This window comes from Cupressus sempervirens, chromosome 2 (genome assembly GCF_028749045.1).
Source record: "Cupressus sempervirens isolate cs-2001-9-10 chromosome 2, ASM2874904v1, whole genome shotgun sequence".
NCBI classification, from domain to species: domain Eukaryota; kingdom Viridiplantae; phylum Streptophyta; class Pinopsida; order Cupressales; family Cupressaceae; genus Cupressus; species Cupressus sempervirens.
In genome coordinates, this window is record NC_143119.1 from 256558638 (window position 1) to 256702816 (window position 144179).

A 144179-nucleotide genomic window follows, 5' to 3' on the forward strand; every position below is an offset into this window, starting at 1 on the left:
CTCACTCACACTCTCTCCCATTCCCTATTTTCTCTCTCACACACTCCTATCCTCCTCTCTCTCCCTCTCTCACTCCCTGTCCTATTGCCTACTCTCTCTCTCTCTACCATCCCCTACTCTCAATCTCTCTCTACCATTATGTACTCTCTTTGCCACCCCTACTCACTCTCTCACACTTCCTCTCTCTCCCATCCCCTACTCTTAATCTCTCTCTCCCATCCCATACTCTCTTTGCCACCCCTACTCACTCTCTGACGCTTCCCCTCTCTCCCATCCCCTACTCTCAATTTCTCTCTCCCATATCATACTCTCTCTTTGCAACCCCTACTCTCTCTCACACTTCCTCTCTCTCCCATCCTATACTCTCTCTGCCACCCCTACTCTCTCTCATTTCCTCTCTCTCCCATCCCGTACTCTCTCTCCCCTCTCCCATCCCCTACTCTCTCTCTCTCTCTCTCACACACACAGACACACTCTCTCTCTCTCTCTCTCTCACACACACACACACACACACACACACACACACAAACACACACACACACACACACACACACACACACACACACACACACACACACACACAGAGCCATCCCCTACCCCTCTCTCTCTCTCGATCTTTCTTTGCATGTCTTCTTCCCTCTCTATGCACTATTTAGGTCTCAATAGTGCGTGTGCACTACCACGTGCATGCGCTATTGAGACCCAAATTCAAAAAGCTTTAAATAGCACATGCACGCTATAGGGTGTACATGCTATTCAAATCTTTGCATTAAACCAAGCCTAAGGCTTGTTTTTTCCTTGGAGATCCAACCCATTTCAAGTCTATAAACTGGTCTAAGATGTGTTTTGCTACAAACATACAAAAAATGATTGATTTTTCTTGTGTACTCTCTTTCAAGATTCCTCGTGGTTGAGCATCAATAAGATCAGATTACATAACATTGCAGGTCTCTATGTTAGCTATATAATCATATAATTTATTTTTTATTTGAACTATTTGAAGCCTTTCATCTATAATTTGTTTTGAATGTATGTCCATTTTTTGTCAAAAACCAACATGCACTAATTGGGCTATAGGTTTTAGCTCATTCATCAAAATTTGCAACAACTTAGTTTTTTAGAAACTAGATTCCATTCTACACACTTTGAAAAAAAGAAGTTTTGATTTTAGATTACTTTTCAATCATTTATAGTGGAAGCACACAAGTATTTCACATTTTTGGGATGTGTCTAGTTAAAAAAATTATTTTAAAAAAAATACACATTATTAAATTACTCGAAAAATCTAGGATAAACTACATAATGTTAAGTAAATTTTGACTAGAGAAATTAAAGAATTTCAGAAAAAAGTTAAACTTTTAGGGGGGCACACTTTGTACTATGTTATGTTTTTTTGAATAAATAGTATCACTTTTTGTGGCCCCCTGTTTTGAGGACCTAAAACTAAACCATTTTGAAAAAAAAAATTAGTATTTTAGAAACTAGATTCAAAGGACTACTACTTTTGTTTTTGTCATATCTTAAAATTTTGAGCATAACTATCTTCAAATTCTTGTTGAAGTTCAGAAATTGCTGATTTAAGAAGAAAGGTGCCTACTTATACCCCTCTTTTGGTACTAGAACTTTGTGCACTTACCCTTAGGAGGGCCATAAATTAGAGCTCATAAGATGTATTGATGAGAGGGCCATATGTATCTTGTAGCATTTAATAGTTTTCTGATACACCTCATGAGCTATAATTTATGGCCCTCCTAAGATCATTTCCCAATATTGCTTAGGGAACCTTGGGCACCCTTTGGTGCAGGGTGGATACAAATGTTCTAAAGACTTTGTATTTGAAATAGGATTATCACTAGGGCTCACCCACCCATCTAGAGCTAACACAGTAGACAAATCGATACCACAATGCATGTTTTAAAAGATATATACTGCAACACCAATCAACTGACCTTCACTGCAAGTTGTAGAATCAAATGAGTTTATTGTACCAAATACAAATGACTTTGAATCTCCTAGAACTAAGAGAGGTTGTTGTAGATGTCAATGACACGTCCTATAGAATATGCTACCTTCTCATGATCTCCCACTTATGGCCCTTTGAAGACCATTTCCTAATATTGCATAGTGCACCTTTGGTATTTTCTAGTGCAGGGTGAGTGTAGATGTTCTAACGAATCAGTAGTCAAATTTGGGTGAAAATTTTCTAATGACCTAGTAGTCAAATTTGGTTGTCACTAGGGTTCACCTACCCATCTAGAACACCATGATGGAAAATTTGAAAGATATGCACTATGAAACCATTCAACTAACCTTCATTGACAATTTTGGCATCAAACAAGGTAATTGTGTCAAATGAAAATAAATTTGAAACTCCCAAAACCAAGAGAGGTTATTGTAGACCTCAACAACATGGCCTTGTAGCATATGCTACTTTTTCAATATCCCTCAAGATATTTGAGTTATGGCCCTATGCACATTTCTTCCCAAGATTTCTTAGGTCACCTTGGGTATACTTGAGTTCAGGGTGGGTGTGAATATTCTAACGATTGGGTGTGAATATTCTAATGATTCAGTGGCCAAAATAGAATTTTCACTAAGGTTCACCTCCCCATCTAAATTTGATAGAGAAGATAAATTGATGGCATAACACAAGGTTTGAAAGATACACATTATAACACCATTCGACTAAGCTTCACTATAAGTTTTGGCATAAAACAATATTATTGTGCCAAATGCAAATGAGTTTGAATCCCCCAAAACTGAGAGAGCTTGTTGTAGAACTCAAAAAAATGGCCCTATAGCATATGACACTTTATTGATACCCCTCAAAAAATCCTAGCTAGGGCCTTCTAAATATCAATGACCAATATTAATAAGGGTAGCTTGAGTACACTTTGATGCAAAGTGAGCTCAAATATTCTAATCAATCAATAGTCAAAATGGGGTTGTCACTAGGGCTTAACTGCCCATTTGGAGCTAAAAGAAGAAATGAATTGATGTCATGATGCATGAATTGAATGATATGCATTGTGACACTATTTAGCTAACCTTCACTACAAGTTTTGGCACCAAACAAGATTATTGTGCCAAATACAAATGAAATTGAATATCCTAAAACTAAGAGAGGTTATTGTATACCTCAACAACATGTGAAATTTATTTTATACCCCTTATAAGCTTTTATTTATGAACTTATGAATATCCCTGCAAAATATTGCTTAGTAAACCTTGGGTACACTTTGGTGCACGGTGGGTGCAAACGTCCTAACAACTCAATGGATGAAATGGGGTTGTCACTAGGGTTCACCTGCCCATCTGAAGCTAACATAGCAGGAAAATTTATGCCATAACACACCATTTAGGGAAAATTGGCAACTTTGGTACTCCCTTTATGTTATTTATCAACTTTGAAAACTTTGACTAACCTTTGACCAATAGAGACTAAGAGGCCAAATGGTTACATAGATAATCATAGGATATTACAATTGAAATATACTTTATTAATAATCATATGCTTGACCTTGTGACTAAATTTATTAATTAATAATATCAAATTTCCACAATCCATTACTAATGATGATTAAATCAAGGAGTTTACATTCACAATTTTTCATATGTTTCATCATTGTAAGTACTCAATTAAAAAAATTATGATATCTTTACCATGTACAAATATGTTCCTAAAAGAAAAGGTACTAAATATACATCCTTTTGCAACTCAAGTTGCCATGTAAAAATACATTACACACTAATTAATTTACAACCTTATTATGTACAATTACATCAATGATAAGGGCTTTAAACCTAGATACACAACTGCCAAAAGCCTAGAGACAAAACCAGTATAAATGTTTTTATTTTGCTCCTCAAAATATATCTAGCTCCATGAATTGCTACTCTTGATGACACCTACATTCCAATAGCATAAAAATTATCAACGTATGAGCAGTATAATAAATTAATAAATAGTGATACCAAAAATGTAAGATATACTTCAAATACGATACAAGATTTCCATGGGCATATATCATATTTGTAATCGATGAATTTGGAAGGAATGAGAATAAGATCTTTTAATTGAAAAAAATATAAAATTTGGTTCACTTGATCATTATGAACATAAGAAACTAAATGAAGAAAACAACCATAATAGAAAAATGCTTCATGGACTTTATTGTCAATTTCTTTTCACTAATCATTTATGAATAATCTATATCTATTATATGTGTATCAAACTACACTCACAATCCATATATTTACAAAATTACAAATTTTTACTGAAAAAAAAAAGGTACAAAGGATGATTTGAATTTAAGTAAAATGAAGATAGGAAACCTTTTTGTGAGTTAGTATTATCTAGTGGAGTGTTCCGAAAGGGTCATCTCTCTACTTGAGGGTCTCCAATAAGGCTTTATGACCAACAATAGTAATAGTAAAAAAACTTGTCTTTGGTCTTCCTTGATGCTTGAACAACTTGACATTTGTTTCTATAACAAGGCATGAATATATGAAAAATGTCTTATGCTTCTTATAGTCTTCAAATGCATGAATTACATTCTTTCTAAGCATGTACATTCGTAACCATGTTCCAACAACAACAACTACATTAGTAGGATATGTGAATCCATTATTATCTATAATCAGTTGTGCAATCTTTTTTTTATCTCTTACATAATGAGCTAACCAAGAATCTAATTTCTCATCATTCTCCTATGGCACAACCAATTCAAATACATGTCCTAGCTAAATAAGATCCAATAGATAGTCATACTCAACTAAATTTCCATGTCATCATTTTTTGATAAAGAGTGTGACAAACAACAATGTAAGATAATGTGAAACCCATGTATCTACCCACTCAAACATCTCATAGTGATCTCAATCATAGTGAAATTAACTCAAACCAAAAAAAACTAGCTTTCATGTCTAGATGGTCCATGTACTACAATTAGAGATCTAAAATGAATGCATTTTTGAAGAATCTCTAATAGTAGAACAATCCAATCTATCACCTATCAAGACATCCTCAACCAACCAAATAACCTATGTAATGTTGAATCAAGAGTCCCCTTTGCGATAATGCTAAAATACACCAATATATTATACTATAAGCATCAAGAAGCTCTACACATGAAATCTTCAATTGCTCCTTCACTAGAACTCTCTTCACACATGCCCTTGCTCCATCATTTTCCACTTTCTCTTAGATGGTCTTAGAAAAACTCCAAATGTGAGGCATAACCCTCTCTATTTAGATCCTACCTAACCAATCAAACATGTGAGCATTCTTGAATTAACCTATGCAATTATCTAACCAAATGATATGTCCATCCATAACAATATCATGTTCCTACAAGAAATCAAAATAATTCTTGAAATAATTTTGCACAAACTTGTGAGAGTGAGATATGTCATCACTCATGTAAAAATGCAACTCTCTAGTTATCTTTTGATTATCTTCTGCACTATTAGGGACACGTCTATATATTATGGGGAAATAAAATGAGATTTGAATAGTTGTAATATTGAGATTGTGTCTCATTTTGGGGTTGCAATGTGTAGTTCTCTACAAAGTCAACAACTAATATAATAGTGCCAATGAGAAAAGTGTCCTTACACATTCTAATTTGTTGATCTAGCCACTACAACCTATGACTATGCCTTGCATACATTAAATATTTTTCTTGAAATCTAAAATAAAACCAGCCATGCTGATTTCTTTTTCTACCAATTTACATCTAGAGCCCCCACCTCCACTTTTCAACATGCATTTCATTGTTTCATATACCATTTCTTTACTATTATCATCCCAAGTTCTTGTTCACACCCCTTATGGAAACATGTTATAAAATTGGATAAGCCACCACATCGTGAGCACCTTTTATTTAAGCAATCATTTTTATAAAAGAAACAACCATTTTCTCTAGAATATAAAATTGATCTAGTGAGTCTCTTGATGATTTTGGAAGCCCACTAGCACCACAATTATCTAAAGTTTCTTTGCAATAAAAAGCAGAATAGATAGAGTGTACAATAGTTCATGGTGCATAGAAAACTCCACATGATATTTACAACAAAATGTATTTCAAATCTTAAGTGGCACACAATAAAATTGTTTCAAGTATCCAAAATCCCTTTGTGATGTATGCAGTGTTTGAAAACTCTCACAAAATTGTTTGAACAACATTGTTTCAGTTACCTCCAAATAATTTTTAGGATGTGGGGTGCAGTCTCTAATGCTCATTTCAACTTCAACACGTCATTCACATTTGGTGAGAATCTTAAGCTAGAGTGTCAATATTGTGTAATTTTTTGCTTCACATCATCAGTTAGATCATTATCAAAATATGGAAGTCTTCCACCATAAGCCCATGTGTAATTTTGAAGATGATCATAAAGTCTCTTTCTTCTTGCAAGTTCTCTATTCAAAGTTTTACAACTTATGTTGAAGTCAACACAAGCTTGTTTCATAAATTGAGCCTTTCTTAACTATTGACTCGCAAAGGAGGTTGTTATAATAACCCTCTAATAATATCTCTCATCATTGTCCCTGCTATTTTTCCCAATGCTATTAAGAGCATTGAAAATATTTTCACAAAATATCTCTAATTTTGTGGTCACACTAATCTTCAATTTGGATAGGATAGGTCTCATATTTTGCACCTTTAACAAATACACAAAAAAATTGCATTGCTACACCAAAATCTTGTTGCCAAAAAATTCATCATAAAGTATTGAATCCTACAACCAAATGGTTCTAATTGATCTCTTTCCTTGGATTTTTTTCATTATTGTTTTGTCAATTTCAACTAACCCTTTTTGTGTTCTAGAAGATCTTGAATTTGAATTTTGTCTCTCTTCATTGCAAGGGACTCCATTTTGATTATAACTAGGAGATGTATAACATTCTTGTGCAACATTATCATTAGTAATCCATTCATATTCAATCCTAAATTTTGTGTTTATATTGTCAAACTTGATATTTTCATCTTCAACCCCCATAGTCTCATTCTCAATTGCTACATTTTTATCTTCCAAGATTTCATTTTCATCTTCTAACCCCACACCTTCATCTTCAATCAATATATTTCCTACCTCAACATTTTCAAATTCAACATCCTCTTCACTAGAAACTACAATTATAGGGGCAACTTCAATCACATTTAACATATCATGTCTCCTCTTATGGTGATTATTTTTATCCTTTACCATATGAGCTTCAATTTCTTCACTCATTTTCTTCCTCTTGCGTGTATTCTTTTGACAAATATAGCTCCCCAGGTTGATGATTATTTCAAGTCAATAATCAAACTAATTTAACTGCTTTTTAAAATAGTGGGCCCTCAAAGTTGTCTTTTTGTATGTAATTGCAAAAAATGTGTAGAAAATTTTAGAAAACATGTGAATGTCAAGTTAAGAGACCTAGAGAATCTTTTGGTGCATTTTGTCGGTAAATCCTATTAAGTGCCCTAGTATTGCACCAAATTTGAAAAAATAAAAGATGTACATTCAATATAACATAATGTATATTTTATATGTTGTATGTGTTGTATGTATAATAACATATGTTAATATCATATGCATAACAACATATGTTTAATGTGTTATACAACATAACATAACATATATTATATGTTATATATATGTGTGTGAGTGTGTGTTATATGTCCAATCACATTTATTTACTAACACATATTTAATAATATGTTATTAATATTTATGTTTAATAACACAACATAACATATATTAAATATGTTATATGTGGTTAATAACATATGTTTAATCACATATGCTATTAACATGTGTTATTAAACATATGTTAATAACACATGTTTTATGGGTGAAAGGGGGTCATGGGGTACCCCATGACTCACTTTGACCCATTCAAATGATAATGTGTATCTTAAGGTGTTTTCGAACCCCCTAGGACCCCTCAAGACACATATTATCTGATCAAATGGGCCAAAAGGGGTCATAGGGTATACTATAACTCTTTTCAACTCATTCCATAACAACATATGTTCTTAGAGGTCCCAAGACTCATAGGCACATATGTCATTTGTACAAATGGGTTAAAAGGGTCATAGTGTATCTTATGACCTCTTTCGATGCGTTTAATGATAACATTAATCTGTAGGGGTCCTAGGACCCATGTGGACATATCTCATTTGTTTGAATTTGTTGAAAGTGGTCATAGGGTATCCTATGACCACTTTCAACCCATTCAATGACAACATATGTCTTGAGGAATACAAGTTGTCTTTGAATGGGTTGAAATGGATCACATGGTACCTTTATGACATCTTTTAACCAATTTGAACAAATATAATATGTCTGTAGGAGCCCTAGGATCCCTAGGGATATATGTCATCATGTAATGGGTTGAAAGGGGTCTTATGATACCTTATGACCCCTTTCGACCCATCTAAATAAATGAGATATGTCTTTAGGGGTCATAGGACCCGTTAAAATACATAATATCATTTGAATGGGTCAAAGGTGGTCATGGGGTTCCCTATAACCCCCTTTGGCCCATTCAATTAGATGATATGTGTCTTAAGGGGTCTTAAGAACCCCTAAGAGACATATGATTTGATTGAATTAGTCAAAGGGGATCATAGTGTACCACATGACCTCGTTTGATGCATTCAAATGATATTATATATTTTAAGGGATTCTAGGACCTCTTAAGACACATATAATCCAATTGAAATGATCAAAGGGGATCATGGGGTACCTAATGAGCTCCTTTGACCCATTAAAACATTATTATGTGTCTTAAGGGGTCGAATGGGTCTTAAGACATATTATTTGATAAACTGGGACAAAAGGGCTCACCTACGATTCACTATGACCCCCTTTGACCCATTAGAAGCATATTATATTAAAACATATAATAATAGAATATATTATAGTATAATAAAATATATAATAATATAATATATTATTATAATATCTAATAATATAATATATTATAATATAATAGGTTATATTATAATATGACATATATAATATTATAGTATAACATATAACATACATGTTATAATGTGTTTGATTTGAAATGACATAAAAGTTGTTTACTATTACATCAAATATATTTCAAGTTTTGATTTCAGATGGACTTTAAAATTTTGTTTTATTGGCAGGATTTTTTGAGTACTTGATAGCTATAGGATACTCAAAATATTCAAGTACCTAATTAAGATATGTATTTACCAAGCCCAAATGGAAAACACCCAAAAGCCACCAAAAATGTGTTTTTGCTCTCTTCTTGTGAGTTCCATACTTTGAGGGTGTACCCAATGATTTATTTTTTACCCGAGTTTGATTAAATGAAAAGGGTTTCTTAAGGACTTCACCAAATTTTCATTGATATAATGTTTTTCAAAATATGAGTTCATGTACATAAATGCATATATACATAGATAGATTCACATGTACACATATACATCTTATACAATCTTAAATTGGAAGAATCTCAATTTAATGATGATGTAACACCCATTTAAGGCCAGATCATCAATCTCCTTGCACCTTTCCTTCTTTCTTCCCTTTTATGTCCTTTCTTCTAGTTGCAACTAGGGTAAAGCCTATTAGATCCTCTTTGAAGCTCTTATTTTCATGGGGTTAATATGGACATAGGATCTACCCTCCTAGGTCCTCCCTTCCTTTCGTTAAATCACTTGGAATCTACTTTCTACACCAAAATGACTATATCTTGAACTATGTACCTAATTCTTGGTCTTTGAGACCTATTTTGGGATTCCAAAGGGATCTCAAATGTTCTAGGCCTTGGTTGTTAGGGATGTAGTGAGCCCCTAACCAATCAAGGACACACTCAACACTTGATGGACCAATCAAGGATGTAATGTACCCTTGATTGGGCCCAATTTTGGGTCATTTATTTGAGCCCATGTCCACATACCTTTCGGGTGTTAATTCCTAGGTAGGTTAACTTTCTAGAGTTAACCAATTTTGAGCTCTATATAAATCCTTCCATTTTCTCCATTTGATAATCATGGTCTCATCATCAAATGGTCAAGCATTCACATGCTCAATTTGTCAAGCTCTTAAATGTTCTTCAAGCATTCAAGGAATTCAAGCTAATTCTCGATTGAATGTTAAGGATTCATGCATTCAAGATATTGAAGGAGTATATGCTAGATATTCTATCATATCTTCAACATTCATGATCTCCCTTCAAACATTCAAGATCCTTCATTATATCTTCTATAAGTCCACATTCATCTGTGTGTATTCATAAGAAATATTTTGAGCACATCCATTCACGATGGTTTTGGTTTCATTTTGATTTCATTTCTAGGATTTTTGAAGTTGATTGAAAGCTATTACATCTACATACCTGATTACATTCAAAATTCAAAAGCATATTCATAGATTTACATTTATTTATGCTAGATCTATCGGTACTACTTGCTAGCATTCTATTGTTATTTAAATTCAAGGCTAATTCCTAGACTAGGGTTTAATTAAGGAGACTACCCCCCTCCCCCCTATAAAAATAAAATAAAAAATATCTTATTTTGAATTTTTTTAATCTTGAATTGAAAAATAGGTTCTAGATGTGGATACCCTTTTGGCTTTATGTTGAATTTTGAAATTAGAATTAGCATCACACTCATTCCATCAGGACCAACTTGATCACCCCAGATCATCCAATTTGGCATTGACAGACAAAATGATTTCTAAGTTTTTTTTTTTAAATGTAGGTTTTAGCCTAAATTACAAATTAAAATACTTTCTAACATCATTTGGAAGTTCATTTTTAGGTTTTCATTTCATAAGGTATATCATCTTCCTCTCTTTCATTTCCATATATTTTATTATTTTGTCATATTTTTTATATTTAAGCTCTATAGTTCATATCTTCTAGCTTAAACCCTCTTTAGGTGGAGGTGAGAGGGAAATAAACACAAGTTATTCATCCCTTTACATTTAGGTTTTTCATTGGCACTCTCTTTTGTGTTAATCAAACCCAATCCAAGGGGTTCCTCCTTCATTAGGTGTTAGGATAGATTTCTTCTATCCCCCCTGTCCACACTCACACACATTTTTGTGAACCTGACATACTCTCCTTTAATTTTGGAGTTGAATTCTTAAATTTTATTGTTCACCTTTCTAAATCTTGGTGAGATTCACTTATGCCCTTCTTGGTGTTAGATTCTTGGGATTTTCATTGTGTGCTCTTCGATAATTTACATCTTGCATCATAAATATCTTTTGGTGTATGCCTAACATTTTAAATATTCTCTTTCTTGCATCTCTTTATATCACTTATGATGTTTATGAGTGTTTTAAGTATTTCATTGTGTTTATTGCTTGTCATAGTCTCCTTTCTTATGCTATTATGAGGTTAATGAATACATATTTTCTTTCTTTCAAGTTTGTGATTAGATCTTTATGTAGTTGGCTTATTTTTTCTTTAGATTGTTTGAGGGATTTAATCAATGAGGCTGCTAGTCCTTTTCTTAACACTCTTAATCCTCCTTCTCCTCCTTTATTTCCTAGTACTTATCAAATATATGTTCAAGCTCAAACCTTTTCTCATCATGAGGATATTAACGTGATCCTTGATGAACCTTCTCCTTTTACTCATAATAAGAGGAAACATAAACTTCCTATTACTTCTCCTCCTATTGTCATTCCTTAAAATACCTTTTCTCATAAGTCTAGTGAAAACTCTCCTCCTATTAAATATTTGATGAATAATTATCCTAAAGGTTATTACATGAATATTAAACAAGGTTACAATGGCTTAGGACTTGGTATTAATGAACATGTTATTGAAAATCCTATTCATATATCTCCTAAGGTAGACAAACATGGTATTGGTTATTTTCCTTTTGAAATAGTATAATAATATAAAAAATGACCTCCTCTTCATCTCCTCTTACCTACACCTAATCTTGATTATCTAGATACTTGCAGAGATTTGGTCTTAAAGGTGTACATTCAAGTGGTTTTTGTTAAACCAAAAAAATTAGCTTTCCTCTTGAAGACTCTTTGTTTAATTTTTCATGTCCTTTTAACTATGATAATACTCATATGATTGAAAATTGTATTAATCTTTTTTTGTGTCAAGAAAAAAGATTCTTTAGGAACTATTCCTTATATGTATGAGATACAATTTCTTCATAACTTCACTTGGGCTTTCTTCTCACATATTGGAGTGGATTCCCCATTATCCTATACAATGTGTATTCCAAATCTCCCAATAGGTCTTTTTTTCTTATTTCTTTTCACTAGGAGGAAAGGGTTCTCTCTTCTTCTATGGATCTCTTCTTCTATTCATAAGCATTTCATGGAATCTTATGTAGGAGATATATCAATTTTCTATCTTTATGTTTTATTCTTTTCATTTCATGTATATCTCTCTATGTTATATACATGATTTTATTTTGATATTATAATGACATCTCTTTTTCCTTTTGTTTATTTCATTTCTCTATAGATTATATTTTTTTGTGGAACATTTTCATCTCTAGGAATGTATTGCTTTCTTACATGCATGATTGTGAGTCTTTGCCTAGCAATGTGTCATTCATATCTTAGATCTTAAACCTTCTCATATAACGATCTCCTATAACTTCCTTCATCTATGATATTATTTTATATCATCTTACACTACTTTTTATTGATTAGCTAATGGTGTAGCATTATATCTCTCTTGTTGGACATTGGGTGTTTACATTTTGTGCATAACTATTGATTTTTGCTCACAACTCATCCTTATATTATTCAAGATTTTATTATATAATCCACCATAGATCTCTTTCTTGTCTCACATTTTGGGGCACAAAGCTTTTTATATTAGTTATCTCTTTTTCTAAGGATATACTTTCTTTAGGCTTAAGTGAAACTTGTTTATTATGTGATATTTTTATTTCTTTATGAAGAATTATGTCTTGGCTATGGATTCTTTCTTTTTCAAGAGGTGCATTTCCTAAGTCATCACCTCTTCTTTATCAAGTAAAGCTATGTCCATTATATATACTTTCCTTGGCTTCAAGATTGTTATCCTTCTTCCAAGGATCCCTATATCACCTATACAAGGGGTTAAATAGGTGCATTCTTCTTCTTCTTCTCTTTTCTCTCATTGGACATGTTATCTTAATCAAACACTCCTCTTAGAGGGACATCTTGTCTTTAAGATTTCTCCCTTTTAAGGATTTTTTTTTCCATAAGTGATATATCATTTTTTATAATTGTTTAAGTTCTAAGATTATAAAGGTTAAGGTAATTTTCTATGCATATAGTCCACATTATTTCTTTAACAATATCTCATTGCTACCTTACTAAGGCATCCTCTTTCTCTTCCTTCTAATGCCTATTTTACATAGACATGATAAGAAGGGGGTCATACATACACCCTCCTTGTATATATTTTTTTTCTCTCATGGGGTAGAAAATATGGATTTTGAGCATGGCTTAGAGTACTTTAGCCTTCGATGCTTGGTATGATTTCTAAGATATTATCAAATCTATGCATTTTTACTTCATCTCTCTTTTGCACAGACAAGCATGCATGCCAAATCTCATAATGGGTAACTCAGATAAACTTTCTATGTCTCATTTATGGGTAACACATGTAGACACATATATGCTAAATCTGATACATGGGTAACACATTACAACTTGCTAAGTCCCAATACAAGTAATGCATTCAAGTACAACATGCTAAGTCACATACACAAATAACACATTTGTACACATGACCCTGCCATGGTGACATGAGGGATGTTGATCTATGGATGAATCTTTAGTGCATTGACTAGTGGGTTACCACCCCATTAGACCATTCAACACCATATTTTGGAGTAACTCTTTTGGTGGTTCATAGTAGGGTGGGTACTTTTTTGGGCAAGGTAATCACTTTTCTCCCTCTCCTCTATCTTTTGCTTTCATGCTACTAGAGAGAGATCCTAAATATATGTTGTTAATGATATTTCTCTTGCATTTTTTATGTCATTATTTATGATATTTTAATAGATTTCAAAATATGATGTTAGTGCGTGAGACATTTCTTTAGTTGGGATCTCTTTCACTAGTTGATTTGGTTTTTTTATTAGTAGTAACCCCTTTATCATGTCTTTGTCTTTTTAACTTTGTTTCTTTTTTCTTTGCACCCTAGTGCATGGATGTGAACCTAAGACCCTTAGACTCAAGTGATTATTCCCTTTGACTAAGTGACATTCTATCCAATTGTGATTCACCAAATTCTTCTCTTCATCTTCTCTCTACTTCACCATAATTGTGGGTTGACCCAAATTCTCACTAAAGTGGTGGCTAAATGTACCATCTTAAATTGGATGCACTTCAATTTAATTACGATTTAACACTCATTTAAGGAAAGGTTATCATTCATTTACATATCTCTTCCTTTCTTCCCTTCTTTGTCCTTTCTCCTAGCTAGAATTGGGGTAAAAATGAATAGATCCTCTTTAAATATCCTATTTTTCAACATTAAGATCAAGGTAGGATCTATCCTCCTAGATCATCCATTCCTTCATTTAATCACTTTGAATCTTCTCTTTGTACCAAAATGGTTGTTTATCAAAGTCCATGCCTAATTTCTCAGGTCCAAGACCTATTTTGGGACCCGAAAGGAATCTTGGAGGTTCTATCCACTATTTATTAGGGGTATAGTACACCCCTAATGAGCCAATAAATATTTTAGTGCACGCGTGATTGGGCCCTATTTTGGGTCATCATTTTGGATCATGTATCTAGATACCTTCGGGGTGTTAATTCCTAGGCAGGTTGGCATGTGGGAGTTAGTAAATTCTAAGCTCTATTTAAACCCTCCCATTTCCTTCATTTCTCATATCCATCAACTTCATACCTCATCATATATGTTCAAGCACTCACACTCATGCTTTGAAGTTTTCAATCATTCAAGGAATTCAAGCATCCTCCATTGAAGATCAATGATTTGTGAATTCAAGCTATACGAGGAGTTTATGCTTGATCTTTTATTACATTTTTAACATTCAAGATCCTTTGATGCACCTTTCTTTCTTTCTTACCTTTTGTGTTCTATGTTGTTAGTGGAATTGGTGTAAAGCCTAATAGATCCTCTTTAAAGGTCATATTTTCATGGCATTACGCTTGATGTAGGATCCATTCTCCTAGGTTCTCCCTTCCTTTCATTTAACTATGTGGAATCTACTTTCCATACCAAAATGACCATATATTGGACTTTATGCCTAATTTTTGGGCTTTGGGACCTATTTTGAGATCTCAGAGGGATCTAGAGATTCTAGGCCCTAGATGTCAAGGACGCAACACACCCCAAATAAATTAGGGATGTAGTGTGCCCTTGGTGGGATAATCAAGAATGTAATGCACCCCTGATTAATTAGGGATACAATTTTCCCTTGATGATATTATTAGGGATGCATTGCAGCCATAATTTCACCCTACTTTGGGTCCTCCATTTGGGTCTCATGTTCAGATACCTTCGGGTGTTAATTCCTAGGTAGGTTGGCCTATAGGAAATTTTCAATTCTGAGCTCTATATAAATGATTCCATTTTCCCCATTTCATAATCATGATGTCATCATAAAATGTTCATGCATTCAAGCTCTCAAGATGTCAAGTTTTTTTTCAAGCATTCAAGGCATTTAAGATAATTCTCCATTGAAGATTAATGATTAATTCATTCAAGTTATTTAAGGAGTATGTTAGATCTTCTATTGCATCTTCAAAATTCAAGTTCTCACTTCATACATTCAAGATCCTTTATTATATTCTACAAGGTTTGCATTCATCTATATGAATTCACAAGGTGGATTTCAAGCACATTCATTCATGAAAGTTTTGGTTTCAATTTGATTTCATTTCTAGGTTTTTTTAAGTTGAGGCAAACCTATTTCATCTACATACTTGATTACATTCCAAATTCAAGAGGATATTCATAGATTTACATTTCTTCATGTTAGAACTATCACTGCTACTTGCTATCATTCTATCTTTATTTCAATTCAAGGTTAATTCCCAAATTATGTTTGATTGAGGCAAACCCCGCTAGCAAGAAAAAAAATAAATCCCTTATTTTGTAGGTTTCATATCTAGGATTGATGAATAGGTTGTGGATCTAGGTACCCTTTTTAAATTTCTATGTAACTATGAAATCAAAATAGACATCACACTGATTCCAATAGGGCCAATCGAGTCACCCCTAATGCATCCATGGTGATTGACTCATTCCTGATAATCCAGTTTGACCTTGATAGATCACTAAATGATTTTTGGGTTTTATCTATTGCATTCGACCGAAAGGCTGAATTGCATTAGTTTATAACATTGTTTGACAACTTGTTTTCAGGTTTGTATTTCACAATATATATCATCTTCCTTTCTTTCATTTCCAAATACTTAATCATGTTATCGTATTTTTATATTTCTTCTCTATGCTTCATGTCTTCCTTCTTAAACCCTTTTAAGGTTAAGGTGAGAGGGACATAAACCCAAGTTATTCATCCCTTTCCATTTAAGTTCTACATTGATACTCACTTTTTGGTTAATCAAACCTAATCCAAAGGGTGAATCTTGGTCTTCCCCCTTCATTAGGTGTTAGGGTGGATTTCTTCTATCCTCTACCTCCTCCCCCAAACAAATGTGCACACACACAAACACACACACACACACACACACACACACACACACACACATATTTGCAAACATACATATATGTATTAATATATAAATGCATATATAATATAGATTTACATATGTGTATACACATTTATATATAAATATAAATACATGTATACACACATATGCATATATACACTTGTCTGCACACTCATGTATATATATATATATATATATATATATATATATATATATATATATATATATATATATATATATATATATATATATATATATATATATATATATATATATATATATATATATTGTTGGTGTAATTAAATATTCAGTCATTACACTTACTTAAGCTTACTTAGGATAATGAATTTCATAGTGGTTTATGATTGAGACACTTAGGAGTAGAAGAATTCCAGTCTAGGTGGTCATAGTTGTTATCTCATTCCACCTATAGTGCACTTATCACATTATCATCCTCATCATTGCACATACTTCATTACATAATGGAGGATGATCTACCTTTGGTGGACATGTGATTCCACCTTGTTTGGGTGATAGCTTATATTCTCCTTATCATTGTCTCTTATCACCTCTCCTACATAAGGAGGCCTATTATGTACATTTTAAATCAATCAAGTTCATTATCCGTAATAGCATTCTTGCATCTTTATGCAATTGTCTTGCCATTCTCTTGTGGAAGCTATTTTGGTCTTTCATTTGATCCTAGGAGTGCTATAGAATCACCTAAAACTCAAAATTGGTATTAGAGCTCTCATGATGTGAAGACCTCTTCTCAAGAAGTGCAATCTTGGCTTGACTTATTGTTGGTGCAACATTTGGCAATTTGGACATCACAATTTGGAGGAGATTATGGGAGTCATATTTTGTGACCTATTACAAGTGAAAATTGGAGCTTTTTGGTGCAAATCAAATGTTGTCATCGTATAGAGGAGTTCCAAAAACCCCTAAATCAAATTTGGTTTCATCCAAATTGGACATCTGAGGCCAAATCTAGAGCCATTTGATTTTTGAAGGTGCGGTAGTGATGATTCAAAAAATAATAATTTCATAGGGGATTTTCAAACAACGATATCTCCCTCATACTAACTCCTTTTTCTGAGAAATTTTTTTTTTGGGGTAGAATTTGACAATCTACACAGTGGTGTAGGTGATTTTGGATCTCTATCTCTGATGTTTTCTGAAAATCTTAAATCCCTTTTTCTGCAATTTTCAAGGCTCTATTTGGGAAAATCCAGTAAAATTTTCAAGTGCAATTTTTTTTTTGAAAGTGCATTATTTTTCCTTTACTTTCTAGATCTATAATCAAATTTTAGTGATTTGGAGTGGACATATCACTTTCAGAAATAGGTCTTTTTTGGCTATATTTGCACTTGGTGAATACTTGGATTGCAATTTTCTTAATTAAATTAGTAATTTTAAGGAGTTATTAGTTGATTTTAGTTATCATTTGATTTCATTATGGATTTTTCAAAAGTTCCATTACTCACTCCATATAACTTTCATGAATGGAAACAAATAGTTTTTAATCAGTTGATGAGTATTGGATTGCTTAGAATAATTCTTCGATAGGATCTAGAACTAGCTGTAGGTGTTGTAGAAAGAAGGAAATGGTTTGATAGAAGGGATAAAGCACTTTGCTCTCTTATATCTACCATCTCCAATGATTTGTTATATCATAATGCATCATGCACACATTCTCATGATGCTTGGACTACATTTGAAGGAATCTTCTGTAAACCTGATAGAATAAGAAAATTTAAATTCGAGACTTTTTCTCTAAGTTGATTTCCATTAGATTTGAGCTTTCTAGTTGTGGCATTAATAAAGATGATGAGAAATTGATATTATCTATTCTTTCCAAGCTAGGTCCTAAATATTCAATCTTTGTTTCCACATTCTATGCTACTATGGATGCTCTTGGTAGTGCATAAAAAGTGTCTTCCGTTGATGAATTTGTAGCTTAGCTCACAAGGGAATAAGAAAAGTTAACACGCATGGGTCAATTGAAGCCTTTAAAGCATCAAGCATTGGTTGTGGCTCCTCTCCAAAGGCTCCCAAAAGAAAGGGAAACAAACAACACAAGTATCCTAAGAAACATGACAAAGGTGATGACTCTCCTTCACAACATAATATTTAATCCAAGTCCTCTTCAAGAGAGGAATCATCTAGAAGAAAGAGAGATAAATGTGCTTATAGCAAAAAGTTAGGACATGATGAGCATAAATGTTTCTATAAGAAGATTGAGGAGCTCACTCACATTCTTCAAAAGAACAATATCCAGTTGCCCTCATCAATGTCTTCTCCTTCTTCTCAATATTAGGCAGCTTCTACATCTAGATCAATATCCAAAGGCAAAGGACAAGCACTCATTGCTTCCATACATCCTTGGAAAGATAAATGGATTCTTGATTCAAGTGCATCACATCATATGGCATCTTCTATGGATGTGTTTTCTTCTATTGGGCCTTGTACTTCTCCACCTATATTGATGGGTAATAATGCATACATGAAGGTTTGTGGGAAAGGTTCTATTCCTATGGGAAATGGTACATTTAATGATGTTATTTGTGTACCATCCTTGATCCTTTCTATTTACCAAATTACTCATGGGGCACAAGGAAAAATTGTCGAGTTCACTCCTGATTATGTCTATATTAGGGACATGGAGACTAGAGATGTCATAGCTATGGGAGTTGTTGATCATACATCATGCTTGTATTCTTTTGCACTTTTTTTTGATAATGATGATGATATTCATGATATACCTAACCCTTTATCAAAAGGTGAATAATTCATGTGAGGAAAACATTGGACACTTGAATCATTTTGTTCTTGACACAAGTGTTGAACTTCTTATTCCTCCACCTCCTGCTTCTTTAGACACGAGTTCTACTATTTAGTAGGATGATCTTTATGCTTCAGATCTTGTAGCATGGGATGAATTCCTAGATGTTCTTTTAGACAAGTCTTATAATGTAGATTTGGTTAATACATCCGAGGAGGTTTCTCTTTGAGATACTTCTTCACCTTCTTTAGAGATTAGATTTCCCAACTCTTCATGTTCTCTTGATTTTCCACATCTCATAGGTCAGCTTGATGGTGTGACAGAATCTTTGAGCTTGGAGACACCTTTTCATTCTTTAGAGATGCATACATGGAGACCTTCTTCTTCCTTCCTCACCTTTTACATGGAGTGGCTTCTTCATCTTTTGATGTGTTTATCTCTTTCTAAGGAGAGATATGTTTCTTGCAGATGTTGGATTATCTCTTATTTGTAGGCACTCTTCATCTACATTGGAGCTTCTTCATTATTAGGGGGATAGCATGTCTCCTTATTTCCTTCCTATGGGGGAATCGTTCTTTGTATATACATGGTGCATGCAATTTTTGGGAGGTCTTGAGTACTCCATCCATCCATGCATCTTATTTTCATCTCTCTTTTTGGGTGAGGGTTTTTCCCATGAGGTTTTCTTTCTTTCTCTACTTTACGAGTGATTACATTTCATGTATTGCATTGTATATTGTAAATGGGTATCTAAAATGGCCTAGTAGCTGGGACCCATCTTGCATTGTGAGCTTAAGTGCATTCCCCTAAGTTGAACTTAAGGGAGGGTTTTGGTGTAATTAATTATTCACTAATTACACTTACTTAATCTTACTTAGAATAATGCATTTCATAGTAGTTTGTGATTCAGACACTTAGGAGTTTGCACTTGAATTAAACACATGGTGTAGGAGAATTCCACTCTAGGTGGTCATAGTTGTTATCTCATTCCACCTTTAGTGCACTTATCACATTATCATCCTCATCATTGCACATAATTCATTGCATAATGGAGGGTGGTCCACCTTGGGTGGACATGTGATTCCACCTTGTGTGGGTGATAGGTTATCTTCTCCTTATCATTGTCTCTTATCGCTTCTCCTATATAAGGAGGCCTATTATGTACATTTTAAATCAATCAAGTCCATTATCAATAATAGCATTCTTCCATCTTCATGAAATTGTCTTTTCATTCTCTTGTGGAAGTTATCTTGGTCTTTCATTTGATCCTGGGGGTGTTGTAGAGTCACCTAAAACTCTAACTATTTAAAAGGAATACACACACACACACACACACACACACACACACACACACACACACATACATATATGCATACATATATATACACACATGCACACACATAATATATGTATATATACACATATATCTTTATTAAAAGACTTAACAAACATATTAAATATACTTAAAAATATTACAATAAAAAACGCATAGAAGCTTGTCCTATTTTGATGTCTGATGATCTAGATACCCACCTCAATTGACCTCATATTGAAAGTTTAACAATGATAATGAAAGTGACTATGGGCTTTACATGGTTTTTAAACCCCAAAATTAAGCCAAGTACTTTTGATCAAAAGTACTATGTTAGTTTTGATCTAAAGTAACTTAGTACTTTTGATAGAAAGTACTTTTTCTACTAGTTTCAATCAAAACTAGCCAAAAATAAGAGTTTCTATTGAAAGTTTTAGAATTTTGATATGAAGTATTTGGAAGTCTCTTGCCTAAAAAATCACACCGACACTTTTTTGGAGGAATTTATTCCTAAAAAAAAGTGTAACCCACTATTATGGTTTCACCTCTCTCTTTCTCTCTCTCTCTCTACCTCCCCCCCCCTTATCCTACCACTTTCTCTTTCTTCTTACCCTCTCTCTCTCTCTCTGATGAAGGATGCTCCCCTTAATACCATAAACACATAACAAAAACAAAGAAACAACAACAAAATGTGAGAACAAAATATGGACTTCTTATTTGCACCACAAATACAAAATTATATAATTCACAAGTACAATATGCTAACCCACATAAGTGCCTTCATTATAGTAATCTACAAGAATAACTATGAACTACCACCTAGAGCTATTTAAGACAATGTTTGGGTCTTTCTTAAATAGGCAATTTTATGCTTCTTGGGAAGGTTCTAGAGATTGAAACTTAATACCTAGGGCTGACAAACCCTAACAATACATATAGAGTTGACCAAATATATCTTTGACGATTATTTTACATATTTTGGGTAGGCCAAATTTGTAAGGTCATAACTCTCAGACTCTTCCTTTGATTGGCTATAACCACTTTTTAAAAATGCCAGCTCTTGATCTACAGGATCGAAACAACACTAGCCTACTTCTGTTGGGTTTTCAAACCTCATCTAGGCACTCTAAGGCCTCCAATGGTCAACCTAGAGATTTTATTGCAAAATTTTCCACCAAAAATCCACAATAACTTCTCTAATACTTAAGTTGGAGTAATGCAATTTTTAGGGTAGCTTTATAACTCTAAAATGAACCTTCATTCCTTTGGAGGCCTTAGAGTGCAACATTCCTAGCTCATATGAAAAACTTACTAAAAATAACAAGTTCCAATTAATAATAACCACCATGTCTACTAGTCTTTATTAAAATAGAAAAGACTAAAAATTAAATATTGTTGGGTGATGCAAGATTGTTGGTAAGTGCACCAAGTTGTGGTGCCAAAAGGGGGGTACAAGTGGACATCTTTTTTTCTAAAATCAATAATTTTTGAACTTTGACAAGAATTTGAAGATAGGTACGCTCAAAATTTTAAGCTATTAGAAAAAAAAAGTAGTAGTCCTTTGAGTCTAGTTTCTAAACTACAAATTTTTTTTCCAAAATGGTTTAGTTTTAGGTCCTCAAAAAAGGCTGCCACAAAAAGTGGTCTTGTTTATTCAAAAAAAACATAGCACAATACAAAGTGTGCCCCCCCTAAAAATTTTAATTTTTTTTGAAATTCTTTAATCACTCGTCAAAAATTACCTGATACTGTGTAGTTTATCCCAAATTTTTTGGGTAATTTTATAATGTGTATTATTTTTTAATGAATTTTTTAAATGGACACATCCCAAAAATGTGAAATATCTAGGTGCTCCCCCTAGAAATGATTGAAAAGTAATCTAAAATAAAAACTTCTTTTTTTCAAAGTGTGTAGAATGGAATCTAGTTTCTAAAAAACTTTCTTGTTGTCAAATTCATTGAACGAGCTAAAATCTACAACCCAATTAGTACATGTTGGTTTTCGATAGAAAATGGACATACATTCAAAAGAAATTATAGTTGAAAGGCTTGAAATAGTTCAAATAAAAAATAAATTATATGGTTATATTACCAACATAGAGACCTACAATGTCATGTAACCTAATTTTATCAATGCTCAACCACAAGGAAAATTTATGGAGAGCACACGAGAAAAATCAATCATTTTTTGTATGTTTGTAGAAAAACACATCTGAGACTAGTTTAGAGACTCCAAACCTTTAGGCTGGATCCCCAATGAAAAACCAAGCCTTAGGCTTGGTAGAATGTAAAGCTTTAAATAGCATGTGTGCGCTATAGCACATACATTATATTTTAATTTTTTTAAAATTTAGGTCTTAATAGTGCATACATGCTTTAGTAGGCTAAGTTTCAAGCCTAAATTTCAATAGAGATGGAATGAGAGAGGTAGAGAGGGTAGAGAATGAGAGAGATTAGAAGATGGGAGGAGAGTAGGAGGTGGGATAGGGAGAGAGGGAGGGAGAAATAGAGAATTAGATAGATTAGGGAATCAAAGAAGGTGGAATAGGGAGGGAGGGATGGAGAGATAGAAAGAGAGAGTAGGGGATGAGAGAGAGAGTAGGGGGTGGTAGAGAGAGAGAGTAGGGGATGGGGGAGAGAGAGTGAGAGTAGGGGATGGGAGAGAGAGAGAGTGAGAGAGTAGGGGGTGGAAGAGAGAGAGTAGGAGATGGGAGAGAGAAAGTGAGAGAGAGAGAGTAGGGGATGTGTGAGAGAGTTAGAGAGAGAGTAGGGGGTGGGAGAGAGAGAGAGTAAGGGATGTGTGTGTGTGTGTGTGTGTGTGTGAGAGAGAGAGAGAGAGAGAGAGAGAGAGAGAGAGAGAGAGAGAGAGTAGGGGATGTGTGTGTGAGAGAGAGAGAGAGTATGGGAGGGGGAGAGAGAGCATAGGCAGTGGGAGAGGGAGAGGAAGAGAGAGAGAGGGGATGGGGGAGAGAGAGAGAGAGGGGATGGGAGAGAGTAGGGTATAGGAGAGAGAGAGCGTGTGAGAGAGAGAATAGGGGATGTGAGAGAGAGATAGTAGGTAGTGTGAGAGGGAGAGGGAGAGGGAGAGGGAGAGAAAGAGAGGGGGGATGGGGGAGAGAGAGTAGGGGTGGGAGAGAGAGAGAGAGAGAGAGAGAGAGAGAGAGAGAGAGAGAGAGAGAGAAGGGGATGGGAGAGGAGAGAGAGAGAGTAGGGGATGTGAGAGAATAGACAGTGGGAGAGAGATAGAGAGTAGGGGATGTGTGAGAGAGAGTGTGAGTGAGAGAGAGTAGGCTATGGGAGAGGGAGACTGAGATAGAGAGAGTGGGAGAGAGATAGAGCAGAGGGGATGGGAGTGTGTGTGAGAGAGAGAGAGAGAGAGTGGAGGTGGGAGAATGAGAGAGAGAAAGAAGGGAATGGGAGATAGAGAGTGAGAGAGAGAGAGAGAGTAGAGAGGGAGAGAGAGAGACAAAGAGTAGGTAGTGCAGAGGGAGTGGGAGGGGGAGATGGAGAGAGGGGGGGATGGGACTATGTGTGTGTGTGTGTGTGAGAGAGAGAGAGAGAGAGAGTATGGGATGGGAGATAGAGTGAGAGAGAGAGAGTAGGCGGCGTGAGGGGGAGTGGGAGAGAGAGGGAGAGAGAGGGTGGGGGATGAGAGTGTGTGTATGAGAGAGTAGGGGCTGGGAGAGGAGAGAGAGAGTAGGGGATGGGGGAGAGAGTGAGAGTAGAGATGGAGAGAGAGAGTAGGGGGTGGGAGAGAGAGAGTAGGCAGTGGGAGAGGAAGACCGAGAGAGAGGGAATGGGAGAGAAAGAGTGTGAGAGAGAGAGTAGGGGGTGGAAGAGAGAGAGAGTAGGGGATGTGAGAGAGTAGGGGGTGGAAGAGAGAGAGTAGAGAGGGAGAGAGAGAGTAGGGGATGGGGTACAAACAGTGAGAGGGAGCATAGGAAGTGGGAGAGGGAGTGGGATAGGGAGAGTGAGAGAGAGGAGAGGAGAAGGGGGATGGGAGTGTGTCTATGGGAGAGAGAGAGAGAGTAGGGGATGGGAGAGAGAGTGAGAGAAAAAGTAGGGGGTGGGAGAATGAGAGAGAGAGTAGGGGATGGGAGATAGAGAGTGAGAGAGAGAGAGAGTGGAGAGGGAGAGAGAGAGAGTAGATGGTGGGAGAGGGAGATGGAGAGAGAGAGAGGGGATGGGAGTGTGTGTGTGTGTGAGAGAGAGAGAGAGTAGAGGAGAGAGAGAGAGAGAGAGAGAGAGAGAGAGAGAGAGAGAGAGAGAGTAAGAGTAGGGGATGGGAGAGAGAGTAGGTGGTGGGAGAGGGAGAGAGGGAGAGAGAGAGGGGGTGATGGGAGTATGTGTAAGAGAGAGAGGGAGTAGGGGATGGGAGAGAGAGAAAGAGTTAGAGTAGGGGATGGGGGAGAGAGAGAGTAGAGAGGGAGAGAGAGAGAAGGGGGCGGGAGAGAGAGAGAGAGATAGAGAGAGAGTAGGGGTTGGAAGAGAGAGAGAGTAGGGGATGTGAGGGATAGAGAGTAGGCAATGGGAGAGGCAGAGTGAGAGAGAGAGGGGATGGGAGAGAGTGAGAGAGAGTGAGAGAGGGAGAGAGAGAGAGAGAAAAGGGGGTGGGAGAGAGATAGAGAGAGAGTAGGGGCTGGGAGAGAGAGTAGGGGATGTAAGAGAGAGAGCAAGAAATGGGAGAGAGAGTGGGAGAGGGAGAGAAAGAGAGAGAGTGAGAGAGTAGGCCATGAGAGAGAGAGAGAGTATATAGGGAGAGAGAGAGTATGGGATGAGGGAGAGAGAGTGGGAGAGCAAGAGCAAGAGAGAGAGGAGAGGGGGCATGGGAGTGTGTATGAGAGAGAGAGAGTAGGGGATTATAGAGGGGAGAGAGAGAGGGGATGGGAGAGAGAGTGTGTGTGTGTGAGTGAGAGAGAGAGAGAGAGTAGGTAGCGAGAGAGGGGGAGAGTGAGAGAAAGAGAGAGAGGAGAGGGGGCATGGGAGTCTGTGTGTGAGAGAGAGAGAGAGAGTAGGGAATTATAGAGGGGAAAGAGAGAGAGGGGATGGGGGAGAGAGAGTGTGTGTGAGTGAGTGAGAGAGAGAGAGAGAGAGAGAGTAGGGGATGGGATAGAGAGAATGAGAGAGAGAGATAAGACGTGGGAGATAGAGAGAGTGAGAGAGGGAGAGAGAGTAGGGGGTGGGAGATGGAGTGGGAGAGAGAGAGGAGAGGGGGGATGGGATTTTGTGTGTGAGAGGGGAGAGAGAGAGAGAGTGAGAGAGAGAGAGTAGGAGATGGGAGAGAGAGAGTGTGTGATGAGAGAGAGAGAGAGTAGGCAGTGGGAGAGGGAGAGGGAGAGGGAGAGTGAGATAGAGAGAGAGGGAGAGAGAGAGTGGGGGGATGGGAGTGTGTTTGTGAGAGAGAGTAGGGGGTGGGAGAGAGAGAAAGAGAAAGAGGGGGGGAGAGAGAGTCGGGGATGAGAGAGAGAGAGTGAGAGAAAGTAGGTGGTGGGAGAGGGAGTGGGAGAGGGAGAGAGAGAGATTAGGGGATGGGAGAGGAGAGAGAGTGAGATAGAGTAGGGAAACAGAGAGATTAGGGGATGGGGGATGGTAAGAGAGGGAAATATTATTTTTCACATAGTGCATATGCACTTTAGTGGTCACAAGCTTTATAATGCATATGTGCTATAGTGCATACACACTATATGAAAATACCAAAAAATGGTCATAATGAAAGTTTGGGTCCCTACTTATCCATATTCTTTTTTTTGTCTATTGTGTATTCTGTTGTTCTGACAAAAAACATGGGTTTCATGCTATTGGAAGTTAGCAAACACTATATTCTATCATTCTATTTGAAGCTAGGAAACACCAAATTTAATCATTGGATACACTATTTGAAGGCTTTTTGAATATTCTTTCTATAGAAAAGGTTAGTGTAGTCCTTTTTAAATATTCTTTGTTATTATATAGAAACAAATTTGATTATAATTTGACAAGTTTTTAAATATATATTGTGTATTCATTGAAATAATTTTAATTTGTATATTTATTTGAAGGATTTGTAATTTAAAAATTGTAAGTAATTTAGATGTTTGAATAATATGACATATAGAAATCATCATCATGCCAAGGAAGAAACCAAAAACTCAAGCAATGGAAGAGAGGGAGAGAGATTTGGCAATTAAAAGAGATAAAATGAAACTACTACATGAACAAGGAAAATTGAAAATAAATAATGAAGAATTGTCATTCGAAGAGGAAAAAGGACCATTGATACAAAGAAACAAAGAGGAAGAATTGGAAAGACAAAGAGAACGAATGAGACTGTTATGCTCAAGAAGACAATTTAATTGCGAAGCTACACCATCTGCCAATGTTGGAGTCATATCATCATCTCATGTTGAAGAAAGACTAATTTGTACATCCGACGATGTAGACACTCCATCATGCCATGTTGAAGGCACAACATCAACATATCAAGTAGGTGATATTCCATTATTTGCATCTTATTGCCAATGCACATCATCTTCTGTTAGAGGTATGTAAAACACTCAACCTTATGTTGATGTTCAAAATCTCGAGGGAATGGAAGAGATTATAAAACCTTCTAGAATTCATTTTAGAAGACCAAAATATTTGATTGATATTGATACTAACATTTTGAAATCAATTCTTAACAATATTAGCAAGTATACTTGTCAAAGAAAAGTTAATAGTATGTGGATATTATTCTTTGAAGAATTAAATATTATAGCTCAATGCTAATTATTTGTTGAAATGATGAGGAATTTAAAATTTAGGCCTATCATGAAGATTCTTGGGCTAAGAACGATGGATGATTCAAACAAAAAAAACATTGTAAAGAATCTAATGAGTGCCTATGACAAAGTGCGTTCTAAATCATGTACCAAAGATAGTAATATCACAAGATGAGTACTTACATTGACAATAGTAAGTACCCAAATGAAGAAAGCTTGAATCATGAAAAAGACAAGAAAAACATTGAAAATTGGTAGAGGTACTCTAAGGAGAACCATGCTAAGGCATGAGAGATTGTAAGATCCAACAAAAAATGAGTAGTGGACATTTAGTAGTAGACTACCACGAAAGGATAAAGAAGTTAGTGAAGAATTGAAATTATTGATCAAAGATTTTTGGACAAATAACATGTATGTTTTCCCTAATAAAAAAGATGTTGTAAGAAGGAGGATTGGTAGCAAAAATCATGACCCGTGCATTTGAAACATATTTTAGACTCAACTCGGACACAATTTTTTTGAAAATTTATTGGTATGTATCCTCGAATTCGAATAAGTCAATTTTTTTTTGAGATGGGTAAACCTTTTTATGTGAAGATAAATCACACATGCACAACTTGTTGTTTTAGGATACATATTGAATTTTCTAACCATTTTTTATTTATTTAGGCATATATGTGTGTTTTTGCATTCTAAGTTTGTTTTTTAGGATTATGACATGAATGAGCGACCTAGATCTTCAAGAGAATTCATATCCAACATTTTATGTGAAATAGGGGATGATCAAAAATTTTACAAGACATCATGCTTTGATGGTTCATGCTTACTTTGTGGTTCTTTACAAATTTTATAAACTTGTGAACATATGGATAGTACACGTGCAATTGGAAATGAAATAGTAATTTACAAATAATATAAGATAGTGACACATGCTTGAAAAGATGGGAAATAGGGTAAAAGATGTGATTTAGTCATTGCAAAGATTCTAGTCTATGAGTTCATGAAGATTTTTCATGAAAAGATTATTTATGAGTATGCAAGGCATACACATAGAGCTCAATGGTTGGATTTGCAATTCAACTTTTGTAAGGATACATTTCCACTGGATACCATTGTTTCAGTTGTAGACTTCATAGAAAACTACATACTACAACCACAAAATGATGTGCAAGAAAAATATTATACTTCTCAACAAGTTTCCATATTTGTTGACATAACATTCATGCATTCACCTACAAGTACAAAGGATGACAAGAAGATTTTTAGGGAGTACTATTTTTACATCAACGATGATCAATCACATTTTATGGAGTTTGTACATGGTTTTTTTCAACTTTTTTTATGGAGATTTGGCTAATAGGGTCATACCATATCATTAGCACAATATTTGGTCAAGCAATTGCACATCTCAATTCAAGAATGCACAGATGTTCTATGGGTTGAGCAAGATGCATAGATTGTCTAGAATTCAATATATGTGGAATTTCATAGAGGTTGGTCATGGATAGAGAGAGCACAATGGTGTAGGTGCATGCATCAAAAGAGCCTTAGCTCATTAAGAGCTAAAGTACAAAGATGGAGCAATATTGGCAGATGCAAAATCCACTGTAACACTACAATGGGTCTAGGTAACGAAGGTGAGTCTATGGTTCATCAAATTTTTTGGATGATAGATAATATTAAAATTGCACCATATGAGGATTTTTCACACTAACAAGATCAAGTGATTTGCACTCTTTTAGATGCTCTGATGCAGGTTCATGGAGTATCAACACACACAAAATGACATGTTCTTGTCCATCATGTGCAGAGGAAAATTGGGATGAATGTGAGTCAATTGAAAGGGTGGACAAATGGGATATATGAATTTTGGACCTAGTTGACATGTATTGGCCCCCACAAGCACTAAAAATGGTAGAGATGGATTCATCCATTGACTTTGAACACTTGTTTGATCTTGTGCAACCTAGTAATATATATATATATATATATCTTTGTAACTTTATAACTTTTACCTAAATATTTTTTGAATTAATGACCACATTTTGTACATTTATCACTTTAGGCCATGTTGTTGTTGTTATTGCACCTAAAGAAAATGAAGAAGGGACATATTATTATTTTTCTTGTTGTGTCTAAGCCAAACAAAAATTGGATCACTCAGTTATAGATGGTGAAGGTTTAGAGTACCATATCATTGCAGTGGTTGTAATTGGAACATAGCTTAAATGATATTCTATGATGAACCCTAACTTGTGGTTATTTGAGGATTGAAAAAAAGAGAGGAATATTCTTCATTATTCAAACCTTGTTGTTTCATCAAATGTCCACTTGATAAAAAATGGTGGAAAACCACATAATAAGACTCTTTGGAAAGTTCGCAAGTTAGACCAAAGGGCAATACTTGAGACATCAAAATGTAGAGCAAATCCAATTGGTTCATTAGATTGAATAGGGAGAGAGGGAGAGAGAGAGAGAGTGTGTGTGTGTGGTTTAGGGGCACCTTTAATCATAGGGCCCTCAAGTTTTCATTTTTTTTGTGTTATGCTCCAAGTGAGCCTTGTTAGTAGAATAAGGGTCATTGGACCTAGGTGTGGTAGTTAGGGTATTGGATGTCATTTAATGTCCTTAGAAGAGTCACTATTTTGGCCTAAAAATCAAGGCATACCTTGGAATAGGGAAATGGGTAACCTAAGGGATGATTCATTAGCTTAGGGAAGGGTTCCTAGCATAGAATTGCTAAGGGATAGCCTAAATAACAAGTTAGAAGTGTTAAGAAGACCAAGCAAGAAAAATTGCAAAAGTTGCTATATTGCAATTTTGCAAGAAATTGTGGATTTTCTTTTTAAAAATTTAAGGAGGTCGATGAAAACCATAAGGATGAAGGGGAAAGACCTAGGAGGAGATATAAAGAATTTCCAAACCCTAAAATAAGGGAAGTTAATATCATTATGTACAGTCAACATGATATTTGAAGGCAAAATTACTGAGTTTCTAAATCTTCAAGCATTTTTGACATTATTTTTGTAGATTTTACTAGTTTCCATGTTAGAATAGCTTTTTTAGAACAATTTTTTTTTTAGGAAGTTTGGTTTGATTGTATTTCTTTTCATAGTTTTAAAAAATTTTCTCTTTTCACCAGTCTAGTGTCCCATTTTCAATAGCTTGTATTAATAATAATGTAACTCACTATCCCACTGTTGGAATTGTATGGCCTCTTGGGGATAGTGAGTATAGAAAATATAATATATTGTGGTAAAATAAGGGCCCTTCAAAAATTTGGCAAGCAATTTTAACCTCTTTCCCTAGGCGAGCTAGAACATGTTTGACTAGCAAATATTGCTATAACAGAGCTTATTTCTTGTAGGGATTGTGGAGATCTTTTGAAGAGTGAACATGGAGATTTTAGGGGAGTGATAGGAGACCCCTTGGGTGGAAGGAGAAGGTGTGGCCAATCCATTAAGGAACCCTAAAAGACTAAACAACAAGTTAACCTTGCAATCCCTCTAAAACCCTCAAAATTAGCATAAGGACTATACAACCATTCTAAGGTCTAAAACTTAGAAAATATCAAAGCTCTCACAAAATGAAAAGAGGTCTATAAAGAAACCTTAGAAGGTTTAGTGGAAGAAAAGTGAGAAAATTTCTATTTTGTGGGTGAAATAAGGCTAATTGGGGCTCTTCCTTATAGCCCTATTTTAAGGAAAAACAATGAAATCAGTAGAGAGGATAATCAAAAAGTGTTGTTTTTGCATACTAAAGCAATGCATTGCAAGGCTTAGTGACTCCTCCATGATCTTTCAAGTGGTTGTGAAGAAATGCTCAAAAAGACCTAGCTTAGTGGGAGTCCTTGAGTACTCTTCATTCAAAATGGTAGCTTGGCAATCAACAAGTGCATCCAACAAAGAAAAGGAACATCATTGAAGGATATATATGAATATATGAACATTAACCAATAAAAGTTATAAAGGTATATGAATATTAAGTATTGTATACAACAAAGATTTTTCCAAACCAAAGGAAATAAGTCATTCATAATAGTCAGACAATTAAGAACCAAATATATATATGAACTAGATTATTCTTACATATGTATATAGTATTATTGACCAAATCAGAATTAGCAAAATGATATTGCAGATAATCTCCATTACAACAACATGGAAGCTTTGCAATTTTAATAGTTATATTCTTTAGTCCCAAAAATGGATATTATCGATATTGATCACTAATCCTTTACAATAGAAAATATTTACAAAAAATGGCATGTACTTGTATGAGGAGATTATATATTACATAAATCCCACACCGAAGAAGCTAGCTAGCTATTGAGAAAATAGGAACTAAATGCAAGTGGGATCATAAAGATACCTTAATAAACTAGTATCCCCTTTACTCAAGCAAAAACTTGGTCATTGATGTAGTAATAGGTACTAGAAGTCTTCAAACAACAAGGAATGGTAGAAGTTCTCAAATTCCCTAAACACCCAACGTGAAGGGTCCTAGTGCCAAATACCTATCATAGGTATGGAGATGGGCTTATAGGAAGGTTATTACAGCCCCAAAAGACAAGGCAACCTAATCACTAGGTCTACCAAAGTTTTAAGCACCAAAAACCTAAAATGCACTAATGGATTCCCTTAGCCAAAGAGGGATCAAACCCCAAAAACTAGATACAAAGACTACAAGTAGCCTAAAATCACTGATATGGCCTATTTATGTCCTCATCAACATGAATCAATGATTCATTTCATCAAAGACAACTTATAGCATCAAGTTTCTTTGAAAACCAATTAATTGGCTTATAGCCCTCCTAGAATTAGAATGAGGCATAAGTTTGAATTTTTCCAAATATCATGGTGACTTGACTAGGGATTTGGATACCCTTTTGGGTTTTAAAACACATTCCAAAACACCCAAGGATGGAGAGGAATAGAGGTTGCTATTGTTGCAACATTAGGCTGGATTCCTAGGCCTAATTAGGGCTCCATTTTCTCTACAAGTGTGTTTTCTACAAAGGAGAAACTCAATCCAACTATTAGGATATGTGGGGGCATGTAAAGAAATGATAATCCATTTTTTTAGCCTCTAATGAATCCAACAACTCAAACTAGAAGGGATTGTTACAAATGTTGTATGGTGTACTCATGGTGATGCACACACAAGGTATGGCAACAAAATCAACTCCTTGCACTTCTTGGAAAGCAACTTGTAGAATCTGAAGTAACATTGTTACACCTTGTATTCCACAAAAGGGCATCAATTTCCCATGGTGGAATGTGTCAAAATGACCCAGCCCTAGAAAACTATTGATTTCTAGGTTGAATCCTAGGCAGCAAGCAAGAAAATTTGATAACTTTGAACCTATGAAGAATTAGAAATGAGACTTGATGAAAAATGAAATAGATAAAATTATCCAACTTCTAGATCCACTAGCATATTCCCTCTCATCAGTACAAGGTTCTAGAACACATGTTTTGCAAGCAAAAATGCTGATCTGTATTGATTTCAATGCAAAATTACAATTGTGCTTCCTATCATTGGTGTATAAGGCTTTATAGGACTTCTCTAATAGTTACATGGTTAGTTTAAACTCCCTAGCCATTGAAGGAAAGGATTTGAAAGTATTTGACACTTTTTTGCAAGTTTGCAAAAATGCAAATCTGAAGACCAAACTTGGTCCAAACCTAAAGTAGGTGATCCAACATGGATCTAGTTATTAAAAACAATTAAAAATCTAGAATCCTATTCATTTTATAAGTGTATTGATCCTATTTTGTCTTAGTTACCTAGGGGCTCATATTTATGCCTAATCTTGGAACTAGGCCTCTCAACTGGATCAATGTACCAATCTATCCTAAGTGAACTATCTAGGATCCTTAGGTGCCTTCTTTGATGAGTCTAGAGTGGGTACTCCTACACCATTCAGCTACTTGACTCAGCCATGTTTGGGAACTGACAATCTCCATTTAAAGGAGGCACTGAGCTTTTTGTTGTTCTGTTAAGATCTTAAATATATTTCACTAAGAACTTTGAGGGATCATGCTATGCTTGAGTATCCTAGTTTCCCAAGTCCTATAAATTCAAGGCCATTGATGAATAGGAATTTATAATTGAAACATTTATGGTTCTCGAATGAAGTGTGTGACCAGATTCTTTGCCTATTAATGAGCCAATTTGAGGCTTCACTTCACATTGCTCCATGGATAATTCTATAGCACTTATTACTTCTCTATTTGAAAATTTTGTGTTTGTGTACATGTGTACTTTTTCCCAATAGTGGTAAGTTTTGTCTCTTCATCCTAAGTAGTTGGCATACCTTGGATGGCACCAAGATAACCATTTTCTTTTGAAATGTTGTTTTCTCTTAGATTAATCTCTCTATTAAGAAGGATTTCTATATCTTTGTCTATATATTTAATAGATGTAGCTGCAATTCCTCTATATATATTCCTTTGTATATTAAGCTTTCCTCCCTAGTAATGAGAAGGCAAGGGGCATCAAGCCAACTTTTGGTCACTATATTAAAAAGGTAGTTCTTGGCCATGCCTTAGATGGGAATCATTTCAATCTTATTTTTAGAATTGGTAGCTCATTTTTCTTGAAATAATAATAAATATTGTTTTCAATGTCTTTGAAATATTTGTAGCTAGTAGCCAATTGCTTATTCATTGCCTTTCAATATTCATTGGAAAATAATGTATTTTTTTACCTAATAGGTCATAGGAATCTTAACTAGGGTCTTAGAATAGTCCTAGATGGACACATTTGACCTAAATATGTAAAGAGCAAAAATCACTCAAAAGTTGCAATGTTGTTCAAAAAGTTGCTTGAGCAACTTTTTCAATTTTTGCAAAAAAGTTGCAAATGGAAGTTTGGGAAGTTGTAACTATCCATGCTTGGGTATACGAGCATGTGAAACATATTTTTGAAGTTTAGAAGGTTTCTAGTCAGATATGTATTTTAAAGCAACTTTTGCAATTTTGCACAAAAAGTGCAACTTTTGCAAAGTTTACTAGATTTCACTTTGAGGACTTCGAAAACATTCCAAACTATTAAAAAACAATTTAAAACACCTAATCCTAGACTATGTTGACCAAAAACTCAAAAAGACCCAACCTTTCCTAATTAGCAACTTTTTCTCATAGCTTGCACAAAGTGGCCTAGGCATACATATCTTGCTCATATCTCTCTCATTGTTTGTCATGGGATTAAGCTATCTATTCTATTAGCTTTGAGCAGTTGGTTAAACCCTAGTCCCAAGCTCCTCCCATATTTTTAACTACTTGAACATTCTCGGGCATGCCAAATCGAATCGACCCTAAGAGTCACTAAATTCCACAGGGCATCAATCTTTAATAAGGCATACCTTGGAGCTTGTGCAAGGTATGGAAGAAAATCTATATGCTATTGGAAAATGTAACAGAGACCTATAGTAACCTCTCTCTCTTTTTGGAGATTCAATTCCATTTAGATTTTGTGTTCCAATGTTGGGTGATGCTGAAACTTGTAGTTTTGGCCAGTACAATGGTGCTAGCTACCAAATCTCTCTCACTGTTCGTCATGGGATTGAATTGTCTATTCCCTTAGCTCTAGGTGGCTAGATAAACCCTAGCCACAAGATTCTCCTATCTCATTGAGTGCCTAAACATTCTTGGGCACATCAAACTGAATCATCCCTAAGAGTCACTAAATTCCATAGGAATATGATCTTTGATGGGGCATATCTCGAAGTTCGTGTGAGGTATGGATGCAATTCTAGGTGCTACAAGACACTATTGTGGAGACGTATAATAACCTCTCTCACTTTGGAGATTTTATTCCATTTAGATTTTGTGGCCCCATCTTGGGTGATGTTAAAATTTATAGTGTTGGCCAATACAAAGGTGCCAGTTCCTGAATCTTTCTCACCGTTCATCATGGGATCAAACTATCTATTCTATTAGCTCTAGGTGGTTGGGTAAACCCTAGCCACAAGCTCCTCCCATCTTGTTGAGTGCTTGAACATTCTCAAACATGCCAAACTAGATTGTCCATAAGATTCACTAAGTGCCATAGGGAAGCAATCTTTGATGAGGCATATCTCGAAGCTTATGTGAGGTATGGATGCAATTATAGGCAATAAAGGACCATGCTGCAGAGACCTACAATAACCTCTCTTTCATTTTGGAGATCTTATTCTATTTTGATTTTGTGACCCCATCTCAAGTGATGTTGAAACTTGTAATGTTGGCTAGTTCAAAGTTTCCAACTATCAAATCTCCCTCACTATTTTTTGTGGGATTTAATTGTCTATTTCACTAGCTCTAGGTGGCTGGGTAAACCCTAGCCCCAAGCTCCTCTTATCCCATTGAGAGCTTAAATGTTGTTGGTACATTGAACTAAATCATCTCTAAGAGTCACTAAGTACCTCAGGGAAATAATCTTTGGCAGGACATATCTTAGAGCTTGTGCATAGGATGGATGTGATTCTAGGTGCTAAAATATAGTCTTGTGGAGACCTACAATAATCTCTCTCTTTTTTTGGAGATCTTATTCTATTTTTATTTTGCAACCCCATCTTGAGTGATGCTAAATCTTGTAATGTTAGCTAGTACAAAGTTTCCAACTACTGAATCTCCCTCACCATTCATCATGGGATCAAACTATTTGTTCTATTAGCTCTAGGTGGCTAGGTAAACCCTAACCCCAATCTCCTATTATCTTATTGAGTAGTTGAAAATTCTTAGGCATGCTGAATCGAATCATCCCTAAGAGTCACTAAGTGTCATAGGATAGTGATCTTTGATGAGGCATATCTTGGAGCTCCTACAAGGTATGAATGTGATTCTAAGTGCTATAGGACCATGTTGTAGAGACCTACAATAAGTTCTCTCACTTTTTAGAGATCTTATTCCTTTTTAATTTTGCGACCCCATCTTTGGTGATGCTAAAACTTGTAATGTTGGCCAGTAAAAAGTTGTCACCTACTGAATCTCCCTCACCATTTGTCATTGGATTGAAAATCTATTCCCTTAGTTCTTAGTGGCTAGGTAAACCCTAACCCCAAGCTTCTACCATCCTATTGAATACTCAAACATTCTCAAGCATGCCAAACTAAATTGTCCCTAAGAGTCACTAAGTGCCATAGGGTGGTGATCTTTGACAGGGCATATCTTGGAGCTCGTCTATAGTATGGATGAGATTCTAGGTGCTAAAAGACCATGTTGCAGAGACCTACAATAACCTTTCTTTCTTTTTGCATATATTATTCCATTTTTATTTTGCGACCCCATCTTAGGTGATGCTGAAATTTCTAATGTTGGCTAGTACAAAGTTGCCAACTGTCAAATCTCCTTGACCATTCATCATGGGATTGAACTATCTATTTTTTTGGCTCTAGGTGGCTAGGTAAACCCTAGACCCAACCTTCTCACATCTCATTGAACCCTTAAACATCTCATGTATGCCAAACCAAATTGTCCTTAAGAGTCACTAAGTGCCATAGGGCATTGATCTTTGATGGGGCATATCTCAGAGCTCATACAAGGTATGGATGCAATTCTAGGTGTTTTAGGACTATGTTGTGGAGACCTACAATAAAATCTCTCACGTTTTGGAGATCTTATTCCTTTTTGATTTTTTGACCCCATCTTAGGTGATGCTAAAACTTGTAGTGTTGGCCAATACAAAGTTGCCAACTCTTGAATCTCCCTCACCATTCATCGCGGGATTGAACTATCAATTCTATTAGGTCTCAGTGGCTAGGTAAACCATAGCCCCAAGTTTCTCCCATCTTGTTGAGCACTCAAACATTCTCGGGCATGCCAAACCAAAATGTCCCTAAGAGTCATTAAGTGTCATAGAGAAACAATTTTTGATAGGGCATATCTCATAGCTCATGCAAGATATGGATGTGATTCTAGGTGCTATAGGACCATGTTGCGAAGGTCTACAATAATATTTCTCACTTTTTAGAGATCTTAATCTATTTTGATTTTGTGAACCCATCTTGGGTGATACTAAAACTTGTAGTGTTGGTTAGTACAAAGTTGCCAACTATTGAATCTCCCTCACTGTTCATTGTGGGATTGAACTATCTATTCTATTAGCTTTGGGTAGCTAGGTACACCCTATCACCAAGCTCTTACTATCTCATTGAGTTCTCAAACATTCTTAAGCATGTCGAACTGAAACATCCCTAAGAGTCACTAAATGCCATAGGGTAGTGATCTTTGATGGGGCATATCTTAGAGCTTGTGCAAGGTACGGATGTGATTCTAGGTTCTATAGAACCATGTTTTAGAGACCTAAAATAACCTTTCTCTCTTTTTTGAGATCTTATTCTATTTAAATTTTGCAATCCCATATAGGGTGATGCTGAAACTTGTAGTGTTGGCCAATACAAAGTTGCCAACTACCAAATCCCTCTCACCTTTCATTGTGAGATTGAACTATTTATTATGTTAGCTCTAGGTAGCTAGGTAAACACTAGCCCCAAGCTCCTTACATCTAATTGAGTGCTTGAATGTTCTTGGGCATGCCGAACTGAATCATCCCTAAGAGTCACTAAATGTCATAGGGTGGAGATCATTAATGGGGCATATCTTGGAGCTTGTGTAAGGTATGAATGTGATTTTAGGTGTTATAGGATTATGCTATAGAGACCTACAATAACCTCTCTCACTTATTGGAGATTTGTTCCATTTAGATTTTGTGACCCTATCTCAAGTGATGCTAAAACTTGTAGCATTAGCTAGTACAAAGGTGCCAGCTACCGAATATCTCTCACTATTCACCATGGGATTGAATTATCTATTTCACTAGCTTTAGGTGTTTGGGTAAACCTTAGCCCCAAGCTTCTCCTATCTTGTTGAGCACTCAAATATTCTTGAGCACTCAAATATTCTTAAGCACGCCGAGTCAAATCATCCCTAAGTGTCACTAAATGCCACAGGGCAGCAATCTTTGAAGGGGCATATCTCGAAGCTCGTAGGAGGTATGGATATGATTCTAGGTGATATAGGACCATGTTGTAGAGACCTAAAATAATATCTATTTCTTTTTGAAGATTTTATTCCATTTTGATTTTTCGAACCCATCTTAGGTGATGCTGAAACTTGTAGTGTTGGCCAGTACAAAGTTTCCAACTGCCAAATCTATCTCATTGTTTGTCATGGGATCGAGCTATCTATTCCATTAGCTTTGGTGACTAGGTAAACACTAGCCCCAAGATCCTCCCATCCTATTGAGTGCTTGAATATTCTTTGGCATGTCAAACCGAATCATCCCTAAGAGTCACTAAATGCCATAGGGCAGCGATCTTTGATTGTGGCAATTGGATATGTAATCTCATCTAGTGATGGAGACTCATGATAGAAGGTAAAGGGGTGATTATAAACCTCATTTTGAACATTTTTTTTAATGGTAATAAGGTAATACTTGTTTGTAAGGTTGAGGAACTTGAGGTCACCTATAAACCCAAGTTGCCTTAATCATAATGATTTTTCTTTTTTTGTTGTTTTTGTTAATAAGTTGTCTCAATAAGTGTTTTGAGAGTTATTACACCTTATATAGGTCCTATGTGTTACCAAAAACCACTTGGTTAAGTTCTAGGAAGAGTTAGTGCAAAAATTGCATTTTTTAATAAAAGTTGTTGACAACTTTTTGACAATTTTAGCAATTTTTTGGAAAGCCTTGAAATTAACCTTTTAACCAATCAAACCAACTAGTAATCAGTTGGAATGGATGTCAAATGATGAAAATAGCCTCTATGAATTTAGAGGAGGCATAAGGTGTTGGTGATTATTAAGTTTTTTTTATATGGCAATGAATCATTGCTAATGTTAAACTTGTATATAGGATCATTGAGTTATTGTCAAATATCATTACTTCCTATTTGGAACAACAAACTTGTACTTTGTCAGAATGAAACACCACTTTAGCTACATGTTATCACTAAATGGAGTTAGTGGAAGATGTTAAGGATCTTCTTGGTTGTCTTAATAGCCATTTCATTGGTTTGAAACATAATCACTTCCCTTTGTGAACAATTGTTGGAAAATTAGAAAATTACATGTTTTTGCAAAGAAAATACAGTCATAAGATGTTAGAAGATTGTTTTTAGTTATAGGATGTTGAAGAATCTCTTGGAAGGATGGAATAGATGATAGACTAAAGTTTGTGAGATAGTTATTAGGTGTCCCTTGAAGTGTCTAAGGTGTTAGTTTGAAGCAAGAAGTTGATTATGATCCATTTCTCAAATTTGCTCATTTTCCCCTTATTTCTTCCCAAGTCTTAAATAGGCAAAGTGATCAAGTAGTTTTACGAAGTTGGGTAGAAGTTTGTTCAATATTGTAACCAAGTTGGAAAGAGTCTTTGAAGACACTTAGGAAGGTGGGAAATGTAGTTTGCCTTAAAAGTGTTCTTGTTGGGAATCCACTAGCTTTTGGTGTGAGCACTCTGCATCAAATTAAAATGAAATACCTGAAATGTACTTAAAACATAAACAAGAAAAACTATATATATATATATATATATATATATTGATAACAAATAATTTCATAAATGAACAAATATATAGTATATTATGATAACCAATAATGTCATACATGAATGAACATATAATATATTATGATAACCAATAATGTCATACATTAACAAACATATAATATATAATGGTAACCAATAATGTCATACATGAACAAACATATTATATATTAACCAATAATGCCATGCATTAAATATATATTATACATCAAATGTAAAATGTCATATATATATCAAATGTATATTGAATATATCCACTAACATAAAATCCAACATATATGTAAATTGATGCCTATACATGTGTGTCTATCAACTATATTTTCTCCTTCCCACAAGGGGAAGGAAACAAATCCCTAGAGGTCTTCGGTCATTGTGTGGAGGGAGATAATGAGAATGATGGGGTCTTCCTCACACACTCACTCATCCTCTTATTTAGGCTCTTCTCTAACTTGAGCTGATACAAAAAAAGTAGATATGAATACATAATTATTATACATTGAAATCAAATATATGTACACATAAAATTAATTATTTTTTTACCTCCATCAAATAGTCACTCTATATGTCCACCTCAAAGGCTCAGGGATGATCAGGTGTAATAAGGCCCTACAATCATTGAATCAATATAATCACTTGTAAATAAAATTTCAAATTTTGATACTAACTATTATAAAAAAAAACTAAAACTAAGAAAATTCTTTCATACCTCAGTCAATGGCTCTAAACTAGCCATCACTGCAGTAACTCCATGATTGATGCATTGACGAAGATAAGGAGGAGTCTCAAACGTTAACAACTACATGTCATATAATACAATTTACATGTAACATGAAATAAATTTACCTCTACAAAGCTCGTATCATGCCTAGGCTTAGAGGCCCTTGTGAATGTCCATGGTCTAGTAGAGAATTGATGCATATGGATAATTTTTTTGTCAATCCTTCATATGATTACTTAATAAATATATGTATTATTTTAAATGATTAAACTGATACATACCTCTCGACTCGTCAACAAGACATAAAATGTGTTTAGAAAATCTAGTTTAGGGCATCAACACTCTTACCCTGAATTTTGAACAATGTCAATACATGCTAATTAATTAGTCATTCACTATACATACAAAATGTGAGAAAATTAGTTTATTATAATTGTAATTTATCTGTGTGTCAATGCCAAATGTATCATTTAGGAACTCATTAGTGACTAGCCCATCATCCATACTATCTTAAAATGATTGCCAAACATGCATAAGGATCCACATGATGTTCACATGTGACCATGATGCACATAAGGTTCCTCCTCAACTAATGGACTAGCATAATGAATGAGGGTCTATGTCAAAGCATTGCTAGTCTAGAGTGCCGGTCTCTACATGTTCCTTCACAACTGAAGAAATAATCACATGCTCACCTTGTGGCTTGACAATAGGCACCCTAACTACATTAGGGTCACAACATGCCCCTAACCTCTCAAATGATGAGCCCCCACCTCTACCCTAATATTCTAATATATCAAAATAATTGGGGATCACCCTCGTGACAAATTCATAATACAATTTCTTCAAGAAATACATTGGAACCTTGCAATTATTTTAAGGAGAGGCAACAAAGACCATCCACCATCTATCCCAAAATTTATTTCTAATATCATCATGTATGCACTGATGGATGGGGAACCTTTTAGTTGTATGTTTGACAGTGTCTTTTTCTCCAGGCTTCTCAAATGATGCACAAATGCTATGTTTTGCTATTTTTTTTTAACATCATTAAATGATAATTTGTTTGCATAATATCTTTTTTGTTCATCCCTCTTAACACACCAAAAATCCAACTAACCACTAACAAAAGATACATGGGTCATAATGGACTCAAGGGATGATGGCGATTGTGCTCTCATCAGATTGGTTTGTCCATAACCTTTCAACCTACCAATGAGTGCTTCTAATTCTTTTTTCCTTTTTTCTATTTCATTCAAAATGTTGTCTTGAGTGCCAGGAGGAGGTCTTCCAATCAGTTGAGGTTGTGGAATTTCTTGCTCTTGGAGGGTTTTGATTTTCATCTTGTGGAGGGTTTTCATTTTGATTTTGTTGATCCATCTACAAATTTGGCAATTCATTATTCACATTTCCTAATAAGAAACCAATTGCAATCTTAATAAATAAACAGTTTTAAAGAAAAATTAAAAAAACTACAAAACAATGTAAAAACTTACAAAACAATGCAAAAATATATAAAACAATACACAAACAAGAGTAGAAAACATGCTACATGATCCCAATCTTGATCTTAGGTGATGAGGAGGCATTTTGAGGAGGCAGGTGATAAAATTCTTCAACTTTTGCAACCCGCATGCACGTTATTGATGAGAATGAATGTGAAAACAAAAAACAATGAAATGGGTTGTGGGTTTGTAGCCCATATATAAAAATTTATGATTTCACAAAGTGCGTTCACACTATAGTGCATACACACTTTGTGAATTTAAAACAAAACTTTTGTGTGTCATGTTTTTGGCACCACAACTTGGTGCACTTACCCTGCTCTTACACCTATCATGCTCATGCATTAGACACCCAGGGTAATTTGAGATGTGACTCTATTATGTCTCAGGTGTTTAGAGGAAAATCAAGACAGTTAACCTCCTCTCTTGCTAGTCGTGATGAATCCTCTATGAGCCTCCCTTTCCATTTGACCAAATAGTCCTCATAAGTTATGTTCCTTGTAATTTTTCGAACACAATTGTTTAGTATCTCCTCAATCTCCTTTTTAATTGAACTAGTTATTGGAATACTCCACTACACTTCTGCAACTTCATCTACATCACCTCCTTCATAATACTCTATCAAATATGAAATTCTAAATACTAGTGAAATATTCAATTCAGCAGGCGACTCCATAAGCATTTTCAGAATCATGCCCTTTTACTATCTTCCATGGTCCAAACTTCTTCATCTTCAACTTATTATATGTACCCGCTGGAAAATGCTCTTTTCTCAAATGAACCATGACTTCATCTCCATTTTAAAATTCCTTATACCTCATTTTCATGCCTACCTTAGCCTTGTACTATGTATTCATCTTTATAATGTGCTTCCTCACCCCCTCATGGATGTTCTTCAAATGTTTAGCAAATTCTTCTACTTCAACACTACTTATCTCTCCTTTATCCAATTGTATCAATTTAGAAGTATTTCTAGGACTATTCCCATATATAATCTGAAATGGTGATTTACCTATACCCCTATTGACAAAATTATTATATGCAAATTCCACCTATGGTAAAATCATATCTCATCCTTTTGGCTTGTCTCCTACCAAATATCTTAGCAAGTTTCCCAAACTGTGATTCACAATTTCTGTCTACCATCAGTATGTGGATGATGTGATGAATTAAACTTCAAATCTCTCTTCAACTTCTTCCATAATGTATGCTAGAAATACCCAACAAATTTGGTATCTTTATCTAAAACTATACTCTTTGGAAGACCATGTAATCTTACCACTTCTCTAAAAAATAATTCTACTACATGAACAAAATCACTAGTCTTCTTGCAAGGAATAAAATGTGCCATCCTTGAAAACCTATCAACCATCACAAAAATATAATCATGCCCAAGTTGTGTCCTCGGTAATCCAAGAACAAAATCCATACTGACATCCTCCCACGACTTCTCCAGTATAGGAAATGACTGAGACAACCCTATATTCTGCTTCACTCCTTTCACCATCTAACATACTCTACAACTCTTTACAAACTTCTTCACATCTTGCTACAATTGTAGCCAATAATAATTCTCAACAACCAAGGCAATGGTCTTATCTCTACCAAAATGTCCAACTAATCCTCCACTATGCTTCTCCTTGATGAGATTCTTTCTCATTGATCTTCTTGGAATGCACTACTAGCTTCCTTTGAACAACATACTATCTTGGATCATGAAATCCAACCACTTTGACCTATTAAGGGTAACGGGTTTGGTACAAGCCTTCCACACTTCACAAAAATAAGGATCATTTGGATACAAAGTATTGAGTTCCTTGAACCTAACCACCTCTATTTGCATTTTTGTCAGCAAAAGTTTTCTTCTACTACGAGTATCTACAACTTTGTTAGACTTCCAACTCCTATGTTTCAAAACAAATGTATAACTCTGCAAAAAATCAACCCACTTCAAATTCCTTTGGTTCAATTTTTTTTGACTATTCAAATATTGCAAAGGTTGATGATCAATATAAAAAATAAACTCCTTAGGAAGAAGATAGTATCTCCACTTCTTCAATGCTTGAACTATAGCATAAAATTCTTGATCATAAACATAATATTTTCTTTTGGCATCATTCAATTTCTCACTAAAGTAAGCAACAAGTCTACCTTCTTGGCTCATAATAGATCCCATTGTAGTATCACTAGCATCATAGTCTACTTGAAATACTTTGTTAAAATTAGGAAGTGGTAAAACAGGTTGCTCAATAACTTTCTATTTCAACAGATTAAAACTCTTATCTGCTTGTACAATCCACTTAAATTCTTTCCTATCCCTTCTTATTATTTTAGTCAAGTGTCCACAAATACTACTAAAACCTCTTATGAACTTTCTGTAAAAACTAGCTAGTCCATGAAAAGATCTTACCTCTGTCGCACTCCTTGGAGTCGATCATTCAAGGATAGCCTTCAGTTTCTTTGGGTCCATTTTATGACCTTCTGTTGAGACTACAAATCCCAAGTATACCAATTCTTTACAAAACTGCATTTCTTCAGGTTTATCAGCAACTTTTCTTCCCTCAACTTATCAAACACCTTGCAAATATGGATCAAATGATCCTCCAATGTCTTACTAGAGATCAAAATATCATCTAGGTAAGCAATAACAAACTTACCTAGAAACTCCTTCAATACCTCATTCATGAGATGAATGAAAGTGCTTGGTGTATTGGTTAGCCCAAAAGGCATGACTAACCACTCATGTAGTCCTTCTTTTTCCTTGAAAGTAGTCTTCCACTCATCACCTTCTCTAATATGAATTTGATGGTACCCACTCTTTGAATCTATCTTTATGAAATACTCAACTCCACTTAAACAATCCATAGTATCATCCATCCTTGGCAATGAAAATCTATACTTGATTGTGATATTGTTGATAATGCAAGAATTTGTGCACATCCTCCATTCTCCATTCTTATTTGGTGCTAATACTACTAGTACATCACATGGACTCATACTCTCTCGAATCAACCCCTTTTGCAACAACTCATGAACTTTCCTACTCAACTCTTCACTTTCTATTGGTGTAATTCTATGTGCTACCTTGTTTGGCAGACTGGCTCCTAGAACCAAATCCATCTATTAATTGATTTTCCTCATTTGGAGCAATCCATCAAGTGCATTATTTAATACTATATTAGAAAACTCTCCCAACATATCTACAACTTCTATAGGTACCTCCTTTGTTTCTTCTTTACTATCTTTTGGAATTATAGAAAAACACATATGCTCATGCTTCATACCTTTAAGAAACTCTTTTCTATCAACAAAAAATATTTAGGCAACACTACATAAACTTTCTTGTATATCCTTCAATGGTTTCAACTTATGTTTCACTCCATCCTTGTTTAGAGTGTAGGTAAATTCTTGTCCATCATATACAACATACCTGTCAAGCTGCTACAACCTACCCAAAAACATATGACATATGTCCATAGGTATGACATCACATAGTACCTCATCTTGGTAGCTTCAAATCTTGAACTTCACCGAGCACTACTCATTAACCATGACCTTATGGTCATCTTACACCCAAGCAATACAATATGGATGTGGGTGTTTCTATCTCTTCAACTTTAACTTGGTGACCATCATTTCTAACACTCGACTATTAGTACTGCGACCATCAATTATCATTTCACAACATGTATCTTCACATTTGCACCTTGAGTGAAACAAGCTCCTTCTCTGATCAAGTTCATTCTCACCACTCAATAGGATGCTTTTGTTAACTAGGACTTCTCCTCTTTCGACATCTTCAAACTGTGAGGATCTGAGATCTTCATCAACATGTGCAACTCTAGCTTGGCCTTCAGTTCTTCAAATTTTCCTTCCTTGGCATTGGGTACATTCAAATGCTCTATGCCCTTCTTCTCCATAGTGAAAAAATTTCCCACAGAAGCCTCCTCTTCCAGATCCTTGTCCTCTGCCTCTTCCTCTCTAATCTCTACTATTCTAATCATGGAAACATTTGGAATTTTTTCCCCTTTGGTTCTTACTACTACTCTCAACCTGATCCTCTTTTTTTCTAATCATCATTATAGCCTCCATAAGATTGTTTGCTAGATCTCCCACCACATCCTCTATCACTATTCTTCTTGTCAAACTTTTTGTTCAATTTTTCTTCAACTCTTGGGGAAAATTGGTATGCCTCCTCAATACTATTCATTCAAGCTAGACTCAGCTCATTCTAAATGCTTGACCTTAACACATAAATATAATGGGCCACTTTCTCCCTATCATCTTCTACATGGCCAGTCCTATTGAGAACTCGGTAGAACTCTTCGGTATACTCTTGAACAGATTTTCCTGCTTGCTTCAACCCTTGAATTTTCTTCAATAGATCAAGCTCATAATCTATGAGAATGAATTTTCACTTTAGTTTAGCTATCATCCATTCCAATCTAATGATTTTTTTCTTTCCCTTTCTATTTCTCTCCAACTAAACCTCTTGCCACTAGATCTTCCCATGTCCCTTGGTTTTTCCTTCACAAACTTGACCCTATTAAGATCCTTAGTATCTTCATACTCAAAGTACTCTTCCAGTTCATTGATCTAATAGATTAGCTCCTCTAGATTAAGATCTCCCAAAAATATGGGAACTTCAAACTTAGGTCTTTGCATAATCTTGGAGATGGCCCTAAAAAGCCTCTCTTCCTCTGGGTTTTGAATTGCCCCTACTTCGATATTTTCTTCTACTTAGTCCTCATCCTTACTTTCATCTCTTAAAGGAAGATTTATTCCTATGTGCATTGATTCTTCCAATGCTTATATTTGTCTTTGGAGGGCTAGGAATCTCTTAGGTGTAACACGTATAGCTCTTCCACCATGCTCTCTTCATGGAAGCATTTTTATGCTTCCGCTGAAACCTTATTGTAAACTACCTCACAATCAATGACCTGTCTACATGCTTAGCCCAAACCATGGTCTTGGTGCAAATTTCCTCATAGTTGGTGATCAATCCACACACTCAAGAAAGATAAGCTTTGATACCACTTGATGAAGGGTGCTCCCCTTAATACCATAAACACATAATAGAAAAAAAGAAATAACAAAAAATGTGAGAACAAAATATGGACTTCTTATTTGTGCCACAAATGCAAAATTACAAAATTTACAAGTACAATATGCTAACACACATGGGTGCCTTCATTATAGTAATCTACAAGACTAAGTTGTGAACTACCACCTAAAGCTATTTTAGATAATGTTTGAGCCTTTCTTAAATAGGCAATTTTATGCTACCTGGGAAGGTTCTAGACATTGAAACTTAATACCTAGGGCCGAAAGACCCTAACAATACATATAGAGTCATCCAAATACATCTTTGACAATTATTTTAGATATTTCAGTTAACCCAACTTTGGAAGGTCATAACCCTCAAATAATTGATTTGATTGGTTATTATAACCACTTTTCATAAACATCAAGTCATGATCTATAGACTTAGAATGACGCTAGTGCACTTCTGACACATTTTTTGACCTCATATGGGCACTCTAAGGCCTCCAATAGTGAGCCTAAAGATTTTTTACAAATGTTTCCACCAAAAATCTACAATAACTTCTCTAATACTTAAGCTTGAGCAGTGCAATTTTTAAGGTAGACTTATAACTCTAAAATGAACCTTCCTGTAGAAAATGAGAACATTCTAAGCTCATATGAAAAACTTACTAAAAGTAGAGAGTTCCCTTAAATAGTAACCACCCTCTCTACTAGTCCTTATTAAAATAGAAAAGATCGAAAATAAAATATTTTTGTGTGATACAAGATTGCCATTACACCCAGGATGCTCTTGCATCTCTCTCTCTCTCTCTCTCTCTCTCTCTCTCTCTCTCTCTCTCTCTCACACACACACACACACACACACACACACACACATTCATGTTCCTATTTTTATGTAACTCACATGAGTTATGAAAAATTAGAGTTCAACATGTTCCTCCTAACCCATACGAGGAAATAAAACATGTTTCTCATAACCTATTTGGGTTATGAGGAAATTATGGTTCTTCATAACCTATACATGTAATGAGGAATTTTTTTGGTTCATAACTAGCAAAAGTTATGGAAAACCCAATTTTTGAGGCAATGGGCTTTATGTGGGAGCTTTACTCCCAAAAATGCATTTTATGTCAAAAAAATTGGAAGAATTTTCTTAGATAATTATCCTTTTTGGTGAAGGTTACTCTTTCCAGAAATCTGCTTAAATTGTGGAATTTAGAAAACATTTGGCCATTTGTTTTTAAAAATTATATAATATTCTCCTTGAACATTTTACAAAGCATAAGTAGTGGTTAAGATATTAAAGTACAAAAAAATTATATGAATTTAGTTGTTTCAAAAATGACTTGAGAAAAAAATTCCTTCTTTCTATTATGTGTTTGGAAACTTACCTTGTCTTCTACAAATGAGTCATGGAAGGGTTTTTGGAATAAGAAAGATACATATTTCTCTTGATTAGCAGAGTTCTTTGAAAGTCCCTCATCATTTCATTTGTTGGTAAGAGTTGATGTTATAGTCTTAACATAAATTGTTGTAGGTGGATGCAATTTACTTTATTTTCCTTTGGATGGTTCATCATCTCCTTGTGTTGTTGTACCTTCTTTCTTTGCTTGTATTTTCTAGCATATGTTTTACACTTATTTTGTGAATAAAAAAAAAATTAGAAGAAAAATGGTCCCCTATTTTTCTTTTTCTTTTTGAATTCAATGCACTTCAAATTAGTGCAAATTGGCAATAAAAATCTCTCATTGATACCTATAAAGCCCTAAGTTCTGAACATTCTTTCTGATATGGTATTTCTCTTTAAAATATTACATCTAATTCTGATTATTTGTATGGATAGTATCACTCTATTTTATGATATCTTTTTTGTCAAAGCTACTGAAGCAAATAAATTTACTTCCCTATCAATAGTAGACTAATATTGTCTAAGCAATTTTCTTGAACTCAAATTTTGAACTAAGAAAAATTGATATAATTTAAATCATGAGTCATTCTAACTCTTACGATTTATGAATTTTTTTACACAATGTATATATAATTGTTTTCTTTTCTTTTCATGGATTGAAGTTTTGTCCTTTTTTTTTGTTTTAATAAATCAAGAAGATAATTTGTCACATTTTAAATTATTGATTGAAATATAGAAATATTTCAACCACAAACCTTTTATTTCTTGTGATTATTTAGTTTCAAATATAAAATGTTGGTATAAATGTATAACTACTTCATCAAAGTTCCCTAATAAATTCAAATAATTAAATCAAACTTTAAAATTTTAAAATTCTAATAATTGTTATGCAAAAATAAATAAAATATAACAAAAAGTTTATATAAATGATTCACATGAAAAAATAAAATAGAAAGGAGGTGCTTTTAAATCTAGATTTTAGAATATTAAATTATTTGCATGTAAACGTTAAAATTAGAATAACTTTTATTTTTATTTTTAAAAAAATCTTCATTCAACACAATTTAATCATAATATTAATGATTGAAAATGAGATTTTCATATAGAATAAATAGTAATAGATTTTAATTTTAACAAATAAAATTAAATGTTAATGGAATAGTTAATAAAATTAAATAGTAACTCTAATCAAAATTTCTAAATAATATAGAAAAATTGGGACATAGGTAGATCCTCAGCCAGACCATGCGAAGCGATGATCCAAGCACCCATATTATGAGGACATTCTCATTAGATTCAACTCGATAGTTGTAATTGTAATTCCCCAAGCCAATCCAATGTTTCAATCTTCCAAAATTTGAAAGCTATAGGAGAAAATCGAATCCCTCTTGCAAAAAGTGTGATTACAAAAAAACAACAAAATATGCTACTGAAGTTTTTTTTAAATCCCTAAAAAATATATTATGTAAAATTACAAAAGCATTTTTTTAAAAATAGTGATGGTGAAGAATGCAAATATTGGGGAAAATATGAACAAAATGACCAAATTGGTAAATCAAAAACTCAGTGCATACTTCAACAAAGCTAAATATGCAAGTTCAAGCTTCCTCCTTACACCTAATAGGGTCAAAGGCTTGCAACTACTTTTGGAATTTAATTCAATAGCTATAAGGAAGACTTTGAACAAAACCCAAAATAGTTTAGCTAACAAACCAGAAGATTTGATGAAGGATTGATGGAAGCAATAGGAAATCTTGTTCTCAAAGATGAAATACTCAAAGGCAATTTGGGGAAGATCCTTAAAAATCCAAGTAACACAACATTCACAAGGGAAAATGAAGTCTATGTATTCAAAGCATGAGGAAAAGGTATCACCTCAAGAAGACCCTAGTTTTATAATCACAAAAGACCTTAGATAGAAGGATAATTCATTCTATAAAAAATAGAAGAAACTACAAAAAGAACTTTTGAATCTCTAGAAACCATAATCCAAGCCTTTTACAACCAAATCTTATCTTAGAAACTAACAAAATTCCTTTAGGAGGATATAACCAAGGGAATCATAAAGAAAAAGTAAAGATGAACTATATGTAGCCCTAGCAAATGATCAAGCCTAAACCTTTAAGAAAAAATGAAAACTCAAACATCTACATCCCTTTGCATAGGAGAGTCCACCATCTGCCCATAAACTAGACTAGTATTAGGAATTATACTCATAGTCTAAATCCTAAGCCCAACCGTACATATAGAAATTATCTTGCTAGACCTAGGGTAACATCCAGTAAAGATGAAAAAAAAATTTAGGTTTTTTCCAAACAAGAAGTATCCACTAGGGAAATCACATCACTCAGACTCCCTATAACAAAAAATGAAAATATCCTATTAATCAGTGATAAGTACAATGCAAAACGGTGTTTGGAATGCCAAGATTTGAGAGTGTTTTCTTAATGGAATGACCCAAAACCTAAAAAATCTAACTTGATAAGATGGTTAGAGGACTTCTATGGGGAACACATAAGTATTTTGTCCACTTCCAATAATTTCATTTCCATTCATTGTAAAAAATATATATTAGAGATGATTTTATTACAGTTTCTCATGGTTTTTGTAAAGGATTCTCTGTGAAATTCATTAAATGGGAACCAGACTTTGATGAATCTTTGGGTAGAAAACACCATGCACCCACTTGGATAGTGTTTAAATCTCTTCGAATAGAGCTAATACATATATTATTTTTAAGACATCTAGGAAATGAATTAGGTGAATTCATAGCGATTAAAACAAGTTAAAATAATTGTACTGATGTTAAACTCCCAATAAGTTTATAAATATTGATGCTTGACTATAAACCTTTAAAAATCATAACCAATAGATCAATCTCTAACTTAACCTACACAAGATATCAAGGGAACATAAAAATAGATCCAATTAGAACTATAAACCTAAAATACATAAAAATAAACTTGAACCTCAAAGAAAAATTTCAAATAATTGACATAAGGAATGTGAATTTATTAAGGGAAAACTCTCTAATAGAACAAGATAAGCTAAATATAGTTCAGAAGCGAGAATGGAAGGATATAGCAAAAAAAACCTAGTAAGACAAGCATGAGTGGTAAAAAATTAGAAGAAATAGAGGAAGGGAAAATCTCAACAAATAGTATGGAGAATAAAAATATAGCACAAATTTAGGAACAACAAGAAAATAGAAATCCAATTGATGATAGAAATGACCACCTAGAAGATAATGGTATAAACTCTATAAATAACCTGTATAGTGAAGAAAACATAACCGGATTACAATGCAAAAACCATCTTCATCAAAAATCTATTTATAGAAGATATAAGGAGAAACTTGACCACCTACAAAATTTTGACCAAAGAATTCTTGCTAATTCAAAATGACATCATTGATTAACTCATCTTATGAGATGAAGCTCACAAGGGACACTTGCAACTAACCAATCAAACTAAGATAAAGTATACATATAGAGTAGTAGAGAACAAGAGGTTGTCAAGTAGCATAATTTGTCCTATATAAGCCATGATAGATCATAATTTAATCATAAAAAAGAGAGAAACAAATCAAGCACTAACTACAAAGTTGAGAACAATGGAGTTGATGGAAATTAGTCAAGTCACAACAAAAATTTAGGATGCAATCAAACACCTGACATAATTACCTTAGATTGAGATTATGCATAGGCTAGAGATACAATCACACACAATTTAAATGGACATGAATATAAAATGAGGACAAGATATTAGTATCTAAGTAGAGGAACCAACAACATATCACATTACTTGCGATGAAATGGATTCTGAGAGCAACCTCAAAGAGAAAATTATAGTAGACCTCCCCAACCTCAGTTAGTTGGACAACCATAGAAAAATATTTGTAAAGAAAATTATCCAAGAAAACATAATGCCTCAAGGTAAGAGGAAAAGAGAAAAATAAATAATAATAAAAGTTCCAAATTTTTTTGCAAACTACAACATGAAAAGAAGCTTGTTTGAAGACAAAAAAATAGAAACAACTCCTCAAAGAAAGGATAAATCTATTGGACAATAAAAGACTTGAATATTCCAATATAAATTGAAACTATAATTCAAACCACGATGGGAAAGAGAACAATGAAATTTTGGCTATGTCGACAGAAGTTTGTCTTAAGGAAAATCATATTGACATAGAAACAAATTGGGAAGAATATAGCTTACAAACCTTAGCAGAATGGTTATTGGACCTGAATAAGGAAGAACATAGGTTTAAAAATAAAATTAAAACCTGGATCCCATTTCTAACATAGGCAAATATTTTAATAGAAAAAATTTATATTGAATAGCAAAAAAAATGTAGCTAGCAACCTGGATAACCTAAGTATAGAAAAAACAATGGAAGGCATTGGCAAGCCAAAATGTGGAAAAAAGGAAAACAAAAGAGGGAGGAAAACATTGGTAGAACTAAGAATTGCTAAAGGTAAAACTAATAATCAAAAAAAGATTAAGGACATTCTGAAATTTGGGAAGGGGAAAAGTCTTCCCACATAAGCATGAAGGTAGATACATTAGATGTTAGGGGCCTAAATGCCCCTAATAGGAATTGAATTCTCAAGTGCAATCTAATTTTATTTCAAATAAAGAATAACCTTAATAGAAGAAAATATATTAAACAAGGAAGAGGGATAAAAATTTAAAAAGTAATTGAAATAGAGCAAAAGTGAAATGGTGGAGTCAGTAGGGGTATCAAGAGGATTAGGGGTCATTTGGGATCAAAAGAAAATAGACTTGACCCTCTTAGAATCAAATAAAAATTATATGCAAGATAAAATTAGTAGTTTTAGAAGTGATATTTAGTTCATAATTATAAACTTCTATGGACCGACACCTATATTAGATTAAAAAGTGCATGGATGGAGATAAGAAACTTTCTAAAGGCACCCCAACTGATCATTTATTCTTGCAAAGAAATTTCAATGACCTTATATTCGTAGAGAAAAAATCTAGAGGAATATAGATAGTGATACAAGCTATGGAATATTTTAGAGATTTTTTCACCAAGGACACATTAATTTATATACCCATGCCTTTAATTGAGTATACACCTAGAACATCAAGGGGAAAGGCTTTTTCCAAATAGATAAAAGGTTAATAGACTTATATATAAATGAGATTTAAGTACTTTTGACTACATATTTATAGAATGTATTCCAACTTATGCCAAATTAGATCACTTTTTGGTCCGATTAGAAATAGGAGAGAAAAAGAAACCCACAAGAAATTTTTTCAAATATGAAAAAAAAGTTGTTCTTAGATGAAAATTTCTACCAAAATATAAGACAATGGTGGAAAGAGGAGGAATTTAAGGGTTCCAAAATATTTTATTTCATAGTTAAATAAAAAAACAATAATTTTTTTTTAATGGAATAATAAACACTTCAAAAATACATTCAAAGAAAAATTAGACACTGAAGAAGAAATAGAAAAGTTCAATCAAGACATAATTAAATATGGAATGGATAATGATAAATTTAACAACTAAAAAGAATTACTAGAAAAAAATGAACTTATCCTAGCTAAAGAATAGATATTTTAGAAATAAAGATTACAAAAAATATGGCTAACATAAGCAAATAGAAATACATTTTTTTCATAATGCATCATCTTAAAATGGATGCACTTGCCTTTTACGGAATTTTAGATCCCTCTTCATAATGCTTCCCTTGGACCATTGATATGCCTGTGTTTGATCTCATTTTCTCCTCTCTTCTTTGTCTTTCCACCCGATTTCTCCCAATATATGCCTCTTGTTTCTGTGGCACTCCAAACCTAATTTTTAGGACTAGGCTGACTTAGGTTGACTTGTTCTATATTAGGTCAACCTAGGTCAATCTAGTCCCTAGAGGCTTCAGATCTTGGGGCCTAAAAGGCCTCAGGGGTTTAATTAGTTTTCTTCTACTTGCCCATTAGCTTGTATTCTTTTCTTGCCCAAAATATCATATATAACAAGAGTTGGAGGCTTCATTTTCATATATCATCTTAATCATTTCTCAAGTAGTTCAAGCTCTTGTTCTCAAGTCCATATTTTTTCATTTTGCATTCAAGGAGTTCAAGTATTTAATATTTTCAAGCATTTAAGCAAGGAGATTTATAGCTAGCATTGAAGGATCCTTTGTGAGCATTTCCTCTTTAAGATCTAGCTTATTATTTACAATCAAGGGATGAGATCTACATTGAAGCATTCATCATCTTCTTCATTGATGCACTTTTATATCCATGGAACCATTGTAATGCCCTGCCCAGAGATTCTTGGAACAAGGATTCAATACAAGCCAAGATAAATTTTATTTATTTTAAAAGGTATGGATGTTTACGACATATGACATACAAGCATCACACAAATTGCAATGGAAGACTTAACCAAAATCTTAGCAACCAATGAATCTCCAAACACCACTACCAAACTACCACACCTAAATAGAGAAATAAAAAGCAAAGATGACAACAGAATGAAGAGTCTAAGATCTGGAAAAGCATGGAAAATTAAGTAATACCAAAGGGTACTTAAAACACCAAAAAGTGATCCCCAAAAACTAGTGGAGATGCCCCTTGGTTTTCGTGTGAGGACCAACATCAGACAAAAATCTTGCACAAGGAAGTACATCATGCCATGCAAGAAACTACCTTTCGTGCAAGGAAATGTACCAAATGATTCGAGGAAGTACTTGGCCTAGCACCAAAATAACCAAAATTGGTGTGGGGTTTTGCATGAGAAAGTAACAAGAGTTGCGCAAGAAAACCCAACACACCATGTGAACATTTGCACTCACACAAGAAAGCACAATTTTGCATGAGATTCTAGAACAACAAGCTAGAAACCAAAAAGGTAAAAGTTAGGGAATGAAGTTCCTCCACACTAGGGAGTATCAATTCCAAAAATTGAGGAATAGGCACTTGAACACTAAACTGCAAGATGACACAAAAATAATTATTTGAAACATGCAATAAGAGAACATACTGAAAGTAACATGGCAATGCACCGAAACAACATTGCAATGAGCTGAAATAATTGAACAAAGTGTGTGGTTCCTCATAACCATAATGGCATCATGAGACCTTGAAGGCCCTAGCCATCCCCCATGCGTAACATCTCAAACTACCAACTAGATAGTTAGAGTTTTCTTATAAGGATGTCACTACTAAAGCGTAATAACATCATAAGAACAAGAAATATAACATACTAACCAAAAGCAATAGATACTCCAACCAAGCAGATAACATCTTCTAATCATATGTTAAACATAATAGAAAGGAAATGTGTCAATACTAACATCGTCTAAACATGATATACAAGAATTCCAATGGAAGCATAAATCACAAGAAAATATATTCTAGAACCTGAAATACCAGGTGAAAACATCTAGCAATGGTCACACTGGGGCAATAGACCATCTTTGTACACTTGTCCCTAGTAATGGTGAAGATAGCTATGCCTCCTAACCATGTAAAACTCATAGGTCCACTCCCACTATGCTGATGGACATAATGAGCCAACCACAAACACACATAAAGAAAATGTCCATGGCTAACACTCACACCAGACAATAATGATGACTGAAACCAAGAACATAAGACAATTTAAGTACTAGAAGTCCTGGTTAGCCAGTTAATAGGCTATTATATAGGGGATGTCATCATGGAGAGTCGCTTGGCATCATAGGACCCAAGCTTAGATCATGCGGCTCAACTCCCCAATGGAAGGCACTCACATTGTGACCTTGAACTGAATCAGGTGCTCACCCATTTTATTATCTTTAAGTTTTATTACCATCCAATATTTTATTAGTAATCATTTACTCAAAAATTCTTCTACCAACCCACTAGGAAGTGGTCACAAAGTTGCAGGATAGAAGCCCCCTCCATATGCTATCCTACCCTACCAATGCTTATCCAACGATGAGTGCTTATAGGCATGCATATTCCCAACCCAACCCTAAATGATCATAACTTTGAACAAGTCCACAAAATAGTTACCCAATAATGTGCATGCATGTACTCATGTGTGGTGCACTACCATCATGAAGATCATAACATAAGGATTGGATGATAACACAAGCAAAATATCACCCAATCGAGAACAAGCTTGGGAGGACAGATGTGGCATGCATCCCAATGCAACATAAAAGTGCAAAAATGATCTGAAATAGATGATCTAGGTCCATGACCAACATCATGATAAGAAAACCCAAGAAAATAGGGTGGTACGCAAAATGAGGTAAAAACCCTAAAAATTAAAAATCTTTTAAAATAAAACTTGTTTGGTGTTTGGGCACAAAAGTCTCAAAAATCCAATAAAATTTGGGTTCAGACACCATATAAAAAAATGGCCATCATAATAGTGCAAAACCCCAAACCCTCATCCCAAAAACTAGGAAAACTTTCATACCTGACCTACCTAGTAGAACCAACAAACAAAAACAAAGGGGAACACTAGTTCTCAGCCTCCAAACAACTAGCTGCTAGAAATAGATAAAGAAACTGAGTTGAAACAAGAAAATAGAAGAGCCCTACCTGATAGCCAAAAGGGCTAAAATGAAAAATAATCAGGTAAAATAAATTATCCATAGATATAGTTAAAAATGATAGCAAAGCAAGATCTCCTTGAGCTGGATCCAACGAGTATGTCCTTGTGAAGATCCCACACCCATAGCTCTCACAACAAACAAAAAAACAATCCTTCAAAAAAAGCTCTCAAATTTCCAAATTCAAAAAGTGAGAAGTGAGGAATTAAATTCCTCTTTCAATACTTATTCACTTTTCGAGTGAATAATCAATTAGGGAAAATAGCTAGTTAGACCAGCTAGACTCCACATCAACCCAAATGAAAACATGTTATTCTTAATAATAGGAATTCATCTATGAAAAAGATGCTAGAAGTTAAAAATCAATCAAATAAAGCTCAAAAACCCTAAAACCAAAATCATAGAAGGCCTTAACAGATTCATGATAATGCAAACTCTAAATGCACAGACACACTCACTAGTCAAATCACATAATGCAAATGAATCTAGATTTAACAAATCATTGGAAGGTTTAATTAAACATTTAAATAAGATGTGTTAACCATATAGGGATAACATTGGTAAAATGAACAACCGAATCACTCTCTCCATGTGCCACTGCTAGGGATATAAATCCTACACTCTAAAACACACAATCAAGTGCAATTGCATATAATAACATAGCTGATGCAATAAATGCATTAAATAACTAATTTAACCATTTATTCCATTTATTCCATTATATTGAAACAATCCATTTACATCACTCATGTTCGCACAAAGCATAATGAAGCAAGAATGAAGTAAATATCCATAGCATAAAATCCATCACATAACAAAATCAAAGGTATGTCAAAAGTACCAGATAACAAGATAACATCATATACCTACTATCATCTCAAAATGGCATCAACATGTAAATATGACAAACTAACAACATAGTAGTATAACATCTATGATACTAAAATCAAAGTATAACATCCGACCCTCAGGTTATCATAGAAGTAACATAACATGAGTATCAAGTATCTCTCAAATCAAAATATAACACACACTAGTACATTTCCCCCTAATTTTTGGCCTAAATTTTTTACTGGTGTAAATATTGGCCTATGAATGTTTTTTTTAAATTATTGTTTTGCTCAATTTGGTCAAAATTTTGACCAAATTAGGGTTTCCCAATTTGATCAAACTTTGTACCAAATTGGGTTTAATAGTATAGGAAGAAAAAAATAAAGCAAATCAAGTTTTACTTTTGGTGCATACATGTTTGTTTGCTGAGCTCTTTAAAACCACCGTCTCTCATCCCAACTAGTGTAGATTGGCTCCCCGCCTAGTTTTGGATTGAGCATCTTGAAGGCAATGTGTTATGGAATGCACTTACTAATGTCTTTATGATAAACATCTACCATTATTTCACTATTTACTTCATCACTCTTCAAATAAAATTTGAACATTCTTGTGTCTTTTATTTGGTGACAAAATTAAACAAGGTATGCATACTCTAGGGTATGGCAAGCTAGAAGTCTTGAAGTGGGTTTTCATTCAAAGTGAATTGAAGCAAAAAAATATTGTTGCAATCCTAATGTAGTGATCTTGGAAACATTGGATAGAAAAACATTGACATTATTCACTCCAAGTTCAGAGGTAGTGTAGTCAATCATGGACTCTTGTGAGGTTATACTCAATTAACGGAGCAGGGAAATGTTCTGAGATACACCATAAACCCATAAATAGAAAGGGAAATTCTATGGGAAATCTTGTGAGATACACCATCAATAATTAAAAATTTCGAGGTTCTTTTCTAGAAATTTCTCTCTATCAAACTAGTCTAAAAAGACCTAATTTTATTTCCTCTTATGTTGAAGCTTATACTATAATAATAAAATTAGTGGATAGTTCTCCTCTCAGAAAAAGAGGGCTAAACATTTATTAAAATAGAAAGAAATACAACAAGGAGAGCTCAAAAAGGAGCTTGATCCTGAGCAACAAGATCATCAAATTCTTGCACCATCTCAAAGGAAAGTTGCCCCCTATCCATAATATTCTAACATAGATCATGACTAGAAGCCCATTTGGGTAAACAATCAACAGCTCTATTCCATTCACAAGGAATACAAGTGAACCTAATGAACTAAAAAGAGGTAGAAAAGAGAATAATTTGATTAACAATAGTGGCTAGCTGCCAACTAACATCCTCAAGCTCGTGTGAGGAAAGAAAGTTCACCACCACTTGGGAATTAGACTTGTAGATAATCTTACTACATCCCTGCAAGAAACACTATTCCACAACATATAAAATAGCCTGAGCATCCATGAGATTGTTAGTGTAATCACCCTTATAAACTGAGAAAAAGAATTTAACATCACCAGAACTGCAACGAGCCACTCCCCAATACTAATAGGGCCTGGATTCCCTTGGGAAGAACCATCAGTGTTAATTTTCAGAACTCCATAGGGAGGAGGAGTCAAATACCCATCCCGATTCACCCAACCTTTCCTTTGATATTGAAGCTACCTAGACATAGAAGGAAAATTTTGAGTTGTAGCCCTATCCTAAAGATGAAAATTGAGGCAACTACATATAGAAAGATAACCCAGATCCATAACCCTATCTAGCTCACACTTCACTTGAATAGTTTCCTGAAGAGAATGTGAGATCTTCCACCAAAGATGCAAAACACCAAGCTGAATGTCTTGGAATATTCAATGATTCCTCTCCAGCTAGATATGCCAAAGCATGAATGATGGGCTTGCAATCCAAGCAGCATGGAGAGGAGAAGACTTGGAGGGAGCAGTACCCAAGCAGGCCCAAAACTCATGCAAAGAGGAAGCATGCCTACAAGAGCAACCCCAAGCACTCTACCAAAGGTGCCATAGCTAGATAGAATAGGATCAATGGAAGAATATATGGGAGATAGAATCCTCCCCATTACCACACAAGAAAAAATAAGAGGGGCTCTAAAATCCATATTTACAAAGATTATCCCACGTAAGATAGCAGTTGTGAGCCACTAGCCACATGAAAAAATTGCACTTGGACCAAGAAACTTTATTCCAAACTTGCTTCCATGAAGGGAGCTCAATATCCCCAAATAATTGTCTAGATATCTCCTGATACCTAGTAGAGACATGATATTTACTAGACAAGCTACCTCCCCAAGCAAAAACATCTGGACCTAGCAAAGAGGAATACTCTTTAGATGCCAGAATTTGAGAAAGCTCCTAATGATCCACATCTATGCCTCCAAGAGGCCAATCAAAAGAATGCTTCCATCTATAACCAACAATAGGTCCCAATTGATAAGGAGTGTTATAATGAACCACTTTATCCCATCCAGTGGCATGAAAAGAGTCACAAAGATTCTGAAGATGAGGATACATGGATAATATGTATGGGAATCCATCCCAATCATTAGACCAAAACAAAGCCTTAGAACCTCCTTTACATATCCAAAATAGACCCCTCTTGACTAACACTACACCTATCTTCAGAGTATTCCAGACCATTGAGCCATGAACTTCAAGAGAAAGTGTAGAAATAGAGCAAGGATCAACACCATGAAAATATTTATGAGTGATAATATGAGCCCAAAGTTGATGTTGTCTAGAGCACCATCACCAATAAAGTTTTGCAGCCAATGGTTGACTACTCAAGAGAGTTGATCGAAGACCAAGACCACCCTCCTTTTTAGGCCTACAAATAGTCTCCCAACTAATCAAGCTCCATTTAGTACTATGAAAATTAACACTAAAAAGGAATTTCTAAGAAAGAGCATCAAACTCCTTTAGAAAGTAAATAGGAGCAGCCTGAACCATGCTTCTATAAGTAGGAAGAGCTTGGATAATAGATTGAAGAAGAGTAACCTGAGCAGTAGTAGAAAGCCATCTATGAGTCCAATGATTTTCCTTATCCTGAAGAAAGGTAATCAAAATTTTCTAGAAGATACATGGCTGCCTAGAAACAACAATAGGAATGCCATGATAAGTAAAAGGAAGTGATCCAATCTAAAATCACACGATACCAACAATCCTATTTTGAATAGAATCAGGAGTGTTAAAAAAGTAAATGGAAGATTTTTGCTCATTAAATTTCTAGCCTAAAGCTTCCAAATAAATGTCCAAATTATGTTGTAAGGCTTTAGCTTCCTTGATCCTAGCAAGACCCGCAAGAGTAGAATCATCAACAAATTGAAGATGGAAAAGAGAAGGTAAACCATTACCCCACCGCCACCCCTGAATAGAATTCAGGGACATCTGATACTTAATGAATCTGCCCAAGCCTTCAACCATGATGATGAATAGATATGGGAAGAGTGGTTCACCCTGGTGGAGGCCTCTAGAGGCACCAAATAGTTGAGAAGGTTGACCATTAAGAAGAACAGAAAAAGAGGCAGAAGTAACACAACTCATAGTCCAACTCACCTAGTATGAGCTAAATCCAAAAAAAAGAAGAATACTCCTTAGGAAACTCCATTTAATGCTATCATAGGCCTTACCCATGTCTAGCTTAACAAACACTGCTCTCTCCCTTGAAGTATCCATGGAGTGAATAGCCTTAGTAGCAATAACCACCCCATCCAAAATTTGTCTTCTAGCAACAAAACCACCTTATTCTTTTGAGATAATAATGGGAAGCCACTTTTTAATTCTCTCAACAATCAACTTAGTAATAACTTTGTAAACCAAATTACATAAGGAAATTTCTCTAAAAAAATCCAATTAATTAGCACCCTCTCTCTTAGGAATAAGAGTCAAGAAAGTAGAATTCAAAGCCTGAAGCATCTGCTTGCTAGAATAGAATTCCTTAACCACCTCCAAAAAATCATGATTAATGATGTCCCAAAATTCCTAAAAGAACTCAACTAGAAAGCCATTAGGACAAGGAGCCCTCCTCTTAGGCATGCCAAAGACCACCTCCTCCAGCTCTTCCAAAGATATTGGACACGTGAGATAATCATTCATTTCTTGAGTGATAAGGGAAGGAGTACAAGACAAAATAATATTTTCTTCATTATTAGCACAAAAGAGAGTCCTTAGAGAAGAGGGTAGAAAAGTATTGACTAACCTCCTAGAACAAAGCTAGCAAGGAAGTCAATTGGATACCTTGAGAATTAACCAAAGAAGAGATATTGCTTTGATTCTAGTGAGATTGCACTATTTTATAGAAAAAGGCAATGTTCTGATCACCTTCCTAGAGCCAGTCAACTCTAGCCTTTTTCTTCCAAAAAAATTCCTCTCAAAGTTCCCATTCTTCTGGAGCTCTGGAAGTAAGGGATTCAACACTTCCAAGATCCTCCAAGAAACCTCGATCTATAATCTCCCTTGTGATGACATCAAGATCTTCTTGAGCAAGCCTATTCATAGAGTGAAGGTTCCCAAAAAATTATCTATTCCATATCTTGAGCTACCTTTTTAACATATTGAAGCCTTTTACAAAATGAGAACATAGCAGTACCATATGTAGGAGTGCCCTCTTTCCACCAACATAAAACAAAATAATGAAGAGAGGAGTCTCAAAGCCACATCAACTAGAACTTAAAAGGAGGACGCTTTGGAATACAAGCCCCAATAGCAAAAAATTTGATTGGCCAATGATCAAAACCCCTCTAATCAAGGATTTATGAAGAGAGAGTAAGGATGCCACTAACCCAGAAGCAAGAAACAAGAAATCTATCCAGACATTCTAAGATAACATCAACTCCAGTCTTTATATTATTTCAAGTATAGAGACCATTAGAAGGATTAAAATTAGAGAGATGCAAAAGAGATATGTGTTTCTGAAGAAGAGTAGAAGAAGGCCCCAGTCTAGCCAAACCACCTTGCTTCTCCTCCAAACTTAAAATTTAATTGAAGTCTGCTTCTAACACCCAAGGATGATAAGGGTGACAATTTCTAACATGTTGAATATGCCTCCAAAGTTCATCCTTTTCCACAAGATCAATAGGTGAATACAAATTAGTAACCATGATTATCTCTCCTGAGTCTAAAGTAGAAGCCACCATAGAGAGAGCTGAGTGAGAAGACACCCAACCAATGGGAGAAATTTTAATTGGATCTCAAAAGATAGCTAAAATACTAGCACTGCCCATAGCCCCAACACATTGGCATTAGCCAGGAGACCAAATACTAGAGGCATGTTGGACCATATATTCCATAAAGAGCTTATTCTCTTGGATACAAAAAGCATCAGGAAAATGATCAACCACCAAATTCTGAATAGCCTTTTGTCTAGGGATGTTATTCAACCCCCTAACTTTCCATGAGAGAATAATCATCATTGAGTAGAATGGGGAAAATGAGCATCCAAAGGTTTCACTAACCCCAACTCAATCAATATATCTCCTATGAGTTTAATCTTCTCTTGGTCTACTTTGCACCCACTCCTTAGAGGGGGAGAAAAAGAAACCCACTTAAAGGGTCTATGCATCAACCCCAAGGGGAGAGGATATCCCTTACCCTTACCTAATGGTAGCACATCCTTAACCAAGTATTTTAGAAGAACATCATTATCCTCCAACACCACAGGTGTCACCAGAGTCTCCGACATAGGAGCTACAAGGACCTCACAATTTTGATATACCACAACTTGGGATGCCCCACAAGTGTCATTAGGAAAAAATCCCTCATATGGGAAAACTGGTTCAGAAGAGATAGGAGGAGGAATAACCTCCTCTAGAACCATACTATCTAGCACCTCAAAGTGATTAAAACCCCAATCAAATATTCTTTATTTCAAAGGCCTCTTCTAACCATGCCCCTTAGCTCTTGGGTGAGCAAGGGTAAATCCATCCTTATCCTGCATCTGAGCCTTGCCTTTTCCTGTAGCATCTTTCAAATTCTTCCCCTTGGTAGTATTAGCCATCTAAGATTGTCCTTTCCCTATAGTATCTACCAAACCACCAGCATTGTTGGCCATAGAACCATCCACTCCTTTAGAAGTCAAGTTATGGGGGCATTGATGCTATAAATGACCATATTCATGACAAATCCAACAGTGGAAAGGGAGGGATTCATAATCTTACTACTACACCTAGGAAGAAGCCCCAAGACAAATTTCCAAAGAATATAGTAATGGGTTTTTCAAATTAATTTCAACACAAATTCTAGCATAAGAAATAACCTTTCCATCAAGGGATTGATGTGAAATCATAGTCGGCTTTCCCAAAAAAGTAACAATTTGCAAGAGGATGTCTTCATGCCAAAATTCCATGGGAAGGCAAGGCAAGCAAACCCAAACTAGCACTGTTGAAGGAAAATCCTTAGCATATTTAAATCTTGAATGCTAGCGTTTGACAAATAACCCCACATGGTTGTAGAAATAAGGGCCTCCTTCAAAAACATGAACACGATTAGACATGTAAGAGAATACAACAAAAACAAGCTATTTCCTGCCAACATAATCTCCATATCACCTTCCACCTACCATGAGTGGTGGATCCATGCCTCATGAGCACATAGGGAAATTTAGATTTCAAGAAATTTTCATATCAAAGCATGCTTGGTCCAATATTTAATGTCCTCCATTATAGATACTCAAGGAATAACTAGAATAGGTCAATCATGGCTATGCAAAAAATAACCATTAAATTTTTTCAACTTGGAACTCTCCCCTAAATAAATGATTCAAATCTCATTTCATGCACAAGTGGAGAAGAACCGTCTGTTCTCACCAATGCAAAAGAAATCCTAGGACCTTCCATGCAAACAATAAAAACCCCAATCCAAAATCAACTATAGAAGATTTCCAAAAGCCATAACTCACGCAAACTTTGTCTAGTAGCTGAAAATCCAAATAGAACAAGGAAAATTAATAGTAAAGATCAAACAAAAATCACAAGCTAGGGATAGAGCCCTAGCCCAGTCAGTAGCCAAGGCTTCTCATTAGCTTCCTATGCACCTAATGCCAAATTTAATCTATTTCTTCTCTATCCAACAATATTCAGTTGCACTTTTCAGATACATCTTAGCTCTTGTTCTTTGCAATATAGGAACTTAGGTGTTAATATGGTAGAATCTAGAGCTTAGCCTTGAGATTATGCCACTAGTAGTTTTTTTAATATTGATCATGTTTTTTTTTAAAATTCTTGTGTAGCATCTATGCTACCTTCAAAAATTTATCTATCAAATCCATATTTTGCATGGATTGGAGCTCTTTCTCAAGATTGAAAAAAATCAAACAATACTTCTATAAGCCTACCATCTCTTGTCTTAAACTCTCAGCTAGCGATATCATAGAAAAAAATCAATATTTCAAAATGCCTCCCTTTCATTTTCATTGGTCTCCCCACAACTTGGTTGGAGCTCATAACCTTGGAATTCTAGGAGTAAAACTATTAAGTTTTTACCTTATGATGACATTTTTCTTGTTGATTATGTTTGTTGAAAGAGATGTTGTTTTGTTTTCTCTTAGTTCTGTACTTCAAAAAAACCTATGGAAATTTATCATTAGGAGATGTAAGGGAAATTTTATGTTTATTTGTTTCATTTTCTTAATAATCTAAAGAAACAAAAGGGAGTATAGGCATGAAAATGGCTACATATGGGTTAGATTCAATTTGATATCTAAAGCTGACAAACTATTATTGGTCTTATGATTGCAAAAGTATCAAGACATTTGTGAGGTCGGTAGCATTTTGATATTGTATTAGCTATAATATGGGATAGTGATTGGTGCTCCTTGCAGTCATTGGTGTTAAAAAAGTTTAAATGAGTTGGTGGTTGTTGAATCAATAAAGATATAGATTTTAGAGGGGGTTTTCTCCCCATAACAAAACTAGGTAAGTTTTGACAATTTTTTACTTCCCACAAAAATCATGTTATGTGTTTTTATGTCCTTGTTGCATTTTAGGTGAATATGCATACTCTTATACTTTAAATATCTTTATCTTTGATATTTCTTTTCTTAAATTATTCTAAGGTCTTTCTTTTAGACATTTAATGTTAATTTTTATGATCATAATTTATATTTTGAAGAAAAGTGAAATATTACCCTTGGTATGGTCATTCAATTAACTTGTAAAAATCTGCTCTGCATTGTCAAGTAAAAGGACTCCTTTATGTGAATTTTAAGAAGATGTGTAGAGTGTTAGATATTATTTTTTCACTTTGATTCATCCCCTCTCTTAGAGTGAATCCACTTCCAACACTAATTTTTGATGTTGATTTCATGCAAAGACTTCCTCCTTGTGCCAAAGAATCAAAAACTACAAATGGCTTTTGTTCAACAGTCTTGTGTAGCTGCCCACCAGTGAGTAGGTGGAGGTTACACTTAGCTATAAAAAGAAATCCGATGTGCTACTATATAAAAACATTATTTTTATTGCTTGTCTCAAAATATTTACATGTGCCTCTTTTATAGAGGGCTTATTAATATAGAAATTCATAGAAAAAACAAACACATAAAATAAAGACAAAATGTTAAACAAGCTACAGCTAGTGCTAGAAATTGTTAGATCTTTCCAACTTTTTTGTATTTGTTATGACATAAAAGGTAAATGCATTCTATATCAAGATTAGATTTTAAGGAAACTTAATATAGCCAATGGCCTCCAATATGCATGAATTGTGAACTCTTCCAAAAGGTTCCATAGGCTAGTGTTGGTAATCTCATTTTCCCAAAAGAATAAAGATAAAAGAGGACTATTGTTGATAGTGGGGTCACTCCTTGAAATCACACCTAATATTGTTGATGTATAAGGGAAGCCAAATGACAAAGACCCACCTTTGTTACACATTGGTGTTGCTATTGTCACTTAACCAACTTTTTTTCATTTATGCTTTCCAATAGTATTCGTGGTGATACTATCTTTGTATTTTAGCTTTCCAAATACTACATGTGTAACTATGAAAAATGACCATGTATGCACCTACTTTTTTGGCAAATAGTTGTATGTAAATTTATATTAATAAATTAAACACACTATTTATCATTAAAAAAAACCTCACATTCAATAGGAAATATAATCTATTTTAGAACATTTGAAATAAAAGACAAATTTGTTTATCAAAATTTACACTAAAAAAAATCTTAAGTACCATAGGTAGTTCATTTTATAACTGGCAACAAGTACAACATTTCTAGTGGAATCCAACTTACTTGAGCATGACCTACCAACTTTATTGAAATGTTTTTATCATCCACCCCTTGTTGGTAAGTTAATATTATTTTTAAAAATCATCAATGGTAGACTCTCCATCCTAATCATAAGCTTGATAGAACTCTAACATGCCACCTTGGATGCCTCAAAAGACTCTATTTTATTTGGATTACAACATTGAAAATAATAGGAAAATTATTAGACATGGAGGCCAACAATGAACAATCATCAACAAACATACTAATAAAAAATTTGTGCAAAAAACATGTCAACAATGCTGATGAAGATAGGAGTGCTAAGTCTACAATAATAGAAGAGAAACTCCTGAATATCCACCAAACTTTCTTCATCCCCCATTAAAATTTCCTTCAATTTCTTCTCCAATTTAATGCATGCCTCTAATTTTCTCTTAGTTGAAATAGGGGCCAATTCTTCTACCTTTATCTCACTCTTTTCTTCAACCACACATCCATTTTTTATATTACCAAGGTTCAGAAAGTTGCTAACAATTACTTCTTCCTTTCCCCATCCCCAACTCCCCTCTTTCCTCTAACTTGTCCTTGTTCTTCATGCATAATTCTCTCCTTAGGAAGAAAAATGTTCCTCTTATGGAAATTTCTCCTCAAGCTTGCCTCTACCTTAGCCTTCCTACTTGTAATGTCAATGAAAAAAACTATCACACAATCGGTCTCAACAGAGAAAGTAATCAAGAAAGAGAGAGTTTTGGGAGTTTTGGGATGAATGGAATCCCTTGCTAGTCAAGAAACAAAAATATTTTAATGGAATCCCATGTATTCTAATCCATAATATGTATGAAGTTGCATTTCTATTAGTACTTGATACTTCAAATTAGGCCAACCCTCCATTAAAATGCTAAGACTATTGGGCACTTTACTTTCTATCAAACTATACTAATTCTAGCCTCAATTTGATATAATCCCTGGGATTATTGGGTACCTTACCTTTTGTAGAACTAAACAAATTCCAACCCCCATTTGATATAATCACTAAGTTTTAGAGTCACTTTCCAAAAGATCATCTGTGATTGTGTTAATCCTAATGATTGTCCCCAATATTCAACCTTGTAACTTGGGTCAATTGAGCAACATTCAACAACCCATAATGAAAATCAATTTGATCATATTACACATTTAGATGAAATATTATGTTCTCTTGTGTTTCTTTCTTTTTGATGATAGATATAAAGTCATGCAACTGATAAGACTCAATGACCTGAAAGAAAAACCAATTTGATAATATTCATTTGCATGATGGATTATATTCTCTTGTCTTGCACTCTTCTTTCCATTGATGGATATAAAGTTGTCCAACTGATAAAATTCAGAAATTTGAAAGAAAAAATGATTTGATCATATTCATCCTTATGATGAAATCTATTCTCTTGTCTTGCTTTCTTCTTTTTGATGATGGATATAAACTCATGCATCTAGCACTGTTGTTGTAATAGTCTACAATATTAAATATCAAAAGTAGTTATTTTTTCAAAGACTACAAGTGGTTTAATATGGTTTTATATTTCATCAATGAACCCATTAAGGTCATAAAAGTCATTCAGGGAAGACCGTAGTCTTCTATCTTGTAGTTGATAACAACAAAATCTATATTTTTGTAAGCAGGAAGTATTTGTTGGGCGTCTCCCACAACAAATTCTACAATATCTTCCATGCCTAGTTCCTTTATAGTCTTCTACATTTCCTTAAGAGTTTCTTCCTCCTCTAAAATATAGATAAATTGGCCCCTAGTATGCTGAGCAACATTTGCAAGTCCAATAGTGGAGGCAGCTACACAACAACAAATTTGTACAATAAGTTGTGCCTTCATTCTCGCTACCAAAGCTGATCTGAATTCATTTCTCTAGGGTTAACTATCCTCCAACCATGTGGATCTACTCTTTGTTCTCTATAAATAACAAGAATATACTAATGTTAGATCAATAATTTCTAAGGAGGAGGAACATTGTAAAACTATTTCTTCCTTCACAAAGTTTGTAGATCTTGCTATCACACTAAAATTTATGTATGTATAGATGGTGGAAAGGGATTTTATTAGAGATATAGTCATTATCATTATATCAACACCTCTTATATGATAAAGTTTAATACAACCACATACCATTGAACCCACTATATAGTGGCTATGCCAACAAAAGCCTTTAGAATTCAAGATATTGGTTAAATTCTTATATGGAGTTTCCATCTAAGAAAATTTTGATCTCTTACATTTTGTTTGATAGCAAATTTTCCAATTTTCAAAGCACCTTGATCAATTTTAAATTGCTAGACCAAATTACAATACTCTACTATTTCATGTCTTCCAAAGAGCAACAATTCGATTAGGATTATCTATATTCAATTGAAAGGATAATTATTTTCAAGAGAGTTTAGCAATTTTATTGTATCAAGATATGCATTTATTGCACTCTCTAGATGCTAGCCCATCATGAATCATTTTTCCTACAACTCTTCAAACTCTCAATTTATAAAGTTTTATAAATGTTATGAATGATAGTTAAAAGGAGAAATGTGTTAGAAGAATGGTTTTAGAAAACATGGACAATATACATTTGATACAAAAGTTCTAGATACTAGAGTGAATCACAATTTTGATGAATTTTCATTGGTGTTTTCTTGGTTATTGCATAGATATACATAAATAATGTAGCTTGATTTTTGCTAACCTAATTTATGCTTAGTCATTGACCATGCTTTACATATTAGTAGCATTTTTTAATATAATTGATTATTCTGAGTTTATTTTAGTGTTTACCACTTTTTTTGGGTAGGAATTTTCAATAGCTACTATTGTTTTGGAAGGGCTCTTAGTGATTCCCTTTTTTTCTTGAAGCTAATAAATAGCTGATCATTGGGATGGATTGATCAGTGAACTAACGTGTGACAAGAAATCATTGCATCAAGCACAGGTGCCATTTTAGGTAAGAAGCAACCATTTTCCATCGAGTTGCCTTTCATGCCTTTGTTGTTTATTGTATTTCAAGTTGCCTTAGGTGCCTTTTCTATTTATATTTGCATTTCTCATATGATTTGTAAGTTGATCGAGTTGCCATTGGAAATGTTTGACAAGTTTTAGTTTCCATTACAGATGTTTCATAGGTTTCAAGTTGTCATTGTAGATGAGTAAAAGGTTTCAAGTTGCCATCACTAAGTGGTAGAAATCTACAAATTTTCTTATCACATAATGTATTTAGCAAGAGTTTCATCAAATCGATAAGTAATTTTTTTTCAAAGCATGTATTTGGTTAGGGTTTCATCAAAATGATATTATGGCATTTATAATTGGTTGTCATCTTAATGATTGCACAATAATTGCACAAAATCCAACTAAGTGTAACGTATGAAGCCTCTATCATATCACTATCAACTCACTTCAAAGATATTCAAGTTACACATTGTTGGATGTTCTTTTGTTGGTAGTAATATAGTCATGATCACTTATATATTCTCTATATAGATAGAGAATACATTTTGGTAGTTATGTAATGTTCTTTTTTTGGTAGTTATTAAAATAATGATCATGATAGAGAATACATTTTGGTAGTCATATAATGTTCTCTCATCGATAGTAATATTAATGCATTTAGTTATATATATATATATATATATATATTTTGGCGCATATTAGGACATATGGCATCTATTGTCTAGGTGTTGTTAAAGATAGGTTTTTCTAGTTGCCTAGAATAGAGTGTTAGCTCTTCCTTACCTTGATGAGAATCATCCACTAGTGCTAGTTTCAAAACATGGATCAACCTTCCATTGTGTCTATATATACTAACCATAGGGGCCTAACAGAGGTGCATCTATCTTGAGTGGGGTTAACATTGTACTTTCCTTAGAAAATTAATTTATTCCAAGGTGCTAGACTTAGATTTAATACTCAATTTTGATAGGAGCTCATCACAAGGCATTAAATATTCATTTCTATCTTTATTTGATATCAAACTCATTCGTTCCATGGTGTTAGGCTTATATTAAACACTCAAGTTTGACAAGAGCTCATCACGAGGCATTAAATATTCAATTCTATCTTTATCTAACATCTTTCTAAGTGCAACAAATTCTTTTTCATCTTGATAGTGGACCTTTTCAATCTACCTAGCTTCCTCATGATCATCATGGTTTTCAATGTAGAAGCTCATAATTCTTGAGTCATTATGGTAATCTTATATGGGTTTGACTTGTTTGTTAAGAGAATTGTATAAATTATCATCACAATCCTAGAAGTTTATATTAAACTTTTCATTTTCTTAAATTTTTGGTCACTTCCTTACTTCACTATCACATGTTTTCAAGCATGTTAATTGTCCTTCAACTGACCTCTTGATAAAATCTTGTCATTCTAATTATTAATTACCTAAGCTTGTGAATCCCTTCTCTGGAAAAGTTACCAATTTCAAATATTAGACTCACTACCACTGGCTACACACTCTTTGGCTTGTTAATTCCTTCTTTTCTATTTGATTCTCATCCTTTAGATTTGCATCCAACCTCTTTTGTAGCAATAGAAACATTTTTTTTCCTAAATATTCCTTTTGAAATTGATTCCCTTCAATTGTTTTTCATCCTTTAGACTAGCAAATGAGCTCTCTTGTAGCAACCGAAACATGTATTTAGGAGCCTAGATGGATATAGTTGGTTGGATGGGTACAACCAACAACATTCTTATCTTTCTTGAGAGATGATAGGTGTAGGTTCTGGTCTTTTCTCTTATTGTATTCTATGTCCATTTGGGCTCCTAAAGTTGGTGTTCCTCCTATCCTACTCCATAAGTTCATCCAACTTCCTCATGTTTTCCTCAAGCGCTTGTCTTATGCTTCTCAATTCCTCTTGCCTCATTTTCTCATCTTTTCTCTTCTCATTTCCTTCTCTCTTCTTCCTCTCTTTTCTTCTTCCCATTACTCAAGAAGTCTAGCATTTCCCTCTCTAACTTGTTGGCCCCATCTTCACCTTGCAAGGATCTAATCCCTTTCTTTGGTATGAATATGATGTAGAAGATAATGGGCCCAATCAAAAGTTCTATTAATTTAGGACATATTCTTTAGAGTCTTTGTGTGATACAACTTCTCACATCATTAGTCTTCATCAAAGACACTATCCCAATTCTTGGATCAATACAAGGATTCTCTCAACTGATCACACACTCTCAAGAACTATTAATGGCCAAAGAATAGTGATTGGCTATCTCTCCCTTCCACTATACTCCACATAATAATAACACTCAATCTTTGCTTAGACTCATTTTCTGATCACATCTCATTCACTGATTGTATCCTCAACACTTGTTGATTTCCCTCATAACACTTAATGACTCCATTCATTGTCTTCATGACCATTTATTGCATAGCACTTCCCTTGAACCATATGACCACATCCCATCCTCTTCAACACAATATAGGATCATATTGCATTCCCACTATGCCCTCAATCATATCCCACTCTTTTAAAGACTCTTTTTCCTACCCAAACTTTACTAACATAACATTGCCACTATCCTATTCCATCAACTACTATAGATAAGACTTAACCTTGAACCAAATCCCTTAATCCCTTGGGGCTCTAGCCTTTACAACACATTGGACTTTTCCCACTCTATCCTCAATGTCTACTAACACACTCAATCTCAAATCCTAATCAATAACATTGTTTACATCTTTTATTGTCATTACATGACAATCAGCCATTCCACTAAACTATCATTGAATAGATAATTCCTTGAGTACAAAACCACTCTCAACCACTCAAAGATAAATTAGACTCCCCAATATTCTTCTCCTAACTCTCATAGCACTCTCCAACACTTTGAATGGATAAATCCCTTAATCTAATACCTTGTCATTGTTCTAGTAACACAGAGATAGTTACACGGTCACTTTCCTTTGGCTTAAAGCATGTACAAACTATCGCATGCCAAATTGCACTTGTGGAAAAATAAAATACAGCCCCTCTTCTATCTTCCTCCAAGGTTTGGGGGTTCCATGATCACTTACATGCAAGATATCCCATTTTTCCCCTCTCAAGTTACCCTAGAAGAAAAATTCAGTAGTTTTTATTTAGACCCAAATGTCTCCCTTAATGAATCTAGGTGCCACAAAAGCCAAGATACTATTGATTCAACACTCTAACATGTCATATAAGTGTTCTTCAAAAAGAAAGTATCTAGACCTGAAATAACGTTGCAAATGACTATAAAAACTATAAAAAAATATAGAAATTGCAGGAAACATTTATGTTATTGATGTTAACACTTCGTCCACTGACCCCTCTCCTCTCTCCATGGTCATACTTTTACAACATTTATAGGCTTGTATCATCCCATGTTACCAATAACCAACCTCTCTAACTACCCTACAACCACATTTGGTTAGTCTTGCCCATTAGTTTAGTGTTGTGAACCTAACAACTCCAATTGCCAAACTTGACAACTATCCCTTGACCAACTTTAGGGGCCCAAATGGATATAGGTGTTTAGGTGGGTACAACCAAAAACATTCTTATCTTTCTTGAAAGATGATAGGTGTGTGTTCTAGTCTTTTCTCTAATTGTATTCTCTATCATGATCATTATGAGATTTCTTTGGTTCTCCAATAAACTCATTGGTGTTTATAATCTATTCTTGATTATAATTTCTCTTAGAATCAATGGTTATATTATTTACAATCCTATTTAATGCATACACAATAATATTGTAGTTACTTCCAGCGTTGTAAGAAACAACTTGAACATGTTTGAATAACAATATTAGAAATTGAGTCTACATTGACAATGTTGGTTTTTTTAATGGTCATATTCATATTTTTTTTCATTTTGGTAATTTCAATTTGTCGCATTTTGTTTGTACTTAAAGAAATTATTGTGTTGATTTTGTTTAGAGTCTAGACAAGACAATTTTTCTTGATAAGCATTGGTAAAAATATCATAATCCAAGCGGTGTTTGAAAATATATGCTTAAAGAATTGGGGCTCCTATTTTATGGGTAGAAATCCTACAATAGTTTTTCTCACTATTGTCAAGATTCATACCTATAGAAGCCCCTTCCATAAGAGAGATTAGAGGGTCCATGGTTTCATCATCAACACCCTGACAATAGAGGCCACATGTCTTGATATGCACCAATATATATATATCTATAGACAAGACAATTTTTCTTGATAAGCATTGGTAAAAATATCATAATCCAAGCAGTGTTTGAAAGTATATGCTTAAAGAATTGGGGCTCCTATTTTATGGGTAGAAATCCTACAATAGTTTTTCTCACTATTGTCAAGATTCATACCTATAGAAGCCCCTTCCATAAGAGAGATTAGAGGGTCCATGGTTTCGTCATCAACACCCAGACAATAGAGGCCACATGTCTTGATATGCACCAATATATATATATAACTTAATGCATTTATATTACTACCAATGAAAGAACACTATATTACTACCAAAATGTATTCTCTATCATGATCATTATGAGGTTTCTTTGGTCTTGATGTTATTCCATCGGTAGTAAGATTGAATGCATCGATAATGGATGAACTGGGTAGTCTACCAAGAGCTCAGACATTATCATAGAGTGGGATCGAAATCGTTCCCCTCCAAACCATGCACAACACCTAGATTCTACTCATTGATTGGTATGACTTGGGACCATCACATCTTCAACAAGAAACTATTATAGCAATCTCTAGAGTTTCACAAAATGGGGGTTTCTTTCAAATCATCAATCATGGAATCCCACACTCTGACTTCTCAAATGCAACAAGTGGGAAAATATTTTTTCAATCTTTCCATGGAGGAAAAGGAATTTTATAGAAATAAACAAGCTGGGAGACCTATTTCCTATGGAAGCCAATTAGGATACACCCAAGATGCTAAATTGAACTAGGGAGATTATCATTAGAAAGGATTGAAATTGGGTTGATGTTCAATGTATCCTAGGTACCGTCACTTTTAACAAAGCTTATATTAAATATTATCATTTTTTAAGTTTGAATAGATTTGAACTTAAGACTTCTTAGATAAGAAGCTCACAACTTTGAACAGAACTAATCATTGTTGAAAGTGTAGTTTATAAGCAATGCATAAGATATTGGCTTATGTTGGAGATATTGAATCGTACCAATATAAATGATTATTTTGCTTGAAAGAATAGGTAATAACCAATGGGATATGTATCGAACCTTATACAACTATATAACCTTTAATGACCGCTATTTTCAATTCATAATATTCTCACCAAGATAAGTTTATCAATATTGATATGTTGTGACTTTAATGCTACTATGATATAATTAGTTGAATGGTTGTATACTTGTTTTTCTCTAAACTTAAAATGATTTATGTGCTTTTCTAAGTATTGCAATGACTTCAATAAAGGTAATGTGGATTCACATCTCACATAGAGAAATGTCTCTACATGAGACATGTCATTTATTGACTTATCATTTGTTACAATTAACAATTGTTTGATTACCCTTACTCAATGATATCATTATCACAATCATGATTGATTATATATGCTGCAATATACCATAATATATTGATATTAATTATTGATGCACTTGAGCAATAATATGATTATTTTTTATTTCAATATAATCATTCATGTATATGTGTTTAATAATATAACTGTTATTAAATACATACACACAATTGGTGATTATTAATTCATTGATTATTAATCATATATATCATAGAGATAAATTATAATAAGGTAAAGGATAAAGATCAAATGTTCAAGGCCAACATGCCACTTATACATTTGATTGCATCGATTAGAGTAATCTAACTAAAGCTACAAATATCTAACAGATTTAATAACCCACCTCCTTCTTTAATACAATAACTACTGTATCATTGAGTCACCTCTCTTCACCTGAATCCTCTAGGACCTTAAGTCCCCATACACATTAACATATAATTCTCTAAAATTCTACATGGTTTATTAGCCAACTAACAGGTCTAGCCCTTCCCAATATTCCAAATTCAAAAGTTGTACTAGGAGGCCTAAAAGGGGCTCATTCCTAGTAGCCCTATTTTTGCCAAGTTTACTCTAAAAGTCATAAACCTCCACAAAATCACCAAAAATATTTAAAGAATCTCTTAGTAGGTGTAAAACCATATCTAAATCTCTAATATTGATTTAAGATCACAAGTTTTCAGCCCTTTTCTACAGAGCCCTAGTTCCTAGACCTTTTAGGCTTAAAATTGTTGTTTGGCCTTATAGGCTCATTCCCACAAAATCCATGAAGAAAATTATTTCACAAACATCACTGGTATGATATTTCCATCATTTTAAATGAAGCTTTTGCCTTCACCAATCCTAGAACACCTTTTGTGCTATGATTCTTAGCAATCAACACATTAAACTTGTATTCACAATCATGAAATTTAGTGATGCATCTCCATCTGATGAAAATTCCCAATATCCTCACTCTACATACTATCTCCACTTTCCAATACAACTATCCACTGGGTACCAAGAAGTTTGGGTTGTGAGAATGAAAGAAAACAAAAATTTACCTCTAAACCCTCAATCTAGACTTACAGTAAACAACAAGTATAACATAGAGGAGGTTGATGGTGCTATCTATGGATGGATAAAAGCTCTTAGTCCAAGAATAACCTTTAGTCCAAAAGATATATGTTACAAACTAAATCATGTAGAGGGAAAGGGTTGAATTTTAATGTGAGCACCAATCCATTAAAACATATGAATATAAAGTTTACAATTTTTGGACAAGTATGAATAAACTAGGACTTTCATAGAACAATTCAACTCTTGATAACACCAAATTTGTCATGCCCAAAATATCGGGGCAAAAACACATAATTTTTTTTAAATTTTAAAATAATACAATAATAATTAATTCCACTTTTGAAAATTGATCACTCTACTAAGTTTGATATATTTATTTGATCATGTTAATAAATAGTCATGATGAGAACTAGGTACGTGATCTCCCAATGATGTCCTAACATTTCCATTTTAGTTTTAAAATCAATGTGTAGGACTAGATCGTTAAATTTGAACATTCATTGCTAAATTGATTAATTCATTTAAATAAACCAAATTCAATTAATTTAAAGGACCTAACATGTTACTATATTTATCTACTCTTAAAATATTTAAAATATTCGGATAACTATCATATACATATTGATCTAAATAATTTGAAAATGTTAGAAATAAAAAGAATTTACTAATTAATATACATTACATCCCTAATTAATCCTTACTTCAAATTTATTCCAATAATCTAACTTGAGTTTTATAACCTTTTGAAAACTGAACATTTTAAAATTAAAATAACACAAATCTTTCAATTCAAACCAATATGACCACTTAACAAATAGATCTAATCTTTTTAAAAAAAACTGATTAAACAAATAACTAACTTATTCTTGGCAACATATTCAACCAATAATGATATTAACTTTTCTAAACATAATCTATTCATAAGAAAAACCAAACATATTAACTAAAATATACTAAGGCATAATAACAATATAAAATATACGTCAAAATTAATATTCAACCCCATCTAAATTATACTAAACTCAATCTATACTTTCAAATTAAATAATTGATCTCCTAAAACTAAATTCTAATAAATAACTTCATTACTACTAATCTCAAATTAATAAAAGTAACTAAATATAAAACTTCATTCCAATAATAATTTACTTCAATCCACAACCTATTCAATAAAATAGAACATTTTAATTCAAATAATAATCTCACAAAAATTAAATTAAAATAATTAATTAATTAAATAAATGAGGTATTAACATTGTCTACCATCCAATAATTTCTACAATCTTGCAATTTCTAACTCCACCACTTTCACTCATCTAAAATATTTTAACAAATTTAAAAAAAATAACACAACTATAATTTTAAAGCAATTATATTTATACCACTTAAGAAAAATATATACTAATTAACATAACTTAACTATCTCCCTTTTAAAAAAAAAAAGAAAACTTTATTTAAAAAAAAATACTAACTTAACACCATTTAAACTAACACTTTATTTGAAAACTACAAACTCTATTACTAATTACCCTAATTTAAAAATATACTAAAACTAATACTTATACCATTTATTAATTTTTAATATTAAAACTTTATAAATAATATAATGAATCAATTAATAATAAAAAAAAAATACAAACAAGAAACTTTAATTTAAAAGTCTATTTACTAAACTAAATGACTTACATAACAATTACACTAACAACTATCAACAAAATCCTACTCACACTAACACTGACTTTTAAACTACTAATAACACTAATTAATAATTTAAACTAACATTCTTAAATAATAAAACAACTAACCTAGACTAAGACTAATGTCAAGACAAAACTTAAACTAATACTAAGGCTAACTAAATATAATATATAATAAACAATAAAAATCTAAACTACCTTTTTATCTCCCAAGTATACCCCTTTTTTCTATGCTCAAGGCATTTAATATTCCCCCCACTCACGTCACTTCTAAAACAAGTTTAAAAAAAAAAATTTAATGTTTAAAACTTTAAAATATCTTTCCTTCAACACATGCCACCCCCTCTTCATAAATACATATTTGACTTAATCCTCTCCCCACTCAAAGCAAACAATGACCAATGAATTTAAGAGTTTCAAATTGACATGATGGGGTGATGGCAACGTCTATACAGCCACGAAATTGCACTTCCTTACGAAGGAGAAGACTTAGAATTTTTTTTGAAAAGATGAAAAAACAATGTAAAGGGAGTGCATTTTCGTGGCTGTATAGCCACGGGCATGGGGTGATGGTATCTCATAAACCAAGCCCTTTAAACTTTATTTCTAGGCCTAGGAGAAAAGATATGACAAAAAGGTATTTAGGTGGGACTTGAGATATCTTTAGGTAGATATTTTATTTTATAATTTTTTTCTATTTATTTTTTTGATTTCTTTTTATTTATCTATTTAATATTTTAATAAGATGCTTAGAGGATCTTTTTAGATCCTCTATTCCTAATAAGATTTTAGAATTTTCTCCATACAAAAGCAGAGGCTTATAATGCCTGTAGGATGGTTTTTTTTTTTGTCTCAACTTTTCTAAGTCTATTTTGTCTAAGTGTAGATTTATTTATTTTATTTTATTTTATTTTGCAAATATTTTCTAAGTATAGATTTTTTTTTTAAGCAATGTATTTTCTTTTATAACAAGGGGGTTTATATACTTTTCTAATAGCATTTGCTAAATACCTAGTTTAAACCAAGAATTTGGATACTTCATTTTAACAACAATACAAGATTGATTTTTATTTTCTAATAATCACAAAAATGAATCAATGTTCTAAACATAACATTTTTTTTATTTTACTTTTAAAATATGAGTTTTATAACTTAGAACTCACTAATTTGTTTTCACAATAATGCAAGATTTATTTTAGCTTCCATAAAGCACAAAATTTAATCAAAGTATCAACCATATCCATTTTTTTTCTTAATGAAATTGAACTCCAAATTGCATAAAATTGAATGCTACCATTTTATCTAATTTTCCATACAACATGCATAAATGAGAAATTTTGAAATTCACATGACAAGAACATTATCAAACTCTTTTATATTATACTACCTAGTTCAAGGCTCTGCCGAGAAAGAACCAGTAAGAAAATCCAACATCCTTGCCACTTCAACAAAATGTTTAAATACCATTTTACAAAATATTACAATACAAATTTGAAATCTCTTCTAAGTCCTTAACAAGGAATTATTTTCAATAGCTTCGATATGTCACGGGGATAATGGAGAAGACAAGAACTGACCTGGAGACAAATGAAGCATAACATGAAGAAAAAAACAAACATGCATCCCCATCTTGATTTTGCACAATAGGTCCAATATTGAACTAGACTAGGGAGAAGGTAGATTTTCCCGATAGGAGGCATCGACCACAATACCATAACATAGCCCTTTCAAAGCTAAAATCTCAAAAACTGGCATTGTTCCACAAATGCCCTTTTGAGGCAATAATCCAAGGATATCCATTCTTTCACTTTATTTTTTGTTTTTTGTTTTTCTTTCAAATTTCACAATTTCAACATGGTATGTGATGACAAGTAGGGCCCATAACACCCTACCCTCTTTCCCTCTTCTCGTCATGAGAAGAGACTCTACACTATCAAGGTCCAACTTAAGCCCTTCCCCCGTACATGGCCACTGCTTCCCTATCCAAGGGTGAGTAATGCCAAAACAACTCACAAAATCTCCTCAAAAATTCAAGCAAACCAAGTAGGAAAACATTCAAGAAAACATTTATCCATCCCTCTCAAACATACCCAACATGCATACAAACATACCAATGAACAACACAATAAAACAAGCATGAAACAACATAAGTAGCATGAACAACATGAACAAAGGAGATGAAGAACTCCTACCTTCACAATATGGTTATGGTAAAATGAACAAGTTGAGAAGAGCTTTTCTTTCCCTTTCCTTCAATCTTCCAAGACTTCTCTCTAAAACTAGAAATTGGGTAAAAACAAAACCCTCTCAAAAAAATGTGCCTAAAAGATCAAAATCCAACTACTTCTTAATTGCCATAACTTCCCCCTCTTGCATAACATTCTAGATGCTTCTAACCCAAGCAAACAAAAGGTTAACCTCTATGTGGAGTTAAGGTCATTCAACCCATGACACAAATAAAATACAAACAACAAGGTTTGCATCTTTTATCAGATTCAACCTTGGTTTCCACAGTTTAGCACATAGGGTTCAGTCTTGTCTCTCTGTTGGATTTCCTGGCTAAAATATCCTACACACTCATCACACACATCAATAGCTCAAGAAATCACATGCATATATGTATATAACGTATAAAAAAAAATCACATAACTATAACATCCATTTTAAATAATCAAAGCGTTAATTCTGCATTCACTTACTTCATCAGTAAACATATTCATAAAGCATTAAATGACAAAATCAAATATTAGGAAGTAAAACATCACACAAGATAAAACGTTTCTTCATATCCATTTCAATCTCCTATAATGATTTTAACAAAAAAATTCTTATTTAATGAGTATGTGCGAGGAGGGACCTTGCAAAATTTTTCTTCCAAAATCAAATGTGCAAATATAAATATTAAGTATAATATGTCCAATTTTTTTGTAGATATACACATTAGTTACACCAAATCTTTCTTTCAAAATCATATGTGCAGATATAAACATTAAATAGAACATATCGACTTTTTTTGTAGATATACACATTAGTTACACCAATTTTTTCTTTCAAAAATATATGTGCAAATGTAAACATTAAGTACAATATGTCCAATTTTTTTTGTAGATATTTTTTTTGTGAAGAAAGACCACACCTGACAATATGAACCCAGAACAAAATAACAAGACAATGGCTACATTGTGGTCTCAATTTCAAAGAAAAGATGATAAATGTAATTTTCCTTGCAAAAAGTGTAAGGGCTTAAAGAATCAAAGAATTCTAATCACAATAGCCCAAAGTCATTGTAGAAAACATGGTCACATTGAAGTAGGCCATGATTTTCATCCATTGCTGAATGTAGATTTCCTACTAGAGGAACATGGAGGTGTGAATATCCAAGCTGAGGATAACACTCTCATGGAAGAAGATGATAATGTGTCAAAGGACATGATTGAAGTAGATGGTATTAGAGCAAGTTATGAATATGCTTACGATGATGGTGCTCTTGCATCTGATAATAATGATGAAGATGGTCTTGATATAGCTTTACTTGAGAAGGCACACAAGCCCCTATACCAAGGCTCTCAAACAACTCTTTTCTGTGCCATATTGTTGTTGGTGAACTTGAAGGTTATGAATGGTTTATCTAATGTAGCAATGTCACAATTCATATTTTTTGTTATAGGTTGATAGGTAAGTTTTTTTTAGCACCATCAAACATTTTTTCTTATTCATTCCAAGAATTATCTGCCATTATAAATCATGTTGGAATGCAGATAGATGCATGTCCCAATAATCACATTCTATATCATAAACAACATAAAATTGTAATAGAATGTCTTAATTGTCATATTAGTAGATATTGTTCAGATCAAATAACAAAAAAGGTGCCTCACAAGGTTCTTTGGTACATTCTCATTATTCCACATCTTCAATGATTATTTATGTGCACTAGCTTGGCACAATTTATGGATTACCATGCATACAATAGAAGTCAAGATGAAATTATCTGAATTCCTATGGATGGTTATGCATTTAAAGAGATAGAAGAAACATGGTCACACTTTAAAAAGAACTTCGTAATTTAAAGCTTTTATTGGGAGCAGATGGTGTCAATCCATTTGGAGATATGAGATCTATTTACTTAGTGTGGCTTATTTTTGTTATTAACAATAATATTCCTCCTTAGATGTCCATAAAGAGGGAGCACATAATGTTGTCAATTATTGTGCTAAGTATTATTTCATTTAATAGTTATCTAAATTAATTTATAAATAGTGTATGAAAATGGTCATAATAATTATGTAATGTTTATGTTTATTTAATTACTAGGTGAGTACCAAGTTAAAGATATAAACGTATATATTGAGCCCCTAATTGACAAGTTGTTGAGCTTATAGAATGGCGTCACTATTTATGACATGTCTAGATCAATAGGATAAAGAGAATTTCAATTCTATGCAATGCTTATATGGACAATACATGATTCCCCTAGGCTAACTCATTATTGCGGTATGTTATATTGTTAAGATCACATATTGTTGGTCTGTTATAGTGCTTACACATAATTGTTGTATGCTTAAGTTTCACATAATAATTATGCATAATCTTTTAGGTCTTTAGAAAAATGAAAAATTTGCATGTCCAATTTGTGGTCTAAAGATGAAATTTTATCATTCAAGAAATTTAGGAAAGTAGGTGTTTGATGAGTTTAGGCACTTTCTGAGGCTAACTCATTATTGCAGTATGTTATATTGTTAAGATCACATATTTTTGGTCTATTATAGTGCTTACACATCATTGTTGTATGTTTAAGTTGCATATAATAATTGTGCATGATCTTTTAGGTCTTTAGACAAATGAAAAATTTGCATGTCCAATTTGTGGTCTGAAGATGAAATATCATCATTTAAGAAGTTTAGAAAAGTAGGTGTTTGATAAATTTAGTCACTTTCTCCAAAATAATCATAAGTATTGAATTACCAAAAAAAATCTTTTTTATTGGGAAAGAAGAGACATCATCAAGGCTATGAAGAATGACACCTCATCTATAGAATTTAGAATACAATTGACTAAATCATCGAGGTAATGTCTAGTTTGTGGTTCAAAATTTGAAATTTATATTTTGATATTGTCTTGTATTTAGTAATGATGTAATTAATGCTCGTGAAATTTGTCAAGGCATCAATGACCAATTTCTTAGAGGAATGAAAAGTTATCCTAATCAATTTAGTAGGTTACCATACTACAAGGATCGCTCAATCATGTATTTGTTTGATGCTATGCATATTGGAAAGATTGTAACAAAGACACTATGAAAAATATTGGATGGAAGGCGTATCAAAGAAAAAGTTGCCAAAAATTGTACTGACATTCATGAATCCAATCATGCACTGAAATATTTCATTGAATTGAATAGCAATGGACACCACATAAATACAAGTGTCCTTCCTTAGTTATTAATAGAGCAACAAAGTGATGCATTAAAAAGTCATAAAAAAAAACTTTCCCATAGAATTTGCTACAAATATAAGCACTCTTGTATTAAAGAAAGGTGATTTTGAGCTAGGGTTGAAAATACATGATTGACATATCTTCATCAAGGTAAGTCATGTTCTCTATTTATAATATATTTATAAAATTGAATGTACTATCTATTGCATTATTTAATAATATATTGAAATGATCATTTTTTAATGATTGTAGTACATCCTACTTCTATCCCTCCCACACCAGTTTGACAACAATATTAAAAAGGTTATATATGATCTTGAAAAATACATGAGGTTAAAAGTGTTTTTTTTTTAATTTATATAATTTTATCTGAAATCTTGTTTATATATTCTTGCATGTTGAATCTCTTTTAGGTGGTTATCATCTAAAGAAATTGATAAAATATATATATAATAATGGAAGAGAAAAATTCTACAGGTTATGTGTGAAATGCAAAAGTGTCTACCTTCAACCTTTTTTAATGCCAAAAAACACTACCTCATAAATCAAGTTGAAGAGATTGAATTGTGTGGACTTGTACAAACTAGGTCAATGTGGATGGTTGAGAAGTAGTTGAAATTTATGAAGGGCTTGGTTTGACAAAGAGCACATCCTGAGGGTTCTATGGTAGAGGGATATATGGTATATTAGACCATGGTGTACATTAGTGGTTATCTTCTAAAATTTGCAATGAATATCCATGTAGATTGCATTTGGGATCCCCACTCTATTGACAAATTCAAATGGGAGTACTTGATGGGGAAACATAGGTTGAGGAGAGTGAGAGGTAATTATAAGTTTTTTTTTTAATTTAATTAATTCTTATCCATCATCAATATAAGTTTTTTCTAACTGATCTAATTGTTCTCTTTATAGTTGGTTGTGAGTGAGATGCACTACATTTGTATATTGCAAACAATCTTGATTGGATAATGGTATGAATTAAACAATCTCAAGAAAATGGTCGCTCATTAATATGGGATGGTGTTGCATCATTGGTTAAAGAAGCTCATTGTAATCAAGATCTCAATGTTATGCCAATGGTACTTGATCTAGTATATGACTTAAGAGATACAAAGGTATGTAGAAGATTACTAATTATGAGCCATAAGTTTGATATCAACTTACAAATCGATGCAAACAATCTTGACATATTTAAATAATTACAAGCCAATCATCACAAAGTTATGTATTACCATGGTTGTAAATTTTGCATAAAAAATTTAGACAAAACGAATAAAAGTTGTGATTCTGAGATAATTACAGTCACCAATATTTTGTCTAGAATTGACATACATCCTCAACAACTTAAAAATTGATACTATGGCATTTTGGATGATATACTTGAGTGTGACTTTAATTCATTCAAATTAGTTCTATTTGTCATCAAATTGTATAGTCTATGGCTAAATCAAAATGATCCTAATAGGACTATTATTGAACATGATAGTGGATTTACAATGATTAATTAAAATTCATTTGAGTTAGTCAGAGATGAGCTCTATGCTCTTCCAAGCCAATGTGGGAAAGCGTTTTACTTTGGTGTTCCACACAAACTAGGTTGGTCATTTGTTAGTAGACATGATCCAAGAGAAAGACTGGTAAAGTATAATGTGATGGAAGAAGAAGATATTAAAGAATCACAAGATGAAGTAAATGATGATCATGAATGACTATTACCCAATGATGAAGAAGAAGATGATAATGATTTTGGTCATGCTAACGATAATGATGATGATGATGGTGATGATGATGATCATGATCATGTCGATGAAGATGGTGATGGTGATGATGATGATGGTCATGATAATGGTGATGAAGATAATGATGATGAAGAAGAGGATGGTGGTGATGATGACGATGATCAAAGTTACAAGTGTGATAATGGTGATGATGAAGACATGGATGAAGATGATGATCAATGACATCATCAATGAAATATCTATTGAGGTACGATTAATGTCAAGTATGTTTTTATTTACAAAAATTTGTTTGATTTCAATGAATGCATCATGCACTTTTTTTCTTCTATGTAATTTTTGGTTTATAGAGAATTGTAAGTGGACAACTTTTCATTCATTACAGTATGAGTGAATTTGATAAGCAAGGTGACCAACTTTTTCTTTCAAAACCAATTGTGTAGATTCAAACATTAAGCAGAACATGCCAAATATTTTTTTAGATATACACATTAGTTACATCAAACTTTTAGCTAACTTAAGATAAATGATTTACATATGTAGGCTATTCAATGCCTTTGACCAAGATCTTACACAGTCACATAGATCAATAGGCATATGTCAATTGACCGTATAGATAAAAGTTTTTATTTTCATATCTTCTCTTTACCATCAACATCAAATTTTGTCCTAGTGTGTCTCTCATTTTATAGATTGCAGGTATCACCAAATAGGTATTTGTCTAATCTATATTCCTTGAGTGAGAAAATTGCAGTAATAGAACACAAACATGAGACATCTAGTATGTCTAAAATCAGGAGATAAAATAGAGGTCAAAAGACTAGGAAACAATTCAACAAAAAAATGCAATTTTTTCTTGCTGAGGGGGGGTCATGTTCTTATGATAATGAGAGTGAAGGCAATAGGGAGGTTCCCTTAAGGTACACACATCTTTAGAATGAATGGGTACCAAAGGAACTACATCCAATTAACATTGATTTTTCTTCTAATGAGAGGATATATTGAATAGCTCCATCTTCATTGCATGGTTTGGGCCTATTTTGCATGGACGGCATAAAGGTCTATTACAATAAAGTTGTTGAATTGATCAAGTATAAAAGACCTTGTTACAATTACAACAATTGGATGTGGATTGTGCAATAAAAAAAAAGTATGCATAGCTATGCATTGTCACCAAATTATATACAATGCAAAGAAAATGATCAAAGTAAAATGTTCACTATGTATATTGATGGAAGGCCAAAACCAACAAGAAATATCGCTGAATTTATAAATAGTTCTCGACCTGTGTCAACTAATAAGTTGGAAAATTGTATATTTGAGGCAAGAAAGGGAAATCATTATTTTTTATGTGTGATAAAATCAATAAGTGTAGGTGAAGAGCTTCTGATAGATTACAACTTGAATTGTGTAGATACAAAAAAATTCCCTATCATGGGACTAGTAAGTATAACATTTAAACTAATTGCCTCCAATTAATAGACTCCAATATACAATCTAATTTATTATTAATATTTTTTTTGGTAAGTCTATTAATTCATTTTGTTGCCGATCGCTAAGAATTACTAATCTTTTTCATAGGGCAATATGGATAGACCACCATGCATAGGCAGGGATGCACCATCTCACATACTTTCTTTAGTGAAGGAAAACCTTGATTATTGTAATTGTTCAAATTATATAGAAACAAATGTCATATTATTATGTTCTTTTCTTTATGGCTTCGGAGTTATTTTGATGGAATTTCACTAATACACATTAGTTGGACCAATTTTTTCTTTGAAAATGATATGTGCAGATATTAACATTAAGTACTACACCATGTCAAATACTTCCATTTTATTGTTGATTGCTAAGAATTACTAATCATTTTCACAGGGCGCTATGGATAGACCACCACGTTGCACAGGTAGGGATGCACTATCTTACACACCTTCTTCAGTGGAGGTAAACCTTAATTATTGTAATTGTTCAAATTATATATGGCTTTGGAGTTATTTTGATAAAATTTTACTAATATTGAATTTTGCATACATACACATTAGTTACACCAAATTTTTCTTTGAAAACCATATGTGCAGATATAAACATTAAGTACAACATGTAAAATACTTTCATTTCACTATTGATTTTTAAGAATTACTAATCTTTTTCATAGGGTGACATGAGTAGACCACCATGCACAGGCAGTGATGCACCATCTCACACACCTTTATTGGAGGTAAACCTTAATTATTATAATTGTTTCAATTATATAGAAACAAATGTTGTATTATTATGTTCTTTTATTTATGGATTTGGAGTTATTTTGATGAAATTTTACTAATATTGATGTCACAAATGAGAGGAAAAAGCTAGAAAGACAATAGATTAAATGTGATTTGAAATACGAGTGTCATTTCTACATGACATCACCCTTAGTGTTGACCCTATGTTCATGGCCCAACAACTCAAACAAAGATACCATGATGAAATTGTTAACATTATCATCGAGTGTGACACAAGTGAGAAGAAAGAGGCATTGAAAAAATAATTGGGTTGTAGGGTCAAATCTTTGAAGGTAAGCAGTAATTAATCTAAAACAATAATATAAGTTCAATAGATGTTTATATTTTATAGCATCTTATGGATCATGATCTAAAATATTATGTGTTCTTCTATAGAAATATGTGATAGCTATGAAACCACATGGTGAAGATGGTGAGGGTTGTATCACACAACCTTCATGAAAATAACACTTTCTTTGTTTGTTTTCATCAACATTATAACACTTAATTTTTAATTTTGGACACTTCTAGCTAGTATCCCATTTGATCTTTATCTATTGCAAATGTCTTTGCTAACAATATTGTATTCTTTAGCTTATTATGAAGTGTGGATGCCTCCTTCAGTCGGTGGTCCAATATGTCAAGTGCATTATCGGCAATAAGGAGCATGCAAACATCCAAGTTTATGCCCACTACAACTAGTAAAACCTTGTTTTGCTATATTTTGTAATGTGCTTATCATGCACTATTTTTTTTTGTTGGGTGGATTTTGCACTCATGTACCTATTTTGTTCATTGATAGATACACCTTTAGCTGATAGAGCAATAGAGACCAGTACTACTAAAGCTGATCCATTTCCTAGAGCAGTCCTTGTAACTAGTACTAGTTCATTTGTAGGGGCATTGTTGTTGAACAAGAAAACTATGTTTTTATTAAAACTATGTAAGCTTCCAGGTGCTTTAAAATTGTTATAATTTAAAGTGTAATTTTAGTTTACTTATACATAACTTGTTTTGGACTGATAATCCCTTTATATTTTTGTAGGTAATAATGTTTTCTTTGATAATCTTTTTGAAATGACATTGCAGCTATTTGGACCCACCATATGTAAAAGTCATGTAATTTAATATCATTGCTACAAAATTCTTCTTTTCTTCCATTTATTTTACTATATTAAAGTTATTGATCAAATTTTTTTAATTTTTTTTTAAAGGTGGAACAAATAGGGTTCTGAATTAAAAAATCAGCTAATTACATCTTTTGAGGACCTATTTGGAAAAAACATTTTTGAGACTGACCTACTTCTAAAAAGAGCATCAAGGAATATAAAGACTATGAGGGATCAATATAGAAGGGGTCTAAAGGATAACCCTAAGTATGATCATCCTCCTATGATTCCAGTGATGGAGTGAATTGAAATAATAGAAGATGAAAAGGAGAAAATGCTACGTAAAAATAGAGGAAATGAACCATTACAGGGAAAAGGAAGGTATGTCATGATAGTATTAAGTACAATGTAATCATGCACTAATTAGTGATCTTTGTAAATATATAATCTAACATGTTTGAAACTATTCATAGACTATAGGACACATCCATGGCTACAAAAGTGAGACTAGAAAATGTTGGCCAACACAAACTTGGCTCTGGTGGCTATATGACTCTTTAATCTTGACTTGTAAGTAGTAGCAATGTAATTTCATATAATTTATTTTATACAATTTTGCAAAGAATTTTGTTTAATGAAATCATACATGCAAAACTGATGATATTAAGCAAAAAATACAGGGCATAGAATTCAATGTGGAGCTCATAGACGAAGATAAAAAAATTGCCTTGAAAGAAGGCTATAAAGTTGTGGCTGCACACCTACACCAAGAATCTGATAGCCTTGCCCAAGAATATGGTGCACCAAAGGAGACATAGGTAAATTGGTCAGATGAAAATTAAATCAAATTAAATAGTTGAAAATTTTCTTTTCTGGTATTAGTTTTGAACATAAATTGACTGCATAACAATGCACATAACATTTTACTACAGCCTTTATATCCTATCACAGAACTTGCTCATAATAAAGGCCATGACGTGAATTATAGTGGTGGAGGTATTAATTTTCTATTGGAAATTAATTATGTAATTATAAATGCAATATAATATCTTCAATTGCAATTTGACATGTATCCTTTTTTTGAATATTTTAAGCATATTGAACATCATGGTGAAGGAATGTAGCATGTTCCAAGTGTTCAACATGTTGACATGGCAGAAAATCAAAATGTTAAAGTACATGATGTGGCATTTTCAGGTAAGAAAAATGCATGTTATGTTGTACTACTTAATTAAATACTTGTAACAATTTCAAAAAAAAAAAAGAGTATGCCAATTTAACCCATTTACTTGTTCTTGCAATAGAGCCCCCTTTAATGTTGCAGCCTCCTACTCCTCCAAATAGGAGGAGGCATCATAATTTTACATCACATGTGCCACAAGAGGAGGAGAATGAGGAAGATATTGATGCTCCTATCAGCATTTTTCTTAAGAAAGCTAAGAAAAACAAAAAGAACAAAATGATGTTTTAAAAATGCTCTTTAATAAAATTTATTTAATAAACTTTGTTGGATAATGAAAGAACTTTTTTTAAAGTAATTATCTATGAGTGTTGCATAATAATATTTATTTTTATTTCATGTTAATGAATATTTTTATGTGTTAATAGAGTCCTGAATAGTATTGTGTATTAATGAATTTTATATCATATTAATGAATTTTATGTGATTGTATTGATTAAATTTTATAGTTCATAAATGGATGAATGAATGAAGTATGTAATTAGATGATAACAAGTAATTTAGATTGATGTTAGGGGGAGGGGAGTGAGGTCAGATGAGTTTCCACCTTCATGTGGTTGGCCTTGTTAAGTAGAGAATATTAAAGTATTTTCAAAACCAAGTGAAGCTCAAACTAACATACCACAAAATCTTAAACCCAATCCATCTACCTCTCATCTTCTAATCCCAATAAGTCATCTTGTCTACAATTTTTTGCATATTCAATATTCTATTATTCACAATCTTGATAATGGCAGCCTCCATCTTGTTAGTAAGTTGTTCCTAGCCTATCCTTTTATTTTTAAAAATGCATCTTTCTCTCCTACCATAACTCCCATATGATAATAGTTGGTGTTGCAGTCCACAAGCCACCATACAAATAGTCCTTATTTTGAATAGATGTTTGTATTTAGTCTTGGTTGTTTTCTAATTAGGTAATTATATCCCTCCTCAGTGTTCTAGTTTCTAGTATTCATTTGATAGTTTCTCTGAACAACCTTGACCCCATAAAAAATCTGCAAACCATAGTCGGTGAGGACTGTTGGAGCAACCTTCATTACTACATCCAAACCAAGCTAACCTATTTACTTTTTATTTGTACACCATTGAAAGACTTGTAAACTTATATCCATATTCCAACTTTATTAAACTAATTTCTCCTCTTTCTCTTTTGGTGCCCAGAATTTGTATTGCTATTCAAAGACGGTAGCAGAGAAAGCAACATGTGAGTATGCAATGTTTAAAGGTAGCCTTCATTTGATAACATTTTAAGTTGCTTTTAATTTGAAAAATGAGCATATTAACCCATAATTGGGTGACAAAATGTTTACTAATGTTGTTCTTAAAACTAGATTTACAAGAGGCCATAATACTTCATTAAATCTTCAACATTATCTCTTAAATGGAGGCTATATTTTTTTGCAAAAAAATAGGGCTCCATCATTACTGACTCTTTAATATCCTTCTAAGAGAGATGACATTATATTATCAGTCAACTGAAATTCTAGTCCAAAAAACCATTCGTTATTGAATTTGTCATTCAACGTGTTCATAAAATGAATGTAAATGAACATCACATCTCATTTTAGGGGTTTATTCATCTTTTACATGTTTGCAAGAGTAGAAAAACATCATAATATGTGTGGATGGTCTAAATTTATATCCTCATTGAACTAAGATGAATCAATATGCATTCATGCTTTATTGTTTCTAACGTGGAAATGAATTAGAGTAGTGGAAAAATATATTCTAATCACACAAGAAAGATCCAACATCAAAGTTCAATGAGTTTAATAGTATTTGGTAATAATGTTCATACATGTCTATTCTTTACAAAATCTTCTATTCTCTAAAAATTGTATCAATTCATCATAAGATGATATGATTTTACACCCTTTTTTTATTACAAAAATGGCATTTGACACAAAATATGAATACTTATTTGCTGTAATCATTGGAATGACAATGCTCATGGCAGCTGGAACTAGCATTGCCATTGGTGGAGATCACATAGATGGTATGCAACCTTCTTATTTTGGTTTTTACTTTGCTTATTATTATATTTCACATATTACCAACCCTTTACCTTTGAGCAGAATTTTTACTAATTAATCTATTTGCATGTTGGATAATGTTGAGCTACTTCTCACACAAAATTTATATTGCTCCATATTTATTTCATGCTTCATTTAAATGCCGAAAACTATGAAACTCTCAATATATTATGAAAAAATAGAGGTGTTTGACATCTAGGTCTTTTCTATTGTTGTGTTTAATATTTAGCCCCATTTAATAATCTTTCCTCTTTTTGATTTTATTTTGTAACAGTTGAACTACTAAGCATTCCATTAGTGCTATTGACTAGAAAATGTATTTGGTAAAAATGCTTTTGATATGATATGTTTGCAATACAGTAACACAAGTTTTTCCATATTTTGAAGTCTCTAAAATCATCATAGCATTCATACAAATACTAAAAAGAGGATTCTTTTTCTCTCCCTCTATCCAATATGTGAGTGCTCTCTGCCAGTCACCCCTAATTATAAAGATTTAATAGATGCACTTGTGCCATGGATTTGCATGAGCAATGGTCTAACATATGTGGATGTCTCTGAATTTGAATTATCTCTCATCAAATTCATTTAGGAGGCCATAATTAGTCACCAAATAAGCAACCATTAAATCAATGTCTTGATATCAATATAGTAAATGCCAATTCCAAATCATTGAGGATTACTAACTGTATCAAAAGAAGAGCACAATGGAAAGAAAAATTGACAGCAAGGTCACTAAGAGCATGAAATTTGAAAAGAACATGTGAATAGGAAAAAAATTTCATGACTTATAGTCTAAACTTCTATTCACTTTTTCCCCAATCAATCTCACTCTAGATGTGTAAAGTGGGGTAGCCAAGATGAATTAGAAGCAAGTCATCAACAATTCAAACAATAACAATACAATTCCAAACAATAGAAGTCATCCTCCTATTTCTCTTCACACCATCTTCGACTAGTAAGCTATATTTTGTTTCAAATATACCATTCAAAATTAAATACATAGTGGATGAATTTTGAATACCATCACATAACAATATATTGCATGAAATATGAATTAGATCACTAATAGCAAGCAAAATATTGCATGAAATATGAACTAGGCCACTCATAACTACTCATAAGTTTAAGTTGAGGTTCCAAATTTGAGATCATTCTCATGCCTCCCTATAACTGAGTGAGATCAATCTAAAGCACCAACTATAAAAAAGAAGGCTCGATTCTGATTCATCAGCAACAAGGAATATATATTATGGAGAGTAGTAGATGCATTATATCTTCACTCTTATTTCTGTTCAGATTAGAAGTTGGCATATATTTTTAAGAACATATTGAACCTCTTATGTATTTGGCTCAAGAGATGGAGGATGTGCTTTGATTTGACATTGTAGCCATTAGGGTTCACTCTACAGAAAACTTTTAATAATCTTTCTAATGCCATCACATTCTCTTTTAAATATTTCTTATGCCATCAAATATGTATACACTAATTATGTTAAAATTTTGACACTTTAACATACAAACTGTTTGAAATTGTATTTGATGCTTATTAACTTGAAAATTCTTAATTGTTGACAATGAAAATTCTTGTCGATCAAGAAAGGTGGGGTTCAATTTGTTCATTTTTATTTGATGGAAGGCTTGGTGTGTAAAAGCATGTCATGTTTGGGTGTGTAAAGATTTCTTTAGAACATCTTTGGAAAGAGACTTAAATCATAAAGAGTTAAATGTAGATTACAAAAAAGTTTAAAATAATGACAATCTTTTGAAAGAATTGGTGATGATAAGAAAAAAACTTTTAATATTCTAAAATACTATGAAAAGCTTGGTTACTAAAGGGTGATACAACCATAAGGAGGAAAGGTAATTAATTTCGAAGGTCTAATAATTAGATATTACACTAAAGGTAGTTTGGTTTTCATTTCTCTCAAATCTGTTAGAAGAACTCAAAATTTCTTATTCTAAGATTACTGACAAGTCAAGTCTCAGATTTTTCTAATAACACATAGGAGTCTTTTAGATTTTGTGAATCAGACTTACAATTTACAAAGAGTTTATTGCAGTTTCATATATATGTAGTGTTTTCAAATTAAATACTTGTCTATTTATATCGTAGAAAGAAACCTGAGTTATTGTGAACAATTTTTAATAGATGATTGTAATGTTCCTAGAGTTGTTTCTTTAAGAATAACAGAGTTGGTGTTCAGTTCATTTCCTCAGGCCCAAATGAATTATTGATTGAATTTGCTTTCCCTGGGTGAAAATGCATTAATTTACTTCATTTAAAATGTTTTTTTCAAGAACATTTGTGGAAACTTAGAAGAAGAGAAGATAGAAGAAAGTGCACACTTGATATTCTAAAGCATGCTAATATCTAATGTTATGTGTGTCAACTGACATTCAAAAGAACATTGACTTCTGAATGTCATCTTTAAGTTTTGGGTAATTAGGGAAAGTTGAGGGAGATGAACCAGCTTTAGAATGAAATAATCCTTTTGGTTGTTAATTTCTCTAGACTGCATACAATAGCTGATGATATAGATTTTTCTTAGAAAGTGATGCATTACAACTTAAGAACCCCAATATTTGAAATAGTTGAATGAAATCTTTGGGCTTTGGGTGATTAGGGAAAGTTGAGGGAGATGAAGGGGGGAACAATTTTATAGTGCAATTATCCTTTTAGTTGTTAACTTCTCTAGGCTGAATGATCTAGTTAATAAATAGGGGAACTAATAACATGAGCTTATTTCATATAATAGATGTATGGTAGAAACTTCTTGTGAATGGTAAAAGTTTTCTAATATCTTGAATGATTCATGTCAACATAATATACCAACTTTTGAATGTGCTCTATAAGTTTTAGGTAGTGGGGGCATTGTGAAGGACACAATGAAAGAGACACTTCTAGAGTATAATTTATTAATTTGTATACATGCATATTGTTGACTTCTATAGAGTGTGAGGTCTACATAATACATAGGAGGAAACAATCATATGGTTTTTATACTTGTAGAAAATTTATAATGGATATTATTGATTAGTATCTGCAACTCTTCTAGACAAAGGTCATTCTCATCTTAAAGAAACATGGTGCAGTGTTGGCTTGCTATTGCCCTAATAGCCATGGTGATTGTGCATGTAAGAAAAATACATAGGAAGAACCAATTACACAAGCTTTATACATGTGGGAAATGTACAATGGAGATTATTGATTAGCATTGGTACAATGTTGGCTTATTGTTGCCTAGGTGGCCATAGTAGCTGCACATGTAAACAAAATGTACATGAGGAACCCATTACAAATGCTTTATACATAGGAAAAATGTATAATGGAGACTATTGATTAGCATTGATATAGTATTGTCTTGCTACTACCTAAGTGGCTATGGTGAGTGTACATATAGATCATTAAATTCTCCTTGATGACATATTTTAGTATTATCAATAACTATGCAAGATTACACATTATCAAATTGTTTTCAATTTTACCTCTTTTGAGTAGTAAGAGAAAAATAGAGAGGTTATTAATTATTGTTACTTTTATTTATTCTCTCCTATAGGGATGTTTCCCCTTGACCCCACCCCATACTGTGATAGGGAGTGCATCTAGGGCACTGCCCCCAAACCCTTGTAGAAATAATATGGGGAGAAAACCACATCAAATAAAACTCTAAGTCTGATTAGGCTCCACATCACAATAATTATGATTTTTCTTTTCAGCAATTTGTTTGACAATCAATGTTCTAGTAGGATCCTTGTAATCATTTTCCATATATTTCAAACCTAAATCATTGATGGTTGTCAGGTGAAACTTCATAAGTTCTTTCTATGCCAAGAATTTATCTATGTCGAGCTTGGGAATCTCTATTTTGTAAGATATCTTGATCTTTAGCTTAGGTCCTTGAAACCTTATCTGCAAGCACCAAGAAGCTCTGATACCAACCGTTGGAAATATAAGAGGAGTAACTAAGTTGGGAGGGGTCAATCAATTAACACTAAAATAAATCCCATATCCATTAGATGTCAACACAGAATATAAACTTCACTGAAAATACTAATACTCAGCAAACACATAGGCACTTGATTTACACTAGTAAATGCTATAACTCAACAAACACTAAAATAACAACTATAACTCAGCTAATGAAATAGCATGAATACAATTGACATCAAGATTTAAAATGGAAACCTAATTTGGGAAAAATCAGCAATTGCAACTAGTTATTGATTTTCACTCTTCTGAAGTGAGCTCTATTAAGAGCCAACCTTGTTAAAGGTTACAAAACACAATGTTAGGTGTGACCCTATTATAGGATTTAATCACCCTATTAGGAGTGGGCTTGTTAGAGGTCTTTAGACACTTCAATCTAGAAATACCACTTTGTTAGAGGATTTACAAATAGTTTTTAAGCCAACTCTTTTAAGAGATCTAGATTACTTCTATAATGGTTAGAGAGTAAAAATGAGATGACTTAATTTTTGATGCAATTGAATTGGTGATTATAGATCTCAATTCTAGCTTGTATACTTGATCATTTTTTATCAAATGTATCTTTGCAGATCCACAAGGATATTCTACTTATCCTTCTAATTTTATTCCTCTAAGAATCTTTTATCCTTCCACACTTCCACACATTCAATCCTCAACTTGACCTTATATTTATGTATTGCACATTGTCAAGTTAGGTTGAATACAACTCAGAATAATTAATATTCATCTCTTTAGTTAGTTAGAACCATTAAACAAATATATTGAACTCAATAAGCCAAAACATGAAAATCCTTTGTTAGTTGGCCCTGCTAGGTAGACACTAACTTAGAAATAATTTTCCTGTATTAACTAGGTGAACTTGGTTAACATTGCATTTTCACAAACTTTCTTTTGGTAACTAAGTGAGCTCAATTAACACCAATTCTATCTAACATTTTCTTCATTAACTGAGTGAGCTCGGTTAACACTCAACTTCTGCAAACTTATCTTTGTCTCCTGAGTGAACTCAATTGACATTGTTTTCTAAACTTGACAAACTCTAAAATTCTCAATAGACACATGAAACTGACTTCATCACCCGAGTGGGCTTGGCATAAACTAACTGGTAAAGATATAATATTTTGTGTAACATCAAAGATGATACACAATTAACCAATACTATAAAGATATGTATATATACATACATACATGTATGTATGTAAATATGTATGTATGTCGTACCCTTGTGATCTATGTATATGTATGTATGTATCTACACACACACACACACACACACACACACACACATATATATATATAGACACACACACACACACACACACACACACACATATATATATTTTATATGCATGTATGTGTGTATATGTATATATACACACATACACACATATGTGTGTCTCTATGTGTGTATGTATATAACCAAAGAGATCTTGGCACAACAAAAAAATAATAAAATTCACTAAACACATAACATATCGACAAATGTGGTGGCAACTCCTATTGGTAAGTATATTCCTCTTTCTCTGTCTCATTTTTTATGTGTTTATTTCATTTAAACTATTATTTCTTATAGGGCATTTTGTAATATTGGATTCATTCTATGCAAGAGGCAATGAGGAAATTCCTATTGTACCCATGTTAGATGTACGAGAATTATTAAAGAATTATGATGAATTTCTTGTGAGTAATGAAGATGGGCTTCCCCTAAGAGTAGTAGGAAGCAATGAGGACATTCCAGGTACTTTAAAGATTCATCCTTTCTTAAATATTTTAGATGTAATAGGGAATTTAGATGTTAAGGGAGGGTGGACGAGGGAAAATAAGATTCCACCTTCACATGGTTGGCCCTGCTTAGTAGAGAATATTAAACTATTCTCGAAACCAAGTGAAGCTTAACATTAACCTTATATGATTCCTTGACAACTAATTGTGCAAATCTCTTGTTTTCAAGCAATGCAAAAGGAGGCCATAGTTCAATATGCAATCTCAATTCATATGCATACAAAATTAGGTATAGCTAAAAAACTTTCAATCTCTTAGAGTCTTTAATTAGGTATTTTAAGTTATAGACAATCACAAACATTCTCTTGGCCATAGTAGCTAGAATTCAAATGTTCATGATTGTCTACAATTCCAAAAAATTAATATAACTATTAAATAAATGTAATCATGTTGCATTTTTTTAGTTGTTCATGTTGTCCATGCATATAGAACACAACTGTGTGTGCATTCTTGATTCAGAGTGGTAGATTCTTATTTTGGATGTGATAGAAAAATGATATGCACTAGAAGATGGGAAAATGATATCACTTTTATAGGTTTGGAACCTTTGTCTATACTTTAAAGATTGATCATTTCTTAAATATTTTAGATGTTAATGGGGAATTTAGATGTTAGAGGGGGTGGGGCTAAATAAGCTTCCACCTTTATGTGGTTGGCCTTGACTAATAGAGAATATTAAACTATTCTTGAAACCAAGTGAAGCTCAACATAAACCTATGATTATATGACAACTAACTATGTGAATATATATTTTTCACATTATGCAGAAGGATGCCATAGTTCAATATGAAATCTCAATTCATATGCATACTATGTGCTAAAATGTTGACACACTTCTATGAATCATTATATCCAATATTGCTCAAGAATGAGGTATTAAATAGAAATGCATAGCTCTCTATTCAAGGAGTGTAAGGACTTGTAATGGAGGCCCTCAGTTTGACCTAGTATGTGCCCATGCAAGTACACCATAAAATGAGAGATTCAAAGATCAAAATATGAATAAAAATGAAGATGCAAGCTAATCTAAATGATAACAATACAAAGCAATGCAAGAAAGGAAATCTAATCTATGAAAGGAAATAGCAATACAATGTTAATCTATGAAAGAAAATATGACTCTAACCTAATATGATAATGCAAGGATGAAACCTGATGATGAAAGTCATGGATGCAAGAGAGAATAAGAAAGGAAGATAGAAGTTCTCCATAAAAATCTTTAATGCTCAAACTCCTTCTCCAAAAATCACTCTCCAAACCTGCAGCATAACAATAGCATAATGATAAATGTCAAAAATGAGGAGAGAGTTCTTCCTTATAAAGAAGAATGGATGATTAAGATTAAGAGGCAATAATATTTAATCAAGGGTGGAGAAAGAATGATCTGTGTGAGACAAAATTCCACCAATGAGAAAAGAGGAGGAAAATTAAATGGAATCCCACTTAGAAATGTGTGCATTTAAGTGTATAAAAAAGAATTTATTTAATCTTTATTTATTTTATATCCTTTTTCAAGTGGGATTTTATTTAATTAAAAGGGAGCAAGTTATTTTAATTAAATAGGAAATATTTAATTAAATTAAAAGAGGGGTTTTTTCTCTTAATTAATTAAATGTGGATTAATTTTTTAATTAAATGAGAGGTTTTCTTTTAATTAAATAAGACTTAGGATAAAATGATCAAACCTTAGGAAATGTTGAAATAATTGAATTAATTACAATTTGATCAAAGAAATTGATTTGAATTGATTTAATAAAATATTGCAAACCATTGATTCAAGAAATTTGATAAATTGAATAATGGGGGCCCACAGTATAGGTGACCATTTTAGGGTGTATACATTTGCCCCTCTTTGACTACTCTATGATCGATTTGGGAACACATGTAGTCAAAGAAAGAAATCAAAGTGTGAGATCGATTTGGGATCACAAAACAACCCATATGTGTGGTTGATTAGAGAACACATTAGAAAAAAGAATACAAATAAATTTTGACTTTAAAAAGTCAAGGATAAAATTGATAATACTAAATCAAGGATTGAAGTTGATAGGTACTACTACCTCATGATTGAAATCAAAATGAGATAGAGGAGAAACAACAAATTGATAAATTTGATCAAATCAAACAAAATATAAGGTTCTTGATGGAAGATGAAAGATATAAGAATCATAGAACCAAGGTAGATTATCAAGCATGAAATATTATGCCCCAAAGGCGAATTAGAAGAAAATAAGGGTGGTGAAAGTGAATGGAAGGTAGAAATTTGGAAGAGGTGAAAAGAATAACAAGAAGAAAGAGAATGCCTCGAAATCAATCAACTATTTAATAGAGAAAATTTTGATTGAGATCGTGAAAGAAGATAATGAAATGAAGATAAAACATGACCATAGTTGATTACAATTCCACAATAAAGATGAAGGAAAACCCTTTAAAATGCATAATGTAGCCTAAAAATGCAAACTAACATAAAGTCTAATAATGCAAGCTACATGAAAATGCAAATGTGTACATGCAATAGAGAAACTATAACATAGGATTTTGTGTTCATCATTCATTAGAGAATGTTAAAGAACTTATTTTCATTATTGGGCCATTATTAATGGACATCAAAAAATCACATGATCATCACTAGTCACAAGCACAACTATGAAGATATGAATGTGATTTATATCAGATTGGAATGTGGAAAGATTCTAACATAAGAATCAAAGACATAAAGGTCAAGATGACCTTAATGTTAGCTTACCCATTTAAGTTAGCAAAACCATGCTCACATCAATGCATAGATGCCAAGATGACCATAAGAATGGTTGTGCAAAAGTAGTCAAGGATGATGCCTCAAATAGCCTAAGTATTTCAAGGGGATAACAAGAGACTCTCTAGAGTTCCAAGACCATACCCATAAGTAGAAAATAAACAAAAACATGCCCCATGCCCCAAGTCCTCTAGCTATGCATCCCAAAGAGACTTATTAGACAAGGACACTCAACAAAATTCAATAACACTCAGCACACAAAGAAAAAATCATGATATCAATCAAGCATTAAGTGTTTGTGTTTAAAAATTAAGTGTGTTAATTGATACTAAGTTCTAAGGATAAGGATCGAATGCTTGCAAGAAGGTAAGATCACATGATGAAACTGGGTAAGACCAAACCAATAAGTGTTGAAAAACACTCGATTTCAAGGGTTGTATTGAAAAATATAGTTGGGATGTTGTTGAAAAACACCATTTGTGAGGTCTCCTTAAGACTAACATAGCCAAAAGACCAAAGCTAACATGTTTATGCCCTGTAGACAAAGACCAATTCCAAACCAAGGCAACAAGGACAAGGCATGATGGAAAAAGGCTAAGTGTTGAGGACACGTGCTAAGAAATAGGGGTGCAAAGGCCTCAAGTAGTGCCCATTTCGAAGTTTTCACCACTTGGATTATTTTTATTATTTTATTTTTATTTATTTTTGGAATATGTAATTTTTTTGGAGATACATCAAAGTGCTTATTACTTAGATGATCATTTCTTCAGGACATTTTCCAATTTTTAGAATTTTGATAGTATATTGTTTTTTTTTAATGTTTGAAATATATCATTTTTTGTATTTTTTAAGGATCATTAAATATGTACAAAGATTCCCCTAGATAGAATGAGCATCATGGATAAAACTACTTTAGGTGCAAGACATTGATAGGATCAAGGAGCTACTCTCCCTCTGCTGTAGACAATAAATAGGCACTAGACCCAAAAGTTGTTGTAATAATGTAAGGTCTAAGCTAATTAGGTTCAACTCTACCCTTTTGATCTCTATTATATTGATTCTTAGGATTTTCACATAGGACAAGATCTCCACTTGGAATTTTCTAGGGTGAACCTTTTTGTTGAATGTTTTTGACATGCGCTTTTGATAGAACCTCATATGGTCAAATGATGCTTGGAATTTCTCATCTAGAAGTTCTAACTCTTGAAGTCTCATGGTGTGGTATTATTCATATATAACTAGACCTTTGAGGGAAACTCTCAGTGAAGGAATCTCAACCTCTAAAGGTAACACTTCTTCAACACCATATGTAATGGAAAAAGGAGTAGCCCCAATAGGAGTACGAATACTCATTCTATAAGCCCACAAAACTAGATTTATCTATAAATTTCAATCTCTACCATTCTTATGAACTATTCTATGTAAGATTTTGAGAATGTTTTATTTGATGCTTTTGCTTGACCATTTCCTTGTGGGAAGTAAATGAAGGACCAATGTTGTTTTATCTTTAATTTATTATAGAGTTGTTTAAGGTCTTTATTTTTAAACTTGCCTCCATTGTTAGTGATAATCTCATAAGGAACTCCATATCTAAAGATAATATGATTCAAAATAAAATGAGAAATTGTCTTGCCCGAGGCAATAGAAAGTGGCACAACTTCTACCCATTTAGTGAAGTAATCAGTAGCAATGATAATAAACTTGTGTCCACATGATGAGTTGGGATGAATATGCTCAACAAGATCAAAGGCCCAATGCTGAAATGACCAATGAGAGATAGAAGGAATGAGTTCCCTACCCAAAGCATGTATCAAGTTACCATGTTTTTGACACTTTTCACATGACTTTGCAAAAGCTACTGCTTCATGGGCCAATAGTACCCCACCCTAAGAAACCTTTGAGCCATGGAAAGACCATTGGAATGTCCCCCACAGATGCCCTCATGCATGTCAACTAATGCTTGATCAGATTCTTCCTTTTCTAAGAATATAAGAAGTGTTCCATCTAGACCCCTTCTATAGAAATCACCAGAGATAAGGGAATGGCGAGAGGCATTTCGAATAATGTTTATGCATTTAGATCGGTTAAATGTTTTATGTATAATGACATCATGAAGGTATGAATAAATTGCACCATAATTGGATGACTCGCAAAAAACAAAGGGTACAAATAACATGACTTCCTTAGGAGTCATAGATAGGGCGATGTAGCTCTTCAACTAGGAATTCAAATCTTGATTCATGTTTCTCTAATTGAAGAAGTGAAGAAATTATAGTCATAGCATTAGCTACTTTTTTTTCTACCCTAAGGATTTTCTTAGATGAGACAAATGTGAAGTAGTGTCTCAAGGAATCAATCATTTGCTTGTAGAGTACCAATTTCTCATTTTTTGTTAAATAATCATCATTGACTTGGTTGATTATCAGCTGTGAATCCCCAAAGATGTGTAACTCTATAATTCTCCATTCTATAACCATCTTAAGTCCATTTGTTAAAGCTTCATACTTAGCAATGTAGACTTCTTTTTCTTGTGATGATAAAGACTAAGCAAAATGTACCATTTTTGGAGCTTCATCCGTACCCAAATTGATTGCTTGTGTTGGTTCAATAAACACTAAAAATATATCTTGAAAATAACTAGGGAGACAATAAACTACCTCATCCTTAGGCACCTCAGAGAGGTTTTTACCCTTGGATATGTCCTTTCCTTTTACTCTTTTCAGTTCTAACACCACCACATAGAGGGCCATGTCAAAGATAGCCCATCTTCTTGATGAAAGTATACCCTCTTCCATAAGCTTTAGGAGAGAGAGTGAAGTTCTCATTGTGCATATACTTCTCTTCTCTATAAATCTAATCTCTACTAGCCACATCTTCTTTCTCATATTGAATAGGCACTAAGGATTGTACAAATGTGTCAAATAATGTCATAGCTGAAGAGGAAGGTTCCATCTATTGTGAATGTTTACCATAAGACCTAGGTGAAACTAGTAATGTTGGGAGGGAGTTGAGGTTATATCCCCCCATGCTAAGATCTATTGATTTGAACTTGTCTTTACATTCAGCTAAAGTTGCATCAAAATCATTTGCTTCTCTACTGAGGGGAACATGAGTACTTGCTTAAATTGAGTTAATAGACAAATTATTATCCCCATGTATACACATATTTGATCCATTGTAAGGGAACTTAACACATTGATGATAGGTAGATGACACTACTTGCATATCATGAATCCATGGCCTACCAAGTAAAATATTGTATGCAAGGGGTCCAACATCAACTATTTAAAATAAAATATCTTCTTCAACAGGACCAATCCTAATGAGAAGGATGGCCAACCCCTTTGAACTTCTCTCTGCCTCATCATAAGCTTTGATAATAGTCTTTCTTTTGGTATCAACAACTTGTTCAGATTAACCTAATGTCTTTAAAAGATTCAAAGAAAAAATATTAAGCCTAGCACCCCCATCTATCAACACATCCCTAACATGAGTTCTATGGATCATGACCTCAATATAAAGGGCAATATCGTGCACATGGCTCAAAGATTTATCATCTTCCTCTAAAAAGGAAAGGTAATGAGGACTAGCAATATGATTAATCATGTTTTGGAATTAATCAACATCTAAATTATTGGGGGCATTCACCATGCACAAATCATCCTCAAGGACTTGTTTGTGTCTCAGAGACAACTCTAAAAGCTCAAAGATTGAAATTTGAGTGGGGGTTCTTTGCAATTGATCAACAAGATTATAATTTGACCTAGGATTAATTACTAGTTTTGAAGGAACATACATGGATTGCATTTTTTTTTGGCTTACTTGGATGGCTTGAACTAGGTCCTTTGATGACAAGGGGACCTTGAGATGAATCTCTAGATTAAGAACCCCTTAGCACCAAAAAAAGGTTTTCATCAAGGATAGGAGAGCTCAAATTTAAATCATAACCATTGGGATCTTTATCTTCCATCATGTTGACACTTTCTTCTACAATCTCAAGCATACTAACAACATTTTTTGCATTTGCATGAGTGTAATTGACTGTAGGTTTTCCATTCTTAGGTTGGGAAGCTTCCCCTTTCTCATACTTGGGAAATGGCTCTTTGATCATTGTTTGATCAGCATTGGTATTTAATCCATCTATTTCAAATTTTCCATTCTTAATAAGATCTTGAACAACATGCTTAAATCTCCTAGAGTTTTCAATATCATGGCCAATGCGATTGTGAATTTTGGAATAGGCCTTCTCATCCCACCACCATGGCTTAACTTTAGGTATGAAAAACTTTGCGGTATCATAAGGGTGCACAATATTATGAGCAAGGAGCTTCATGAATATCTCTCCATATGAATCACCCAATTGTGTAAATTTACATTTCTCTCCTTTATGAGTTTCTTGATATCTTGGATTGTTACTTTGTTGATTGGCACTAGCCAAATGGAGAACAATTTGGTCTTTAGGCTTAGAGGAATCCATAGCTCCATCATTAACCACTTGTTTGTTCTTATGCCAATCAATGTTCTTTTCTTTATCCTTATTATTGTTGTTGTTATTCTGACCATTCTTGTTGTTGTTTCCATTTTTTGTCAAAATACCTTGCTCTCTCAAAACATCCTCAATTCTAAATGCAGCTTCAACCATGGTATCAAAGGACTCAAAAGCCATCTTCTTAACATCATACTTCATCTCAGGAACCATATTACTAATGAGGATTTCAATCTTTTCTTTCTTAGGAATAGTCCTAGAATATTGAGAGCACTGCCATCTCCATCTTTGCAAGAAAGTAATAAAGGATTCTCCTTGATTTTGTTTTTTGTGACATAAGTCCAATAGTGAGACATATCATGAAAGATTGTATGTAGAGTGTTGAACAAATCTCTAAATTAACTAAAGGAACATCTTAACAGGAGGAACTATATTGGTAAACCATTCTATGGCTTGACCCTTAACACTCCTTGGAAATAATCCCATAAGGTATGAGTCCACATGATGAAACTCAAAACTCATATTATAGAACTAACCCACATGATCATTTGGATCCCCATTTCCATCATATTTTTCATATTGGGGGATCTCAATTTTTCTAGGAAAAATTGAATCAAGTGAAAAAGGACTCTTGGGTGTTGATCTTTTCTTCAGTTGTTTCTTCAATTGGTTAAATTTTACTTCCATAAAGGGATCATGCTTTTTAATCTTCTTGTCTAAATCAAAGTTCTGAGTGACCTTAGCACCCTTGTTGATTAAATGTTGAAAGCATGCATCTCTATTTTGTTCCATATATGCTTCCATGTGTTGCTGAAAATGTGGGTCTTGTTGCATAGCCATGAAATCATAAGAATTGTGGTCAAAGTTCAAGCTACCACCTCCATATTGTGAACCATGATGAGCATGTTGTGAGGGTTTTCTTGAAACTCTAGGAGATTTCGGTCTCCTATAATCATCATTTCTTGAAGCTCTCCTTCCTCTAGGACTAGGAGATGGTGAAGGTGTTCTCCAATGTTTTCCATTTTGTGGAATCTCGAGAGGAATGAGTGAAGGAGAGTTGTTTCCACCACCAATGTGCACATTTTTGAAGGGTAAAAGCAGAAACCTGTGTCACCTTTTATAAAGAAAAGTGATATCAGAATGTGACAGTTCAACATTAATGACAAAAAAAATGGTATTTGCGTTTAAAATATGAAGATGATGTAAAGTGATGAAATGTGTAGAATTGTATGAATTTTATGCCTATAATGTTTATTATTTTTTTGACTAAGAATTTATTCATTTTATTTTATTTTGAAGTCCCTTTTTTAACTGTAAAAAATATAGGATGTAGTTCCCGTCAAACAAGTATGTGCAAATCATCTTTTTTTGTTATGATTTGAAAATATTTTATAGATGACATGTATAGCTAGTGCACAAAAAAAGAAATAATTATTTTTGATGTATATTTTTTTTGTTATAAGTACTCAAGTTTGACCTTGTCAGAATCCAACAGTTTTTTCCTCCCGTCAAAACTTCCCTATCAAATCTATACCTTCTTGAAAAAAAATTACATATTCATGAAGAGGATTCTCTCCTCTAGTGATAAATATATATATATATATATATATATATATATATATATATATATTTTGATATGATTTACTATTTTTTTTTCATTTTTTGAGAGAGCATCTTCTGAAATGTTGAAATATAGACTTATAATATTTTTAGATTATAACATATTATAGCTAATCAAAACACTCAAAAATTTATATAATGATGATATTGAATCTGAAATCTATAAAAGGGTATTTTTAGTTTTTTTTTAAAATTGAGTTTTGATAGAGAAATGAGATTTGACCAAAACAGGTTTATGTATCACAAATGGTGACACAGATCTATGATTTTACCCTGAATTTATTGTCAAGTTGTGGAGCCATGAGAAATTCTTGTGCTTCTTGACGGGCTTTCCTTTCTATCTCAGTCATAACTGTCCTTTCTTCCTCTAGGTGTCTAAATTGTTCTTCCTTCTTAGCTTGTTCCTCTAGAATGGTTTTTCTCTCATGTTTAAGTACTTTGAGTCTATCACTCACATAACCTAAAGGTGTCATGAGGATTTTACATGATCTTGACTATCTAAACCAATTACTAGTAAATGGGGCATTCTCACGAGTGCTATAAGGCTTACTAATTTGATCATCATATTGGGATTTATCTTCTTGATAGTTATACTATTTACCTTTCTCATCCCTTTGGTGTAATCAAAATATCTATCCTCAATATCAGGTGAGGTTGATATATTTTTATTAGCAGGATCACCACTCAAAAGGTTAACATAGTATTCACCACTTCAATTCTTCTTTTGTGGAGCCATTGTAAAATTCACATACACATCCGAGTGAGGTGATGCTAAGGGTGTACTCAACTCAACAAGCTCACTAATAGGGTCAAACAAAGGTTCTGGAATATTCTTAGGTGATTGAACAAACACAGGTTATTTTTCCTTATGTCTTTGATGAGTTTGAACTAAAGGTAATTGTTTAAAGATGACTTGAGGTCACTTTCCTTGATCTACTTGATATCTTGTTTTAACTAGCATGAAAGAAAAGATACTAGGTGATAGGATAACCCTAATAAACATTGTTCCCAAACTAGGATAGTAGAAGCACTAACTTGTCCAAAAGAGATGTGATAAGATTGAATTTTGCAATAGGCATAAACCAACACTGCCACAGAGGAGCCCACAACTTTGGGTGAATACCCTAGCACATTTGGACTAGGAGGATGATTTAATCAAATTATAAATAATTAAAATGGTTTTTTATGAAAGTCGATGGATGAGAGATTACTAAGACTGTCCAAGCATAATATCGAAGAATCCAAAGGTTTATCTTGCTCAACAAGGACGGTCTCTAACTCATCCACTCCAAACAAGGTCACTTGTGAAATCAAAGATCACTAATTCAAGGGGTCAAAGCACAATAATCCAAGGTGAAAACAAGCTTCTAACAATGGGGTGAGTAGCCTAATTTGAACCTGATCAACTTAGGGAGACTGGAAATAATAGGATAGCAAAGTAGTTTGATCATAAAGTCTCGACTCAGGAACTTAGATTTTATTTGTTTTAAATATCGAACTAGGTGCGATAAATTTTGAATCATGAACTAGGCACACAAGACAACAATTAGGAATTTCAAGAAAACATCTTCAAAAAATGAGCAAGGGACAAAGCAACCTTTGACATGAATAAGAATAGTGTCATAGTATTAGTCTAATTCCTAGAACCACCACTATGTAAGTTCTCAAAATGTTTTCCAATCATGCACATAGTCTTAGAAAAGTAAATTTGGCAGCACTATGGTTCTTAGTATTGTTCAATTCTATAGCTTTTTCAATCTAGAGTTGGCGAAACCTAATCCTGGTGCACTAGTGTTTTGACATATTCAGAGAATTTAATCAATTAGAGATACTAAGGAGATCCAACAACTCAAAAAAAGACTACACCCATGAGGATTTCCCCCACAAGGACATTTTTATAGTGGTTGCTACTACCATGTCAAAAATGGCTATTACCGCTTGAAGTTTTGTCCATGTGGTTGACCCAATAAAGGGAATCTCCACTATAGTTAACCCTCTGTAATCAATATAGACTCACAAAGTTATACCATTTGAGGGACTTGGTTTGGATTCAAGGATTCCAAGTTTCTGATGTACCCAAAAGAGAACAGAGCATACTCCTCTAGCCTCTTCACCATACTCAAACATAGCAAATAAGATTCTTTGACATGCTAATTCAAAATTATCTCACCAAATTTTTGGAAAAGCCAACAACAAACGCTCTCAATCTCAAAAGAGAAAGAACAAATGGATGTTGAGGAAAAACCCAAGCAGAATAGTAAGATAATAACAAATATCCTTCCCTACCTACAAGAGGATCTATCGTCGAGAAGAGCTTTGCATGCAAGCCAAGTGAATGAAGTACATTCCCTCAAGAACTCCAAAAATATTGTTCATAGGGCCTAATTACTATGTGAAACACATACGCGTCAAAGTAAATCTAGATCCAATTTTAGAGCACCAAATGAAGTGCGAATCTATTAAAGCATATAAAAGCACTCAAGCCAAACACATGAGAGGCTTCAGTTCATTTCCAAATCCAAATGTTATAGAGATCTAACAAAATACCTAGTAATCCTTGCAATGCATCTATTCTCTATTATACCTTGCGTTTATGCTTGAATGCTCACTCACAACGAACAAAGCAACAAGCAAAACAAGCAAACATAAGATATGCAATATATATCCAACTTATGCAAAACTAGGGTTAGATCTAAAAATCTTATTTTAAGAGTGATAATAACCAAAAAATAACCCAAATGAAAGCTTTCATTATGCATTAATCCATGTGAAAATTAAATGCAAGCTATTTATTAAATGCCCCTTTTTAATATTGATTTTTGACCTAGTCAAAAAGATTAGACCTATACGATATGAATTCGGATCCAAAACCCTAAATGCAAAAAAGAGAACCCTATAAAAAATTAGAGATATTTTCCAAAATGTCAGAATTTTGAAAAGATATTTTCATTTGTGCCCTAGGGAGCCATTTTGCCAAAACAAACCAATTTTTGCATATCAAATTTTTGCATATCAAACCATATTTATAATTTAGAAACCTTTCAAAAAATGTGGAATTTTCTTTAAAAAAATCTAATTAGTGAGTTAAAATAATTTTTCATGAAAAGTCAAGAAAAATTTATAAAAAATTAAAAATACCTTAAGAAAATGTGAAAAATTCACTGAAGCTTCTTTGATATGTCACCAACGTGCAAGAAAAAATTCAGACCAAAACACCTAGCTATTTGGGATATATGATCAAATATTTAAGATCTAGGGATTTTTGTCTCCAAACAAATAGACATAAGGGGGTTAGCTCCAAAAATATTTAAAACTAGCAAGTAAAGGTGGGTTGCCCCATGGTGGGTGCCAAAGATGTGTGCTAAAATGTTGACATACTTTTATGAATCATTATATCCAAGATTGCTTAAGAATGACATCTCAAATGGTGACTCATAGCTCTCTATTCATGGAGTGCAAGGGTTTGTAATGGAGGCCCTCAGATTGACTTAGTTTGTGCCCATGCAAGTACACCATAAAATGAGAGATTAGAGGATCAAAATATGAATCCAAATGAAGATGCAAGCTAATCTAAATGATATCAATGCAAAGCAATGCAAGAAAGAAAATCTAATGTATGAAAGGAAATAACAATGCAATATTAATCAAATGGCTTTTCCACAAGCTAGAGGAGGTCAAAGAATAGGTGAAACATGTTGAGGCAAAAATGAAAGGGATGGATACTAACAAGAGGACAAATTCGACTGACAGGCTCAGTCTGGCAGAAAAAAGGATACATAACCTGGAGAACTACAATCACAACCTAGCGAATCGGATGTTCTCTTTGTTAAGCTCCATTAACAACAACATCATCTCTGTTATGGGTTGGATCAAAGATAGAGAAATGCAGGAGGATGAGGAAGGAAAAGATAGGGTTGAAGCCAGAACGGACGATGACTCTGCAAAGGACAACACCATTCCTGATCAGGACCAGGGGCACCAAAGGGCGCAATAGCTAGAAGTGGAGGAGAATTAACTAGCCTTCGAGGCTGCTCAAGTTATGCAAGAGCTAGAGCGAAAGGACAAGGAAAAGCTCTTGCCTATTCTTTTGTTTCTCGTTGTCTTTTGGCTTTTTGTTCTGGCTTTAGGCCGTCGTTTTGCTTGTCTTTTTTCCTGGTCTTTTCTTAGAACTCCACTTTTTGGGTGGGCTTTATGCTTATTATCAGCTTATGAACTTTTTCTTTTTTGGATGGGCTTTCATGCTTATTATTAGCCTTTTATGTATTAACTATTGGGTTTCATGATCCTTGTAAAACTTATTTATCTAATAAAAAAGAATGCAATATTAATCTATGAAAGAAAATATGACTCTAACCTAATATGATAATGCAAGGATGAAACTTGATGATGGAAGCCATGGATGTAAGAGAGAATAAGACGAGAAGATAGAAGTTCTCCACAAAAAGATTTAATTCTCAAACTCCTCCAAAAATCGCTCTCCAAACCTAAAACATAAAAATAGCATAATCATGGATGTCAAAAATGAGATGAGGGCTCTCCCTTATAAAGAAGAATGGAGGATTAAGATTAAGAGACAATAAGATTTAATCAAGGGTGGAGAAAGAATGATCCGTGTGAGATAAAATTCCACCAATGAGAAAAAACGAGGAAAATTAAATGGAATCCCACTTAGGAATATGTGCATTTAAGTGTAGAAAAAAAGAATTTATTTAATTTTTATTTATTTTATTTCCTTTTTCAAGTGGGATTTTATTTAATTAAAAAGAAGTAAGTTCTTTTAATTAAATAGGAAATATTTAATTAAATTAAAAGAGGGGTTTTTCTCTTAATTAATTAAATGTGGATTAATTTTTTTGTTAAAATAGAGGTTCTCGTTTAATTAAATAAGACTTAGGATAAAATGATCAAACCTTAGGAAATGTTGAAACAATTGAATTAATTACAATTTGATCAAAGAAATTGATTTGAATTGATTTAATAAAATATTGTAAACCATTGATTCAGGAAATTTGATAAATTGAATAATGGGGGTCCATAGTCTAGGCAACCATTTTAGAGTACATACACATATGACATTAGGTGGAGCTGAAAAAACCTAACAAGTTTGCATTTTTGGTAGAGGTTTGCATCATAGTTCAAAAAAATTTTGATATTTCACTAAAATCATGATATATCATGCCTCAGAACTTAAAATGGTATTACCACAGTAAAAATTGCCAATGATAAATTCAAAAATGTATGGAGCTATTTTACCAAAAAATTGCTAAAAATTGCAAGATTTCTGCAAAAAAATCGGTGACATAGTCATATTAGGTTTTTTAATCACTATAAACTGGGGAAAAGCATTGTTATTAAACTAACAATCAACTATTAATGAACACAGTCTCCCTGGATGTGGGTTTTTTTGTACATGGACAGAAAAAATAGCAAAATCATTATATTGCAGTATGATTTCCTCCCAATTTGTTGAGAATGGGATTGATGCTTAGAAGATAAAACAATGAAATTGAACCCTCAAAAATCCATGATTTTCCTTTGTCAACCCACTAAAGTCTAAACATTACAATGCTATTAAATTATTTGACTTAGCTGCTCACCTTATATTAATATATTAGCTTAGGCTTATAGTAGACCATAAAATAACTAAATCACCCCACAGATAAAGATGCCACACTTTCATTTAATTATTAGAGCATTGACTTTGGATACAAAAAAAAAATCACCCAAGTTGTCTAAGTGCCTCCATAAAAATTAGATAATGGACCATTTTAGTTATTCATTAAAAAAAATAATTATTTAATTAATAACTTTATTCTAAAAGGTAAAATTCATAAATTTAGTATAATATTGTATTTATATATTGTTGGAAATGATTGAAAAGATCATAAGGAAAGATGTTGGAATGATATATGGAAATGGTAAAGAATGTTCTCAATCATTGTTTTGTCATTGATGTCAAACTTGCTACTTGCAGGAACAACAATTGTTTTAGTGATCCAGATACTATCAATTAGTTGATTGTCAAGGAGGAGGCAATCAATAAGATGTAACTAGAACACTTAGAGAAATGTTGAAGTTATGATGTTGTAATGAAGTACAAGGATCAGCTAAGCCATTGATAAAAAAGTGTATTTGATGATATACTATAAGACACAAAGAATGGGCACACTGAAACATATGAAATATGTAAGGTTTTAGCTAAGACATCTGTTAAGCCTAACTAAAGATCATTAGAAAGAAGGAGCCGAGCAAGCTAGTAAGTGCCGAACAGATTCCTAGTTGATGCCGAGCAAGTTCAGATGCCGAGTGATATCAAGTGCCAAGTGATATCAAGTGCCGAGTGACATCAAGTGCCGAGTGACATCAAGTGCCAAGTAGACTTCATGTGCCGAGTAACACAAAGATGTCGAGCACCAGCAAAACCAATAATACTGAGTAATACAGAGATGTCGAGCACCAGTAAAACCAATAATGCTGAGTAACACAGAGATGCTGAGCACCAGTAAAACCAATAATGCCGAGTAACAAAGAGATGCTGAGCACCAGTAAAACCAATAATACTGAGTAACATAGAGATGTCGAGCACCAGTAAAACCAATAATGCTGAGTAACATAGAGATGCCAAGCACCAGTAAATCAATAATGTCGAGTTGCTGCATTATTTTGAAAATCAAAGATTTGCCAGATCTAAGCCAACAAGGTTGTTATCTAGAAATTTGTGAATTAAATGGAAGATAAGAATGATGAGTTGGTGGCACAGAACACCATGTAGAACATTTTTAAGGATACAACTGATGAAGTATTTAGATGAAGAACAAGATATGAGGTAGATACATTGTATCGTACCTAATCCATTCGAAACCCTAAAATTGGAGAGGGAGAATTGAGCAGAAAAGTGAAATTAGATTTCTATTTAAGGAGTCATCAGTTAATGAAGAAAAGAGAGAGAGAGAGGCGGTCAAGCATGAAAGCATAAAATGTTGAAGGAGGTGCTAAGGAGGAAAGAGAGCATAGTTACTCTGTTTCAATAAAAAGACCTCAGATATGGATGCATTGGTATGATGAGTAAGAAGACTCAAGGAGACGAAGCTTGAGAAGAAGTCAAGCAATCAGAGCTGAAGTGATTGAAGCCAAGCATTAGGATTGAACTGAAAGTGTGATCTGAAGTCTGCAAAGTATGTTGTAAGTTATATCAGATCAAAAGGCCATTATCATTACTTTCTAGCAATTGTAATAGTTAGTTTAAATCCTATGGACTTAGGTTGGTTTGATAGCCATAAGATAAATCCTTTAACAGGGTGACATTCCAAGTGAATGTTCTAAAGTCCTTTAACCAGGCCCCTTCCTAACAGTTTGGTGAAATCCACTAACAAGGTCACATTTAACAGTGTGTTGTAAGCCTTTAACAGGGCAGGCTTTTAACAGGGCATCACTTTAGAAGAGTGAGAATCAAGTAGCATGTTACTGGTGGTTTTTTCCAAATTGGGTTTCCACCTAAATTATTGTGTCATGTGTTGATCTTGCATGTTTTATCTTTGCATGTTGATTTACTGTAACTTGCTAATATGGTTGATTTAAGTTTGGATGAATGAAAAGTGTATGGATTCATTGAAAGTAGTGAAAAAGTATTAATAGGTCATTTGGACCTTGAATAACTGATTCACCCCCCCCCCCCCCCCCCCCCCCTCTCAGTTATTCTAAAGAATTCTAACAATTGGTATCAGAGCTTGACTACTGACTCAGTTTAGAGGGACTATAAGCATAAAAGATCAAAATGCCTAAGAGAGAAGTTCTCAAGCTCAACAAAGACAACTTTGTTGCATGGCAAAGTTTGATGAAGCTACATCTTGGATCCATAGGAGATTATGCCCAAAATTCAATTGTTACTGAACATGTTGATCCAACAGGCACTCTTACTGCATAAGACATGAAAAACAAGCAAGAACACAATTAGACATTGCTGGAAATTGCCTATGCACTCAACTATGCTGAATTTGATGATATCAAAGGATGTGATACTGCATTCAAAATGTGGAAAGCCCTATCAGACATCTATGGAAGAGATCAGAATGTATAGAGAGCAAAAAGAGAGCCTTAGAGGAAAGTTTGATGATATGAAAATGGAGGAAAATGAGAATGCTGCTCAGTATGGTGCAAGAATAAAGGAAGTGGTAAGCGCAATAAGATGCTTGAGTGGTCAATTGGATGAAGATACTATCAATAGTAAGTTCTTAACAACCTTGCTCCCTATCTATGTTATTAGAGTATCGGCAATACAAGAGCTAAGATATATACCAGGAAACAATCTAAGTTTTGAAGGTATAATAGGTAGACTCACTGCATTTGAGTTATCCAATTTTGATAACTACGGACCAGAGAATGTTGAATATGCCTTTAAGGAAAAGTTATCACTGAAAGATGCTAAACAGGTGAAATCAAAGAAAGGAAGTAAAATGAAATATGTATCCAGTGATAGTAGCACTGATGAGGAAGATGTGGAACAATTGGAAGCATTGCTTGCTAGAAGATTTCATAGAGGTAAAGGAAAATTCAAAGGTAAGATGCCTATCATTTATTTCAATTGCAATGAAGTAGGTCATATTGCTACCAGGTGTACACAGAAAAAGGATTACAAGGAAGACAACAACAAAAATTTAGAAGAGATGATGACAAGAGAGATGACAAAGAAAAAGGCAAGAAGTGTTACATTGTTGAAGAAAATTCTGATGATAATAATGATGAAGTTGTTTATTTAGCCATGAAGGATCAATCTGATGAAGAAGAGCCCACAACACTGGTAACATGTATGAAAAAAAATGACAGGTGGATCATAGACAGTAGGTGCTCATATCACATGACAGGAGACAAAAGTAAGTTCGTTAACTTTACTCAGTATGATGGAAATAGTGTTAAATTTGGTAATGATGCTCCATGTAAAATCAAAAGAAAAGGTTCCATTAAGCTCACAGAGAAAATTTCATGTGATAATGCATATTATGTTGAAGCATTAAACTACAATTTGCTGAGTGTCTCACAGTTAGGCAATATAGGATGCAAAGTAGAATTTGGAAACGAAACTGCAAAAATCTATGATACTGATGGTAAGATGATAGGGAAAGGAGATCAAAAAAGGAGTAATCTGTTTTACCTTGATATGGATGATGTTTCTTGTTTTATTGCAAAATTTGATGATGAATGGTTGTGGCATAGATGATTATATCATGTCAACTTTGACAATCTGGTCAACATCAGTAAAATGAAAAAAGTCAGAGGTTTACCAAAATTGAAGAAGCTTGATAATATCATGTGCAAACAATGTCAGCTAGAAAAGATGACAAAGTCAAGCATCAAAAGAAAAAACTATACATCTAAAGAAGTACTTGAGTTAGTTCATACTGACCTATGTGGTCCAATGGAAATACAAAGCTATAGAGGAGATAAATACATAATATTGTTTGTTGATGACTATTCCATGATGATGACTGTTATTTTTGTTTTTTTAAATGACGATTTTCAAATGTTTAAGTGGTATGTGGCTAGAGTTGAAAAAGAAATAGGAAAAAGCTTGAAATGCCTAAGATCAGACACAGGTGGTGAATTCACATCAAATGAATTCGAGATATTTTGTAATGATAAAGGAATCAAAAGACAAACGTCATCTCTTAGAACTCCCCCACAGAATGGAATTTCTGAAAGAAGAAATAGATATGTGATTAACTGTGCCAGAACATTAATGATGGAAAAGACTATTGCTCTAAAATACTGGAGAGAAGTTCTAAGTGTAGCTGTTCATACACTGAATCGAGTACAAGTCAAGAAAGGTACAAATACAACACCTTTTGAATTATGGTATGGTCACTCACCCAATTTAAAACATTTCAAAGTATTTGGTTGCAAATTTTTTATCCTTAAAGATGCTAGAGATGGAAAATTTGATGCAAAAAGTGATGAAGGCATATTTCTTGTTTACTCCACCAGAAGTAAGGCATATAAGTGTTGGAATACTAACACTAACAAAATTGTGGAAAGTGCGAATGTAAATTTTGATGAGCACATAGAAGTCCAAGCTGAAGTACCAAAGAAAATGGAAGAGTATAGAACCTTTGTGTATTCTTATGAAGGAATGACTATTGATGAGGATGATGTCAATCAAATTGAAAATCAACAAGTATCAGTCTCAGTCGAGACTCAACCAATGAATGTCAAGTTGCATTCAGAAGCCAAGTTGCAAAATGAAGTAAATGGACAATCTCATTCTGAAGATAGTACACATGAAATGGATGAAGAACAACCTAACAAGGAAGTGCATAGTGATCCTGAATTTGAAAGATCAAACATAGAAACAAGGACAGAACCAAGATTATCCATATATGTAAAAAGACATCACCCTACTAAATAGATAATTGGTGACAAAAATGCAAGACCAATGACAAGGAATAGACTAAGACATGAATCATGTCTGATCAGAAAATTTGAACCTAAAACAATATATGGTGCATTCATTACAAGATTATGACTGGTATAAAGCTATGGAGGAAGAGATTGATCAAATAAAGAAAAACAAAACTTGGAGTTTAGTTCCAAGACCAACTAACAAGAATTTTATTGGCACCAAGTGGGTATTTAGAAATAAGCTAGATGAGAATGGTGAGATTACCAGAAACAAAGCTAAACTAGTATGCAAGGGTTATGCTCAAGAAGAAGGACTAGACTATGGGGAAACATTTGCCCCTGTTGCTAGAATGGAAGGAGTAAGAACCTTACTTGCATATGCTACCTAAAAATATTTTGAAGTCTATCAGATGAATGTAAAGTTTGCATTTTTAAATGGTATACTAGAAGAAGAAGTCTACATTGAACAACCAGAAGGATTTGTTGATGAAAACAACAAAAATATGGTTTGTAAGCTACATAAAGCACTCTACGGTTCGAAACAAGCACCTAGAGCATGGTATAAGAGACTTCACAAGTATCTAGTGCAAATAGGATTTGAAAGAACTGATGATAACAACAACATGTACATCAAAACAGAAGAAGGTAAAGACATTATTGTATCTAAAATCTTTGTGGATGACATAGTGTTTGGTGGAAAGGAAGTGCTTTGCAAAGGCTTTGCTGACAAAATGAAACATGAATTTGAGATGTCTATGTATGGAGAAATCAAATTCTTTGTTGGATTGCAAGTACATCAACTCAAACATGGTATATTTGTTACACAATAAAAGTACATCAAAGAGATTCTTAAAACATTTGGATTGGAGGAATCCAAACTAGTTAGCACACCAATGGCAATAGGAAATAAGCTGTCCAAAAATGATGAATTAGCTGAAGTCAATCAAACAATGTACAGATCCATGATTGGAAAATTACAATATGTTGTACATAGTAGACCAGACATAGCATTAGAAGTTGGAATAGTGGCTAGATTCTCTGCTAATCCTAAAGAAAATCATCTCATAGCAGTAAAAAGAATAATGAGATATCTTAAAAGAACTGATAACTTTGGTCTACACTACAAAAAGAATGAGAAATTTGAGCTCAATGCATATACAGATGCAGATTGGGGAGGCAACATTGATGATAGAAAAAACACAAGTGGAGGTACATTATTTCTAGGCAAAAGGCTAGTTACCTGGACTAGCAAGAAACAAACATGTACATCCTAGTCCACTGTAGAGTCAGAATATGTGGCAACAACAGTCAATTACACAAACATTGTGTGGCTCACACATCGATTGAAAGGAATAAAAGAAGAGGTAGCAAAACCTATGATATTGTATTGTGATAATACAAGTGCTATAAACATATCCAAAAATCCAGTGATGCATCCAAAAACCAAGCATATCGCAATCAAGTATCATTATGTTAGAGAATTGGTAGAAGACAAACAAAAAAAGTTGGAATACATTCACACAAAGGAACAAACTGCAGATATTTTCACCAAACCATTGCCCAAGGATGCTTATGAATATCTTAGAGGAAAGTTGGGGGTAATACCCCTAACTCAAGCAGTTTAAAGCAACAAGGATGCTGCCCTGCATCAACCAGAACAATCATTGAAATATCAGAAGAATGATGCAGAGGATAACAGCAGGAGCAAAAACTCCAAATTAGTCACAAGCATGGTGACAAAGGGAGAAAACATCAAGAAGCCAAAGCTTATATTTTGCATGATAAAGATGCTACATCTTTGGCATTTATGTCAAAGAGGGAGAAATGTGAAACCTGATCAATACAAAGCAAGAGGGAGATATATGAGATCAGCTAGTAAAGATGCAACAGCAAAGAAAAGTAGCATATAATGTATACAATCTTGGTGGTAGCTAAGTTGATCAATTTATCAGTTTGGTTTTGCCATCAATGCCAAAGAGGAAAATTTTTGGAAATGATTGAAAAGATCATAAGGAAAGTTGTTGGAATGATATATGGAAATGGTAAAAAATGTTCTCAATCATTGTTTTGTCATTGATGTTAAACTTGCTACTTGCAGGAACGATAATTGTTTTAGTGATTCAAATACTATCAATTAGTTGATTGTCAAGGAGGAGGCAATTAATAAGATGTAACTAGAACACCTAGAGAAAGGTTGAAGTTATGATGTTGTAATGAAGTACAAGGATCAGCTAAGCCATTGATAAAAAAATGTATTTGATGACATACTATAAGACACAAAGAATGGGCACACTGAAACATATGAAAGATGTAAGGTTTTAGCTAAGACATCTATTAAGACTAACTAAAGGTCATTAGAAAGAAGGAGCTGAGTGAGATAGTAAGTGCCGAATAGATTCCTAGTTGATGCCGAGCAAGTTCAGATGCTGAGTGATATCAAGTGCCAAGTGATATCAAGTGCCAAGTGACATCAAGTGCTGAGTAACATCAAGTGCTGAGTGACATCAAGTGCCAAGTAAACTTCAAGTGCCGAGTAACACAGAGATGCTGAGCACTAGTAAAACCAATAATTTTGAGTAACATGGAGATGCCGAGCACCAGTAAAACAAATAATGCCGAGTAACACAGAGATGTCGAGCACCAGTAAAACCAATAATGTCGAGTAACACAAAGATGCCGAGCACCAGTAAAACCAATAATGTTGAGTAATAAAGAGATGCCAAGCACCAGTAAATCAATAATGCCAAGTTGCTGCATTATTTTGAAAATCAAAGATTCGCCAGATCTAAGCCAACAAGGTTGTTATCGAGAAATTTTCTAATTAAATGGAAGATAAGAATGATGAGCTGGTGGCACAGAACACCATGTAGAATGTTTTTAAGGATACAACTGATGAAGTTTCTAGATGAAGAACAATATATGAGGTAGATACATTGTATCCTACCTAATCCATTCGAAACCCTAAAATTGGAGAGGGAGAATTGAGCGGCAATGGGAAACCAAATTTCTATTTAAGGAGTCATAAGTTAATGAAGAAAAAAGAGAGAGAGGCGATCAAGCATGAAAGCATAAAATGTTGAAGGAGGTGCTAAGGAGGAAAGAGAGCATAGTTACTCTGTTTCAATAAGAAGACCCCAGATATGGATGCATTGGTATGATGAGTAAGAAGACTCAAGGAGACGAAGCTTAAGAAGAAGTCAAGTAGTTAGAGCTGAAGTGATTGAAGCCAAGCATTAGGATAGAACTGAAAGTGTGATCTGAAATCTGCAAAGTATGTTGTAAGTTATATTAGATCAAAAGGCCATTATCGTTACTTTCTAGCAATTGTAACAGTTAATTTAAATCCTATGGACTTAGGTTGGTTTGATAGCCATAAGATAAATCCTTTAACAGGGTGACATTCCAAGTGAATGTTCTAAAGTCCTTTAACTAGGCCCATTCCTAACAATTTGGTGAAATCCTCTAACAAGGTCACATTTAATAGTGTGTTGTAAGCCTTTAACAAGGCAGGCTTTTAATAGGGCATCACTTTAGAAGAGTGAGAATCAAGTAGCATGTTACTGGTGGTTTTTCCCAAATTGGGTTTCCACATAAATCATTGTGTCATGTGTTGATCTTGCATGTTTTATCTTTGCATGTTGATTTACTGTAACTTGCTAATATGGTTGATTTATGTTTGGATGGCTGAAAAGTGTATGGATTCATTAAAAGTAGTGAAAAAATATTAATAGGGCATTTGGACCTTGAATAACTAATTCACCCCGCACCCCCCACCCCCCCCCCCCCCTCTCAGTTATTCTAAAGAACTCTAACAATTGGTACCAGAGCTTGACTGCTGACTCAGTTTAGAGGGACTATAAGCAGAAGATCAAAATGCCTAAGAGAGAAGTTCCTAAGCTCAACAAAGACAACTTTGTTGCATGGAAAAGTTTGATGAAGCTACATCTTGGATCCATAGGAGATTATGCCCAAAATTCAATTGTTACTGAACATGTTGATCCAACAGGCACTGTTACTGAAGAAGACATGAAAAACAAGCAGGAACACAATCAGACAATGTTGGAAATTGCCTCTGCACTCAACTATGCTGAATTTGATGATATCAAAGGATGTGATATTGCATTCAAAATGTGGAAAGCCCTATCAAACATCTATGGAGGAGATCAGAATGTACAGAGAGAAACAAGAGAAAGTCTCAGAGGAAAGTTTGATGAAATTAAAATGGAGGAAAATGAGAATGTTGCTCAGTATGGTGAAAGAATAAAGAAAGTGGTAAGTGCAATAAGATGCTTGAGTGGTCAATTGAATGAAGATACTGTCAATAGTAAGTTCTTAAGAACCTTGCTCCCTATCTATGCTATTAGAGTATCGGCAATACAAGAGCTAAGATGTATACTAGGAAACAATCTAAGTTTTGAAGGTATAATAGGTAGACTCACTGCATTTGAGTTATCCAATTTTGACAACAACAGACCAGAGAATGTCGAATATGCCTTTAAGGCCAAGTTATCACTGAAAGATGCTGAACAGGTGAAATCAAAGAAAGGAAGAAAAATGAAGTATGTATCCAGTGACAGTAGCATTGATGAGGAAGATGTGGAACAATTGGAAGCATTTCTTGCTAGAAGATTTCATAGAGGTAAAGGAAAATTCAAAGGTAAGATGCCTATCATTTGTTTCAATTGCAATGAAGTAGGTCATATTGCTGCCAGGTGTACACAAAAAAGGGATTACAAGGAAGGCAACAAAAGCAAATTCAGAAGAGATGATGACATGATAAATTATTATATAATATAATAATAAATATTTTCATATTTCAATTTATTTATTTATTTAAAAGAATAATGTTGTTTATGCATTATTTATTAATATATATCATTTGCTATGAATGTTTCATTTACCGTCAACTTTAATCTATTATTTATTTTTTTAAAATTTATTCATATGTTGTAAGTGTATATTAATCATTATTAAATATTTAGTAAAGAGTATAACTTTAATACTTTTTATTAATAATATTTATTAAATTAGTATGTTCAATAAGAATTTTACTAAATTAATTAATCTAATGTATAACTATATTAATAAATATTTAATAAAAATTAAATTACAAATTAAAATTTTTATAAATTGTATTTATTTAAATTTAAATTAATAAATACAAGATGAAATGTTTTTAAAATAATGAATCATTGAATATTATTTAACTTAAAATATTGATTAATGTATGGTGCATATGTTAAATTATTATATGTTCTACAAATTTGGTGTATATATGTGTAAGAATATTTTAATAAATTGTATATTTTCAAATTTTTGATAAAAGTGTCGATTTATTGCCAAATTTTTTGCAGAGTTTTTCCTAATTCCAAGTTTTTCAAAATTTTTGGGCTAGCCGAGATATTGTTGATATCAAGTTTTAAAACTATGGTTTGCATAGACCTATTAAATAAATGTAAACATGGTGGGTTTCTTCAGCTCCTTCTATTGTCCATGCATTCAAAAATGCAACTACATTTGCATTCTCAATTTAGAGTGGAAGGATCTTATTTTGGATGTGACAAAAAAATGATGTCACTATTGTAGGTCTGGAACCTTTTTTTGTACTTGAAAGCTTGGTCATTTCTTAAAGATTTTAGATGTTAAAAAGGAATTTAGATGTTATGAGGGGAAGGGGTGTGGCCAAATGAGATTCCACCTTCAAATGGTTGGCTCTAATTAGTAGAGAATATTAAACTAGTTTTGAAACCAAGTGAAGTTCAATATTAACCTATGGTTGCATGACAACTAACTAATGATAATAAAATTATTATTTTATTAGAGAGATGCATATTTTGGATTTGATTGTGCCATATTTTTGCATCAAAATTTCAGATATAGATGTTTATCATGTTGGTTTTTCCCAGGAAGATTACATTACTGAGAAATCATAAAAATTTGTCTCATGGACATAAAGTAGAGTTTACCCATAACCAACCATGGTTAAGGTCTAGTTTGATAGTTTAAGAAAATAATGGAATTAAGAAAATGCAAGTCTATTAGCTTGAATTTCCATAGCCTTGCCCAACCACATTTAAAAAGGGATCTTAAATCATGTAACTGGGACTCATTTTCTGCCATTTTTTTCTTAAAAAAATTCATTAGGTAATCACAATAGTGATGGCTTGTTCTAATGGATAGTAGTCACACTAACAACATTGTTGTTAGATCCTTAGCAACTATGCTAACAAATAACTATCACTTCCATAGCATGCCTATCACAGAACTATCAAAATTATGATAGACAGATTTGATAGCTAGCCAATAGTCCAACAACAGACTAAAAACTTATACCATCATAATTATGATGGTCTACTATCACAAGTGGGAGGGAAAGAATATGAACTCTTGCCCTTGCATGTTCCAAGTTAAGACATCTTTATCCATCACAGTTGTGATGAACACCCTTGCCATCACAATTTGTGATAGAAAAAGTCAAGAACTTTTCTGATAGGAGTTAATTCATACGGACTATCACTCAGGCAATGCATGGCCATCGTAATTGTGATGGCCTACCATCACAATTTGGGCCCAAATGTGGTAGTGGAAAGAAGTAAGATTTAACACAAAGTAAACATATTTATCTTTTAATGCTAATTCTATATTAGAGCATGTCTTAGTTTCTTTAAGAACAATCTGATCACTTTTTATAATCTACCATCAAAATGTAGAAAGTCATCTCTATTTTTTATCAATGTTTCATCTATCATTCTAATAATATATGATACTTACTATGATTTAAAACATGGATTAAAATATGCAGACACAATCTAATCTAGAAATAATATCAAATTTATTTATATTTTTAATTTTAAAAGAAATCTCATATCATTAACCTTAGAAAAAATATGTTATAGATAAAAATATATAATAAAAAATATATATATGTGAATGATGTTATTATATTTCTAGATATATAAGCTTCTCCAAACAAGTTTTTTAATGTTTTTAGACCCATCATGTTGTTTGATGTGTTTTCCTTCGGACCCAGTAAGGTCATGTAGACCAAGAGTCAAGTCCATGAGTCAACACTATTATAAGGCCCTAAGGGGAAGGCCTCAAGGTCACTCTTCAATAACTTCCATTAATATTCAGAACTACTCTATAGGGTAAGTGCACGAAGTTGGGTCTCACTTTTGGGCAAAAAGTGGAAGTGTTTTTCCTATTTTTGAAATTTCTTGTCATTTGATGTCAAAATTTGATTCATTTAGAGATTGAATATAAAAACCTTCAAAAATAAAAATTGTAATGTTTGGAATCTACTTTTTGAATATGTAATTTCTTTGTGTACCCATATGATAGATTTTTTTTTTTGTATGAATTTTTAAAAACTACTTTTTCAAAATGCCTATTTCAAGACCATATCACACTCATGTATGGATACCATAATTTGACACAAATAAATATTTTTTTGTAAATACTTGTTTTAAAAAGTTACCTAGCACACAAAACATTCATGATAATAGTTTTCCTTATTTTTTTATTGAATATTTTTTAATTTTTAATTTTTAATTGTCTATAAAGGTAAATTTTAAAACCTCTCATGTACAGGCACCATAATTTTATCAAAATTTCATTTTTTTCAAAAATTATTATTTTATAAATTCAAAAAAATTCTATTTAGATTGATGACATATAAATTAATTTAAGAAAAATCTTAAAATAAAAAAATTATTAAAATTTTAGTGAACCTCACTATTTTACATTTAGGTAACACTTTTGATTAAAAACTAATGAGAACATTGTAAATAAAATCACAACATTATAAAATTTATAGTTTTGAAATAAGCACAGTGAGAGTTCTAATGAGTTTTTATTTCGTTAAAAAATTAGATCAGGAAGAGCCTCTAAAAGTTATGGCAGGGCATGAATTTGTCATTTCAATACCTTGGCCAAATCTTGAACCAAGGCTTTCCCAAACAAAATTCCAAGGAAAAAATATCTCACCCCATGTTGTAAGAAATGGGCACCTATTATTTGAAATTCAATAAATGGGTACTCATTTTGAAAAATTAAAATCAGCACTTAAAATGCATTTAATATCCTCCAAAAGAATTAAACAATTGATTTTTTTAGAAATGGGTACCCGTTTCTGAAAAATTCAATTTTTTTATTTTTTCAAAAATGGGTACCCCTTTTCTGAAAATTAAAAATGGCCACCTGATTTTTTTTTTAAATGGGTGTCTATTTTTTAAAATTTAGGATCATGCATCTACGCCTAATATGGGTACCCATTTTTAAAAAAATGAGTACCTATTTCTAAAAGAGCATGATCTCAATTTGTGAACTTCTGTGGAATTAAGATCCAACTTCTTGCTTCTACCCTATAATAATCATCATTTAGCATTTCAACTTAATAGGTCCAAATGATTATAATTGTTAACATTTGGCACTACAACATTTGGAGTCAAATTGTGACAACAATATATGATGGCAATGTAATTTGTGGTCACTTTCATGGTTTTTTTTTTTACAATTTTCCTCGACGCCATCGCAATACCGACATTGGTGTCATAATTGTGTCGCCCTCATGGGCATAAAACAAAAAAACAACACGACAATCATTTTCCATTTTTTTTTTGTTTTGAAGAGAGTTGCTCACGAAAAAGGTGGAGAGATATGAATGTTGTCATATCACTCTTGTGATTGGTGCATTTAGTTTTTGTACCCTCGTAATCTCTACATTTCATTGCCATGCCCTTGCTCTATGATTTTATTGTCATGTTATTTCCCTTGCTTTATGATTTCATTTTCATGTCATGCCCTTGCTCTGCGATTTCATTTTCATGTCATGCCCTTGTGATCTATGTGCCCTAGCTCTATGATTTTCTTCAAGGGCAAGAAGGGGTACATATGTATAAAAAAAAAAATTCCTTGTAAACATGTATGTCTTTATATTTCCTTCTAAACATGTATCTCTTTATATATTCAGAGAGATCTTTTTCAAGGTGCTTATTACATATATGATCCAACTACATACATATTTCGAAATCCAAATAATAAAACAATAAAACTCACTCAACCCATGCTAGGTGACTTACCTCAAGATCCTACACAAAAATAATGTATACCATGAAAAATGGGTCAAGTTCCTAAGAAATTTTACGAAAACATATCATAGTAAAAAAATTTAGAAAGAAACACGCCATAACCAATCAAATGGGCTAGTTTTTGATTAGCTAGGTTGATATATATGTATATTTAATTGGGTTATGGCATCTTCAAGGGAATAAGCCTTGTGATTATGCATATGTGTTTGTTGCATTTCTTTCCCATGATATATCTCTACATTTCGTTGTTGTTCCCTTTCTCTACAATTTAGTTTCCATACCCTTGTGATCTTTGTGTTTCATTGTTGTGCCCTTGCTCATGGATTTTTCTACCAACTTATATTTTTATTATATTTTTGTCCTTCAAAAATATTATAGGTGAATGTTCTTCTAATTTTCCATATATTTAATAATTTATCTCTTATCATTTGAGGTAATGTTCTATTATGAGATAGAGAAATCTATCATAAGGATAGACATTTTAATTTTGATTGTCCCTCTTTCAAAGTTGATTCCCTTATCTAATTAATGGAACTACTTGCAACTGACACCCTAATTTTTTTCAACTTTCCTGATCAACCATTTACACAAATAAATCATCCCATATCCATAAATAACACCTAATCTTCTATAAGTCTCTCTCCTCTAAAGACCCAATTCATGGAGCCATCATCATCATGAGTAGACTCACTCTCCTTAGATGAATTATATTGAAATTATTCATACCAAACTATGTATGCAAAAATCTATACTTACAAATTATATTATCTCTTGGTGATTGAGTAAAGATCACATACAATTTTTCAAGGTGATAAAATTGCATATGTAGATGTATGTATATATAATATTTGTATGTGTGTATGTATGTATGTATCTTTGTATCTCATTGTCGTGCCTTTGTGATCTCTATATATGTATGTTTGTATGTATGTATATATGTTAGTGTGTGTGTAGATACACATACATATACATAAAGAGAAGCTTCTTTAATCACCTGCTAGAGGAAATATAAAGAGATACATGTTTAGAAGGAAAATAAAAGAACATTTAGATAGGTACCTCTTCTCCCCTTGAAGAAAATTCTAGAGAAAGCACTAACATTTTCGCCCAAACTCCACAAATTACACCACCATCCCAAATTTTCATCGCAATTTGACCCCAAATGTTGTAGTACAGTTGTAAAGGGAATAGAGATGACAAGGGAATGACACAACAATGAAATCACAGAGCAAAGGTATAGAGATCAAAAGGGAACAAAAAAAAATTTAGATCTCCACTAATCTCCACAAAGGGCACTGGAACAAAATGCAAAGATCATAAGGGCATGCCAATTAAATGCAGTGATCAGAAGGTCATGGAAATGAAATCTCCATCAATATTCGAAGCTCTCCACCCTCTTTCACATGCATCTATCCATAATCAAAACAAATGAGGAATGTTTTATGTCATGTTTTCTTTTTCTTTTTGTTTATATCTAAACTTAACTTCACATCATGTTGTAATTTTGCCATAGGTGTTTGATCATCAATAGCTTTCATTTCAATATTCAAGTTTTCAAGTTTCATCTTTGTTATATAGTCCTTTACACCCCTAAAACTACTTTGTTACGTCATTAAAATCGGGACTTGAACAAACCCAATGATAAAGAAAGCTTATATTCCGAAATCCAAATAATAAAACAATAAAACTCACTCAACCCATGCTAACTAACTTAGGTCAAGATCCTGCACAAAAATAATGCAAACCAGGAAAAATGCGCAAGAAATTTTAGAAAATAATATCATAGCAGGTATTTTTAGAAAGAAGCAAGCCATAACCTAGTTAAATAGGTCTAGATTCTAATTAGTTGGGTTGATTACACATTCCTATAGAACTGTCATCAGATTTGGTACAATACAATGAACAATCAATTGTTCCTAGCTAGCAGGATTAAATACATTTTCCAAGGTGATAAAATTGCATATGTAGATGTATGTATGTATATGAACATATATGAATGTATATATATCCATATATGTATATATGTATGTATGTATGTATGTATATAGAGAGAGAGAGATCTTGTGAATTGTGGAGATTAGTGGAGATCTAGGATTTCATTGTCATGCCCTTGCGATCGCTACATTTCATTGTCCTTCCCTTCTGGTCTCTGCATCTCAAATTGTCATACCCTTGTGATCTCTGTATATGTATGTATGTTTGTATGTATGTATGTATGTATGTATATATGTATATACATATATGTATATGTATATATATGTGTATATGTATGTATGTAAATAAATAGAGAGATCTTGGCACGACAGAAAAATAATAAAACTTACTCAATAGGTAGCATGGCCATGGGTACTTTCACAAGCTTTTAAACATAACTACATAAGGAGTGAGTTAGGACATATATAGCTTCACCTTACATTAACTTTAAACTACAACACAAAGGTTACACCAGGGCATTACAATATTTTAATTATAGAAAAGTACTTGATTCGCTCAAGTGGGTGTATGATTGTGAAGAGTTGTATTAGCTGAGTAAAGATCACCAGTAGTTATAGGAATACAACTACATCAAAACAATTAAAAACCATAACAACATATTTTTTAGAGTGAGGAGTTCAAGGGTTTTGATTGCATGGATATGGGTATGCAGGTAGCTTGGTGTGTGTGTGTGTGTGTGTGTGTGTGTGTGTGTGCACGTGCGCGTGCGCGTGCGTGTGTGCGTGTGTAAGATCACCAATGGTTATAGGAATACAACTACATCAAAACAATTAGAAACCATAATTACATATTTGTTAGAGTGAGTAGTTCAAGGGTCTTGATCCCATGGATATGGGTATGTAGGTAGCTTGTTATATGTATGTATGTATGTACGTATGTATTATCTACTTAACTATGCAATCCACATGTGTGTGTCTGTGTGTGGGACAGGGGGTGCACTTGAGCTTGCACCTTTGGAAATACTTCATTTCCATTATTTGTGCTCTCTTAATAAAGGTATATAACTTTATCACTTGTAACTATAATTTTCAAATAGTACAAACCACAATAGTTTCTTATAATTCTATGGTTCTCTTTGTAAGTTTATAAAATTGAAGTTTAAAAATTAATTGCATTTATCTACATGTTTTTCAAGTTTGATATTTCTCTTTTTAATGACTCATATTCCAAGAATATATTTTCAAAACACATACTGACTAGTTGGGGATTGAGCCAAAAAATTGTAAGAACAATTGTGTCAAAAGAGCTAAGAAAAATGATTGTGCGCGATAATAATCTTTTTACATTCTTTTTGGCACAATTGTTCGTACATTTTATGTTTTTTGGTGAGAACAAAATTTCAAACTAATCAGGTAGGTGATAAGACATGTTTCTTTATTTAATAGAAATACTAGAGTATATCTAATTGAGTTAATGTTTATTTGGTTTTGGCTAATACAAACTTTTATTTCAAATCTATGTTTTTTTTCCAAATGCAATGATTTTTAACTAGAGCATCTAGCTAAAATATCATATAGAAATCCTAGAATATATCTAATTTTGTTAAGGGAAAATTTGTTTAGCTCTTTAAAGAGTATCTGTATTTAATGATTTCTTTCTTTTGCAAATGGGTTTGAAATATTTTTACTTATGTACACCTCTTAATTATAACTATGTTTTCTATGAGCTCAAGAAATATGAGTTTTTGAAATTCCAATTTGACTTCAATTAGATTTAGGAAAATTAGCTAAGATAGGGTATTAACAATATAAGAACATGTTGGAAAAAATAGTGGACTATGTTATTATTTATTCTATGTTTCCTAGTAAATTTAGCTGGAATGTCTAGATCTAGTAGACGTGGTATTTTATGCCTATATTATTAAAGGTTTAAAAGAAATGCATATGAATAACTTGATTTATATTCTACAAGTTTTGAATTGTATTAGCACACTCTCCTTGAGAGGATCCCAAGTGTCTAGTGTTGCTACTAATTTGGTCTAGTTGTTGATTAGCTGGGTTGATTACAAATTCCTCTAGAACTATCATCAAATTAGGTACAATAAAATGAACAATCAACTATTCCCAGATAGAAGGGTCAAATACAGTTTTCAAAGGTGATAAAATTGCATATGTAGATGCATCACTTGAATGCTAGGCATGAAGCACATTCCCCAATTTATAACGAATGGTTGGATATAAAGACTCCATATGTTGGCCCAACAATGGAAGCCAAGGATGTAACCATGCTTGTATTGGCACACTCTTCCTATGAGGATCCCAAGTATCTAATGTCATTGTTAATTTGGGCATCACTATGTGATCCCAAATGTAATGAAGTATTGAATCTAGTAGTAACTTCTCCCATGTCTCCGAAAAATGTAGCATAGGTTTAGGGTCTCTTTCTCCTAGGAATTTGTAGTAGTTATTCCCACTACTAGAAGAATAACTTCAGTTAAGAGTTGAGTGTAGGAGATTGAAGAAGCAAGTTTTGCTTCTATGTAAATTCCATAATCATGAGGCTCATTAACTTGCCGAAGCCATAACGCAATTAAATAAATGTATATATACAATCCATAGCCCAATTAAATGGGTCTAAAAGTTCATTACCTGGGTTGATTACAAATTCCTATAGAAATGTCATCAGATTAGGTACAATAAAAGGAACAATCAACACTATTTTTATGCAAGATCTCGAGCTAAGTCACTTAGCATGGGTTGAGTAAGTTTTATTGTTTAATTATTTGGATTCTAGAATATGTATGCAGTTGGATCGATTTTTCTTTTGTGTAGCTAATATTTAATAAGAACCTTAAAAAAATCTCTTTGTAGACATACATACATACATACATACATATATATGTATGTATGTATGTATGTTGTGGAGATCTAGGATTTCTTTGTCATGCCCTTGTGATCATTGCATTTCATTGACGTGCCCTTGTGATTTTTGCATGTCATTGTCATGCCCTTTTGACCTCTACATCTTGTTTATTTTATTGTACCTAATATGATGGCAGTGCTATAGAAATTTTTTGTCCTACTCTTGTGATCTCTACATCCCAAGTATCTACTATTGTTTTTAATTTGGGTATCACTATATGATCTAGAATGTTATGAAGTACTAAAGCCAGAAGTAACTTCTCCCATGTCTCCAAAAAATGTAGCATAGCTTCAAGGTCCCTTGGTTCCTAGAAATTTGTAACAACTATTCTCACTACTGGAAGAATATCTTCAATGGAGAGTTGAGTGTAAGGAGTTGAAGAAGCAAGTTTTGCTTCTATGTAAATTCCATAATCATGAGGCTCATTCCCTTATAGAAGACATAACCCAGTTAAATATATGTATATATCAACTCAGCTAATCACCAACTAGACCTAGTTAACTAGGTTATGGCTTTTTTCTTTCTAAAAATATCTGGTATGATATTTTTTTGTAAATTTTCTTGCGAACTTTACCAATTTTTCTAGTCTACATTACTTTTGTGGAGGATCTTGAGATAAGTCTCTTAGTACCTTTAAAAGGATCTATTTTTATATATATACATGTATGTATGTATGTATATATGTATATATGTATGTATATGTATGTATGTATGTATGTTCCCTTGTGATCACTGCATTTTGTTGTTGTGCCCTTGTGATCTCTGCATCTCATTGTCGTGCCCTTGTGGTCTTTGTATATGTATGTATGTATATACATATATATACATGTGTATATGTATATTTATCTGTGTATATATATATATGTATGTATGTATATAAATAGAGAGATCTTGGCACAATAGAAAAATAATAAAACTCACTTAATAGGTGGCATAGCCACAAATGCGATGGCAATGCCTATTGGTAACTAGATTCCTCTTTCTCTCTCATTTTTCATGTGTTTATTTCACTTGAACTATTATTTCTCAAGGGGAATTTTCTAATATAGGATTCATTTTATGCATGAGGTGATGAGGACATTCTTGGATGTACCCGTGTGATGAATTTCTCATGAGTAGTGAAGATGCACTTCCCCTAAGAGTAGTAGGAGATGATGAGGAAATTCTAGGTACTTCAAAGATTGATCCTTTCTTAAAGATTTTAGATGTTAATAGAGAATTTAGATGTTGGGGGGGAAAATGAGCTTTCACCTTCATGTGGTTGGCCCTAATTAGTAGCGAATATTAAACTATTCTCGAAACCAAGTAAAGCTCAACAATAACCTATGATTGTATGACAACTAATTGTGTGAATTTCTTGGTTTAGGCAATGTAGAAGGACACCATAGTTCAATATGAAATGTCAATTCATATCCATATGACATTAGACAGAGCTAAAAAATAAAATAGGTTTACATTTTCATTAGAGGTCTTTAATTAGGTATTTTATGTTTTGGACCATCATGAACATTGTTCACAATGATGGTCTATAATTTTAAAAACATAATAGACCTATTAAATAAATGTAATCATGCTGCATTTTTTCAGCTCTACCTATTGTCCATGCATAAAGAATGCAGTTGCAAATACATTCTTGATTCAAAGTAGCATAATCTTATTTTGGATGCAACAAAAAAATGACATGCACTGGAAGATGGGAAAATGATGTCACTTTTGCAAGTCTAGAACCTTTTTTTTCACTTTAAACATTGATCATTTCTTAAAGATTTTAGATGTTAATGGGGAATTTAGATGTTTGGGGGGGGGGAATGAGCTTCCACCTTCTTAATTCAACATTTCTTGGTAATTTTTTTATTACTAATATTGCATGAAGTTGCAATTGTGATGGCTAGATATTGATCTCATAGCATTCCTACCACATGTTCGTCCTAATTGTGAGAAAATTTTATGATTGCTTATCATGGGACCGATAGCATATATGTCACAATTATGATGGTTTCTTCAACAAATTTACATTACAATTCTTATGGTGAAAACAAACAGTTTGCCAAAAAAAATAGCTCAATTTATGACACCTATAGTCATCACAATTACAATGGTAACCCTTTCCTTCACAACTTACGATAGAAAAATTCTAATGTGACTCTTACAGTAGCCAATTCTAACTGATGTCAAATGGGCAATGGGTTACTATTGTCATTGTGATGACCTACAATTGTAATTTGGGCCCAAATGTAGTAGTGTAGAACTTCTCTACAATAACCATCATTTAGCAGTTATGAGATGATCAAATTTGAGGAAATAGTTGACATCTTAGAATGACACAACTTTTAGATAATCATCAGAAATGAAATGGGAATGTGAGTAGAAAGAAACTAGAAAGACATTGTTTACAAATGAAGGTATGAAATGAATGATATTGGAGTACCTCACACAAGACCCTTCCTTTTCCTTTTTCCTTTCTTGCTTCTCTACTAAAAAATATCACTATAGAGACATATGCCACAAGGGCACAGCAAGAGACAAAATATATATTCGCTCTTAAATCTTAAATGAATGAATGAATGGAAACAATAGGTGGGGGAATATGTTATAATACAATCAATCAAAATTTAAAGATTTTTAGTTTCCCTTTAATTCAACCAATTCAACAAAAGCTTTCATTGTGTACCCCCTTGATTTCTCTTTATCATTGATTTGTGTGTATAAAGAGGAAACAATAAAGAGGGTAAGAATACCACATCAAATTTGTGTACACTAGGGAACTACCCTTTTTAGGGACCAGTCATTCATGACTTATATTCTTACCCACCTTAGGAAAATCTCATCTATTTTTCGTCAAATCCCACTTAGCTTTATAAATAAATAAAAAACCACAAACTAGATTTTTAAAAAAAAATCATAATCAGGGTAGGTGAGTATTCTAAATGAATATATGAATGCCATGGGAATGTCCATGTTGTATAGTTGGGCTAGGGGGTTGCATTTGTGTTGTAACATAGTGTTGACAAGAGGTCAATATCTTGAAAAGATTGGTGCCACAAATTGTTTTGCTCAAATGTTTCAAGGATTATAGTGTTCTTAGGGGGTAATCAAAGGTTTTTTTGCACAAGTTCTTTATGTTTTCAAGTAAACTCATTTCAAATAAAATTAGGTCTCAAAAAATTTCATTTTCAAATCACATAAATCTGATTTTAAACAATTTCATTTTCAAATCACATAAATCAAGTTTCAAACAATTTCATTTTCAAATCACATAAATCAAGTTTCAAGCAATTTCATTTTCAAATCACATTATCTTGAAGTACACATCCTTACTCAGATAGTGTAAATGATATGTTGGATTTTAACATTGAGTGACTCATACATGAGAATTTTGCATTCAAACTTCACCCTAGAAACATGCCTTTCACTCATGGTCAATAGTGAAAATGACTTGATGTTTGTCCCTTTTTTTAATATTATTTCCCATGAATATAGAAATAGGTGGTTGGAATTCCAATTACATTAGGGAGCAATTGAAAATAAAACATCAATTTCAAAAAATGTTGCCCCTCCACTAGAATGTCAAAATATAGGGGAAAATATAGTAGTGAGTCATTTTGGCCTTAGGGACATTACCCTTTGACCCTACCTTGTATTGTGATAGAGAGCTTACTTGAGGATCTTCCCAAGGACCCTACCTAGGGTGCTACCACTTTACCACATCATGGAGGAATTGTTCTCGAACCTCCATAGAAATATCTAGGGGGAACTACACTAAAGGCAGTGGAGAAAAATTAACCTCTTACTCTAATTAGACTCCACATAAAAACAATCTCCCACTTAGAGATTGATTAGAATCCACAATAATAACATCTTCATTCATCACAAGAGAATCCTACAAATCTTACAATAAACAAAGAAACATCTGACTTCCTCCACATCCATCCTAGGTGATACAACCATATGTTGATTAAGACACCAATATATTGATTACTTCCATATGGGTTTTAACTTAAGAAAAGTATTTTCACTAAAAATCTAGCTTGATACAACTCACAATAAAACTTCTTCCATAATTTATTTTCAAACATCTCTCAATCGATTGTTTCTAAAAGTTCAAATATATGCCAAGTTTTAGGTCAATTTATCAACACAAATGACATTAAGTATTTACAAAATATCATTATTTGTCAAACATATAGTTGAAGAAAGTTTTTTCTACATCACAATATCAAATAAAAACTACCAAATGTCAAAACTACCAAATGTCAACATGTATCTTTTAAGAATAGAAACTAAAACATACAAACAAACAAGTACAAACTGCAATTTATAAGCTTTAAAAAGATCACGGAGTATTTTATGGCCATGAATGTGTCTAAACTCGTATGGTAGAGATGGCCTATCTAAAAATGTATAATGTCAACAAATTTAAATATATTTTTAGTTCATGTCGTATGCATCTAGAACTATAGGCGACAAACATTTTTAACAAGTTATTAAACTAAGCGTTTTCAACCAATCAATTCTTTTCATTATTATTTATAAAATCATGTTTTTATGTTTGATAACATGAAGATGAATAAATAAGACCTTTATTGCCCTTTATTTCCCTAGTTCCAAAAAATTCCAATCCTCTGAATTTGAATGATTTTAGACCTATAAGTCTATGTAATACTATCTACAAGGTCTTTGCCAATGTTTTAGTGAATAGATTAAAGCCTTTCTTGGAAAAAATTATTGGTAGTCCTCAGAAGGCGTTTGTGCCAGGAAGGCAGATCCTTTATGCGGCTATTACAACCCATGAGGTTATCCATTCAATGGAAAAGAGTAGGCAACCAGGAATGGCATTCAAGTTGGACATTTCCAAAGCTTATGATAAGGTCAATTGGGACTTCCTTCAGGATGTACTAGAAAGAATTGGATTTAACAATAGGATTATAAACCTGATCATGTTGATGGTGAGCTCAATGCAGTACTCTATCCTACTAAATGGGTCCCCATGGGGTAACACAATGGCAGGAAAAGGCTTAAGATAGGGTGACCTACTCTCACCTTACCTATTTATCATGGTAGCAAAAATCTTGGGAAGGTCATTCTATAAATTAGTGGATTTGGGCTGCATTAAAGGTGTTAAACCAGCCACTAATGCTGAAGTCGAGGTTATACAACAATTTGTGGATGATACCTTCCTATTTGGGGAATCTTCAATCATGGAGGCTGAAGCCTGGAAAATGATTTTACATAATTATGAAGAAAGCTTAGGGCAATGGGTGAACTACCATAAAAGCAAGATTTATTTCTTTAACATTGATTCTTCACTTCAAAGAAGGATTAAGAAAATCTTGGATTGGCAATCCCTCCCAGACACTTATTTAGGCCTCCCGCTCACTACCAAGGTAGTTTCTAATGAATTTTGGAATACAATAGTGGAGAGAATTCAAAAGAAGCTTGTAGAGTGGAAAGGGAAGATATTAAGCAATGCCGAAAAACTACAACTGATTGCTGCTACTCTTTAGGGAATCCCTATTTATTTATTATCCATATTTAAGATTAATCTAAATATGGTTGAGAAACTTGAGAGAATTCAAAGGAATTTTCTATGTTCAGGGACTGAAGAGAAAAATAAATTGAATCTAGTCAACTGGGAGGAGGTGTGTAAACCAAAAGCTAAGGGGGGGCTTGGGATTAGAAGAATGAAAGACCTTAATAAAGCTCTTCTCACAAAAATTGGATGGAGACTGGTAGAAGGAAACACAAGATAGGGAAATATTATGAAAGCTAAATATTTGTCTAATATGTCCTTTCGGTGGAACCTATATAATAATGACCTCCTAGGAGGTTCAAAGATTTGGCAAAACATTGTTAGAAATAGAGGGCTGCTAAAAGAAGGATTGAGGTGGATTGTGGGCAATGGCTTCAATATAAGGTTTTGGGAAGACAGGTGGATGGATGGGAAACTGTTGGCCTTAAGTAAATATAGTGTTTTAATGGAACTCCTTAAGGAGGACATAGGGGTTAAAGTGGGAGACTACATTGATCAAGTTAGGAGATGGAAGAAGCTGTATGAGGAGGACTATCCACGAGAGATAGTTATTCTCATAGAGGAACTAGAAGAACTAATAAAGGAACTAAGACTTCCATTATTACCACAGGAGGATATCATGGCTTGGGATTTAACTCCCAATGGGAACTTCACTGTCAGATATGCTTATACCTTAATGTTCAATAAGGAACTATGCCCAACTATGTGGAGCAAGGTATGGATCAGTAACCTTATACTTGACATTAATTTCCTTTGGTGGATAGTTCAACATGGAAAATTTTTAACAATTGATAATTTGAAAAAAAGGGGATTCTACATAAAAAACCATTGTTGTCTTTGTGAACAAAAGGAAGAAAGTATTTACCACCTTTTCATTGAATGTCAATTTGCGGTTGACATCTGGACTAAGGTTTGGGAAACATTGGGGATGGCTTGGGTCATGAAAGATAACTTGGGATAGTATGTGGACAATTGGGATTGCCCATTCTATCATCCAAGACTAATCCTTTTATGGAAGATTATCCCACCATCTGTATGTTAGCACATATGGAAAGAAAGGAATAATAGGATATTCAGGGAGGAAAATAGGATGGTTGAAGTAGTTTTTGGAGTGATGAACAAACTGTTGAAGGAAAATCTAAGGGTAGCTAAATACAAGATGCCAAAGGAGGAACCTAGAAGACTTGAAGGCATTGTGGCTGAGAATTGGGGTTGTCAAGAGGATTTCTTCCTTTTTGATAACTTTGCTAGGAGGAGGAGACAACAGACAATATGGCGACCACCCACCATCACACAGTATAAACTAAATTTTGACAGAGCTACGAAAGGAGGATAGGGAGTGGTTGGAGGTGTGCTCAGAGATAGGAATGGTGATGTGCTATTGGTTTATGTAGGCCAGGTGGGGATTGGTAGCAATAATGTGGTAGAAGCTATGACATTATTATGGGGTCTTCAACTCTCTAGGGAAAGAAACATTTTAGAGTTAACTATAGAAGGGGACTCCAAACTAGTGATCGATTGGGTAAAGGGGGAGGCAAAATTGGGATGGAAGATTATAAATTTCATCTTGGATATTAAAAATATATTGGAGGAAATGAGAATGGTCCACCTCCAACATATCTACTAGGAGGGTAATCAAGTGGCAAACAATGTGGCTGCTATGGGATTTAACGTTAGGGAAATCACATGCTAGGAAAATTTAGTTGATATCAACAAAAATCTAAGGATGTTGATATCCAAGGAAAAAGATGGCAAAATTCAAAATGGTTATCACTAGATTTAAAAGTAAGGCCAAATTTGGCAAGATGGAGAACTTTGTCGCTAAATTAAACTTTAGTGTTTTTGAAATAAGAGACAGACATAGCCATACAAATGACAAGTGGAGTAATTATGAATTAAGGAAATTGTCTTTTCATAATTATGGAAACTCGTTGCAAGCTTCAAATTGTTCTCCAAAAGGAAGTACGATAGATATTATGGATTGGGATGTCATAAATCGACGAGGAGAGAAAATTAGGTGTTTTAATACCCACAAATCTCATAATAAGATGTTATGGAATTTTGGAGCACATCATACATGGGTCTATAATTTTGATCCCTATTTCCTCAAAGGATTTAAGCAAGAGAGTAGCCATAGAGAATTTGAAAGTGATAAAGTTCTTATGCGTATTTTTGAGGAAGAGAGGCCGGATAGTGGAGGAATTGAAATAGGAGGTGATCTGAATCGGTTGGAACCAACGAGATTAGAGAACTTCAAGGATAGGATGGTGACCTAGTATCTTCTGAAAGAAGGGGGTTTTTTGCCCTATATGATGTCCATGGTTGGGTATGATGAAAATTGTGTTTTACAATTTGTGAATAATTGGAATAATAGGAAGGTTACAATCAATAGCATTACATTTCAAGTCACGGAGGAGGTAATTGCCATGGCAATAGGACTCATAGTGAAGGGCAAAAAATGGAAGAAAGTCACTAAAGTCTCGGATGAGGCTAGCATGAATAACTTGTTTGCAGAGAATGAGGAACTGATTCACTACAGAGGAGGGTTTAAAAGGGATAAGTTACCTGAGCCCTGGGATGATGTGTGTCTGGTCCTGATGAAGTATCTCACACTGGAAGGTAGGTTTGGAGTGTGCTATTATTATCATTTTCTTTTGTTGAATCACTTTAGAAGTAGGGATTTCATTTCCATTCCATTTTTCCTTCTGCATTCGCTTGAGGATATGATTAATGATATTAGGGGAAAAAAGAGTAAAGGTTTAAAATTCACCATTATTCATCAGGGGTTAATTTTCCATCTATATTAGTTCCACTTAGCTTTCTGTCCCCCTAGAGAGGTTGTAGTGGAAAAATCCCTGCCATAGTTTGATTTCCCCTCCAAGCTCCAATATGGGGACGAAAATCTATACTCCTAGGCCATCTCCTAGCAAGGATACTAAGAAAAATAAAAAACCTAACATAGCCCTAGAACAAAAGGGAAACAAGAAAATTAAAGTTGATAAGGTGGTTGAGGTTGTTGGAGAGGATTATGGTGAGGATATTGGGGGAAAAGAAAGAAGAAGGTTTGGTAGGTTAGCTCAGTCTCAGGCTAGGGTTAAGCAGAAGTCCATTAGATACCCTGTTGAGGAAGTTGAAGAAGATAGCTTAGGCAATAACAGTGACAGAAGGGAGGAGGAAAATATTTCCAACTCCAAAAAGGATGAAGATAATGAGGAGGGGGAAAAATGTTTCAATTCTAGGAATATTTTGATGGATGATACTCAAACTCAAGTGTCGGACGACAAAGAAAGGAATACTGAGACAACCCATGTTTTAGCCAGCTTCTCACTTAAACCTATTACTCTTTGTGATCAGATGAGCAAAAAGGATAATTCCCCAATTAGAATTTCTTCCCTTGTTAAGGAAAATTCAAAGATCTCCTCTAACCCACGGGTGCTGCAGGATAAACCACAAGGACAGAAAATGAAGGAGGTTGTTGCAAAGAAGGTCAAGGAGCATAAAGAGGAGACTAAGGTGGTGGAGGAGCATTACATGAACTTGGAGGAAAGGGTCAAAGCTTTGGAGGAGGGGGTTTTCACCTTCTCCAAGTTTGGACTTAAAGTTACTCATGTTGCTACTACTACCCTCCAATTGTTGGCACAGGAGAAGGAGGAAGCTGGCTTGGACTTGGACGACAACAAATTACTCTTCAAGTTTCTTGCTGATGACTAGGCCCAAATTCTACTTCATGCAAGGGGAAAAGGGAAAAAAGAAAATCTAAGTCTTTTTTAGTTCTGTTCAGTTATGGGGATCTAACAATCCAAAGACTTTATATACTTTTATGCCAGTTATGGTTTTACTGGTTATCAGCTGTATTTAAGTTTTTATTAGGCCTGGGTGCCTTTATGGACTATGTGGTTAGTAGTTAGGTTGTTTCCTTTCTGGTTCTAGCTTTCTGGTTTATGGTATAGGTCTCTGCCTGCTGGTACTCCTGTTCTATTTTTCTATTTTTGTTATTGGCTGGTAATGTGTTGGTTACCAGCCTTTTGACTGTTAAGGGCTAACCCCCTTGTTTTTGGTTGCTTTTAATTTCAAAAACATGAAGATGAATCTTTTTTAACAAAACAAATTTAAGAAATTGATTTTCTAAGATTTGATTGGCTAAAAACTTTTAGCAATATCAACCCTTTTTTAGGGAAGAAACTAATGAATTTACAATGTTTATAATATTTATACATTTTAACATATCACTTTGTAATGTTACATATTTATTATTACTAGTATATATATTAACCTTTTAACTTTTATTTATTTAACATAGTTTTTCAACATACGAATTATAGTTTGTTTAACTTTTTACTATTTTAGTTTTAGTTTCTTATTTTATATGTTTTTAACTTATTTCTATATACAAAAATGAATAAATATTATATAATATTTATAAAAAATTAATCATTTTAATTTATTTTTATAAATTAATTTACTTCAAATTTATTATTTATTTTAAATTTATATTATTTATAAAAGGATTAAGAATTAAAAAGAAATAATTTATTGAATAAGAAAGTTTTTGAATTAAAATAAAAAATTATATTTTGTATAAAAGCATATTTTATATTATTATATATGTTAAATATAAATGAAAATAGGTCAAAACCCTAGCATTCATTTTTTTTCATTTTCTTTGTAAAAATTATCCTATTAAATATCATATGAATTTGATAGTACAATTAGCTATTAGTTTTAATTTAAATCAAGATATGTAATGAAAAAAAAAAATGGAATACAAATCAATAAAGGCTAAATACATATAAGATATTAGTATAAGAGTGACCCAACCCTCCAACATTTGTAACAAACTATTTTAATTGTTTTCTCCATCCATGTCACTTATGTACACTAGATTCTAATGATTGAGTATTCTCATAGTAAAAGGAACAATCTTATAGAAAATGATACAATTGATAACATTTAATGTACACTTAAAAATGACATTTACAATGTTTCATTTAAACTTTCTAATTCATTTGCGAAGTTTACACAACTCTTCCAAATTTAGGCAAGAACTTTGCTGCTTTGCAGCTTTGTTTATTACGTTTTTAGTATTTCAACTTGTATTGGACAATGTAAAGGTATGCAATTATTCCATGGGGTGTGGAATACGTGTGTAGGATCCTTGGAAAATATCTTCTATAGAGTTAGTGGAGCTTGGGATAGATGTTTGATGGTACAATTAATGTATTTGATTATTGAAAAATGTGATGGTTAAATAAAGTGGCGTTTGAGGAGAAATCCTTATATTTAACTATTAATATAGTTATGATGATACATTTAATGTATTTGACAAAAGTGGGATGGTTGAATATAGTGATGTTTCGAAAGAAAAATAATTTATTCTACTATTAATATAAATATTAATATGTAATTTTAACATTTTACAGCCTTGTTTATTACATTTTTAGCATTTCAACTTGTATTGGACAATGTAAAGGTATGCAATTATTCCATGGGGAGTGGAATATGTGTGTAGGATCCTTGAAAAATGTCTTGTATAGAGTTAGTGGAGCTTGGGATAGAAGTTTGACGGTACAATTAATGTATTTCATTATTGAAAAATGTGATGGTTAAATAAAGTGACGTTTGAGAAGAAATTATTTTATTTTAAACTATTAATATAGTTATGGTAATACATTTAATGTATTTGACAAAAGTGGAATGGTTATATCAAGTGATGTTTCAAAAGAAAAATAATTTATTTAACTATTAATATAAATATTAGTATGTAATTATAACATAAAATAAAAGGACATATTAGAAAAAAAACATCGTTGTTTTGGAGATAGAGGAAAGCTATTTGTTTTATAGTTAGACACTTTAGAAAAGATATGATTTTTGTAAAGGAATTAGATTAAAATTAAAAAGATAAATAAAAAAGAGCTGATAAGATTTTCTTTGCAGTTGTGAAAAGAAGTTGGATTATATGAACTACTTTTTTTCATTTTTTAATAATTATTTTGTTCTTACAATAAATTTGAAAAAAAATATCAAAAGTATGTACTCTAATTTGAAGTTTTTTTTTTCTAAAGTCTTAAATTATAATGATCATATATCATTATAAAACAAATGACTAGTATAAGAGATAATTCTAACTCTAATCCTAACTATTCCCAAAACTGTAACCCTAGCCCCAACCTTTATGTAAATACTAATTTTAACTATAATCTCAATAACCTTGATGTAAATTCTAACCCTAATACCAACTTTCACTTTAGCATACCAAAAAACCCTAGCGCAACCCATTATGTAAATTCTAGTTGTAACCATAAGCTCAATCCTGCCCCTAAACCCTAACCATATTTGTAAGGAAAACTATAATTTTAATCCCAACCTTATCCTTAATCCTAATAAAAACCCTATCACTAAATATCATACAACTACTGAAAATTTCCATTATTAACACTGAATTAAAACCCTAATCCTAACTATAATTTTAACCATCGGCTAGACCCTAACCCTAACTTTAACTTTAGCTATATACCTACCAGAGGAATGACCCTAGATTTAGCTATAGCTATATCATCAACCCAAAACCTTATCCTAACCATAATTATAAAATAAACCCTAACCTCAAGCATAAACCCTAGCTATAATATTTATCTTAACCCTCACTCTAATCTTAACTCTAAGTAAATTATAATGTGATTTGTAATCAAAACCTAATGCAAATATTAACCTTAATCCTAACACTAAATATAATATAAACGCTAACACTAACCCTAACCCTAACCCTTTTTCTAACCTAAGGAAAATGTTTGACCTAACTATGTGATTTTATCCCAAACTCTAACCATAGTGTAAACCCTAACCTCAACCATAAACTTTATCCCTAACCCTAGTCAAAAGTTAAGTATATCATTAACCCAAATCCTATACCTAGCCCTAACCATTATGAAACACTATCCTCAACCTTAAACCATATTTTATTTGTAAACTATATGCTAATCCTCACCCTTATCAAATCATAGTCCTCATGAACTAATTAAAACCTCATCTGAACTCTTAACCGTAACCCTACCGCTAGTCATCCTAACCCCAAATAAAATTTAAATCCAACACTAACCTTAATTCTAGTAATAACCATAAATCCTAATCTTAACTATAATTCTTATCATATCCTAAACCCTAACCCTAATGGGAAAAAGATGTATTCCTTTAACACAATTTGATGTTAAACCTAAGCATATCATGAATCCAAAACCTA